This window comes from Haemorhous mexicanus, chromosome 19 (genome assembly GCF_027477595.1).
Source record: "Haemorhous mexicanus isolate bHaeMex1 chromosome 19, bHaeMex1.pri, whole genome shotgun sequence".
NCBI lineage: Eukaryota > Metazoa > Chordata > Aves > Passeriformes > Fringillidae > Haemorhous > Haemorhous mexicanus.
The window spans coordinates 5863906-5992464 of record NC_082359.1 but is presented as its reverse complement, the minus strand read 5'-3'; the positions used below and the strand labels follow the sequence as shown (position 1 = coordinate 5992464).

The window sequence follows — 128559 nt, the reverse complement described above, 5'->3', positions numbered from 1 at the left end:
CCGCCCTGAGGCCCGGCCCCCGCCCTGAGGTCTCGGTGGTGCCTTTTCAATCACCAGTCACTGATTTAAAAGTGTTGCTGTGCCTTTTTCTATCTACTGTTCATCCCCCAAATTCGGTACCATCTTCCTCGGTGGTGACTACAACCACCTGTAGTCCCAGGCTTTCCTAAAGAAGCCCACGTTCTTTTCAGAGCCCTTTATAAGCTTTATTCCTTAGTTTCTTCAGACACTCTGAAGGGACAGGGAAGGGCAATATTCCAAGAGCCATCTGACCACAGAACCACCCTCGGCTCTGCTGGTCTCAGATAAAACCCCCCTTGGCCTTACCTGTCCTTGAGCAGCCCAGTCCCGCCTCACCCCCTGCTCCCAGTGCCTTGCGGCGCTCTGTGACAGAAAGGTGCAGTGGGAGAGGAGAAATCCCCCGTCAGCAGCAGTCAATCCTGCCATTTGCCGTGTGCTTTTAGCCCTTGGTGGAGCTGCTCCCAGCTCCGATGGTCAGGATCCCGCAGCAGTGCAGGTGTCCTCAGGTATCCAAGACACAGGGCTGGCAGGTTTAAGTCACTACATGGACATGGGACATAAGTTACTACATCACATCTAAAATGCCATCAGACATCTGTGTTCAGGTACCTGTCTGGATCCCTAAACCTTCTCCATTGACCCAATGTATTCAGGAATTACTCCAGGACTGCTGGATGTGTGGCCTCAATTCCCCTTTCCCTCACCCTTGTGTTGGTTCATGTCCTCACTTGTTCTAACACTTGTTCTACAGAACAAGTCACCCACAAAGTTCTAAGCTCAAAAATAAACTTTACAGACTTATACAACCTGAAAAAGGAAATGTGCTTATTACAAGCTTTCAAAAACTTGTAACAAATCAACAGAAGTTTTTAATTATGAAGCACAGGATTATAATCTTAAAATTAGTCCTTGAATAAGCTATTTGCTAATCAATATTTACATGAATATAGTGCTTATTGCTACAAAACTCAATCAACATTTGTTAATTAAATAAGCTATACTGCACCTATAGGAAACACCTTAATCCTCACCTACTTCACATGCATATTATGAAATAGTTTGTAAATAATTATTAAATATGTTTGATGATCATGATAACTTTATTCTATTGGATATGTAAAGATTTTGGATTCATTTTACTTCAGGAAAATGGACTCAGAGGAAGCTGAAAAAGGCAGACCCTCGAAGGGAAGTAGTGGAGAGATGCAAAGAGAGCCTGTGCTGACTGGGTAAAGTTACACACGTGCCAGGCAGGCACAGGCTGTGAGAAACCAGAAGCTGCAGAGACTCTCTGAGGATTCTTGATGCACTGCTGAAGTGGGATGCTGGTGATGAAGATTTAAAAATGCTGACATCTGATAAAAGAGCTAGTTCAGATTCTATGCTTGTGAAAGGCATAAATACCTAAATCTGATACCATGGTAACTTGGAAGAAGAGTTCTTACAACTGATTATCCAGATGTCTACAAATATGAAAAACAAGCTGTTCCAGATACTATCCTGATTTCTTTATTTGCCAAAACTCTATTTATATCTTCAGCTCATCTTTATTTGACTGCATAGTTTTCCAAGACTACCATATGTCTTTGCATGTTCTCTAAAGATTTTTTCCCCCAAAATACAATTATTCTGTCCCTCTTCTATGCCCGCATTGAGACACAGAGCCACCAAACACCAGAGAGTATTTGAAGCACCACGGGGAATTCTGAAATTACTATCTATAGTTTTAATCCATGAATGTACAGCTTGTAAGAGAGTGTCAGAAGTAGCTGGGATAATTATAAGATAATCTGCATTTCCTTTAACAAGACAAAAATACCACCCACACTATAACCAACGACAGCCCAGCCAGCTCTTAAGAAATTGGTGTTGAGTGTAGCTGTCCTCAGAGATGGACACTTAATGTTGAAATCATTTATTACAGCAGTGTTTGAGAAGTTTACCCAGAATTGGGCACATCTCCCATGCCTGCTGCCAGTACCCTGGATCCTCCCAGTGCCTGGGCTAGGCTGGATCCTGGGCAGATCTGATGGTGCCAACACTCCTGTGCATCTTGTGCATGAGCAAGGAGTGCAGTTGTACTCCCAGTCCTGGATCTCACCTGAGAGCCACTTATTGAGTCAGGACACGCTGTTGTATAGTCCTGGAGAAGCAGCAGGAATTTCTTTTCAGACAGAAATTCATCAATTATACCTCATACTCTTCTGTCAGCAGCAAAATCCAGGCCATTTGTTACATAGTTTGGAAGATGGTTCTGCATTTTGAAACTTGCCTTTTGGTGTGGTTTCTAGGTTGTATCCATTATTTCACTTAAAAGTTTCCAGAATGCAGGTTTTAGTGTTTATCCTGCAATGTCTTCAAAAGATTGGACACTATACTTATGCCTGCCCTCTGCCAAAGATAACTTTCTATGACATTTCCACTTTCTAAAGCAACATAACTGTTCCATTTCTAAAAAAGAAACTGTGCAAACAGACTTTGTGAACAAGGGAGCCACAAGAGCTCAATGGTTGAAAACGTTAGAAAAAATTCTCCTGGAATGGCCATCTGAAAGAAAACAAACCTCATGAAAACTGAAGGGAAGAGGAAATAATAAGAACAATTCAGTTGTTGTATGAAACCTTGGTACCCCCACATTGTGCCTACGAGTGGGAGATGTCACTGCTCCACAAGAACAACACAACAGAACCAGGGAAGGTAGAGAGAAGGGCAGAGGTGGTGATGAAGAGTGTGCAACAGTGATGTACTGAGAGAGGTTATAGTGGCTGAGGCTCTTCCACCTGCAGGGGAGGAGGCTGAGAAAATATGTTAAAGGCTTATGAAATGATAAAAGCAGGGGCTGAGATGATATGAAGCTGCAATTTGTCAGACTGGAATGAAGGTACACACCTGAGACTGCTCAGGCATTACAAACTGCCCAAAGACAGGGCCTTTTTCCACAGCAGGTAATTCATCTTGGAACTCCCTACCACAGGCTGTAGTAAAGGCAGCAGTCAGCAGGTTCAAAAGGAAACTAGCCAAACTGGGTAACAGGTCTATACATGAATTAAAAAAGAGAATAGGCATGGAATAATCATCTAACATCTCCAATTAGTGCCTGGTCATAATTATGGGTACCTGGAAGTGTGAGGTGACAGACTGTTGGCTTGCATGGTGGTCCCTAAATGAACCATAAACCCCTGCCATGGACAGTGAGAGAGGGGTGGCACAGGTGGGCCTCTGGTCCAACCTGGAAACTTCAACCTGTTCTGGTCCAACTGGACACTTCAGACATTCAGGATTCCTTGGATATGATGATTTCCAGAATATAGACAGAATTCAGATTTCAAATGGGTTCCAATACCTTGAAAATACATCAAAGGGACCTGTAATCCACAAGGGCAAAATTAATCTCTAGGAGCAAGGAAAAAGGTAAAAGATAAGAGTAAAAAATTATTAATGCCTTAAATAATTATATGCCTCGCCATTGGAATTGTTAAATCTAAAATGGTTAAAAAAAAAAAAAAAGAAGACATAATTTATTATTCTGTTGACAATCCTCCATCCTTTATCCCTGGCTAACAATTTAAAGTTTTTATGTAGATTTTCTTGTCTTTTCAGTCTCTTAGATCTCTAATGGCAAGCATTTTAAAGCAATTAATTATGTATGATGATTGTCATCTGACATTTGGTCTGTCTAGTAAGTATCTATTGTAGAATTATAAACATATTGTCTTCCTCCTGCATTTTGTGTGTCATGAATATATTAAAGTGATTCTGTCCTATACAGATGCCTTTCCCCTTGAATGCAATATTTCTTAATAAAAACCTAAATGCATTAACTCTCCTTTGATGCTGGAAATTGCTCTAGAGATGGAGAGGGGAATGCACAAAGTATTACAACAATAACATCATGAACTTTATGCTCCTTTCTATTCATGCTTCTTTAGCTTCTATCACCCTGAATCAGAGACAGGGTCCCATGATGCTAGAAACTCTGAATATCACAGTGAAAAAGATCATTTGTCTCTGAAAAAAACCCTGAGCAGCTGTGCTAGTTGAGGACAATCACCTCCAGAGAGACCTAAAGGACCTGGAGGGACTATGGAGTGTTCTTCAAAATAAGAACTGCCTTGGAGGGTGGGAAGCTCTCAAAGTGTGGCAGGAGGCAAAGCAGCACAAGGACATTGAACAGCTTCTACTGTCCAGCAGCTGGAAGAAAGAGACAGGTAGTGACACGAGATCACTTTCAGGGCAATTAGGTCCTGACTCCTTTCATATGAAGCCCCTGAGACACAGGAATCAGTAACAGACAAGTGTTCCTTAACCCCAGAGTCTCTAAGGCAATAGGCTGCAAAATTTGGAGTATTTTTAGCTCAACATGGCTATGATGCAGCTAAGAAGCAGCCTGAAGTGGAGCTTCCTCTAACTACTGCAGAAGTTGCTTACAGCCTTTGAGGCTTGGATGAGGATGGTTGATTTGAGGGAGAGGTGACAGAGGGCAGAGGAGAACAGGTCCCCTCTAGTGTGATAGAAGTTTCAAAGGGTGACGTGGTGAGCATTGAGCCTCCATAGCCAAGGGAGCTCTTGCAGAATGCAGATCATGAAGTGAGATTTTGCAGCAGAAGCATGAGCAATGGAGGAAAAAGGGATGGTCTTGACAAAGAAATCTGTGTCATTGTGTTGGCTGATAGACCTGGAGAAACAGAGATTCCCCTTAATCATGTGTCAGTACCTTATCCAAGAAATCTCTCTTTAGTCAAACAATTTGGAAGAATTATTGTTGTTGGCTGGGAGCCTCCACTTGTGCTGGCTGTGTAGATATTAAATGTGGTTTCTGTAGCCAGTCAGCTCAGAGACTCAAGCAGTGATTGAAGACTTGGTTTTGAAAAGTCATACCTACCAAACTCTACTTCAAAGTGTAATATAAAAAGAAAATTACTGTTAGAGGCAACATACCATCCTAGTAGGGAGAGACTAGTAGGGAGAGACTTCCAAATAGGTCCAAAATGTTTAAGACTTAGGAACATCACCCTGTTTCAATAGAGGTCACTTGGATGCCAAGCAGCAATTATTTACACGCTGTGTACCCTGATGAAAGGTACATGCCATGAGGGAGAGATCCACTGATCTGTGTTCAAAGCTTGCAACTCAGCCCTCAGCAAAGAGCAAAAATGGAAGTGTGCCCTCAAGATGTGAAATGACTCATTAACCAAGAGCAGCAGGAGCAAACCTCAGCACCAATGGGATTTGTTACTCCAGCCACTCATCATAAGTGAACATTTGGTATATCAGCTGGTAACAATGCCCAAGGATCTTCCAAAGGAATGGTATAAAGGGTGGCTCACAGCTACATTTTATGTGGAGTATTTTAAAATAAGTGAACATTCAAATATTTAAATTAAATTAGCATTATTTAATATGTTTATTTGTTTAGACCAGTGGAAGTTTACTAGCTGTTGAAGCATTGTTGGTTTTTGTATCTATCTCAATATTTTGTTTGAGATACAAATGTGTTTTGTGTTTGATTTTTGCAAACATGAATGTTGGAGATGGCTTTCTTGTGATACAGGCTTTCTTAAAGCAACATGTTTCTTGTTGGTTTTCAGCATTTGCTTTTAAACCCACTATTTAGTGAAGGATAAACTTGTAAAACCTTATGAGAGTTATCTTGCCCATGCAGTGTGTTTAGTTTCACAGTTAACTCACAAATGAATCTCTTTGATGGGAAGGGGATTTTGCAGATGAAAGGTGACAAGGTCTAGCGAGGGTTCTGCTGATTTGTGTGAAGTCACTCTGTCCCTCCCAGAGGTGGGGACACTTGAGTGCCAGTGATATCCTGCACATTCACACTGCTCAGGAGCTGGTCTGGCTTCTGGCCTGCCTAAAGTACCTAAAGCTCTATCAGTAATTTAGAAGGTGCTTTTAGAATCTTTTCAGTTTGTGAACCTTAGGTGGTTTTACAGCGAGGTACAGAATGCAGGAAACTTCACCTTAGTGCTGGCATAAACCTGCCCTTTGTTCCTTACTGCCGGCTGTCTCAGACAGCCCGTGAGCCCCTGTTCATCAAACAGAAAGGGGAAAGGGAGCAGCTGCTCCCGGAGCCCCGGCAGGGAGCGGTTTCCGAGGCTGGCTCGGGGCAGTGGGGACACCATTAGGTGGCAGCAGAGCCCGGGGAACGAGCCCCCCGCGTCCCTCGAGTCCGGCCGTGCCCCACATTTCCCTTCTCTCCTCTATGTCACCAGGGTGGCCTTCAGGGGATTTTAAAAAGGAACTTTTAAAGCAAAACACTTGCTATTCATCAGTGTGATACACGGCAGCTCTTCTTACAGCATATAAACTCTAGAGAGTTTCCAGTCCTTAAAACACTCTGATACTTTCCCCTGCTAGCAGTAGGTCCAGCCCATTGGGAACGCAGGACTGCACAATGCCCAGGGCTGAGTGGCTCTGCCACACACACACGACAATCCACAGGGTGGTCCCGAGGTAATCCCAGGACTGGAGCCCCCACACTCGTGTTTGCCCCGCTGCAAGAAATGCTCTTGTACAGCAAGGCTGACACAGGCTGGATGCACTGATGGGTGCCCTTCTCTCCTCGACCCTAGGCTCAGTTTGATGGAGCAGACCCTGTGGAAAACCATAACACTAACCCACGTTTTATAGTTCCAGTATTTCGAACCCCCTAATGCTCTAACCAAGAGTGTCATCCCCTGAAGGGATACACTTTGCTATGACTTTTACCCCTGACCTTTCGTGCACAGCACATTTTGTTCCTGTGACCCAAGCACAACTGTTAAGCTGTCACATCCATGCAGAACAAGGACTTAGAGCTGGCATTGGCAACTTGCTGCTTCTTCACAGACTGTGACAAGAAGACAGATCCACAAAGCAGGATCCAGCCCTTCAGGCTGGCAAATTTGGAGCATGCTGGTTGGCAAAAGAATGAATTTGTGTTAGATATGTCTTGTGTTAGTCATGTCTTGTGTTACTTGTCTTCTTCATGGTGTTCAGTGGATATGCCTTTACTCCTTATTGCCTGTAGTAGAGATGTGATGAACATGGTTTGGCAGGGAAAGTTTAGATTGGATCTTCTTACAATAAATCACTAAAGAAAAGAAATCCTTATGTGACTTATTTCCCCCACATGAACAAAAGCATGCCCCCAGTCAAAATGGCATCCTCCATTCTGTAATGGCTTCAATTCTGGCTACATGCAAGGGGACAGATGCCTCCAGCCCCTGTCTCAATGGGTGCCTGTCCAGTCCCAGGGAGCCCATCCTTTCATGTTAAAATAAGGGAGTAACACATATGACAGACAAACCACAAGTAGACTTTAGTCGACATGATCGAGAAAGCATGGAATGAGTCAGAGGAATTGTTCTGCTACCTTGCATCTGGCTCCCAGTCCATGACTCTTCACACTTGCCTCACCTAAAGGACCTTTTCCACAGCAGGTGGAATAGCAGTGCTTCTCAGGGGTTGACAGTTCCTTCTGCATTCCCCAACTCCCCTTCAGAAAAACAGGAGTGGCAGAAGTATTGCCAGAGCAAGTGATGACTGCCAACTTCTGCTGTTTCTTCTCATAGTTCCCAGAGATTTATATATTAAAATTTTAAGAATACTTTATATTTAAAGTTACCTTAATTTCTAGTTCTTCATCACTAAATATTGTCACCATTTTCCTTCAGATCATACCAGTGACTTCAGAAAGGTCCAGCACAACAGTGTCTATAACTGATCTGTGAGACCCCAAGATCAAGAAGTTGTTTTTTTATTAATGCTATTCATTCTCAAAATAAGAGGACAGGAAGAAAGTTCTTAATGCTTGAAATAACCAAATCACAGAGTAGGAAACCATCTAAGTTTTAAATCAAACTCATCAGACATGATCTCTGAAAGGGCTCCACAGTGACAAGAAACATGGTAAAGACAAAAATAACTTTTCAGCAGCATTTACATTGTATTCTATATTGCAAAACAGGTCTCCAAATTCTAACAATTCTCCATTGCTTACCTTACCCTATTAAAGAAAGACAGAGAGCCTAGGGAGAACAGAGCTTCCATGGCTTATGGCTTTTAGAAATTACCTGCTAAGTGTGTAATTTTAAAGTGATTGTCTTCCATTAGGACTACAATAAACAGCATGGTGGAAAATTCTATCTGATTACCTTTTCTAATGAGCTGCAGGAGGTTGTGGAGACCAGAGCTGTAGAATCTTAAACATTTCATCACTGATTACAAACCTGCCTCTGAATTAATCAGATAATGAAGTGCATAGATGTAATGAACCTTATGCTGATCAACAAACTATTAGTGATCCTTGCAGATTTTTGGCAGGCTAAACACCTTTTTTATAACATTTTCTAAAGTAGAAAGTTTATAAAAAGTATGTGCTCTATATATAGATTTTAATCAGTAAAATGCAATAATAAGTAGATATAAACTTTATAATTTACACAATTATTTAATTTACTCACAGTGTGTTTGAATTCCTGTTGGGGCTCTGGGGGGCTGTTATTATCACAGATGCAGTTTAATTGAGACAGCAGCAATTAAAGATGAGCTAAATCTTGAGAACCTTTAACTACAATCTCACTGGAACAAGTGGAGCTCTGACTCTGGAAACGAGAGAACAGGTTTTAGGCATTGCCAGTATTGGTGCTGTGGGCAAGTCCAAGTTCCTAAACCCAAACCATCCCTTTTGGTAGAACTACTCCCCAAGCCAGCATCAAACTGCCCCTGCCCTGGTCTCCTGGTGTCCACCCTGCATTGTTCCCCCTCCAGCCATTTCTCTTCCCATGTTTCATTCCTGTTGCTGGAGTTTAATTATACACTTCCATTTTGCAGAACCAAACCATTGTACCTGGCTGGGCAGGAGAACCAATCCAGTGGGTGCCACTGGGGCACAGGTTTGCCCTGTGCTGTGCCCTGTGCTGGGGCCTGCTCCCTGGGAGACACAGCCAGAAATGGCCTCACCTGCTCTTTCTCCTGAGTTTGGGAGTGTTCTGCTCCCAAAATCAAAAGGGATCCCTTTTGATTTTCTGCTTAGTCACCAGCTTAATACTCACTGAAAGATCAAAGTTATTACTGTTAAAATCTAATATACTGCTCTTGGCTACTGATGGATCTGGGGTATGGATGAGCTAGACCTTTGCACTGATCCAGGATGGCATGTCTTATGTTCCTATTATCACTTAAAATTTACTTTCCCCAAGGGGATGTGCTTGTAGAAGTCCATCTGTCAAGTGATTCATGAGAAGTGGACATAAAAGAGAACTGAATATGACTAACTGAATACATTAAAAAAATTAAACAAGTATCCCTGGCAAATGAATACTTGAAAGATCTTAAATAAAAACCCTAAGAACTTGAATTTGTCACCTCTCTAGTCTCTGTTTTGCATTTTAAATGGTTGCACCTTTGATGAAACATTTTTTTAATGCTAAGTGCTGCCCTTTTCTTATAAAAACATATGTGGCTTTTCTTTTCTATCTCAGTTGTTTTGGATTAAAAGAAGAAGAGGCAATTACGGAAATATCAAAGCAAGAGACAGAAGCAATCGCATGGATCAAATTATTATCTCATTGAAATCCAGGGCCTGCTATCTGTAACTTCAGTCAGAGCAGGATTCATCCTCAGTGCCTGGAACAGTGGCAAATTGGTTTTAATCTCTGCACATTTCTCATCTGTGCCCAATATGATTTATCCTGCAATGCTAGGTTCTTAGTATTTGTCTGGATGGCTTTTAATAAAGATTGAATAAAAATGCCAAACTTCTTTTGTAAAGCAAATTTTGTAAGAAATTTAATATTATTTCAATTCTCAGCTTCAAATGTTCAGAATCACTGTGAAAGTAGAGCTGTTTGATAGACTTTTTGAAAGTACTTTTTACAGTGTTTGCTGCTGAGGAGTGGGAATAAGCTCCATTTTATGACATTAACCATTTTACACATTATTCCCAATATCAGTGTGTATCTTTCAAGTGGTGCCATGTGTGTTGTAAACCAGGTATCATTGTGATTCTGATAGGGCATGATCAGAATAGATCAGCCAATAGATATGTGAGAGGTGGAATGGCACAACACTGACACTCTCATAAAATAATTGGATAATCTGATTTTTCTGCCAAATACAGATAAAGAATTGCTTACTGTGGGTTTGAGGGCGACATGCCTCTAAAATGTCTTTTTTAAAGTATGATTTTGAACACAAATTATTTCATTGCTTTGGAGTTTTCATGAAAGGCTTAATTCATAATGTTAGAAACCAAGACCTTACTAGTTTCAGGTGATAAAGATATATATATGGAAACAGGAGATTGTATTTTTCCTCAGCAAATACTCACACACTCAGAAATGAAGCCTCACTATTTAACATAGTACCCTTTGCTATAAATTAGCCCACTATCTCTTATCCTGTGTTAGTGTACCTAAGGAGTGATGATTTTAAAATGCAAATATAAAATAGAAACACCATTTCCATGTTTGGAGTCTTGCAGCTTCCCTCATTGCTTTTCTAAATTTAATGAAGACAGTTCTCTCAGCCTTTCCTCGCAGGTCATGTTTCCTCAATGTCTTAGTGCTTTAGCTCTCCCTCTCTTTCTCTGCCTCCCCACTTTTGCTCTTTTCAGACTGCAGAGTCCAGACGAGATCCAGCAATCTGGCTCGAGTCTCACAAGTGCTAAATTGAGCAGAGCAGCCACCCCCTATTTCCATATGTGCCTTTTGCAGACACATTCAGTCTGGGATGGAAGACAGCTCTTCATGCCATGCAGCTACTAACCAAGGGCAAAAATCATTCTTGATTTTCAGCTACTTAAATGGTTGAGAGTTACCAAATTTCCAGGTGTGCCAGTGCTGAGCAGGCTTGGTGCCATCCCAGCTGTGGGCTATGGTAAGAAGGCAGTGCAGAGAGGGCTCAGTCCCGAGAGGGCTGTTTGCTAGAGCATCATGATGGGTCAAAGAAAGTTCTTGGCAGGCAACACAAGCTCTTGGTCAGATGTTATGCAGTTCTGGTTTATATCCTGTTTTTTATGTATGAAATTCTTGTGAAGTTCTTCAAAAACAAAACTCCTCTTGCTCTTCTGCATGTTGTTCCAGTGTCTGAAAATCTACAAACTGAAAATCTTGGTGCTTTTGTTTACAGAAGCTTGAATTCACATATTTGCCACTGAAAGTCATTGCCCATCCATTTAACAAATCTAGCATTTCCACGTGGCTCCCAAATTCCCACACCTCAAGGTCCTTCAGGACACACAGTTAAAATTAGATGGGAAGTCTGGAAATGGTGTAGACAGACACTCCATTTACCTGTAAATCTTTAAACAATGGAAGATATGCAGAACACTAATGGGTCAATGTATATTCATTATATGAAGTTGAGAATTCAGGCAATTCTGTAAAGTGGTTTTTCTTTGTAATTTTGTCTAATTTTCCTATGTCTTCTCAGAAAGAGTTTTGGGGCATTCAGTGGACATTATCACTATGCAAGTGGATTAGAATGTGGGTGGGGCTTTAAAGAGAACAGGATAGATGAATAAACAGGAGAAGAATAGAAAAGAAGAAAAATAGATCATTTTATAATTATAATACATGCATAGAGAGGGCTAAATTCACTGCTGCCATCAGTTGCTCTAACTCTCTTGATTTAAATGAATTTCTGTCCATTTACTCCAATCTGACCAGATGTGCTGGCCAAGTACATTTGAAAGCTTCCAGAGTATCTGGTCACAGAACTGAGGACTCTCTGGATTAACTGCCTGTACATATTTGAGTGACCCAACCACCACACATTCACCAATCACACAGGCCTGCTGGCACTCTGCACCTGTGGCTGCTTTCTGAGTTGTGCAGAACTGTAGAGGCTGCAAGTCAAATCCACCTTAGCTGAGCAAAGCACCTCGGATGCCAGTTTTTGAATGTATAGCTCTATAAATCTCAGTGTGGCCTTTTGAACTGTATATTACTCTAGAACTGTGGGAAATCCCTTTTGGGAGAGAAGTGGCACAGTTGATATTTATCACTACAAAGTCTATTGCAACACACTGTCTCTTTCCTTTGAAATAAAAGCTTTTGAATTACAGATGATCAACTATATTCACACCCCAAGCGAAACCCAGATATTTCTGGCATTTTGCCAGTATCGGTTTGGGTGTGAAATATTTGACATTTTGCATTAATTTTTTACAATAATAAAAGCACTTTCTCAGCTTAAATCCCCTTTGCCATCCAGGAAGTGCCACTGGGCTTGCAGCTGCTCCAGACTCCCACTCAGAAAATCCATGTCCCATGGGTGAAGGGAGCTGCAGTCCTGGGCATTGAGCTCCCTGAGCACATTCAGATGCCACCATGGTGCAATCATTGACCCCACCTAGAGTGGGACAGGTTAGCAAGAGGCACTACTTTGGGATATATTTTGATAAAGGTAATTGCATTAGTCTGTGCTCATGATCAGTGAAACAAGGCTGCTGTACAGTCTGTGTGCAATGTGGCTGAGTTAGCAACCACACAGGCATCTTACCTCAGCAGTTCCAAAATCTCTAGCTCTGCAACCTGAATGTAGCATTAACTTATCTTCCTCTCTCATGTATTGACATTTCTTTCCTTTGGGGAAGGAGGCATAAGATTTTAATGAACTCAGAAAGATGTTAACCTTGTAGGAGGGATCAGTCACAGAGTGATCTGAGTTAATTTCTATCACCCGTGGTCATTTGAGTATTGCTGCTAACAGGGTCAGTGTTCCTCTCTCCAGGGATGAGCAGTCACCCCACTAAACTCCACTTCTGGAAAGCTTTGGGAACAGAGGCTGGCCAGTCTGTGAGGACCCACGGAGCAAAGGCTGACAGATTTCAGACCACTGAGCTCCTGCTGATGTGCAGTGAGAGAACAGACCACACCATCTCTGCAGGACCTTCCTGAGAAAGCAGAGCTGTCAGTCCTACTTCCAATGTCTCAACCAAACTGTCTTAGTTGTAATTAAATAGAAGCAGAGAGGAGGAATAAATATTTCTCTCCCTACTACAACAGTCACTTCTAGCATTCAATTCATCTCCAAGCAGAGATCTGCCACTGGGAATTTCACAGGACAGAAAGAATGCTGCCACTTGTGGATATGAATTTTTACAAGGGAACACTTGTAGGTATGAGGTTTAGGCTCTCACTTGTGGCTCATTTAAAGTTAGCTACCCCGGGCTTGATTTACAAAGGCATGAAAGCTCCTCATGATGCAGACAGAAAGCCAAGACCCTTGACCCTCTAAAGCCATGATCTGAACAAAAGTTTTGAGCTTAAATTGCTCAGAAGAATATGTAATCACTTCAGGACTTCCATAATCTTCCTATAGGTGAATCAGGAATGGTTTGAAAGGAGTAAATAACTGGGTTTTGCCTCTTTAAACAGGAAAAGTTGCGTCATTAGACATAGTCCCATGAGATCTCCAAGTAATGTGAGCTTTCCTTCTGGTCAGTGGACACTGTCAACAGCAGAACTGCAGTCTGAAAGTCTTGCATTTGGATGCTCCCTAACTTCCACCTAACCCTATTCTACAATTATATTTCTACCAAAAAATAATTGAAAAAAAAGTAAACAGAAAAAAGTCCCTATACCTTAAAGGTATTTGGTTCTATGATAGTGGATCTCCATAGGCATCTGCTGGCCAGAAGACTTCCTTCATTTATGATGTTAAGGGTTGGGATACATCACCTAGAGGGCAGGAAATTAGGTACACACACAACTTACCCTCTTTCTGACTCACACAGAAACAGGATAAAGAAAAGCTGCTGGGGGGAAGAGGATGGAGCAAGAGGGAATGAGAGACAGAACAAACACAGTTGTTCCAGCTCCTCATCACATTGTTTTTATCCCTGACCAGCTCCAGTGATGGATGCTTTGCCAAGGATGCTTTGGGAGAGCCCTGGCTGTATGAACAACCATGGGCATGTGATGCTCAAATGAGAACAAAAGGCACTCTGAAACCCATGTACACTCCATGTGCCTGAAGTATTGAAAGCCACTTTTAGGAGACAATTTACAGAAAAATAAAAAAGTTTACAAACTGGTTTATGAGACAGTTAAATGGTTCTTGTGAGGGGGTCTTCATAATTGAATTATAAGAACAAAAGAAATCTGAGGAGCAGGCAGAGGCCTTAAGGCCCAACATGCTTGACCTCATTTGGTTTAATTGCACTGCTGGCTCCCTCACTATAACCTTCACTTGGACAACAGTCTCTGGAAATCATTTAAACTCCTTGCTTCAGTTGACTTTGCTAGAGACTTAGTCAATAATTTTATTGCCTCCTTGGAAAGTTAGCTCTGAGGGCCCCAGTCTTTAATTAAAAACCTCTTAGGTTTGAATCTTTTAGCAATATGAACATATTTATCAAAGATCGTTATCAGAACCTTCTGTAAATTTTATAACTTCCTCCTAATCATCTTGGGGATGCTGTTTTCCATTGTGGATGAACCCAGGTCCCCTTGCACTGTCCCTCTCTCTGGAGCAGGGCACAGAGCTGAGGGCAGGCTTAGCTCTGCACAGCTCCTGGAGGAACAGTGAGGTGTTTGTGGGAGGGTGGCCAGGGCAGCAGGGACACAATGGACAGCAGGGACAGCAGGGAAGGGTCTGCATGTGGGGCTGAATGGGGCCAGGGGAAGTGCCACAGCTCTGGGAATCCCTGTGCCCCCCCTGCCACCTTTGTAACTATAGCCAGGGGCTAACAGGGTACAGATTTTGTCTTCCTGTGTGCTGCTAGTGGCTATAGCAACATTGATGCCACAATCCCCAAGACTTTTCCCTTCCTTTGTACATAGCAAGTGTTAAATTTGAAGCAAGCCCTTCTTGAGAGTCTTAGCTTCAGACTGACTTTTTCATATCTGCCCTCCATTAATTTTTTTATTTTTAATATTTAGGTAATTTCTTTTTAAATCAGGTCCTGTTCTTCAGGAGGGTTTCTGTTCAACCTTTCTGAATCACAAATTCAGTGCCACATGATTTCAACGCTAAGTGATCAGAAGTGAATGCCCGCAAAGCTGGAAATAGATTCCTCTTCTGAACTCAGTTGTGATGTTCAGTTTTCTGGCAGCAGAGCAGGGGCTAACAATGCAATGGGCACCATTAAAACACTAAAACTCCTGGTAAAATGATTCTATCAGGGCTCAGTACTGCTGTGAGAGGGCTGGGGAGGATGCTTTCCTTGGGAGCGTGTTTTGGAAACACTTGGGTCTGATCCTGGCCTGTCTCACACTCTGAGTCCTCATACAAAGTGTGCCCACTGTGGTCCCTGGGCAGGGGGATGGCCTGGGGCCTGTGGGGATGGGGATGGGACAGACACAAGCAGTGCTCAGTGGCTCTGTCCCCATGGTCTCCAGTGAGGCCTGCCAAGGGAGCTCAGGCTTCCTTCCCACAATATACTCAGAAGTGGCACTTTTTTCACCTGCCCATCGTCTTCCAGCCTCCTCCCAGGGCAGGATCCACCCAGGCAGATCTGAGGAGGATTTCTTGAAGGATACAGCACTCAGCAGCAGGTTACTCTGGCTCCTCACTGCCTACAGGCAATGGGAATGCTCAGCAGTTCCCTGTGGAGGTTCTCCAGGGCTGGAGAAACCCTCCTTGCACCTCTGTTCTCACATCAGATTTGAGAACAACCTGCTTCCTACCATCAGAAGTTCAGCCAGCTCTCTCACAGGGAGGATCCTGAGCACTAGGGCTGGCGGTCACACTGTCCTCCAGCCCCAGGATAAGGCACAACCTTTCTGCCTCAGTTTCCCTTTCTGCAAAATTAGGGTAATTGTAGTGGACACCTCAAGAGGGAGGGGGTTCAGAGAGATTAATGAGCTCTTTGTAAAGTGCTTTGAATATGAATATTGCTATGGATAGTAAGTGCTAACTATCAATTATTAAGTGGGAGTCAGGTTCCAGGAGCTTTATATCAGGGAAAGGTTGAGGAAGTGTAATAGCAGAAGACATGTAATGAAGCTCAGCACTGCCCAACAACACTGGCTATGAGAAGCTAATATCCACTGTAAAATTCCAGCTCTGTAGCCTATGCAGAGTATTTTGCTCTGCTGCTATAATGATGACACTTAGAATTAGACCGACATAACCTAGAGAGCTCTGGGGACTCATCATCTCTGAGATTTCACTTAATTATTGGCAAACTCTGTCATTTAGTATCCCAAGCAGGCTGCACTATGTATAACCAACACATCTAATTTGATTTCATCTTGAATTGCTCCTATGAGTGGTCTTGAATGGGACCGCATCTGGTATCTTGGCAACGTCCCTTCTTCTCGTGGAGAGAGCTGTCCTTGAATCTATAAAATGGATCTCGTGCAGCAGGGGGGTGAGTGTGCACGTGGGGGGGGGGGACCCTCTGGGAGCACACAAAGGGAGGCTTGGCTTACATGCACATTTGACATGTTTAGGTTTTTAATACTTTTTTTTTTGGAGATAAATTGTATCCATGAATCTTGGTGAAATTTTTTTTTTTTTTTTTGAGCTAGGGCAGTGGATTAAAGAAGCACTTAGGATACTTGATCCTTAATTTAAGCTTTCAAGAAGGAATTGGTTGCTGGTTTGTGTGGACAAAACATTATTGCTTTCTTCTCTGTGATATACAATTAGAAGGTGGCGTGTACATTTCAAGGAGAAAAGCAAACTAATCATAAAAGAATAGTCAGAAGGTGATTTTTCTGTGTAACTGAATGAGGTTCAGAATTCTGGCATGTAGGACATAAGGATCACTCAGCTTCCCACTAACTCAAGATGTCCCTGTCCAGCCAGCCCTCCCTCCTGGCAGCTGGCTTGTGAAGAGGAAAAATCACCCCCAATTTTCATGTACACCATAGAAATGAGAGACAATTCACAACTCATTTCCTTCTTCAGGGTTTTGGATCTTACAGTTTACATAGGGGTAAGCCCAGGTGAAGGAATGAGTGGTTTCCATAGAGGATGTGTATTCTGCTGTGCTCATGGGGGAAATGTTCAGATAGAGAATATATATATGTGTGTGTGCCACAGTTTCAGTAACTTCTCTCAATTTCTATTACTCTGTGATAAAATGACATTTTCTGAATTACAGGAATTTTCTGTCACTTAAGATTTGCTGTTCCCTTTTGCTACAGCAAACTTTAACCACTGTATTTTCCCACTGGTCAGTAAGACCCAATTCTGTAAAGCTGAAAGCACAAGGAGTCTTGTCCTATATTTCCAGAGGAGGAATATCTTACAACATTTGTGATCTAAATTGCAATACTCTCCCTTTGTGTCACAAACTGAACATCCTTGGGAGTCATGTTTCAAAAGAAGTATGGTCCTTCCAGCTGTGAAAGACAGAGGCACATCAGGAAGAAGTTCAGGACTAAATTGAACTAACAGTTCAGGTTTTGTTTTATGCTCTGTAACTCAGAAAGGGACACTTTTTTCAGTCTTCTCTTGGCCACTCCCAGACTACCAAGTTAAAGTTTCAGTAGGATTAAAATACAGATTAGAACCTTGAACATTACCAACTACTTGGTAACTTGGTGAACTACTTGCTTACTTGATGAGCTCACAGAACTTTTTATTTTCCCAAAGGAAGATCCAGACTTATCCTATTCAAAAGAAAGCTCTTGCTTTCTTGAAAACAGACCTTTTACCAGCACCTAGGACTGCAGAAACTGCTTATTTACAGTGATAGTGTCTATTTACTCCTTTACTTGCTCAGTTCTCTCCAGCAGAGTGAAACCACAGTCCCACGTGCACTTGTGAATATACTGGTTTTGAGTGGTTAAAGTACATTCATCAGCTCTAATAAAGTGCTCAGTGCTTCCTGGATGTGCAGGATATGAATCACATAATGTGAAGAAGATGACCACATAGCATCCTCATTACTGAGCTGGGGTAGTGCTCTGCTGCCTGCAGAGCAGCTGTGCTGGTGTGTTACTCTGCACATGTCAACAGACTGAGCAAAGGGAGGGAGATGGATGCAATTCTCTCCTCAGGCATACAGGAGTTAATTATGAAAAGGTGTGATTTTTGATTGGTATTTTCTTGTGTAATTACATCCCTGACTTAACATGGCTTCATTCTGACTATTCCTCCCAGTAACAGCATTAATGCTTCAAGTACAGAGTGATAATTGCTATTAATATTTGTACTTCAGGTTTGGTCAGATGGAGGAACTTCTGTGACCTTCCAAATAAATGGATAAAAAAATTGATGCCAACATCTGGATATTCTGGGTGATTAATAAGGGGGGCAATGCTTGGAATCAGGATGGAGTTGGCAGTGTTGCTGGGAGATCTCTAAGTAACCCCACTGCAGCAGAGTTACTGCAGCCTGAGAGCTGCACTCAGTGGGACACTTCCAGTTTGTGCACTGGTTCCACTACACTTCAACAAAGCTGGACTAACTAGCAAAGAAAACATTTATAAGCATCTCTGAAAATAAGTGATGTCAGGACAAAACTAATCAGAACAAAGGGACTTGTGCCTATTTTAAAGTATAAGCAGATCTGGCTTTAATTGCTTTTTTGAAAACTTTTGCTCAACGTGGGCCTTTCTTCAATTTAGAGAATAAAATGCAATTTTTGGTTACTTTTAGATTCAAACCATTGCTGGCACTGTGCAAGAGAACAGTTTTTAAAAATATTCCAGGGCAGTCCTTTGATTAAAAAACTTGATGACTGCCAGACTAGACAATCTCTTGGGGTCTCTGCCAGCCTTATGGTTCCATGATTTGTCATCACTCTGGGAAAGACTCTGCTCTCATTCCTATCTGTGTAGCTGCACTGTCTTCATTTTACACAATGAAGAGATGTGGAGAGGCTGAAGTAGCTTGCCAAGAACCAAAAGGGGATCAGTGATCAAATCTGGGCACAACTCAGCCTTCTTTTTTCCTCTGTATTAGCAAAGAGCACAGCCTCTGACAGAACTGCTCAGTTCTTGGAGCCACCTTCTCTACAGACCTTGGGGCCTGATCCTTCCAGTCAAATGCCAGTTCCACAAGCAATAGTTTCATTAATTTCTTTAGCATTCCTTCATTCTCCCTCCTCCTTCCCATCTAGTTCCTAATTCCATCTCTTCACACACCCCTGACATCACCTGCATGTCTTCCCAGGCCTCCATTGCCACTCTGTTCTCCAGCTCAGTATTCCCATCACTTCCTTCCCAATGGCTTTTGGGGTCACAGAAAGAGTGAACACATGTGCAGAGGTGGGAAGAAGAACTGGAGACAGGTTTGATTTGTGGGAAAGGAAAAAAGGCTGAAGAAGACCCAGCCTGTGCTGGCCTTATGAAAACTCTCATGAAAGAATTTAACACAGAATTATCAGGAAATGCCAGGAACATTTCAGACTCCCTCTTCCCTTTCACCAACAGGTACAACATGCCAAAGCATATGACACACTCACAGGCACAAGACTGCAGAGTTCCTGTCCTTATTTAAATCAAACCTGCAACAACCCCTCAGTATTTGGCTTCCAAGAAAAATGACTGTACAGTCATTTTGTCTGCCTGTTCCTTGTCCCAGTAATGTTTCAATTGGATGGCCAATTTCTAGGAAAATGTTTCAAAGCTATTAAGTTTCCACATGTTTCATGAAAGTGAGTGTCTGGACAGAAGATGAAAGCCTTTGCCATAAAAAGTTCTTATGCCTCATAACAAAGATTTGGAAGAGAACGTGTGGTTGCCCATCCTGCTCTGAGCTAGGCTAAAACATCTACATTTCCCTCAGTGAATGATTTTTGAGTCTTTATCTCATCTGGAAAGCCTCTAGCAAGGGGATGCCTCATCACCCCCTGCCCAACCCAGAACTGCCACCTAAGCTTTTCCTTCACACACTGCTGTCACATCAGCTTGGTATGGAAGACAGTTTTAGGGAAATGTAAAAAAAGAAGGAAAATAGAAAAAGGAAAATACTTCTGGGTAACAGTGCCAATGTCAGCTCTGTATCCTGTCACAGATAATACAGCAGCTGTCTGTAGAGGCAGATCTTTTCAAAATTTAAAAGACTATTTGGAGAAATCAGTCCCAATAGTGCCATAAGCACAGAACAAAACACAGCAGCGCTGGATGTTGCCAATTCATTGCTGATGATGCTTTGTGTCACTACCCTCATTTAGGAGTGTGAGATGGAAAACACAGTCCTAATACCTACTTATCTCCAATAGCCTCTGCCCCTTGTTCGTTTCATTTTTGGTATAAATCTACTCTCCACACCACATCCTTTTGTGAGAGCGAGGGACCCGGGGCTACGTGTGTAAAGATATCACGTAGCCGCAGCGCTCAGCCTTGAGTGCAGGTGGGGCAGCGTTACTGGTTTGAAGTGCGGGAGGTGAGAGCACACAGCCAAACCCACTGAGGAGATGGAGCCCATCGTGAGGGGATGGAGCCCATCGTGAGGAGATGGAGCCCATCGTGAGGAGATGGAGCCCATCGTGAGGGGATGGAGCCCATCGTGAGGAGATGGAACCCATCGTGAGGAGATGGAGCCCATCGTGAGGGGGGATGGAGCCCATCGTGAGGAGATGGAACCCATCGTGAGGAGATGGAGCCCATCGTGAGGGGGGATGGAGCCCATCGTGAGGGGATGGAGTCCATCGTGAGGGGATGGAGCCCATGGTGAGGGGATGGAGCCCATCGGGAGGAGATGGAGCCCATCGTGAGGGGATGGAGCCCATCGTGAGGGGATGGAGCCCATCGTGGCCTTGCCCAGGACTTGCCCATCGTGAGGAGATGGAGCCCATCGTGAGGGGATAGAGCCCATCGTGAGGGGATGGAGCCCATCGTGAGGGGATGGAGCCCATCGTGAGGAGATGGAGCCCATCGTGAGGGGATGAAGCCCATCGTGAGGGGATGGAGCCCATCGTGAGGAGATGGAGCCCATCGTGAGGAGATGGAGCCCATCGTGAGGGGATGGAGCCCATCGGGAGGAGATGGAGCCCATCGTGAGGGGATGGAGCCCATCGTGAGGAGATGGAGCCCATCGTGAGGAGATGGAGCCCATCGTGAGGGGATGGAGCCCATCGTGGCCTTGCCCAGGGCTCGGCGGTGCTGAGCGGGCACCGGGCCGAGCTCGCCCCGTGGCCCCCGAGCGGCGCCCAGCAGAGGGCGCTGCTGAACAGCGCCCGGAGAGGCTCTCCCGGGGCAAAGCCGCTGCGGGATCTCGCTCCAGCGAGATCCTGTCACACACCCAGGGGCATCCAGAGCGGAAATCCTGACCGAAAATCCTGAACTTTCTGGGGAAAAGGCAGAGACATTCGCTGGCGCCTTGCTTCCCCGATGAGAGTTTGGCTTGCCAGGGGAAAAAGTGATAGTTTTCCATATCCTCCAGCTCATGGCCACGGCTCTGAGCGCGGTGTTTCCGCCAGGTTTTCTGGCAGTGCCTGAGAGCTAGGGGTTATATTTCAACATGTATTAGAACAAAAGAATATAGGGAGGGGCAAAAATTAATTGTTTTAATGGGAAGGGAGAAGGCAAATGCACAATCTGCAGTCTTTGCTTTTCTTTACATTTTGTGCAAACTGGTCGCTTACTGGTTAATCTTCCCCGTCGCTGCCATCCTGCCAGACCAGCTCATGTTGCCCTTCCGACCACACTGCAGTGAAAAGGAGGTCTAAAAATCCATCAGCACTCACAGAATGCATTGAGCAGTGCTGCTCAGTCCCCCCTGCCCTCAGCAGCAGCTCCTGTGCTTTGATTGCACACTCCGTGGGCCACAACTGTCCCAGGATAATTAGGAAATACTGAGGGTTTAGTTCTGGCTTTCCCATTCCAGAGCTGTCCTTTTCTGTGCTTTCAACTGCTTATTTTATTTAGTCTGTGTTGAATGCTCTGTCCCTTGACCTTTCACCTTTCCAGGAAAGTTACTTCAGGATTTTGCCAAACATGCCAGGGTAGGGCAGAGGCTGAGCAGGGAGGAAGTCAGGCATTGCCCCTTCCCAGCACCCAGGCTCTATGCTGTGCCAGCTCACAGTAAATCTTGCTGCCACTTTCCAATGGGCACTGCCTCCATGCATAGCCATCGCAGCAAAGGTGTAAGAAAGATTTTGTTAAACCTTTTGAGAAATAGGATACCATTTAGAGGTTAAATCCAAAGATTCAAGGAAAGTTGCAGCCAGTAGAGAGGTGTAGGAAAGTGGAGGAGAGGCACTTTTACTTCTGAATACAGCCTGATTCTATACATGCAAGAAGAGTTGAAAAACTTCCCTTCCCCTTGTCCAGGAGAGAAGTGACAAGTATTAAAAAAATACTCTGCTGACTTTGGGGAAATAAAGGCACTAAGAATCAACTCTACATATGCTCCTTTGGCTTCAGGTTTAAGTTAAAATCACCTCTTTCTATCAGTAGGTTTGGTTCTTGTTTAAGTGACAGCAATGTGTATTGTGGCTCAGCCTGGCTGCACAAAGGCTTGTCCATCTATTGCTGGGTGGTTAAATTCTCAGGTTTTGAATTCTTGCAGGTGACTCAAGGAAATAAGATTTAGTGGCTTTTAAAAAATTATTACTTGTAAGAGACAGACAGATTGCAAACAAAGGGCTGGTTCCTGCTCCTGTTGAAGGCATGGAGTTGAGGCACCAGAGTTCATTCCTGACTGCCTTAGGTGTTCAGGGAGAAAGAAAGACAGAAGTAAGAGAGAGCTGTAAGGCTAAAAGCAAGCACTGACATGCTGTAAGACCTTCATGATTACCTCTGAGGGGAGAAACACAGCTTGTAAAAAAAATTATAAGAGGATAACTGCACCTTCTTCATGAAAATGAGCAAATTCCAGAGTGTTTCTTCTGCCTGCTATGCGATTTGCTTCAGCTTCATTTCACTGCTGTCTCACACAATAGCCTCCGGGGATTCTCAGGGAAAAAAAAATTAGCTGCCTCACCTTCTATGCCCAATTCCTGCCTTTCTGCAAGGAAATTATTTGCTGCTTCCCTAACAAACCTGCTTCAGTTGTCACTGTAGGTAAGGTTATGTCAACACTGCTATTATAAACTCCTCTTGTCAGGAATTTACAAGTCGGCTGTAAAAATTCCCTTTGCACTTAATTCTGGCAGAGATGAAAAAGCCCCAGGAGCACATTAAAAAAAATAAAAATCAACATTTACATATTAGATTTTAACACTTTCCAAGAAATGAATACTTCAGTGTTAATGCAGACACTGTATGACCAGACAAAGACCTAAACAAATGGGTCCAGTCAGGGAGGGAATTCTCTACTGAAATAAGTCACCTTGGAGTGCCCTGCACACCAGTGCTGCAAATATGGAAATGTCACTCTGAGTGCCACCAGAGGAATAAGAACAAAAGTGCCCTGGAAAACCTCATCTACTTACAGTGCAATGATAAAATGCAAACCATCCTGTTTATTGAGGGATACATCCTGTCTGTCGTACCAAGAAGCTGAGTTTAATGTCTGAAGATTTCACTGGAGTTGAGGAAGGATTTTTTTCTAAATCTGTCTGAAGTATTTATCTCACCTTCATCCTCATCTGAGCCCCTCATAATCACCAGGACATTTAGCTCTCCTGGTGCATTACTGCCGTTTATTTTCATTTCAGAAACAGAACAGTGATACGGAGAGAGGTTAAATGATTTGCCCAAGGTCACAGAGGACAAGCCTGTGCTCTGGGAAAGGCACTGGCCTATGTCTGGGACCCACCCCAGCACACTGTCCATCCTCTCATGCCTTGCTAAGGGGTAAGGACAGTTTATTGTGCTTAATACAGCTCTGAGCCTGCAGTTTCTTTTCTCTTCCCTGGGCTACTACTTGGCAGGATTTAACAGTTACTGGCTTCATTCTCCCTCTCCACTCCCACCCTTGTTTTTTATAGGTTTAAGAGGAACCTGAAAAGGTCAGATTTTGGATCTGAGGAAGTGTAGAGAGCCTGAATTGTTTGCATATAAGAAACATTGCTGTGTGGAGGCTGAAACAGAGACAGGGCAGGATTTGCTGCCTACACAGAGGTGTATGCTTTTACATTCTGCCCAGTTCCATATTGAAAAGGAGGACTACATGGCACTAAGCTAAACTCTGGAAGTCTTGAGAGAAAAAAAGGGGAAGGCCAGGAAAAGGAAAAATAAGATAGAGAATAAGCAGTAAGTGGTTTTGATACAGTCTTTAGTTCATTTTCAAATGCTATAGGGAATCAACAACTGAAAGAAATTATAATAATCCAGTTAGAACTAGTGCAGCTTCAATAAGACCACATTTTTAAAAGTATGATTCCAGCTCTCTAAACTCTTCCACATATTTAATGCATGCAAATATTTACACCCATGTATATGACTCTGCAAAGTTATGTTTGCAGCCTTTCAAACCACATTTTAAACAAAGACTCAGATCTCCATCTTTTTCCTCCCCTTAACTGTTCAGGACACACACAAGGAGTGCTGCATCCTCCAGTGACACCAAGCAGGACATGCACTAAGCTGGGACACCCCAGGCCCAGTTCTGAGTGAACCACGGTGTCAGTCTGCCAAGGAAAGGACCAAATTCTCTGGAACAGAACAGGCCCAAGAAGCACAAAAGGAATTTACAAAGCAAGATTTTGGTAATATGGTCCATTGGCTTTTGATAATAAAAACCACATTGTAAATGGCCAAGAAATTAATCTTTAAAAGGCAGCTGTAGCCCATGTGTATTAACTATTTTTCAAAGACATTTCCTCTGGATTTTCGTTACCTTCTTTAATACATGTTTCCAGCCAGCAGAGATGTTATGCTCTGTGGGTGAAATATAATATGCATTTTTAAAACATTTATAAATATGTATACACCCTATGGATTCACATGGCACTGTAGGAGCTGTGTTCTGGTCTGCAGTCTTTAAAAATTAATTACAAATATACTAAGGTGTATATTCAACACAATGCATGGGGATTTAGCCACATAAATTTCATTAAGGTTGATGAGAGGTGTGCAGTTAAAACCTTGCATATCAAGACATCATGCATAAAGAAAAGCCTGTCTAATTATGTATTTACTTATTAAACCACAACAGCTCTGAAGGGCATGCATGTTTATCTAATTTTATTTATTCCTTTTCAAAACAAATGAAATGCACACATGAGTACACATGTGCACACACACACACCTGCATTCTGCAGAACATGGAATTTTAAAATATGATATGTTAATATGTTGAAAAATCAATTAAAATTATTCTTCAGCTATTGTTATTTTTTGTAACAAGCAAGATTAAAACATCCCTTGAGGTCACAAAGTAGGAACATGTAAATAACCTGACAATGTGAAATGGCATTTTCCTGGTATTAAAGGCATTGGTGGCACATTTTAGTAGAGTTGCAATTGTGACACACAGTACCCAAAGCTGGAAAATTCTCAGTTCCCCTACCTCGTTTCCTCAGGTCTCACTTTTGTCATCATAAAACTTCTTTCCTCTTCTTAACAGGGGGCGTGTAGATGGCACGCAGCCTGCATTAAGGTAAAGCCTTGGGTTTAGCACATGCATGTGGGTAGAAACTGGGTATTTTGCATGAATGTTGTTAATTTCTGGACATAAAGGAATGCATTTCATACAACTGTTTCATTTCTTCTCTAGATTACTGAATGGCTCCAACATGTGTTTGCTGCCAAGTTCAGGATCTGAAGATGTTGCTCCAATGTCTCTTCTGAGCACTTTGATGCCATCTACTAGATCATTGTGTTAGGGGCCAAGTTAAGGCCAGCAGGGTGAAGGCAATTTATAACCCACATAGTGACATCAGTCTAACCTAGCAACCTCCCTAGCAACACTGCCAAAGCATCACAATGTGGCCCCCATAGCTCAGATGATATGAAGATAGCAGCATTGTTAGGGTGGGAGGTTGCCACTTTGGCCTAGCAACAAATAACAGCCTGACCTTGGGATCTATTGAAAGCTGAGAAGCCAAGCAGAACAGAGGGAGAACAACCAAATGAAAGCCCAAGGGTTCCTGTCTATTTATTTTATGTAACCTAAACAAATTCTTCAGAGAAAAATATGGCAATGCTTCCAGACACACTGCATGCTTATATATTCAACACTGCTTTTCCACTTGGCTTGTTAAGAGATTTTACATTGTGATTTGGAAATCACAAAACCTGTGTGCAGAAAAAGGATGAATAAAGAAACCACCCCAGCCAATGCAGAGCAGTGACAAACAGGCTGCATGTTGCTGTAAAAGTGTGCTGATGTGAGGGCTCCCACCCCCAGGTATCACGTGGGGTGATCTGGGAGCCACACACACACTGGGCTTTGGGCTCACCCAAGAAATCCAGCTGTAACCAGCTTATTTGCAGCATTTTGTTGCTGAAAATAATGAAATGGATATAAATCACATCCTCCCCTTCCTTCTCTTTCTTCTTGCTGCCCATTCAAATAAGCCCCTTGTCCATGCCATTGTGCCAGCTCTGCACAGGCAGCTGCTCAAGCAGGATAACACTTCTCTCTCCCAGATACACTTCAGGAGTAGGGCATCCTCTAAAGACACTCTGAGGAGTTAGACCTGATCTGCTTGATGTTTCTAGTTTCTAGCAGTGATCCCACACTCCTGGTGTTTGTAAGTGAATATCACATGCAGCATCTTGACAGTCACAGTGATTCAAAGACAACTGAGAGAAACAAATGGCAAGCATGGAAAAAGCAAGTGATGCTTTTGTATCTGTGCTGGTGGCCCTGAGCCAGTGTGTGGTGCTGGATGTTGCCTGATGCTGAGCTTCCAGGCACCATTTGGCCTTAAAAAAATAGAGAACAATATTAGCCCAACAGTTCCTAGGAGAATCATAACCCTCAGAATTCCAAAGCTGTCCTGTACAGTGAGCACTTCTAAGCCCAGCCAGTGGGGATAATTCACCTCCCCCTTCTGGTTTGCTGGCTCTAAGCTACCAGCTGGCCAGTGCAGAGAAGCTCAAATTGCAGCTGCCTTCACCCTCTTTAGCTGTCAAGATAAACAGATGACTTTGGTTTGCAGCAATGGAACATTGAATATGTATTTTCAAAAATGTCATTTCTTCAGAAATTTCAATGAAACATGCTTTAACATGTGTGGCTTTGCATGTGGGTGAGTGAATACACACACATTTTTATATAATTACATTTTTAGCAGGTATTTTAAAAAATAATTTTAATTCCTTCAATTTTTGTGCATTGTGCCCCCCTTGTACAACACTTGGTATCACTTTCAGTTTATAACTTCTCTTGAGAGAGGAGCCACAAGCCACAAATAGCCAATTGTCTACTTGCAGCAGTGTTTTTCAAAGGGACTGATAGAGCTGAACTGGACATGGTCTGTCTGTCCTGCTGTCACTGCTGCAGTAACCATAATTGTCGTGTGGGTACCATGAAGTCAGGGGCAATTTATCTTATAAAACCTTAGTGCAACTTTCAGCACAGAGCACAGCATCTGCCCATTAGCTCAGTTTCTGTTTCCAGCCAAGACTGTGACACATTCAAAGGCATTGTATGAAGTGTGTGAAAGTTTACTCCTTTGGATCTTTCTTTAACTACAAGCTTTAAGTACATTGAAAAATAGGATTGGGAGAAACCTCTTCTGTTAGTGCCACTTCCTCCATTCCACACTTTTTCAAACTCAAACTGGCCGGCTGAAGCTTTTTTAACTCCTTGGCTTTCCCATAAGAGCCCTTGCTGGAATTGTGTCTATCCAAATGGTGAAGAGGAGGCTGCAGTGGTATCCAAACAAGTGTTCCTACCTCCCTACGATGCAGATGTGCTGGAAATCCCACAGACATGTGGGGAAAGGAAATTTCAGCTTCTCACAGTGCTTCCCAGGCACACTGCTCTGTCTCCTTCTGCTGCCATGTCTGCACGAGGGTGTCCCCAGAGGTTAACTTCCAAACTGTAAAAGAATGGGAATGGGGATGAATTCTTACAAACTGACCATATTACTTTCTCCATGTATTTCCTGCTAAGCATCTTGGAAAGTGCTGATGGAAAGTCCTAATGCTGGCCAGGTTTCCCCCCAGGGCTCCACATCAGCATGAGCCCTCTCTCCCTTTTTCATATAATTTCCTTCCCTCTTTGAACTGGGCTTCCTAGAGGAGGGAAGGGAGCAGGGTGGGGAAGCAACTCCTCCCCACAGGGCTGCCAGGGAACCAATGGTCAGTACTGGCTGTGTGTCTTTTCCTTGGCACCATATTTTGCCAATCTGTAGAATAAAATGTGTGAAATACACTTGCAAAAAATAGCTGAGAAGTTCATTTCCTCCTCCTTCCTCATCACTCAACAGCTCTATAACTCCAGCCTGAGCTTTCACCAGTCCCAGTCATGGTGCTCAAAAGCTCCAGCCCCAGCTCTGGCTGTCCTCTGCCCTCCCACTGCAAGTCAAGCCCAGAGTAAGAGCCTGGTGTAATGAGTAACCCAGAGGAGATTCATTGGGACCAACACCAGGAAAATTACTTGATTTCTCTGCTTACACAATTCAGAGTATTCATCATTTTGCCAGTTCTGAAACTGAGTAACTTTGGCAAATACCAGAGTCAGTCTCAGTTCCTTAGAGAAGACAAAAGACTTTACCATTAATATTTCCAGAGCCAGCTATATTTTTAGACAATGGAGGCTGCATTGTGTGGGTTTCTGTATGTGTATAAATTTAACATTCTGGATACCCATGCTTTTTAAAATATGTAATCGGTGTCTAAAAAAAATGCACCTTATAAAATACTTAAAATTCCTATCCTTCCCTCTAGAGACCATGCATGACTGGCATTGAAGCTGGGTCACTGCAACCAAAAGAAATGAACAATTCCAATCAGCAGACCCTGATTGCATCAGTGAGCTCGTGGAGCTGGGGAGATTGTACCAAAATTGGGATGTTCAGATCTGGGTTTTGTTCCACCAGTTAATGACAGATGTAGACTCTGGGATCCAGTTTAGGTAGACTTCATCTGTGTGAGATGCCAATTTAGGTGCCTCTTTGGTGTAAATCTGAGTAAACCTCATGCACAAGTGCTGGGGAAAACAGTCTCACCCAACTTCTTCATTTTAGCCCAGGAGGGAAAAGCAGTGGCCCTGTATTTGTGAGAGGAATGCAGGGAAATATAAGGCTCTCCAGTGGCTGCAGTTAATGCCAAGGTCAGCCCCAGCTCACACCCGTGCCTGGGGATGTGGGGGAAGGGATGGCTGTGCTCTACGGCCAAGCCACAAGATGTCAGGAGACTGCTGTGCTGGGCTGGGCTGTGCTGAGATGTGCTGGGCTGTGCTGGGCTGTGCTGAGCTGTGCTGAGCTGTGCTGGGCTGTGCTGGGCTGTGCTATAGCTGTGCTGGGCTGTGCTGGGCTGTGCTATAGCTGTGCTGGGCTGTGCTGGGTTGTGCTGTGCTATAGCTGTGCTGGGCTGTGCTGGGCTGTGCTGTGCTATAGCTGTGCTGGGCTGTGCTGGGTTGTGCTGTGCTATAGCTGTGCTGTGCTATAGCTGTGCTGTGCTGTGCTATAGCTGTGCTGAGCTGTGCTATAGCTGTGCTATAGCTGTGCTGGGCTGTGCTGGGCTGTGCTGTGCTATAGCTGTGCTGGGCTGTGCTGGGCTGTGCTGTGCTATAGCTGTGCTATAGCTGTGCTGTGCTGTGCTATAGCTGTGCTGGGCTGTGCTGGGCTGTGCTATAGCTGTGCTGAGCTCTGCTGGGCTGTGCTGTGCTACAGCTGTGCTATTGCTGTGCTGTGCTATAGCTGTGCTGAGCTGTGCTGGGCTGTGCTATAGCTGTGCTGAGCTGTGCTGGGCTGTGCTGGGCTGTGCTATAGCTGTGCTGAGCTGTGCTGGGCTGTGCTGAGCTGTGCTATAGCTGGGCTGAGCTGGGCTGTGCTGTGCTAACACTGAGCTGAACTGGGCTGTGCTTTGTTGTGCTGAGCTGCCCTGTTGCACTGTTGCACTGCCTGGCAAAGCATTCTGCACTGGGGCCTGGGAGCAGCCTGGAAGCTCCTGCGATTATTTTTCAGCCCTCTGTGTCATTCTGCATCCTTACCATGCCACTCTGCTTCTTGATGAAAAGACGTGAGCAAGAAAATGAGGAATTTCTCCTTTTTCATTACTTTTCCCAAGTCCCTATTTTACAGCTTGCCGACTCCCTTGCTGTATATCTACATGCAGGTTCCTCACTTTACGTGGTTAATTGTGTTTGTATTCTCCACAGGGCTCCTGGCATTTACAGCACACTGCGAGGTCACTGATTTGCCACTGTGTTTTCAGAAACCTGCCTCACCATCCCCAAGTAAAACTGAAAACGAGTGGAAAGTGAGAAAGCAGCAGTTTGCAGGAACGCTCAGGATGAAAGGGTAAACAAGATCTTAGGACCGTGCCTGGGCTTGCATCCAAACACAGTGTGCTACAGCTTTAATATAAAGGGATGGCTGTAAGATGCATTTCATTCTCACTGCATGCACTCTGCTAGTGAATACTCTGATCACCAGACACTAACTGTGTGTTGTGCACAAATCCTGCTGGTGGAATAAATCCTCTTCCCACAATTACAGTACAGCCCTGTACCAGTTTTTGCATGTCAAGCAGCCAGAGCACAGCCATGTGTGCTTCTAAAGCAGCAATGGCAAATCCATGAGGGCCAGTTCCAGCAGGTGGTATTTGGGGTGTACACAGTTGCTGGGAAATTTCATCCAATTTAATTTCTTTAAAATAGTCCTTCAGGTCCAGTCTGGTTCCTAATGAATATCTACCTCATGCTAGATACCAACTACACTCTCATATTTTACAAAGAATTGCAAGAAAGTGAAAATAATTCTGAGAGGAGTTGCTAGGTACAATTCTGGTGCATAACTAATGTAAATTTGTCTTATGTTATAAATGAAATATTTGGTTCTGTAAATTCTGGCCCCTGTTTCAAAAAGTCTACAACTGATATACTGGGAGACATTTTAGCATCTTCCAACAAAAACTGCCAGGAGTTTGGTAAATCCTGACAATTAAATACATTTTTGTATCTCAACTAAGACCTTCCTCCCATAAGCTGAGTCCTCAGCACACCTCAGGCACTGCAGTACCTTCCTGTCAGGGCTCTCTGGCGCTTGCAGAGCTCTTAAAAAATGGATTCCAGCTTGAAGCAAAATTTCTGTTGACTGGTAATTGGTCACTTGCACATGGTGGTGGTACCTTGTCTGAACAGCAAAATGAGGGCTGGCTGCTTGCAGGGCTGCAAGCAAGTAAAAAAATAACATTAATTTCTGTGATATTTATTTCTATGTCCAGGATAAGACAAGGGAAAGAGACAGCAGGTCTGAAAAAAACTTCCCTATAAATATTGGCAATTATTAAAAAAAAAAAATTCTTATCACCCAGTAAAACCTTGCTGTCATATATGACACCAAATGTTTGAACAAGTGAATTTTCACACTGCATAGAATGATTTAGCACTTTCTTACTTTCTGGGAAAGTTTTTTAGCAAAGCCAGCATGCTGGGGCTGAGTACTGGCATGATGGATCTTTTTAGAAATAACTGTTAAAAGAAACTGTGTTCTGCAAGTCCAACCCTTTTGGAGGGGAACAAGGACAGCAATGTGTGAGCACTGCTGCGTGCTGTAGTGTGGTTTTGTGCCTCGTGTTGGCGGAAAAAACAAGTCGATGGTGGCACAATTTGTAAAGCAATTACTGCTCCTGGAATTGATAGTCTGGCACTGCTGACTGGGTCTAAGGGACTCAGGTGTTTGACGGCAGCACTGCCCAAACTAGGACAGACAGCAAATTAAGTGCTGTCCTGAACAGCAAAGAAAACATGACTTTTTTTTTGCTCTAAATTAGCAACACTGTAGTTTTTATTTGGACTTCAAAGGCTTACATAGACACCAAAGCAGTGTGTTGCTCCGTGGTCAGTTTGAATTTTTAAAAAAGTAACAATGCTAGATTGAAAAGAAAACAAAAAGTCACTGAATTTGCTCTTGCACGGGAAAGACCACAAACTCTGGGAGCTCACTGTGCCATGTGATCGACCTTCCCCTGCACATGGATGGTGGATTATCATCAAAGCTATTTGGGTATATGCACATGACCTCACAAAAATATGCACTAGCAAAAATATACTTTTTCTAAAGCCAAAAAGGAAGCAAAATTTTTCATAAAAGAGACCTAAGACTTGCTCTTGTGCTAGTGATTGGATTAGGTAATGACTAATTAGATGAGGTCATCACTTTCTATGTCATATATATACAGTATTTATGGAGAATTTACTCATTCTAATTAACAGAGTAGAAATAGTTTCTTGACAAACTTCATTTTCCTGAAACTAAGAGCCTTGAATTTGTCCCACTTTTGATCTTTCTTTGGTGGCTATGTTTGCTTTACATTAAAATAACTTCTAACATTCCCATTAAGGATAATCCCTCCAGCAGCCACAGTATGACATTTCTATATTAATCTTTTAAGCATTTTAGAAAAGCAAGGTTTCATGTTTTAATAATCACAGTGTTTTTCTCTGAGGAGTTGTAAAAATTTATGGGGCTTTTCTATCCTATTTGACTTCTACATCTTTAGAGTTTGGTGCTAATGGCCCATTCAGCCTGCTTACTCTTTGACTCCTTCTTTATTTCTTTTTCATCTTCTTACAAAAGAAAAATTGCTTCCGTGCCTTACGCTGTTGCAGATGCTGTTCAAGTGGTAAGTAATTTCAATTCAACTGGCTGAAAAACCTCAGTTCACCCTCATCTCAGAATCACTTGGGGGTCTCCAATGCAAACATGTGCATACAAATCCTTTAATTCATAATTAAGAACAAAATGTAGCCAGTTGTTTAAAGCAGAAAGAGCAGCAACATCAACAGAAGTACACACATTTTTAACAGTTTATTAGTGTGTCTTTAAAAAGTATGTTTTCCTGCTCTAATATTTTATTTCATTCTTGCTTTTTTGGATGCATAATAAAAGATGAAATGAAATAATAGATGAACTATGTTTATTGCAATTATAAGATGACCATAAGCATCTTATAATTATGCTCCAGTGCCCCAGAAGCATTTTTGTTCCATACTACTCAGACTTTGTTCTATGCAGAGCCAGGCAAGACGTTGCAACTAATAAAAATCCAGCCTTGCAATCACTGTAATAAAACAAACAAATTCCTCATTGTGTCACCGAGATCTCTCTCGCTGCTCATCCCTTCACTTCCTGAAAGCCAAAAAATTTGGGCCCTTTTGGACAAAGTAATTTCTGAAGAAGAGAGATAACATGCCTGCCTTTAGTCAAGATTGCCTCTGGTGATTTCCATTGCTAAAATCCCTGCAGAAAAGGAGCTGTAGCATCTCAATTAGGCAAGTCTCAAAGCATTTGTGGTTACAGAGAATAAAACAATATTCTCAGTTCCAGTGCAAGTGGAGACACTTAGTGAGATCAATTTCTTGTGAGATGTTGCACTTGATTTGCTCAAGCAGCAAACTGTCAGAAACAGGGGCTCACTCTTTACTGAAGCCACCACCTTGGCCACCCCATAGAGAACCAAGGGGGTCAGAAAGGGCTGAGAGGATAAAGAACAGAGCAGTCAGCAGCACATCAGAATGTTTGATAATGGAGGAGACAGGAGTTTCAGGGGCTGGGAACACCCACCAAGGAGAGTGTAGTAACTACAGAGGAGTGGGAAAATGTAGTTTCTATTGCATATTCAAGACAGTAATTGAAGAGATAAGTGCCAAAAGATCTGCAGCATCCAGAAATTGTCAGAGTTGTCTTGCTACAGGTTCCTCAGTGATCTTATCCTGAGTGTTTCATAACAGACGGAAAGATAGCTGGAATGCATGTTTAAGAATAGACAAGGAAAAAGCAACTCTGTTTTGTACCAGAAGGCTCCAGCCCTGCTTAAAACCAGCAAGGGCATGGTGGCAGCTCAGTCACCACAGCAGCATCAGCCCTGCTCAGTGCCCTGGCAGCCAGCAGGCAGATGGGTCTCCCTCAGCACAGCTCTGTGATTTACTGCATGCACACAAAGCTGGAGTAACTTGAGTGCCTCTGGGTGATTTATAGAGGCGTGGGTTGCTCATCTAAGCAGAGGAGTGGGATGCAGAAATGCTTGTGCTCTAACCAGTTTCCGATGTGGAATCCTGCGGCCCAGGGCAGGCCAGGTTGTTTCTCAGCCTCTGTGCAAGTTCCCAAATCTCAAAGTAAAGCCCCAGCCTTTTCAGATGTGCTGTTGAAGGTTCCAGGAGAAGGGAAAGAGCTTGCAGAAGGGCCCAGCTGTTCCAGTCCCTTTTCTCCTGTGTATCCAGCTCCCCCCTAATTCAGCCCCTGATAGTGAGTGAGTTCCTGCTGTGCACGAAGGTGCAGTGATTTCCTTCAGCAGCCTCTGGGAGAGCTGGTGCAGTGTATCTGTTGTGCAGGATGCAAAGGGCACGGTTGCTGTTCATTGGTTTCATGACCACACAGTTCTGGTCCTTCATCATACCAGAATCTTCCTTCAGCCCTTGTTTGTCTGAGCACTTGGAACAAATATTTACTCCTTTGTTTCTTTATTTGTACAGTTATGAGTGCCACATTTCTTGCTCTGCATCCTTTTCCAGTGTTTGTAAAGCCACTGGAAAATGCTACATTTTTACTGACAAGGTAAAGATATTTTTCAGCAAATAGTGTTGATGATTTCTATTGTTTTACTCTCTGTGTCAAGGTTGATCTTCAGTGCACATTTTGGATAAGTAGACTGTTACTTAGCAAATGTTATACCAAGGAATGGGGTCAGCATTATGGTTTAGAACATCGAATTTGTCACCAGAATTGAAGCAAACGTTGAAAATATTTTGCTCTGATTCAGCCCAGAGTCCCGCTAGGGAAGCTCTTAGCCTGTGAACACCATATGGGTGGTACTAGGTGGCCACTCTGGTGTCTTTTGTGTTCCCAGTCCATGATATCTGCAGTTGCCTGTCCCTGCACCATCCTGTCACCCATCACTGCTTAGAGCAGGCTAAACGCTGCTGTAAATGATGCACTGCCCAAAGGCAAAAGAAGAGAACCAGGAATTCCACCTTTAACTGGGTTTCTAGTATGTTGCCTTTTTACTAAAACAAGAATACTGCTGGAGATTTGTGCCTCCAAGAGAAACAGAAAGAAAAAAACAATGCAAATACTAAAAAGAGGGAGCAGCAGTGAGCTGGCGAGCAGAGAGCTCCCCATTCCCATGCATAACCTCTGAACTAGTACTGGAGATCTGCAAGAAAGCACCCCTCAGCCCTTGGTGCTGATACAGACAACAATGCAACTAAAGTGCCCCAAACATTCATAACCAGCCCTCTGTCTGTCCCTGAAAGAACCCCAATCTCGTGTTCTTTGTCCCCTGAACTATAGTCACCTTGCATTACACGGTAGGAAATGACTGGCCAGCCTTTCCATTGCCGCTGGCACTGCTCACAGAAGATGAATATGAACTGACCAATGGTGTTTATAACCTTGTTGAACAATGTCAGGCAGTGGGCTGGAGTCTCTCTCCCTTTCACCCATATCATTCCAGTGGCTTCAGTGCAGTAATTTCAGACTTACCCTAGCACCAGTGAAATCAGACTCAAATGGAAAACTGCTTTTAAGACAGAAAAATCCAACCACACTTTTGAAGAGTAAAAAGAATGAGAATTATCAGAACCCTGAGTCAGAAGTATCACAGACAGTGAATTTCTTTGCTTTGCAGCTCAGGTGTACCCATGAAAACAGCACAGTGTATACTAGAGCGAGAGGGTCTGGCCTCTGAAGCACATCCCCTTGCCAGCATTAAGCAAAACGTGTTCCCCCTGTACATTTTTATGAACACTTGAAAAATCAGAGTAAATACAGTTCATATGGGTAACAAGCATGAAAATGTATCTCTGGTGGTAGAGAACCTTTTATCTTGGGTCACCAGTGCCCTGCTGGCACCGTAACATATTTATTTTTTAGCATTCAGTGACCTTTGATATCAGTAACTACTGAGGCTGCCAATCTGCCCATGGGCTCTTGCATGCCAGTCTTTATCTGCTCTGTATGCTGGGCAGTCTGGAATTGAACTCCAGACTGTTTGTGAAGAGGTGGGCAGGGGAGGGAGCAAACCCTCTGGGGACTCTGCCCTGTCAGTGTGTGCCTGCATGTTCTGTGTGTGCCTGAGTGTGTGGCACTGATTCTGAGGCCCCTGACACTCAGCTAATACACACCAATGTCTGTGTGCACCTGTTCAAGGGCTCTGTAGTTTCTTTCTCTTATACAATATGAAGAGTGGTGTTTGCATGGCTGTTGGATTTAAAGAGCAGCCCTCAGCTGGGCTACAACATACCCAGTATTCTGGTGTCCACTTTGGATGGCAAAGAGTCTTTTTGTAGCTCTTGTGATTATCTTCTCTGCCGTGCTAATTAAAAACACTGCTGTGACCTGTCCAAAACCAGAGTGCTCCCTGGGTTTGTACTTTACCCTGGGCAGTGCCAGCTTTTGGGGAGTTTGCACGGCCCAGTTGCTCTACTACAGTTCCATTTTTTTCAGCTAAACTCCCAGGTGGAAAGGCACGTGTCACCCTGATCCAGTTGTCCCAGCAGCAACAGGACATGGCTCACATTCATCTAGAACATGCTCTCACTGAGAAAATGCCAAGCTAGGAGAGAAGAAAAGGTGCTTTTTAGTTAGACCTCCACCACCTAAATCAAGCTAAAATTATGTCTGCCCTTTGCTTAAGTGCCACTGCTTGAGCAGCAATCTCATTACGTGTGGTAACACGTAAGCTTAAAAGCATTCAGCTAAAACCAATCCTTCTGCTGTCCCCTGGTCACCAACTGGCAGCACAGCTCCACACTGACACCACTCTGGCAACCTGTAGAGTTTGCCCTCTATTTCATTTTGCTTCTATAAGCACAGCTATTATTGGAACTGCTTACTTGACCATATTGCATGCTTTACCTCCATCTGACAATAATTCATTCTTCCAGCTTGCAACATTAATTACTTATGCATACTGTACACACTCCCTCTCTAAGTACATACACATGAAGTAAGCAAAAAGATTTCATGTACAGCTGAATTTGGTGGTGGCTTTCCTACTATTTTTACCTAATGTGAGGACAAGAAGAGATTTCTACAACCTGAAAGTCATCACCAGAAATACTCAGAAATGCAGCATATCAACAAATACTGGCTGGCTCTGTGGGTTATTACAGAAAACACAAAATATACCTCAGTGTTCCTATGCTTCCCAATAAAGAATAGAAGGAAAACTTCACTTAAATATGTATTTATGGATGGGTGTATGTACACACACATACACGTACTTATATGTAAACAAAAAGCCGAAACAAAATTTAAAAAATAACCCCACCAACCAACCAACCAAACAAACAAAACCTCCACAAAAACATGGCCATGAAAAAGCTGGTCAAAACCATACACATGTTCTTGATGGTTAACCCTTTCCTATCTGTAACATTAGCAAGATAAGATTGGAAGACATCCTGGCACCTCAGAAATTCCCAGCCACCAGCAGCAAGGTACAGTACATGCCTCACAGGGGTCAGTATCTGTAGAGCACAGTCTTAAGCCCTCTCCTCTTGTTGAAAGCTCAAGTCTCTTATGATTACATGGAGCATCCTGACAGACTGATACCTGTGTTAACACATGTGACAAGATCCTGCAGCAGTCATGATGGTCCTGCAGTACCCTGTGCAATGTCAGCAGTGCTGCAAGAATCTTGTCTAGGATCACATTGGTCATTTCTCTCACTGCCTCATGCACTGATGGTTCAGTCATCCACTGACAAACTAATACAGAGATTTGTTTTCTTTTTTTTTAAATACTGCAGTCAGTTTTCTTCCTGAAAGAGAATCTACTTTTCTTTATCCTTCTGCATAAAGTTCTGCATAGTTAACAGAGAGACTGACATATGCACACAACAGTCCCTCTTATCCTAAATCAAGAACCCAAAAGAGGCAGGATAGCCCCCCACTCTCAGGGAATCTTCCTCTTTTCAGTGCCTGCAGAAGAAGCCCTGGATTAGATAGCTTGAAGAAGATGCTTCATTTTCAATTGTTAGTTGTGAGGAGCATCCCAAATGTATGTTTGTTTTTGTATGGAACTGCATCCCATTTCCATCACTTTCACCATCTTCTTGCTCACCAGCCACAATACTCTGATGCTGTTAATGATGGTGCCTCTTGATTCCTTCATCAGGACACTTCTTTGCCATTCTGCATCTTAAATGACAATAGATCATTAGAGTGAATATTAAACAAGTTCAATCTCAAATTACCAGAAATCTCTATCCCAATAGCAATCTATTGGCATCTCTCCTTCAGTACAAATTCTTACACATTTTACTGCTCTTGTACTAATCCCCATCTTCTCCATCTTAATGAATAACTTCCCATGTGGCATCATATCAAATGCTTGACTAAAATCCATATAGATTTGACCTACTGCATTTCCCCTTGCTTAGACAATCAGGTATCTCTGCAAAGATGAAGAGATGAAGTGTCCAGGACACTTGGCAAAATTATCCTGTTTATCTTCTCTAGCCATCTTCTAAATATATATATATATATATATATATATATATATATATAAAAAACATGTTAAATATATTTTTCTTCAAAACTGTCCTGAAAGTCTGAGGTGGTCTCAAAGCCAATGAACTCAGTGGCTTCTTAGAAAGTTTTCTAATCCTTTTAAAAATAAAAGCATTATATCTACTATTTTCAAATCATTCAAGAACAACCTCCAACTCAAAGATTTGTTTCAAATGGTTGCTATCAATCTGGTACTAGTCCCTTTGGAGATCTGTGATGAAAATTACTGGACTCCTTCATTTGAAAATGTTAAGATATTTTAGATTTGCTTTCACTTTTATTGTGATAACTTCCATTGTCTTCCCCTCATTCCAACTAATCATGTTGGTTTTACTCCTTTCTTCAAATTCTCTGTTTCTCTTAAAAGCTATGGCAAAACTTCATTTAGATCTTGGGTACAAAAGTATTTTTAATATTTTCCTTGTCCACTCTTCAAAGTAGCACCAGTTCTTTTCTTGTTCCCTGTTTATACATGGCTGAAGAAATGTTTCATTTTTGTTTTAATCTCCTTTGACACCTATTTGAGACTTATTTTCAGCAAATCTCTCTTTACTCCGAACACTCCCAGGTGGTGGGTTTGTTCATCACTTGTTTCTCTTACACTTATTACTCTCCCACAGCCCAGTGGAGTGATGCTCTTGCACAGACTGTATTAACTAGCAGGGTAGACACAGTTTAATGCAGATGTTTTGGAGATAGGTACAGAGTGAACATATTTGCAATGAAATTCACAGGCTAACAGAAATCAAAGATCTTGTTATAATGGAAGGAGTGTTTTTATCTGATTAGAGTTGCAAAACCCCTTGCCTCAGCCCTGCCTATGCCAGAACATTTCACAAAAAGCTTCAGCTTCTAGCAACAAAAAGAGTGCAAGTTTCTTCTCTTCCAAGGAAATGGAAACTTCTGCAAGAATGAACAGAGGCAGAAGTGGACAAAATAGTACCTTGTACAAGCACTAAACCACTAGCCTAGATTTTCAAACTGCTACCTTCTGGTGGTTTTTGTTTGTTTGTTTGTTTTTGTTATTGGGTTCTAAGCTCATTATTTTGAGCAGAACTCTCACAAGGCAGAACAGTGCAGATCTGAGGGAACCTGTGACCAGCCACAGCATAAACAAGCTCTGAGTTGGGGACCTTTGTGGCAGTTTTTGATACCAAGGATTCAGGTTACATTTACTGTTTCTGATTTTCCTTCATTACAAATGTATTTTCAAAAATATTTTCTTTCCCTTTTCAGATGTGGAATAATAACTTCTCAAATTTGTATTCTATCAAGTTCTGCATTAGTAAAACCAGGAACAGATAGGATAAATTAAGATATAATTACACAAAGGTCATAATCTAATGCTCTGTGCATCATCCACCGACTGCAGAAGTAGCAGAGTGGGGAACCCAACTAATCCAGTGAATGATGAAGGAGCTTTTCTGAGGATGTACACTCAAGCCCCGCACACTTACAGGTAAGAGAGAAAAGATTTTCCAAATCCATCTTAGCATAAAATTGGAATCTCCTCCATGGGCACTTGTGAGTCTGCTACACAAGACCTTCCAGACACATATGTCTGACTGTAGAGGAATATTTCTATGGAGGGGGCAGTGAAATAACTTTTTCATTTCATGAGCTACCCCCAGCTGTCTGATACTATTCAAGCACAGTTTCCTGGGTCATTGCAATGCCTTACACGATGCCTCTCTCAGTTCCAGACCGACATTCTGGCCCTCAGCATTTTTCGTGGAGCTGTCAGGACTACTCCACTGCAGAGACAATGAGTGCAACCCTCTGCTAGGAAACTTTTTCTCAATTTATGTTTAGAGGTAAATCATTATCTATTCTTGAGGAGCAGGCTGGTTACCCCTTGCTTTATCCTTGCTTTCTGACATAAGCCCTAAACTGGCATTCTCTGCCATGTATATTTTGCTTCGTTCCTTGAATTGCAGTTTTTTGCTTTTCATGTGAGATTTTCTGCCCAGCCTTACCCATCGGTTCGCTACTGTAAACAACAGTTTGCCTGCTAGATGGCACTGGCCATCCACCAGCGCTGGGACTGAAGGCAGGTGGCACTGAAGAGCCATAAGGGCACATGGCCACCCTTTGGTCGTTATTCTGTTTACTTTCTGCAATGGCATTTTCTTTGCTCAGATGACTTCACTCCTCACTCACAGCACTCGCTTGCCACTACAATAATTCTATCCATGCTCTCTTCCTGTTCTAGGATGAGTATATACTTGCTGTTAGCACTGCTACAAAGGGCTGGAGCTGCTTCTGAACCCATCAGTTTGTTGAAAACTGAAATGAAACCAAAGCCCTGAAGTTCCTCTGGGTTTCAGTCACTGACTTGAGTGTAAGTATTTTGTAAACAATAACTTATTGGGGGGCGATACAATTTATTAAACGTGTCTGCTTGAAAACAGCATTACAGAGCTATTGTGAATAGATACTGAGGACAAAGATACAAGAATGGTGTGCAATCTGCTTGTTCCTTGCATTCTGTTCTAAGTTCTTTGTATATTGTTAGGGCAAAAATCTGTCTGTCATAACTACCTTGGATGTGCTGCATTCAATGTACTCATCAACACACCAAGGAGGAAGTTGAAGCTTTCAACTGTGTCTGCAGAGCACCCAGCACAATTCACTGCTGCCATCCTCTCCATGCTCTTTTCAGTAAAGTGCTAAAAACCTCAGAGTGAAACAAAACTAGAAAACAAAGTTAATGACAAGTGTCCAGCTGGAAATAGAAGAGCCTCTTTCTTCAAAATATCCACTAGCCCAAATCATCCTCCAGAACATGCCCATTGTGCCACAGTGTCTGCAAGCAGAGTGCCACCATCACCCTTCTAATCCAGCCTTTCATGTGAGCATGCAGCTCTCTGCACCTGAGCAACCCGTTTGCTTTTCACACACAGGGGCACGTTTTACCAGTGCCAGATGTGCCCACAGTGGGTGTGATTTCTCAGAACTCGAGGGTGTACCCTCTGTTTGGATGGCAAATTCCCTGGCTGTGGTTGCTTGGAGACATTACAGGTATCATGGTATCTGCCTTGCGTGCCTGTAGATGTTTTCCAGGTAGGTGTGGCCATACTTCAACTTGGCTCATCAGATTCTCCACAGATGTCCCTGGTTCTAGTGACAGTGCCAGGTCTAACTTTCTCATTAGTTCTTTTCCAACCTTATAATTATCACCTATTTATGAAGCTGAATGCAGTGCTGTATCATACCATATCATTTCCAGGTACCAGACACCTAATTTCTATCTTCTTTTTTTTTTTTTTTTTTTTTTTTTTGGTCTCCTTTCTACTGAAAATGTGTCCAACTCTCAATTTCCTGAGAGATGCTGCAAATGGATCATTCCCAAACCTAGAGAAGATTCAAACACAAGTAAAGCTTTTTGGACTAAACCTTGTGGTCACATTTTAGGATGTTTCTGTCCATCTTCCCAACCCTCTTTCTCCCTTTCACTCTCAAAAGTTAACACCTGCCTAGCAAAGTTGGCAGACAGGCTGAAATGCTTGTGCCTCGAGCCATTCCTGTGAAAAACCTGGCACCTTTGTTCAAATGTCTGATGAAAGCGGGTTTGAACAAAGATGTTGGTTTGTGAACTGGCAGGGGCACAGATTGTGCTGGGGTGGAAAACTTGAACGGAAGGAAGGAAGATGAGGGCAGATGGTGGCATTGTTGAGGTCTTGAAATGCCACACAAAGATTCACAAAAGTGGGTCTTTCTAAACCCAAATGTCTAAACTTATCTGAAAAAAAAATCTATGATGCATGTAGCCCCTGTTTAGATAGTGCAAGGACTTCTGTGTATTTGCCTAGCAATTCCTCTGGCACAGCATGAAACAAATGGCGTGAAACACCTCCCTGGCTATTTGCAAGGCCACTTAGCTTTAAAATACAGCTCAGAGCAGCACCACCGATCTTAAATTAACTTTCCTGGTGGGGGAAGAGTCTTGAATTGATCCTTATCTACTTCACTGGGTCTTGTGCTGACAGTCAGGTTTGCTGTTCTCACCACTGTTAGTGTTCTGCTCTTTATTGGGTGTACTGTGAACAAACCACCAGTCCAGACCCTTCTGATATGGCTGTTGTGATTTGCCTTATCTTTATTTGCTCCTCAAGCCACTTTGGTAAAGCTGAAGAAACCATGTCCTGCAAAAACTTTGAACTCTGGATGAGCAACTAGAAAATATCTTTATTATCAGGGATGGAGAGCTTAGGCTGCAGCTGGGATCCAGCTGAAGGGCATGCAGACTGCAGGGATCTGCACAGGAAGTGGCTGGGAGAGTCACTGGCATTGTGGCTATTAGAGAATTATTAGACATGTGTTAAACGTAGGCTTAGCTTCATTAACGAATTGCCTTGCTGAGCTTACAGAGAATTTTGGTTATGGGTGGCTGTGAGGGCACAGAAGGAAAGGAAATATCATCTCATACTTGGAGCTGATACAGTGATTCCTACATGGGATAGTGGAAGTACTCCTGTGCACGATTACAATAAAAATGTTTATGTGCATTTCTCCAGTTATTACAGATTAATGAGCTATGGAAGGAGAGAATGCTACAAAGGGCTAATTCAGATTTCTACACAGTTGTACTTTGTGGCAATGGTCAGTAAGATTAAGATGTAAAACGTTAAGTGAACTTAACATTTTACAAAGTAATAGGTTGAGTTTGCAGGCTGGGCACACTCAGTGTAAGCATCTGAGTAGCCCTTCTTACTCAGTGTGATCACTGATGTGCAGTAAGTTAAGCGTGCATGGAAATGTTGCAGGACCAGGTACACATAACACAAATAACTTTTCCCTCCAATATTCTTCCTTAGGTAAATAACTAAAAAAGAAATGCACAAACCAAAACTTCAGATTCTGTGGGTGCAAAGGCCATGTCTGTATCTGTGCCCTGAATGATGCAAAATGCAGTGACAGTCCTTAACACACAGATATGAGTGACAAAAAACTAATATGCAAATAGAGCTATGCATGATGTTTCCTAAATTTGTGTGTAAAACTCATTTTAGATTCCAACACATGTACAAGCTATAATCTATATAATTTCTCTTAACACACACTTAAGAGCTCATCAGTGATGGGAGAAATAATCTTAATAAATGCCTTTTTCATTGCTCAAAACCTGGGAGGGAGCAGCAGTATTCGGGCTGCCGGGAGGCAGTGGTCAGGCTCCGGGCTGGGTTTCGGGGTGTGGGTGGCAGGGAAGGGGGGGCGGCTCGGGGTGGGGGAAGCCCTGGTCCCTCGGTGGGAATTACTCAGATCCCCGTCCCTTTCCCAGCCCCGCCGCGGCAACATTTATTGCAAAAGCAGGAAATTGCTTATTACTAAACTAGCTGGCAAGGGAGCAGAGCCGATGCTGTTCCTCACTGGCACAGCACTTGCTTAGCTGCTGCTTTCCCTGCCTCTCCTTGTTCCGCTCTTTCTTCTTCTTCTTCTTTCCCCTCTTTCTCTCCTCTCTCCCTCGCTCTCTCTTCTTTTTTTCATTTTGGCTTCTATTCAAATGTGGGTCAGGGGTGAGCGGCTCCCAACGTCACAAGCTTGCAAGATGGCGCTGGGAGGAAGGCTGTGAGATGAGGAACAAGCTGGTATAAACCGAGAGGACAGGAGAGGGAGAGGAGGAGAGGGGAAAGGGAAGAAAAGCTGCTGCTCCAGATGCAATAAGAAGGTAACGCGGCGCGGGGCGCGGGCGGGGGCGCGGGTCCCGCGGGGCGGTCGGGCGCTGCCGGGCTCCGCGGTGCAGCCCAGCCCCGCTCCCCCGCTCTTTATTTGCAGCCCCGGTGATTTGCCCATCTGCACGGGTCCGCTCGGGAGAGTCGCCGGGGTGGCGGGGGTGTCCCCTTGTTCCCTGCCCTGCATCAACCGTGCCCAGCACCCGCGGTACTTCCATTGAAAAACCCCGAGATGGTTTCCCTGCTCTTGCCCCCCTCTCTCCGTGCCCCGGGCCCCCTCCCCTCGCTCTCCGGGCGCGCTGCCCCGTTGCTTCGGGGGCCGGGGCGTGCATCGGTGTGCCGGCCACCGTGCCTGTCTGGAGCTCGCAAATGTTGGTTATTTGGTTGAAGCGGCTGGAAACTTTCCCCTCCTCCCGTGCCATTTGTGTGTGTGCGCACGGGTGTGCGCTGCCCCTTCCCCGGCGGCAGTGGGGTCGGGGCGGGGGGCCGCAGCTGCTGCCCGCCGGGGCCGGCCGGCGTGGGGCTGACCGGCGGGGCGCGCAGGCAGCCCCGGAGCAGCCGCCTGCTCACCATCCCCACTCGTCCCTTCAAGTGAGCCGTATTGTATTTTATTTTATTTTATTTTTTACCCGAAAGGAGGGAGCGGAGCCCCGGGGTGCCGGGGGGCGTGTTTGTGCCGGGGATCTGGCCGCATTGTGGAGGAGAGGGCAGGAAAGGGGCTCCCGGGACTTGCATCGCCTCCTTCCCGCCCCCCGCGGTCCATCCGCTGGGCTGCGAGGCGACGAGCCAGGCCGGCATCCCCCAACCCCAGCGCCGGCCCCAGCCCCACCGAGCACCCCCTGCCCTACCGGGACCGCGGTGAACTTTTGCCCTGGCTCCCCCCTTCCCCGCCGCCCCCCTTGGCCGCTCGGGATCGCGGAGGGAAGGACCCGCCGGCCCCGCTCGCTCTGCCCGTCGCTGCGGGTCTCTGGCTTTTGTTACGGCCCCATCTCGGACGCAATGGACGGAGCAGGATCGCGCACCCTCCCACAGCCAGGGCTCCCCGGACCCTGCCCGCCGGCTTTGTGCCCCGCAGGAAATGCACGTTCCCCGGCCGCGCTAGACAGCGTAGAGCTGTCCTCCCGGTTAAAAAAAAAAAAAAAAAGAAAAAAAAAGAAAAAAAAAAAAAAAAAGGAAAGAAATTGTACATCCAGGCTGGCAATATTATTGCCGAGGCGCTCGACATCGCAATTGAGAGGGAACCGAGAGGGCTGGTTGCTGCCCGCGGCTGCCCGGTCCCGGGAGCACGGCGCCGCGGAGCCGGACCGGGCTCTGCATCCCCCGGCGCGCCGGTGCCGGTGCCAGCTCGGCGGCGGGGGCAGCCGGGCTTTTTGTGTTTTTCTGGTTGCATTTAAAAGCAAAGCGAAGCCGGCGGGGGGAGTGGGGGCGGGGGAGGCTGCGTGCCGGCCCCCTGCGCGGTGCGCGGCCCGGGGAGCCCCGCGGTGCCCGCAGCGCCCAGCCCGCGCCCGGCCCCTTTGGTACGGGGCGAGAGCCGGCGGGGAAGTCAATTATTGACTTCTGCTTGGCCGGGTCCCAGGTGGAAGTGGGCACGGCGGCGGCGGGCGGCTCTCGGCGCGCCCCCCGTTATCGGGGCCGCCAGCCGCGCTCCTCCCGGGGGCTCCGCGGCCGCCGGACACCGTGCCCGGCCCCGCCGCCACCCGGGGAACGCGTATTACACACGGAGTCTGGGCGCTCGAATCTTTCTGCTGCGAAATCCGCAACCTTTGAGAACTCGGGTGGCCTGGGCGCTTCCAGAGACGGGTAACTTGCCGTTAGAATGTGCGAGTGGGGCGGGGGTATACACACCTTTACACAGAATTAATGAATTAGATATGGAACCCAGTGTTTTAGCAGACGGTTACCGAAATCACTCCGGGTATTACTTAGTTAGAATAAATCTGAGAGAGTGGCCGGAAACCGGTTAAGTGCATCAGAATTACATTCTGCTAATGATCTGTCCTTTGACCAAAACTGGTTTAAATTTGTTGCAGAATGCTGTTTATATTTGAATAGCTCCCATGTTTTTCCAGAAATTAAGGGGAAAACAATATGCAATAGTCACTTTCATTGGAAAATGTCAGAACTATGAGCAGATGTTTGCTGTGCTTGATAAATACAGTGTATAAACAACTAATATTTCAAGATGACTTATTGCTATTTTTTATTACTCAGAATTATTGTATATACTACAGCAGCTCTGGAGAGAAAGCTGTAAATGACTCCTTAAGATTTCACAGCAAATCTACATGAGGAAAATGACATATGGAAAGAAAATTGACTTATTTCCACAACTGCAAATGGCCTCCTTTTTGCGCCTTTTCATTAGCAATCTAATCCTAAAAGCATTAGGAGCAATTATTTGCAGTGGTGCCTGACATTCTAGGTCTAATTATTTAAATCAGTTTAACTTTTGATGGTTGACCCATTAGGTCAAATCTGTGTACCCTTTGTTATATTTATTAAAAAAAAAAAAAAAAAAAAGAGGAGGGGAGGGGGGTCCTCAAACTTGACACCTGCTACTGACATATCATTTTAGCTCTGGAGGAGATCAGCATTAAGAATAAGCAACCTCTTACATTTGTTACTTTCCATTCTAACATGGGAAAGGACACCCTGTGTAAGTGCCTTGTTCTTTGACATCTAAAATCCATTGCTTAATCACGACAGACTTGTGTGGCCGCAGGAGCGCAAGCAGGAGGAATGGGAGAGTATGAGGATATGGCAGGTTTTCCTTATGTCATGCTTCCTAATCTACGTGAAATGCAGATGAGACACACACATAAAAGGGATGATTTTTCAGTATTTGAGGGGCCAAGCTTCTTCTAAGGATCTGGGAGAGCTCTAAATCTTTAATGCATAAGGAAATAGCTCACGTTAGTATTCACATTTCTGGGTGGAATGACTTAAGGATGTGTAGATAGTAATAAGTATTGCAAGATGCTTGAAGCACTTGGTATCACGTGATGCGCTGTAGTGTCAGTGCTGAATTGTTTGGCAGAAGCCGATGTGTGACAAGGGGTGGGGGGAGAGAGGAGAGAAAGAGAAGGTGAGAGGCCTTGTTCCAGAAGGGTACATGTTCAATTTATTTTGATTAGTTGTTTAAAATAACTAGAAAACAAGATAATGCTAAGCAGTTTGGCTGTGTAATGGATTTAAACTCTCTAAAACAGCCACCACAGCCCAAAACTGGTGATCGCAGCATGAAATTTGAAGTTGTGAACAGCAGATCTTGAAATGAGAGTTGTCGTTTTCTAGCATCTTTACAGCCCATAGTAATTAAGAGCTGCCAAACATAAAGTGTATGTTGTGCATTCCTCTGACCTTGCAGAAAATAGTATGTGGCTATTCTTTGAGCCCCTGCTGCCTTTTTTGATGATAGATGTAGGGAAATGGGATGATGTTTGAAAACCGAGGTGCATTTGCCTTCCTATCAGAACTGTTTGTGCTGACTGCAGCATTTAACCCTGTCATCCAGTCTGATGAACATATCACAGCTTGACAGCCAGAGCTATTGGTAGGAAGAGGTTGCCATGTTTTCTCTACAGAAAACCAGGTTTCCCATACCCTAACCAAATCTGACTGATAAAGTACACGAACAACACTGCAGCTTCTGCCAACAGCCAGGGAAGAACATTGCCACAAAGTGACATTTCAATGCTGCAGCAAATGTGGTGTTGGAGTGGAAGAGAGCAGAATCACATTTGTGCCATAGCCATTATATTGGCTGCATTGTGACAGGCGAAGCTCAATGGGAAGGGCCCATTTCAGCATCAGCAGACATGCCTTCCCTGCTGGGCTTGGAGAAAAATTAACAGGGCTCAGCTGTGGCATTGCAACAACAGAGTGTCAACCCAAGCATAAGCAGGAGAATATATTTAAAAAAAAATAAAGATGACTTCTTTGGTTTGGTGTGTATTGAACACCAGTGACTGAGCCATTAGGCCTTCTTACATTGGTTTTTGTCTTGCTGTACTATCAGGAGCAAGGACAATGCTTTGCAATAGGGATTTCACTCTGCTGTGCAGTAGCTCATTGGCAAAGAAACTGCATTGGTTTGTTCAGGTCTCTTGCAATCAGCAGTGACAGTGTGCTTACTTCTCTCAAAAGCAGCAGGACAATGTTAAAAAGATGTTCCTGAGAGTTGTATTTTCTTGTTCAGTTACCATCTCCAAGTTCCAGCTGGTTTTAAGCTGGGTTTCTTTCCTTGAAGCATACGTGTATTGTGCTAGCTGTCCAAACTTGTAAGTTACTCACGCTTGTTTGTAATTCCTGGAAAGAAAATTCACCCTCCAGTGCTGGCTCCCACAAAACAAGGAAGAAATGAAACAGTGAGGTCAATCTTGAATTTTAAGCTGATACAAAATGAGTTGTTACAATAGCTGTAAAGGATGAGGCTACAACACAGCAATAGCTGTACCTGCTGTAAGTGACAGGTGGGAGAAATTCTTTTCTTTTTCATCTGTGTTTGGATTATGGCCCAGTGCTGGCCACAAACTGCAATCCAGGATTAATCCTCACATAGTGTTTTCTTTCTCTGTATCAGATTTCTCATTTTGTTAATAAGCACAGCCTAGCATGCACTTCAAGTCAGCTGTTGTGGAGTGGAAGCAACAGGGTTTTGCTTTATTGAAATGATGGCTCTCATGCTTTCCTAGAGCCTGTATTGTTTGACCAGGGTAGGGCATACTGTGATCCTTGTAATCACAAATCCTGAACAGGGATTCTAGTTACTGATTTTACTTAATGGAAAGGGGTGGGGAATGGAGTTTATCCAGGATTACATATGTATTATATCACATTTTCGGATGTGCGCCCTGCGGATTTGAAGGGGCTAAAGAGTGATCTTTTCAACTAAAAACCTCAAGCGGGCATTTGGAAATGGACCAATTGTAGGAAGCTTCCTTCACTTGCTCTCTTTAATGTAGAAAAGACAAACTGAGCAGTCCTGCAGAAAGTGTCAGAAGACATGCACTGACAGCTAAGCTGGGAGAAGAAGGGTCTGAGTCTTCAACTGGCAGTAAGAAGAGTTTAAAGAAGTGCAGGGATTGGTTTCCTGCTCAAAACAGTCACCAGGGATCCCTCACAATAAAAGCATCCCTGAAAACACGGCAAACTTCTTGCTTTCGCTGCTAGGTGTGCTGAGAGATCTGTGCAGGAGTTAGGAACAGCCCCTCTTGTTCCAGCTTTAGATACTGGATGGAAAAATGTGTCAGTGTTGTCCTCACCCAGGTTCTGGATGGGAGGAAGGAAACGTTTCATGTCAGTGCGCTGGCCTGAGGCATTTGCTGTCCTTCAGTCCCCTGGGTAAAGGAAGAGGGGATGGCTTTCCATATAATATCAGTTTGCCCTATCCACTCCCTTCCCCCACTGAACCAAACACTGTGCAAGATAAAATTGTCTTCAAATCAGTCCTTTGCCATGAGTGTAAAAAGAGATACACGATGGAGTGGCTGGGGAGAGGTCTCATGGTAAGCAACCTGACTGCTCTTCATGCTGGGCTAGTCCCATTCATCCCTGGACCCGTTGAAGATGACAGGGGTGTACAGCAGATTCCTTCACCTAAATGTGTGCTCATTTCCTGTTGTATAAAGAGCCATTCAGTGAGGGGATTCAGTTTTCTTGGAGTCACATAAAGACACTGCCATGTAGTGGCAGTAGACACTGCCATGCACTTACTGCATTTCCATCTGCTGTCAAAATGCCACCAGCCAGTTTGACAGTTTGGAAATCTTTTCTCTTGTTTGATAAAGAACAGAATAGAGTAATTTGCATTGCCAGTTTTAACTGAGAATTGAAATCAGCCAACAAGAAACCTTATTTTAAAGCTTGTTTGTCTATGTGGTAGTTACTCTCCAGTAGAAAGACTGGCTCTTGCTGGTCTGTACCTATTAAAACATGTTGACGTGCAACTAAGATAACTTTAAAGTAAATTTTATGTTAAGCAGAAGGACAGGGTTAACACATTCAGGCTATGATTCAACATGCAAATCAGAAACAAAATTAATTTACTATGTTATTGTCTCTGAGAAGTGACTCAAGAAACTTCTTATATAGCATTAAATTCAATGAAATGTTAAACCTGAAGATTTTAAGTGTTAAATAAAAATATTTGTAAAATATTCTTTCTTATCAAAATACTTTCTGATGACCTCCTGAGGTTGCTTCCTGTATGACTTATTCTGTGATTTTTATTCAGCTCCAATTTAAATGCAAAGCAAAGGAAGTGTTCTTTGAGCAAAAGTGAATGGATTATTTTCTATTTTTGTTGCTCTTTTCTGAGTTTGGAACTAGCAGATAGTAGTTTCTAGCATCTAGTTTTCATTTGGAGGGAAGTCAGCTTTCCTGCCCTTCTGCCCCTCCTCAAATCTCAGTTGCTTTCTGCAGTCTGAAAGAAGTGGTTATTGAACTAAACTGGAAAAACAGCCTCTCTGTCCCTTTGCAAGAGGCTCCTGGTGCGAAGCGTTAGTGAACTGCCCAGAGTGGATGGAGCAGTGAAGTAGTGGCTTTTCCTGTGGAGGGACAAATTGTCCTCAAAACTTCACTAGGAAAGACACATAACTGAAGAATGCTTTTTTTAAACAAGACCTGTTTAAAAGAAGGTTTGAAATTATGACAGTGTATAATGAGACTTAAACTTGTGCTGTTTTTATTTAATGTTGTATCCCCTATCCCTGGAAGGGTGAGGTGCTTTGTTATTCCTAGTTTCTGTTTACCCTTATAAAGTTTCCAGAACCGTCCTCATGTGGAACTTTTTTGTAGCAAACTCCTCAAGTCCTTGAAAAAAGCTCTTTGTTCTTTTCTAGGCAGCTCAAATGTTCTTTGATAATGTGATATTAACGACATGATTATGCCCAGTCTTCAAAGAAAAACATGGATGTCCTTCTAGGCAGGAAAAATACCTACCAAAGTTGTAGATGGCAAGGAATCCACTAAAAATTTTAAATTTGTGTGCACAGCTATGAAGTGTACGTAGCCAGAACCATAGTACCAGAATGCTCAATAAAGGGAATTGTGGCATGAGAGTGAGAGTTGTCTTGAAATTCTTCAGATGTCAGGAGAGTGATGTTTGGCTGAGTGTTTTTCAAAAGTAATGTAAAGTATGACTTGAAAAGTTTCACCGAGAAAGCTTGGTCATAAGCATTTACTTTTATTAACTGATGCAGTGGTTGAATATTTGCCCACATTTAATTCTTCTCTGTGAGCTTGTGGTCCCAAGGAACTCTGCTTCCATCCCTGATTTAAACTTTCCAGGTTATGGTCATGAAGGAAGTTAAGCAAGTTCAGTTTTCTTCATCTTTAAAGTATGGAGAATATGATGTCCTTGGTTTGTTTTGTGTATTTATCTTATAAATGCTCATCATATTTAAAAGTTTGCATAATGGGACCCTGACCTTAGCAACACTCTGTAAATGCTGTCATCGTACACATAATTCTAATAAAGCTTCAGAATGGTAAATTGCCAAAGGACTAATGCTTTAGGATTATGCAAAACCTGTGATGGGGGAGGGAGGCTAGAGAAGAAATCTCTCTAGTCCTTCAGAAATGCTACATTTCTTAGTCTCCACTGTACCTTATCAAACAAGGCTTTCAAAATTGTAATGAAAATTGAAACACGCCAGCTATAAAAATAACTCCCTTTTTGCTACAGGACTGAAAGTATTAATGAGACTATATTCCCCAGCAGCGAGCACTGAAAGTTTTTAGAAGATCTGTTCTGCACTGTCAGTCTCTTCCTGAAAATAAGTAAAAGCCTCCAAATAATTCCCTTCAGGATGCACCAAGCAGCAGCTTGTATTTTCGTGTCTTCCCTCCGCGGGTTGCATGGTGCAATGCCAGCGCACGGCGTGACGCAACAGTCTTGGAAATTCTTGGAAAAGCACTTCCGTTTGCTCTAGGTAGAAATTGTGTTGGCAGCAAAACTGACTCTGCTGTTTACAAGCTGGCAGCATTCTTAAATGAACTCCAAGAAAAGCAGTTTAATGTATGCGGTTCTGCATATCCATCCAAATGCAGAGGTGTTTGAGACTGTTGGCCTGTTATTATGGGTGGTGCCTTGGAGAAGGAATGTCTTGAGTATTTGCCCAAGTGTGGACCTCTTTTTAGCAGCTGTAGTCAGCTGGTTTATTCCAGTCAGGCTGGGTCTCCCAGTTTCTGGCTGCTGCTTGTAAAGTGATGGGTTTAATTGTTGTATTGATATTCCTCAGTTCCTGAGTGAGGGGAAAAGTGACCTGAGTGCAGAGAGAGGACCATCAGCATCATTCTGACAATCTCTGTTTTGGTGGCTAAAACAGAACTGAGTATGAGAATTTGTCTGCCATGGATAGGTTGTTTCAATCTGGAAAAATAATTTCATGTGTCTGTACCTCTTCACCTCTGCCTGTGTTAAGCCATGGTATTTTGAAGCTGAATTTCCACTAGCACTTAATGAACAGAAAATAACAGTAACTGCTCTTTTCTAATATTTCACCCTGTGAGTTGTACAAAAGGATTTCAAGCTGAATGCCGTACTAATAATTCAGAATCTTGCAAGTGGAACCAAATGCAGAGAAAACTAGTACTTTTGACAGAGCTGTAGTACTTGAAATCATGCACGGAGGTGTAACTAACCATAGAGGACAGTCATGGAAGGAAAATATATTTTAAAGGTCCTGCTGAAACACCGATCATTGGAGTATGGAATTAAAATATTTGCCTATCCAGAAAAGACATCCTTTCAACTCAAAGATCTCACAATGCTTTCATAATTAGTAATCTGTGACTTACAGTTGTGTCTCTGGCATATTCATGTAACCTTTTTTGAGATGTTTATACGGCTTTCTGAAAGCTGCAGAAGAGTTCTTCCTTAACAGAACAGAATCCATGGCCATAGCCCAGCAAACCAGCTTCCACTCCCATTAGAGGCAAACAACTGATTAAGCACCTCAGTTTCTCTGTTTCACTTGTAATAAATAAAACCTCCTTCTCCTTTCCAAATTTTGAGAGCTCATATGAAGTGGGACCTCTGCTACATGACACCAACTGTTCCATTTCAAAAGACTTATCAGTTTTCTACCTAATGCCCAGAGCATCTAATACCATATGCCAGAGGCTTGGGATGTTCCCTATCCTTTAACTGGTTGGACAAGAAAGGGGGAAAGGAGTCCAAGTGAGTTCAAGCAAGTTTCCATGTGCATCTGCACTGCCATTATTCAGAACATTTGCCTATTTGTGCTCGCTTCCTCTGTGGTTACACATGGACTCCTGCTACCTTTGTGTTTATCTAAAACAGCTTGGGTTGTACCCTCACCAAAAACTGAAAAACACAAAGCACCCTCCCTAAAACTTCCTGGAGCAAAAGTAAAGCACATCCCCTTTCGAGGCAGAGGGGAAGTCACTGCATTTCAATGGCTTTGACCATCAAAAGTGGTGAGTGGGAGGGTATCTGACAGCATTAGTGCTGTGGATTGACTGGCTGGGGTCACATTTTTGTAAGTGAGAAGGTAGCAGCTGTCCTTTGAGGCATGCAGGATGCAGCATTTCAGGGGAACTTGCAGTTTTTTTTCCCATAAGAACTGCTCCATGCTGTGCCAGGCTGCTGTCCCCTGCCTGCCTCCTCTGTGTCGTGGCAGGGGAAAGGGACTGGGTGGCCATCAGGAATGCTTCTGATGGCACAGAGGAAACAAGTCTGCCTCTGCTAAACTTACACATTACTGGAGACTAACCAGTCAAGTTCGTTGCTTTAATTTTAACTTCAGGGAAGGAAGGATGGCAGCATCTCAGCTGAAGTCCATGTAATGCCAGAGTGTGGGATTTCTGTAATTCAGTGCCTGTTGTACTGTATTTTAAGAAAAAGCTTGAAATTACAGAAGTGGAAAGATAATATGAACATGATGGGTTTGTAATAAAATAAAAATATAAACAGTGCAAACTGGTTGTTGGTCTGATCACAGTCTTCAGGGGAAAATGTCTTTAATAGATGTCATTGTAAGGCTAACACTGCACTTGGCACCAAAAATTAGATTTAATGCTATAAATGGAGATAAAGCCCATTGCAGCTGACAATATACTTCCAGACCATGTCCCCAGCTAAAGAGCTTGCAGTGCAAGGCCCAAATAGGTGCTGTATAGATAACTGGCTGGGGGGGTCAGATTCTGCAAATGCTTACTCAGGCACTTTGCTTGAACTCGGTGTGACTGCTGGAGTAAGAGCTTGCACAATCCAGCCCTAGGAGTGGGGCTGGAGCCTTAAAGCTGTTGGGTAAAACAGAACTGCTTGGGGGGTTTGTTTATTTTCCAGGTGCCTGGTGAGGCAGGCTCTAAGTAGAAGCCCGCTTCCGACCCTGACTTGCATGCCTGTTTATTTGCTGTAATCACCTGTAACCTAAAATTGCAAAACTCCTGTGGATACACTAATGATGCCTTTGTAAAGTTCTCCTAGCAAAAATTCAACTGGATTTTAAAAGCACATGCTTCTTTCAAAACACTTAGCTGTAAAGTTCAGTCCCGCCAGCCTGGTGGGCTGAGAACATTTTGGAAAAGGTCAGAGGGCCACATTGAATGCTATGGGTCCAATTTCCCAGGATGATTTGTTGCCTGCACTCTTTGAAGGGAGTGCAGCACCTGCAAATCCCCTTCTGGGGATTCCCTTAAAATGTGGGGAAGCCTCCAACAGGTGTGTGGAGCTGGCATGGCCTTGGCCCAAGGTGGGAGAGGTGTGGCTGGGACACGTCTGAACCTGCACTTGGGTTGGAGCAGGGAATCAAAGAGGCTGTAAGTGGTGGCTGCTCTCAGCTCCTCTCATTCCCCTGAGCACAGGGAAGGATGCTAACCTTCACCAGCCAGAATTCAGAAGCTGTTCTCCATGGTTCTGCTGCCTGCTTGGAAGTAGCAGTGGGCAAGGGAGTTGCAGCTGCTCGTCCCCCCCTCTGAGAGGCAGCGGGTTGGCTGCCAGGGCAGATGCTGACTAATTGTATCAGGAAAGAAGTGGGAGGCGATATAGCTGATTCAGATCCCTGCTTTAAAAACCCAGAGCCTGGCTGAGTGAATGCCTGATTAATGTATTTTCTTCTCAGATTCATTTGCTTTGAGGTCACAGTTCAGAGGCTCAAGAGAAAACAGGCAAGACATTACGAGCCTCGCTGGATGTGTCACACACTCGCTGCCTAAGTGCTCTCCGTGTAAAAGGCTCTGACACAGGGAAGTCCCAGATACACTGCGGTGTCAGAGAAGGCTCTGGCTGGCAAGTCTGCTTGGGTAGGGGTTTGAATCTTTATTTTTCTTAGGAGGCAGTTGTCTGTATGGTATTAAGAAGTTATTCCTTCTGATGGGTCATTGGATCTTCTTCGTACGATCTTTCTGGCTTATTTTAAACTAAGGGTTAACAAGGCATTTCTTTTGCTTTCATCGAAAAGAGTGTAAGCACTCATCTGAGTAGGAAAGAAAAGCCTGGTTATTCATAGTAGGTCAATCTCTACAGTGAATAACTGAACAAAAAAAAAGTCCAACTGGAAGAGTACATTAATGCTACTGAGGACTTTTAAATTCTGTTCATCCCCAGAAGTCACAGAGAAAAATATGTTTTCTCTGTCCTGCTTCTTGTCAGCAGATTTATCAGAAAGAAATCTACCTCCTTCCCAATCTAGTTTGCAGAGTGTATTTGCTCTTCAAGAACAAGTCAGCACAGTAATCCTGTTTCACGTTAACTGTTATGAAATATGGTGTTAACATTTTAGCCCTATACTGGCAGGAAATGGGATTTAAGATTTTTTTTTTTTTTTTTTTAAGTAAAAAAGAGTTCAGGAGCAGGATTTAAAAATAAAAGATCTTACAATCCTCTCTCTGAGTCAATTTCAATAGCTTAATCTTTCAATTCATCTCATTTGACTATTATGCAATTTGGCTTATGATTTTAACTATGATAGTCTTTAAATATAAGTTGACACTTCAGATGCCTATGCTGGCTTCAACTCCTAGTCCATAGTGTCTGCTTATTGAAATTTGTGCTTTGGTTATCTAACCTGTGGGATTCCTTTCTTCTTCCCCAGTTGTGCACATACTTCATTTTTCCAACCATTCCTACATATTTGTTGTATCACTGTAATCTCCTTGTTCCCTGGCCTATGTTTATTCCTGTCTGTTTTCTCTGTCTCCTTCCACACAAATTTTACACCATGCTTTGGGCTGTCCTTCATAAATACAAGAGTAATTTCTTCACTACTGCAGAACTTCAGAGAGCCACCAAATAGTTGCAAGTTACATCCATGCAAGTGTTGGTGTGGCACACAGAGACTCTCTTTAGAACAGGATCTGTCTTTCAAATCTCTCTGCAAATGCTCTTCCTTATTAAAATACTTCAAGGTCACTTGCCACAAATTTTTTTTTCCTGACTTGTATGAAACAGAAATCCCAGTAAATGAAGTATCACTGCAGATGCATAGGAACAGGAAAAATGAGGAACTTCCACTGTTAATTGCAGGAAAATCTGGCTGTTCTCTTGACAATGGCCTTCAGCTTCCCATAGTATACTTTTTAATATTTGATTAATTCTTCTGGAGCAGAAGAGTCATATGACAGAGTTTTAAGGAATAATTCAAAAGAGACAGACTTCAATGTATTACTACTTTGTCTTGCCAAATTCCAGTGGTTAGATTGAAGCCCCTGATTGTACAATTCCCACTTACTCTTGACATCAAACCTCCAGCCTATGTCAAAGTCTTGCTTTCTAGAACTGCATGTCCTTACATCTAGGGGAAACTTGTGACTGATGGAAGGTTTGATATCAAATGCTCTCAAATCCCACTGAAATCAGTAAGTTGAGGGAGCTGATTGCTAAGATCAGGCCCAAGATCAAAAATGCAATTCAGAGATCATATCCCTCCTGCAGCTGGGTCAGAGAGCCTTGGAGTGATGCAGTAGTTTCCTTCCCTGCCAGGGACAGTCCTGGGCCCTCTCATTAAATTGTTCATTATTTGTTATACACATGTGTGCATTCTTTTTCTGTTTAAAATATACATGCATAATACCACACCTGAGTGTTCCTGTGTGCAGTAGCTGTCAAGGTACACTTGACATTCAGTTACAACAGGAAAAAATGGGTTTTGGTACTTAGTGCTGAATAGCAGAGGCCAACTCATCAAGTTTTTCTGTTGCAAAAATGCTAGGTCTGAATTTCTTGAACAGTGTGTCTCTAATGCCCCAGAGACATGACAGCACATGTGAAGCACATGAAGGGGAAGACACAGGACATGAATTTTTCTACAGGTTTTAACAAAGCCAGAATCTTCCATGCCCTCTCTGCTTTGCCACACAGAACAAAAGCCCCAGGGGTTTTGTTTCTAAAGTAATTTGAGAGCTGCCAGCACAAAATGAAAGCCCCAAGGGTTTCTCCAGTCATTGAAGGGGCACCCATCACCTATAAATGTGAAAATGCAACTGAGCTGCACTTTGAAAGTGAGAGGGCAGTGGCCTGGCACAGTCACTGCGGGAGTCACTGAACTAGCAAGAGTGACACAGTGTGGAACTCCTGAACTCCTGCTTAACCAAGTAATTTGTTTAAGCAGAATGTGACTTACTGCAGGCTGCTGGCTCGTGGGCCCCACATCCTTAATGTTCCCCTCCCACCTTCCCCATACCTGTGCCTAAGTCAGCTCCCCTTTGGGGATGCTTGATGTGGCCCAAAACCTGCTGGAAAATCCTGAAGTCAGGCTTTATTTCAGACCTTGGCATGTAAAATGCCTGACTCTAACAAGAAACCTGAGCTTCCCTCCACTGATTTTTTGGTGAGACTGCCACCACGGTGTCTGGAGGTGGGGGTTACATGGCTTTGTGAGCATGGGGCTGATCCCAGCATGGGCTCCAGGGGCAGATGTGCAGGCCTTGGCAGGGAGCAGCTGCTTTCCCAGAGACCTTGGCTGCAGCTGCCCCTGAGCCAGCAGGGCTAAGGCACCATGGCAGGAGTGGGAGGGCAGCCTGGGCAGTGCCAGGGCTCACAGAAGAGCAGCCTGGGCAGTGCTGGGGCACTCGGGAAGGCAGCATGGGCAATGCTGGAGTTCTTGCTTCAGCCCTTGGCTGCCTGGATTCACGGCAGGCAGAGCTGCTGCGTGGCCGCTGTCACGGACAGTTGCACCTGATGTGTGGGAGTTACTTGGCACATGGTGGATGTAGTTTCCCATTGATTTTTGGTGGAATTGATTTATAGAGCTATTTAATGGAATTGATTCTTTTTACAACTTTTTTCCCCTCTTAAAGACCAATTGTTTTTCTTGAGTGATGGCTGCAGGTTTGTGTTTATGTATTAATATGCTCGTGCACCCACAGTCCCAACTGTGTTCTCTCTACTCAAACTGCAAAAGAAAGTCTGAATCTCAAATGCCATCTAAAATTTTAATATTATGTTTGATGTATGACCTGGGATAAATTAAATGTGCTAGCACTTGCAAGATGAAATCCTAGTGGTGGGTATAACCACAAAGCAGTGTTCTATTAAGCCAAGGACTGTCGAGAATGTCTGTTGTGGTTGTGTCTGGGTTACGAGTGGCTCCCTTTGGTTTAGTGTAGGTGGATATTTTTATTCCGCCCGGCTTGTGAACAAGGGGATGAAACTTCAGAATTTACCTACAAGAGGAGTAAGGCTCTGCTGACTTTTCCTTTACAAGCCCATAGGTTGGAACCACATTTTTATCCTAAACCCAGTATTTTTATTGTATTTTAATGTATTTCATTGATTGTTACTCCAAAGTGGTTTGTATTAAGGAAACATTATATATTATACCTGAAGTGGTACTAGGGGAAAGTGTTAATATCATAATTCTCTGTTACTGTTTGTACTTTGCAGGTCAGTTTTGTCAGTAAGCTTAAGTGGCAAATTTGTGTTGTGGTTTTGGGATTCTTTCTTATTCCTTTCCTTTCTATCTTTCCTCTTCCAAGAACACTGAAATAAACACGGGCAGGATCCTTACTCTGGGTGGGACTCCTGAGCAGATATGCCACCCAGATTTCCAGATCAGAGAGATTTTAAATGTGTGTGCTGAGGGCTTAGGGTCCAGCTAACAACTGCCTGTCAGGATACAACAAAATAATCTCTGAACTAGCCAGCACCCAAGTCATAAAAGAAATTAGTAATCCAAAAGTACCTCCTTGAATGGCAAAGTGAAACAAACATCAACTGTCACTGTTTTTGTGTGTGATCCCTGTGTGAAATTTAGCTAAGCAATCTGGCAGCTGTATGTAGCACTAGCTGGATCTTCCAAGTGCTCTGATGTGAGCCCAGTACATTTGGGTAACCTAATTATCACCACAGAAGTGAAAGGGATAAGAGACAGCAGTAGTCAACATCCTATTTGAATAGAAAAGCTCTGAACTTCATCACTGCTTATGAAAACTTCCACCCATGGCCAGCTGTAATCTGGAGCCATCTAAAAACTGCTGAGAATCCAGCAGGGCTCACTCCTGTGCATCTACCTTACACTGTGAGTTTAACAGGATGGCCAAGAATAATATCATTAGGATGCTGAGTGTGCAGCTGCTGCAGGAGTGGGCTGTCCATGTGAACAAAGATTAGCAGGAAAACTGTAGATGGTAGATGCATGATGCAGAGCAGATAATAGCAGAGTATCCAGCTGTATCTGCAGCTCCAAATACCACGCACCATTAATTTTGGAAAAGGACTCCAAATGTAAGCAAATTGCTTTGACCCAGATTTTAAACTGGTAAAGGAACCTGAATTCACAGGCAAGGCAATATGGGCCCTTTTGCAAAACATGGTATTTAAATGTGGCTTGCTTAGAGAAACTTCCAACAACAATCAACCTTCACCCTGTGCCCTAGAGGACTGCCAAGACTTTATTCAATGTCAGAGTGATCCTAAATGCCAGTCTTTGAGAGAGAAAACTGTATCCTTGCTTTGTAAATGAAACTGCAGCAGTTGAATTATACTGTAGTTTTACAGAGGTGTTATATATACCACAACCACATTGTAAACTGGATTTTGTTCGCTTGGAATCATCCTGGTGATTTGTAGTCTGTCTCTGGCAGATGTGTCTCTCCCTAACCATCACATGCCCTAAGCAATTATGCAGAGTTAACAAAACCTAGAGAAGGCAACTGCTCTTATCTGTCTTGCCCCATGCCAAGTCTTTGCCTTCTACTCTGCTGGGAAATAGTACAAATTCCAGGCATTCTTTGGAAGGGAGAGGGTTAAATTTAAAGAGAAGGGTATCTTGTCTTTCACCACTACTAGGGTGGAAGGATTTTAACTCTGCCTGTTCCCCAGAGGTGCTTTGTGTGATGATATGTCCTTGTGGGACAGGTTGGACATTAAGGATCTGTACTGCCAAGTTTCTTCATTGTCATATGGACAGATTCAGGACATCAGAAGAAGCATTTACATGAGAATACATGATTTCATACTTGGTGTTATGTAAATTGGACTATCTTTGGCTTTGGAACTGCAGAACCCTAAGGCTGTCACTGGGCTGTACCAGCACAATCTCTTCCCTGAAGAATGTTCCAGTCTAAATAGTAGATGGCAGTAGATAGTAGATAATAGTAGATAGTAATAGTAGATAATAGTAGATAGTAGATAGTACAGCTAAAGGGGAGAGAGGAAGCAGAGACACAGATGCATTATTTGGCCAAGGTGGTGTGACAGATGTAGAAAACTAGGAGGAGAACCTAAACTCCAGTTGCAGTTTACTTTCCTGCTGGAACAGGCTACTGTTATTATAGCACTCTTTTTTTTCATCCTTACTCTTCCAACTAAATTAACTTTCCTTGCCTCAAGGACTGACACAGTCCCTGTACAGTCTTCTGGCTATCTTAGCTATTCCAGAGAACTGGAACAACAAGCATATAAACAAGTCACTGCACATTGACTGATCATTGCTTAGTCTCTGTTCTTGAGGCTTTAGCTCATGGCAGTGAGAGGTAACCAGTTACAACCTAGGACAAAGCCAGCCACACAAGTAGCAGTTGCTTCTGGATTTGCACAGCTACTCATCAGTCCTGCTTGTTCCAGGGATGCCTACCTTGCATTTTGGTCTGCAGGCTCCTGGTGCCAGCCCACATGGGGTGAGGCCAGGTAGCGCCAACACCACCTCAGGCTGCTCTGGCTCCACTTCAGATCTTCATGGGCACCTTGCTAGTGTTAAAAATTCCTTACCAAGCTTCTACCTTACAAAGGGACTGCATTTCTGTAATGCCTGGATTTGGAAAGCTATGAGATGGAAACAAATATTCTCCAGAAGATGATAAACAAGACCAAACAGTTACTTACTCTTTGTGTGTTGCCTTGGTAAATTTAAAAACTTCCATGTATTAAATGATGCAATTGCAAATTCCTTACAAAAAATAAAAGGTCTGTAATCAGATAATGGTTGTTCTGGTGCTAGTGGTAATATGGCATTGAATATCTCTTGGTTTGGCTTCCACGACTCAGGAGTGAGGGGAACTGGAATGGTGTTTACTGAGCCAATAAACTTCTCACTAAACATAATTCATGAGCTCTAGCTGGCTAATAACCAGGACCTCAATGCTCTAACAGTTGGCCCCATACATATTAAAACAAAGCTTTATTTGAAGTGAAAACTTTTAGAAAAATAAACTTCAGGATTTAGTGGCCTCTAATATTGTCCGCCTCCACAGGCCATGAGAGATCCCATAACTAGAGAGTAGGTTTTAAAATATTTCTATTGCAGTCTCTTTGACCAATGCTGAAAGACTGCTTGCTCCAGAGATTGCCTTGGCATAATTTTTTGTTTGCTGTTTCCAAACTTAGAGGAATCCATATGCTTCTTTTAAAATAGCACTGTGCAGGCATTATTCTTCCCTATTTATGTTAAAAAGAGTTTCTGCTGGCCATTTGAGTGCTCTAGGCAGTCAGCATTCTTCAGCTCCATGAAAAAGGTGAAGAGCTGAAAGAAGGTTTACTCTCTCTAAAATGGCATTTTAAAAATTACTTCCATAATCTTCCTTACAGTCCTTGTTTTTCTCTGGAGAGATCTTCATCTGAACAGGTTTATTTAAACACTTGCTAGAGTATGTATCAGGATTTCCCTTCCTCTCCTTATGAATGAAAACCTGTGCTTCTGCAGGTTCACTCAAGGAGTGCTCCTCCTTGGAGCACTACAGAACTTCAGATCTGGATTGGCTTCAGATCCCCATCATTTCCCTCTGTGTAGAAGAGTATTCCTCTGTTCTGTGTTTGTTTAGTTTCTCATGAATTAAATTTACATTCTTAAAGAATCCTGAGCAGTGCTCAGAGAGGTGTGGGTGAATGGTGGCTCTGCTCTCTGGGGCACGTGTAATTTGTACTGGGGCAGAGTAGTTCATTTTTAAGGACTGGGAATCACTCCATTTAGATTTCTGCTAATGGTTTTACCTTCTGGGGAAGCCTTGCCACTCTGTGCTGCAGCTTCTTTCTTGGATGGATGACGAAACAAGGCCTGCCTGCCTCCTGTCAGATGCTTTGAAGTCTGTAGATGAAAGATATCATATGAATGCAAAGTACTTGCCAGTTAATGTCAGCAAGTCATTTTGCTTGTACCTTGATGAAAAAAGCTTTATTGTCAGTTTACAATGAATTGATCTGCATATGCACCAGTAGTTCTTTCCCTTTTACTTAAATCTTTTGGAAAATTACATTGACTACCTCTCAGAAACATAGAGGGAGGTTAAATAACAAGCAATAAAGATTATCGAGGAAATTTCGCATCATGTGATACCTTGAAGATAATATTTTGAAAGGGAAAGAAAATAACAACTACGCACAAGGAGTTTCTACTAAATACTGTTTCATTCCCTGTCTTTCAGGGATTATTTTCTCATGCAGAGCTAAACCTAGTTCCATCAATGCATAGAGAAGTTCTATTATTATGCACTGATTTGATATGATAATATAATTAGTGTCTTGGTCCATTGATGCAGACCTCTACTGTCCAAAACCAACATTAGGTTATTAAATCAATTCTTGTATTTGTTACAGTAATGAGATAAAATAGCATTATTTAGATACCGCTTGTCTAAACTCAGATAAGTCATTCAACCGTATCTCTGTTTGCTTATCCACATTCTTCTTCTGCTTTTAAAAACCAGCACAAATTCATGAGGCAGTTGCAAGCTTTGGATTTCCTGGTCTTTATTGTCTGGAGTGGCAAGGTCTTCCCTGTCAGTTATTTGTGTCTTGTCTGTGTGGCTCTGCCTCCCCTGTAGCAGATGGGCACTGAGGAAATGAGGGCTCCCGTGGATAAACGCAGCAGCAGCAGCTGCTTTCAAGAAGGGTATCCATGAGCAGGCCACAAGTGAGATGGTGTCCAGGCAGCTAATCTGGACAGATATCCACTGGCAATTTCTGCTGACACACAGATCAGGAGACCTGGAATTGATGGCACAGAGCCAAAGTCAACAGAGAGAAGAATTTTAGGTAGAAAGGCAGGTCTGAGTTTCCCAAATTACAGTTGTCTTGGGGAGCTTGGGAGCCTTCTGGCTCCAGAGCAGGAAGAAAGAGGTTTTGCCAAATGCCCATTTCAAGTATAAATGCTCTCTCAAGCCCCTAATTCACAGACTGATATAGTTATTTAATATTCTGCTGGAAGTGGGTTGACTTACTCAAGTTTGTACAAACTGAGTTTGTACGTAACCTTTGATGAGTTTTGTTTCCTGGTTGTGATTTTTTTTTTTGGTCTAAAGACACAGATCCTATAGGACAATGACTGATCCAACCTGATGTTAAGGGACCATGGTGTCTGGTGAGATCTGTTGTTTTTAAATATTATATTTTGTATTAACTTGTGCTGCAGACCACAATTCTGCTCTGTCCCCTTGTTTTGTAACATATTTATTTGCATGGGAACATCCTGCTTCTTGCACATGGGAGGACTTCCAGGATGAGGCCTGAGCCCCGCTCAGCTTTGTTCCCAAATTCTGTGGTGGAACACAGGACTCTTTGAGAGTGCAAAGGGCCAAGTTGTGCTGCTGTGTGCTCCTGGTGTGCTGCTGGCATAACTGCGCAGGGCCAGACAGGGAGGGAAGGCTGTTTAATGGGGCCATGTGTTATTGGAACTTGCCATCTAACATTCCTCTCTTTCCCCAGTGTGTTCTCCCCCTTCCAAGCTGGAATGCAGTAATTGCCATACCAGAAAGAAGCCATGATCTGTCTGTCTAGCCTGGCATCCTTTCTCTAAGACAGGCAAACACCAGATGCTTGAGGGAAAGGTACAAGAACTCCTAAAACAAACAAATATGGTATAACTTGTGCATAGAGGAAGTTGGTGGTTGGTTTATACCCTGAGGTGAGGGAGTTTCTAGCCTTTACATGAGTGTGTAGCTGGGTATTCTCTTCATGTATGACAGACTTGCACTCAAGCCACTCCCTGCCTCTGGAGTTGGGTGCCAAGGAACAGCAGAGCTCAGCTGCATCACTGCACTGTGCTGTTGTGGTCCTCAGTCCCCAGCTTTTGCAGCAAGGGGTCTGAGCTCCCATAGTGTGTTGCTGATATCACTGTTTGCAGAGGATGCCAAGAGACTGTGTTCCAGGCAGTATTACCAAGGGACAGGATTTACTCTGTTCAGTAAAGTGTGATCTGAGCTCTGCCCTGGTCCTGTCTTCTGAACACAAGAGCAGGACAGCTGGCTCCATGGGTACTCAATCAAGGCCACCATGGGGGACCACTGAACCTCTATCTCGAGTCAGGATAAGTGCTGCTATCTGGCTTCCTCCCTCCTGGTTTTCTCCAGTGGCCAAATCTTTCATCACAAACTGCTCATGCAAACAGTGTGTCCTGCCACACAGGGATCTTTGCAGGAACTGCTGTGTAACAGCCTCCAGCAACTGAAAGCATGAGGGAGAGAAGCCTGGGGAGAAAGGAGAAAGACCTCAAGTGATGGCTTCATCATCTGGTGCTGATGCAGAAGTCAGTAATATGCAGGACCTGTGCTCACCTCAGGGATGAGGAAGGGGAGAGTGCTTTTTTAAATTATGCATTGCTAATTCTTTCCCAACCAGCCAGCCTGGGATTTCCTTGCATTCTGAGGCAATGCTTTCATCTGTCTCCTGTTTAACAATCTGAACTTGCTTGAGAAGTTGTTTTTCTTTCTTGTGGAAGACTGCATTGGAGCCAGAGTGTTGTTTACCTAAGATCTATAATAAAAATTCTTTATCCTTATTTTGCTTCCTCTCCAGCTCGAAAAGGGGTGGCAAGGAAAGTAGCACGTATTCTGTAGGGAAGAGCTTTCAGGTTCAGCCTATTTAGTAACCACAGTTACCAGACTGCTCTCACTTCAAGCAGTTGGTCAGTCTCCCTTGTGCTACCTGGACTCCTATAGTCTGTGGTTCTGATTTGCTGCAAGCTCTCTCAGCAGTCCCAGGTAAACTGAAGCAGGGAGGTTGAGTCTGTTCCCAAATGGCAGCTAGGGATTGACCATTTTCTGTCATGTCTCCTCTGTGAAGTGATTTTTGCTGAGCCTTTTGATGAAGAAATGCTCTGTCCATGCCACTATCTGGGTTGTGGTGTTTTAAGACCCATGATGAAACCGTAAGAGGTTCATGCTACTTAGTGAGCTGGAAATATACCTAGTTGCTAACAAACAACAATCTCAATTATAAAACTTGAGAATTATCCTCTGTTAGGTAGTGAAATCAGTAGCTCAGGGAATGGTCTAGATCCAGGTCCATTGGCAGACTGCAGCTGATGTGGCTTGGGTCTGATGTCTGGCTTTTTTAAAAAAATGGCATGAATATTTCTTATGTGCTGTGGTCTTTTCCATTTTTTAAAATTATATCAATGTTTTTTCTTCTGATACTTTAATTTTTAAACAATGCATATGGTCTGATAGACTGAAACAAAAGACCAATGCAGAGCCAGAGGCAAGTTTTTCTAAATGCAGCTTTAGATTTGTAGGCATGGGTAATTAGAAAAATAAAATTTCTAATTTTAGTTAGCTTATTTTTAAGTGGTGGGAAATGAGCATTTTTTAGCATGGAAGTGGGGAGACTTCCTATGCCACATTCAGCTCCAGCATAGCATGTAACTTCATCATTTGTGCAACCCACTAATCCCTGCATGGGCATTCTTAGAATTAACTCTTAATTTAGTAGAATGAGATAAGTGAAATTAAAGTTCCTTTTAACATGGAATGACGGTGTCTGTACAGAGATACAATGTGGTTTAGCTAATTCACTTTAAATTCACTACTTTAGTTAATCTGAATTAAGTTTCCCAAGTCCTGCGTGTGAAGACATCTTTATTTAGAAAAAGCTGCTGTTGTGGAAAGAGCACTGGGCTCAGCCCTGTCCCGAGGCATTGTGGCGTGCAGCTCGCTTGTTCGAGACAGAGAGTTTCTGGGCATTAGCAAATTGTCTACCACATCCTTTTCTTCTCCTCTCAGAACGCCTCTGTGCCACCTCCTAAAATTGTGGTTTCTGAGCCATTACTCTGAGTAACTTGCTCTGGTTGTATTTGCCGTGCAGCTGAGGAAACAATATTTCAGCAACTTGTGCCATTTTGGAGCAGGGAAAGTTAAACTTGTCCCAAAACCAGTCATGAGCACACCCTTTGATCTGAAGGGCCTGTGCAGTGGATGTTCCCTGCCCAGGCCAGGTACAGAGCAGGCAGCAGGATGGGGGATCTCTAGTGCATAGCAAAGGTTTGTGCAGTAAATCCAGACTTGTGCTGCATATAATTCAGAAGCCAAACCATGAGAACAACTGTCTTTTAGGGTCAGAACTTAGCCGAGAGGCTAAAATATTTGCTTTTCTGCTTTGAAATGATCTTGTGGTCATGTTAGATTTTTCTTAGGAAAAGAGGAACTGGTCAGATGGGTCAAATACAACCATTTAGGACAAACCCCTAAATGAAACTTACTGTTTGCCACATGCAAGGAGTGCTGGACCACGTAACTCTCACTGCAAGTTTCACCCAGTTCACTTTCTATAAAGTTTGTTTTCCAACCCTTGCCCTGATGGGAAGTTGTTCATAGTTGCATTGTCTCACGAGCTGCTGGTTTTGGTAAGAGATCAGCTGGAGGGGAATCACTTGGATTTCTCTGCATTTTTTTCAATTGGAATTTCTAGTATGTTGATCATAGATGTTATGAATAATGGGTAAGAGGTGACGGAGTAAAAATTATTTTATAGCACTCCATCTTTGAGTTGGGGTACATGAATAGACACAGTGAGGAGGTGGTGGTTTTCCATGGCCCAGCTGATGAATTCAAGTTCCTTCCACCTGGCAAAGTTCTGCCAAGATGCTGAAGTCTCCAGAAGTCCTGAAAGCATCATGCACTCTGCGTGTGTACTATAAATAAACTTTTAAAACATAATTTAAAAACACCTTTGGCAAAGCACATGTTTAACTGAAACCTGTCTGGTCAAGGTTGACTCAGTGGTGTAGGAAGAAGATGGGGAAAGAGCAAGTGGGAGCACCTAAATGAAACCTGCTGTCAGAGAAAAGCCACTTGTTTGTCATTTTCAGGCTGTCCAAACTCTTGGCATGTGAGCTGTGGGAGATCCCTAGTGATCTCCTTTCTGGATATTTGCCCTTGGCATGCGTGTTTGTGAGTGATCTGAGATTTCATTAACAAAGCTGCATGGACAAGTTAGTTAACCTGTTAGAAAAAGATCAGCTGGCTGGGAATCATAGTTGATTCTCCAGTTCTAAGAATCTAAACAGCTCTGGCTGAAGGTCTCCAATCAATTTGACAAAATAATTGCAAGAAGTCCTCTTAATGAATTTTTTTGTGGTCCACCCACAGTTTGGATAGTTGCATCCTTTTATTTCGAATAGACAGTTCTTTTTGATCTGCACAGAACCAGAGGAGGTTTGGGGAGATGAAACTCTCTGAGGGTAAATTGCCCTGATAGTATCTGTGGAGGTATATAATCTATATAATCTGCACTGCTGCTGTCTCAAAGCAGGTCTGACTTACCTGCTTGTTTTTTAAGTTGTATGAAAACATGATGCATTGTCAAGCAAAAGAAATCTACACTGAGGTTTCTTTAGATGGGGCATTAAGGGGTTAAAGGCACTGCCCAGTCCCAGGGAAGCCTGTTTCAAGGCAGGCATCCACTGGAATAAGGTTTTGCTGCAGACAGGGGCTGATGTGCTTGCAGCTAGGATTGCAGCCTTATCAGTAAAGATAAACACGCAAAGGCTTCCAAACCCCTGTGTCCCTGCCACTTGTTTGGGATCCTTTTCCAGTGACCAAGAGAAAATACAAGATCTTCACCAAGATAGATGCTACTTCCAAAGAGGGCAGCCAGCAGACTTTGTAGACAGAGACCATGTATTACTCTGTGGTTTGGAACAGGTACAGGAGATATTAGTTTACCTGATTCAAAATAGTACTTGAGACCTGGCAGTATCATGTGGGGTTGGCCCTTTCCCCTCACTCATCAGTCTTTGCTGAGTGTTCAAATGCTGGAAAACTCTGGGTTTTGTTGCCCTCACTGAGTTACTTGCCATAGCTGATTTCTGCTGCCAAGCAACCTCCAGGCTTTACTACCCATTTGTTTGCCATTTCCCAGAAATACTTTGAATGTTACTTTATTTTAATTCTGATGCTGAGAGGAGGGGAATGGAGATAGTGTTTCTTTTAAAAATGCACAGGATCAGCTACAGAATTTTTGGGCACAGAACAACTCAACAGAGTTGACTAAAAAAATAGTCATTATGGTAATATTAGGTGTAATTAAGGTGTAACCTTGAAAATAATACACTTTTCTTATTTCTCTCTCCTCCTCTTCTGTCACAAAACACAGCAATGCAGGAGATGCAGAAATCAAGCACCTGGCTTCTTGAGGTCGAATTCCAAAAGTCTGCATTGAAAAATGCAGAGATTATTCCAGATGGGTGAGAACTGGCACTCTTTTTCTGTCCAGGAAAGTTTGTGCCATTCTGCAGGCTCAGCCTGGGTCCCTGTGTTTTGCCACTGAGCCTGATTGACACTTACATGTGTGTGGCCTTTTTACACAGTGGTGGACTTAAGTTTGAAAATCCAGACATTTTTGGACTGTGACAACAGTTGGTATGGTGTTTCAATCTGTATTTTATTTTTTAAAAATTATATATACTATTTTAAAAGGGAATGTGGCAACTTCTTGCAAAAATCAGAGAGGAGAACAGTTTACAGAAACAATTTAAAAGTTGCTCCCAGCTGAGTGAGTCTTTGAGTGTGGAAAAAGAGACTTATTTCAAAAATTTCTCTTAAACTTGCAGTGTGATAGATAAAGCTAGTTCTGAGAACGTGAAAATGTGGGCTCCATGTGCTAAAGCTATTTGAAAAGAGGTGTGAGTGAAGGGGCTGAGGTTGGTGTGAACGTCAGACTTCCTGCCTTCTGCACTTTCTGTGTCGCAGCTGTAGCACGTTCATAGTGTGGCACTTCTTTTAAAAGGGACTCTGAACTAGCCCAGACTTTCAGGGAAAGACAAGCTGCAGCCAGAAATTCTGGCCCATTGCAGGATGACAAGAGGAAGAGCTTTGTTACTAGCTTGTGTTTGATCTTAGCTGCTTTTTTTCTGCTCTCAGTAGCATGCTAATGATACCTGTGGGAGGTGAAAAATGGGTGAATTCCTGCTAGGGTGCGGACAGGTTTGCAGTTTAGTTCTTGTCCTCTTCTTCCCCTCTGGTAAAAATTTTGGGGGCTGTCCCAGATACATAAAAAGGAACTTTTTCCTAGAATAATTTCTGTCTTATACCTGCTGAGGCGTCTGAATCAGAAAGGCAGTAAGCAGTTGACTCAGTTTGTTTTGTCTCCTCTCCCCCTTTCTTATGTTTGAAATTATGAGTATTTATGGGAAATGACTGGCTTGAAAGTCTAGGACAAGTCTGAGCTGCCCATAAGCCATTCCTTTTCTACAGTTCAGTTTTGCCTCGTTTATCTTAAACTTCAAAGCTGAAATGCCAAGTGCATCCTAAATCCCCTTTTGTTTCAAATGCCAGAGTTGCCAGTTTTACATTTCTTACTCATGATTCTCTACATGTTATGTCCCTCTTGGTATCAGAGGACCCAGCAGGGTGGGCAGGCTGCACCCTGGGTCAGAAGAACAGGGAGATGGTGAAACAGAACAGTGCCAAACCTGGAGGCAAATACAGGCCAGTTTCTGCTGCTGCCCAGGGAGAGGGTCTGGAAGCCTGCGATAAGGGACGGAAGGACAGCAAGAGGGATGGGTGGGCCCCCAAAGGAGGTGATCTGGGTGCCAACATATCTTGCTCCAGCTTTGCAAGGAGGAGCATGCAAGTGCTTCAGAGGGAGGGCTAGTTGTGGTCTGTGGTTTAGGGAGTTGACACAAATAGTCTCTGAACCCTTTTTTTTATGGGCCTGCAAAGGAGTGCTCTCTCTGGGGAACTGGAGCCTGTTGTCCTTGGTGTAATCCTTTCTTGCTTAGCAGGTTCGAGGCTGTGCTCAGAGCAAGCAGCCATGGCTGGCTTATGGAAGGGGGGGTTTAGCATCCTACACGGTTTGTGCTGTGTTAGATTAGAATGGGAATGTTGGTAATTAAACACTTGGGTCTGGGTTTCTGTTCCTAAACTACTGCTGTAAATCAGCAATTGAGTTCTCTGGCAGGCAACCTTTGACAAAATTTCTGTGCCCAAGAACCGTGTGGGCTAGGCTATTTTTAAACCTCTTTCAGTAAGTGCACTGTGTAACATTTTTGTGGACAGAAAATACAGAACATTGCGTTGACCTTCATTGCTGATCAAACTTCAGTTGTACCCAGATATAACTGATAGCAGGTCTTACCTGGATTTGCTTTCTGTCAATGCATGTAGGTGGTCACATGGAGGAGAAGTGAAATACTTCCATAATATATATATCACAAATACCTGGATGGAATAAGAAGAAATAAGAACAAAGTGTGTCATAGAGAAAAATTAATTGCAAATCTTTCAACTTCAATGAGAAAACATTCCCATAGTTCAGATATTTCATTCTACATGAAGGCTGATGCTGAACCTAATAAAAATCATCCAGATGGAGACAGATCACTGCCTAGTACTAAAATATCAGTATTCCTATTGGCATGCACTGTGCTCCTTGTATCTGGCAAAGCACTGGTTACACTGATCTCCCAGCCTGCTTCCCTTCCAACTGGGAGTTCTACAGGGATGACCAGAGGGAATCTTAGTGATACTACAGAGAAGCCTGTTTGCTTAAGAGAGCATATGTACATCTTTTAACAATCTGGTTGTGTACCTTCTTTGTGGGAGGATCCCTGACCTTATACAGAGAGGGACAAGTGCTAATTAACTTAATTCTGGGAACAGGAGGTGGTATGACCTTTTCCAAAGTGATTCTTTTGGGCTAGAGTTTACAGAGAGGTATTTGCTAGGACTGATGCCTGGGTTTGCTATGAAAACATTATTCATACAGAGGTGTAAAATTCCCTGGTGTGGCCAGGGAAGAAATTAACCTCCCAATCTTTCTGGTTAGGGTTCATGGTTCCTTGTCTAAAAATTGTTGGCATGGTGTCCAGATTTATATTACTTGGTATCAAAACACAGTTACATTTTCTATCATATCTTTTAGCACTGAGCACAGCAAGTAGATCCAAGTTATTATTAGACCATTGTTTTGGACACCACTCACTGGGTTGTGAACACCCCATCTTATAGTGGCAACACAGGAGGAAATTAATTTCTGGGGAGTTTTTTTTCTGAACTATCAAGCTGTTATTTATTCTGAGCATCTTCCAAATTTCAATCTCTTTTGCCAAAGAAGCGGTAAGGCCTCTTAATGCCATCTCTTTGCTGTGCTCCCTCTGAGCAGCTCGGGGACACAATTACAAGCACCGAGTGTGCCTACACCATCTCGTTTTTGTTCTTAATACCAGCACTAAGCAATCAGTCCCAGTTGTTTCAGTGTAGACAAAACCAGAGGCAGCTCCAGCACTGCCTTAGCAGCAGCTGCAGAGAGCAGAGCTTATGGAAATGTGCCTGAGGTGAGCAGGACAGAAGGCCACTGCTCTGACTCCGCTGAGGAAATGAAATGCAGCCCCAGACTGGAGGCAACTTCTGTAGACCCCTGGCTGGCCACGTGTCAGGCTCACAAAGCAACTAGGATGCCTGGCTGCAGAGAAGTAGGCAGAAAGCTGTCCATGGTGTCTTACAGCCGAGAAAGGTAGGAAGGCAGCTGATAAAACTGAATTTTCCTCAGGCAAAGAAATGTCTTTGCTCGCCGTTGCCTTCTAATGTATTTTTAAAAACCCCAACAAGGCAACTCTCCCTCACTCCCCACCACCACCCCCAATAACAATAAAGCACAGGCTTGCTGGACCCTAAGAGAAACAAACCTAAGCACCTCTTTGGAAAACACTGCCGAGGCCTGCGGCCATCCCGCATTCCTGAGGCGGCTGCGAGCCTCCTCCCCGTGCCGGCCCGGCCGCGCTCCGCAGGCCGCGCTGCTGCTGCTCCCTCGCTGCACCGACCTGCCCGCGCACAGCCCCCGGAGGGGCTCGCTCCTCTCCCCGCCGTGGCCGTAGCCACGTTTTGTGCTGCCCCTGCTCAGGGAACAGAAGCAGTACCTTCACCATGCGGCATTTTCTGCCACGTTCATTCAAAGGACAGCTCCGTGTCTGAAGTGCTGCCAGGCTGAGCTAAGAGCACCGCGAAGCAAACAACTGCCACATCCTCATCCTGCTTCTTGTCACCGCACTGCAGTGGAGCTGGAAGTTTTTCAGCAATGTAACTAGGTAAGGGGTATTTATTTTGATAAAAATGAAGGTAAAATTCCTATTTCCCAGTTGGTTCGACCCCTATTTACAAAGATCTAGTAATGAATGTATGTAGAAGAAATATCTACATGAGTGAAAATGTGCCCTGCTAATATTAAAAGGTGCACGGTGGAATTTTGCCTAAGGATAAAATGTCATTTTAATTGAAAGCTGCTGTAACTTGATAGGGCATATCCACAACAGTCTTGAGGATCTACTTTAAAATACAGTTAAAGACAGAGACTACTCCCACCACTCTGTCTCTTAGAGCTACATGTCCTCTTTGATCCATCCATGGTGCTTACGATTCCTAAGAGACACGCATACTGCCAGTAGTCTGAGCTCATTAATATTTATATGATACCTTTCATCTGAAGATGTATGCTTTGCAATTATTAATTAAAAACCATTTCACAAAACCCTAAAATTTAGCTCCATTTCATAGCTTGCAAAACTAAGACCGAGAAAGTTTGTGTGTCCTTTGCACGAGATTAGGAATGTGGAAGCTTGTCTGCATGGACTTCTACTGTGCTGTACTTCTTTATCTTTCTTTTGCCAGTAACTTTGGACAAGGCAGCACAGGTTTCCTTTGACAATAACATGCACCATGAGCCTGTACTACCTAGGCAATACTGAGAAGAGCAGTGAAGGGAGCCTTGTCTGTCATTCTGGTTCTTCACACAGTACTTGCTTTTTTAAAAGTTTCTTTAAAAATACAACCTGGAAATGCTTTGTCAGCCCTGCAGACCACACCCCGAGTGAATATTTACTTGAATATGTTAAACCTTTCCCTTGCACACTGTAGTTTAGTTCCCATGTTTGAGTAGCTAGAAGGGATGGTGGCTTATAATTCACAGCAGACGTGGGCCCTCTCCTCTCAGTCCTCCCTGGTGCTTCTGGAATGAAGGAGCTTGGCTCAGTGTGAGACTGATAACGGGAGGAAGGACTTGCCATGCAATTAGACCAGTTCACTGTAAACACCTAAGTTGCACAAGTGGCTCAAACTTTGATCTTTTTGTTGTGGAAAAGAAATCTGAGACTCTAATATCTGCCCTCAGTCACAAACAAGGAGGTGGACATTACTCAAGCCCAGCTGTGGAAATGTAAATATAGTTAAATGTGATCAAAATGGAAAAAGCCCTTCTTTCTTCTTTATCCCCTGCTCCCCAGTGCACTGCCTTCATTTACCAGGGGCTCCTACTCTGACTTGCCTAGCTGTGAATGCAGGCCCCAGTCTCACACCTGAAACACCCAAATCCAAACGCTCCCGAGTGCTGTCTGGGATAAGGTTTAAGCCACAGGTGTAATTAAGCTTTTAAGTGGTAAGCCTATTTGGTTAGGGGCACACCTAGAGCCTATAACAAGCTGGGAGAAAAGTGATCAGTTTTTCAGACTGGCAGGTGGTTCCTGAAATACTGCTGGAAGGGTTAAGAAGAAGCTACAGCATTTGTGATTCTCCTAGTATTTAGTGTAACAACTCTCAGGACAAGGTCTCTGTGGATGCATCTGGCTGTCCTAGTGAGGTGGGATTTGATTTTAATTACAAACCTGGTAATGGATTATCAAAATGATGGTTTTGCTGAAGCCTTGGGCACGCTCTTCATAGTCCTATCTTCTTTTTCTCTCACACCCTCCTTCCAAAATCTGCCTGTGCAGACATTGGAGTAAAAGGACAAGTTTCATAGGAGTGTAGGCTGTTAGCCTGTGTTCTCTTTTATTATTGGCATTTAGGCTTTTGATTAGATTTTTAGAGGAAAAATGTCATAGTAGGTTGTCTGGTAAAATGCTGGTGAATGTTTTAAGATGCAAATGTTCCTAGGCATTCGATGAGCATAAGAAAAATGGGGAGTGTGAGACTTCAGCAATTCCTCACCATTCTGATTTTTTTGCACTGTGTCATAGCTTTGGTTTTACAGTCATTAGAACAGCGTGAGACCTTTGCTTTGCATAGCCTTGAGTTCTTGGGCAAGGATTTAAACATGGAACATTAAGACATGTTAGTGAACATGTCCTAATTAGTCTCTTCCTTGGCTACCACATCCTCAAAGGCCACGAGCCTTATGTACACTATACCCCTCAAACACCTTCAACAATATAGCATTTTATCCTAGTCTAGACAAAGTCTTAAGTGTTATGTTGTCTAGTCAACTAATCACTCCTTTTAGTGGGAAAACTGCTTTTCCTTTAGGATTGTTTCTCTGTTTTTTCCTCCTTGCTGTGTCTTTTCTCCTCCTTCCCTCTGCATACCTTCCCTGCAGCAACTCCTGTTCCATCTGCTGTAATGGAAGCATTAACTATTTAATTGCTGATTAGGAAAATCTCATCACGTGGGCTTTGCAACAATACTGGAGTGGGAGGCAAGAGGAAGGAGATGTGCGAGTTCCCAGCTCTGTATCACAAGCTAACCTGGGAGGGCATTAGTCATTCTTGACGCCATGAGAGTGTTTAACATCCCTTCAGTCTAAGGGGTACAACAGTTGAATGGGATTTGGATGTACCTGAGCCCTTGTCATCTCTTGCTGCTGAACTTGCTATTTGACCTCGAGCAAACCAGGCTGGGTCTTTCATCCCTTAAGTGGATAGAGGGCAAGTATTGTAGCTAAGTGCTTTTTGATTCTTAAATGCAGAAAACATATTCATGAAAAGGACTAGTTGCTTTTCTTGTATAGTAAAAAGTACTGTGAGGTTTTGAAATCTTTTTTGTGTGCTTCTGCACCAAGTTGCAGAGGGTGTGATGAGAAGCTGGAGGAGATCTGCAGTTCTCCAAGCAGTAAAAGCCCTTTTAGCTCTGCATTCCCAAGCAGACATATGGGGCTTTTGCCCAACTGACTTATTTCCTTGTGTGATGCAAATTCAGCTGGTGGCCCCCTTCTCTCCCCCTGGCATCTGCTATTCTAAGCATTCGCGTGGGTTATCAGCGTTTCAGCTCCTCTTTGCACTTCCAGCACCCAGTTGCCACAGCGGGGTGTAGTCTGTAGTACGATACTTGTGAAAACTCGGCAGACTCGGAGGGGGCTGTGGGTGATGTGGTAAGAAAAGGTGTGCAGGTGGACTCTGCAGCCCACGTAGTCAGGCTCTGCCCTCAGGGCTTTCTGTGGCTCCTCGTAATTTCCAGTTTCTCTCTTGGTTTTGCAGGACTCTGAAAGCTGCGTTGGAGATGGGAATCAGACCTTTTTCATTCTGTTGTGAAAGAAAAAGGACTGAAATATTGGGATAATCGGAGAATAATGAAATTGCCATTGTAAAAGACAAGAAAATTGTATTCTTAGCAATTAGCAAGGGAAAGCATTTCAGTCAGACTGAAACTAATCTTCTCATTTGTTTGGGGAGTTTATTGTTAGCAGATGTTTAATTTCCATAGGCAATTAATATTTGGAAAGCTTCAAATTATTTTTATATATGTAAAAACCCCTTGTATTTTACTTCAGTGATGGAGTAAGCACTCACACAGTGTCTCCTCAAAGACCCCACAAAGGCCAGAACTGGCCTTCTTGATTCTTTCAAAGAAAACATGGGTGTATGTGTAGGAGAATGCAGAGGAGAGGGTAACTCTGTGTATGGGCACAGAATGGAAATAAAGGGACAAAATACCTTTGAGGAAAGGGACAAAACATGCCAAAATACTTCTCTTGTTGTCTACCTCTGTCACTGACAACCCCTACTTCCTCTCCCCCAACCCCATGTAAAAAAAAAAAAAAAATCCTTTTAGAAAACACCCTTGCAGATCACGTGGCAGCTGGCAAAGGCTGCTGCCCCTTGTGCCACAGGCAGTTTAGGCTCTTGAAACAAAGCAAACTAGGTTGAAATTCTAGGCATTAAAAAACTAAAGCAGCTGCCTCCCCTACATCCTGGGCTGGACTCTGATTTCAGTTTCGCTTCTACTAGATCTTGGGTAATGTCATTGCTACGGTGTAACTGAAATGAGAACTGGGGCTGCTAATCTTGACATTGGGTCACCCAGTGGTAATCCATTTGTTATCTCTGTTACATTTGTGAGAGCACACACACCCACTCCCTTTAGACTGCAGTAATTTATTTGGCCTATTTTGTGTCTGATGGTCACTTGAAACTGTACCTCTTGCCTGTCAGCAGCTGTAGTTGTTTTGCTAAGTGACGATCTAAAGTGAGACTTCCTTGTGCAAATGTGTATTTTAGACACTGTCACCAGAAATCCAGTGGCTCTCCTCTCTCCCTACCCCTCTCTCCCTGTCCCCTTCAGCTGTTTAGCTTTCAGGACACATGGCTTAAATGAACGTATGCTTGGAGTTTGCAAAATGGCTTGAATGACAGGAGAAATCGGATCACACAATGAGAGTTCAGAACCCAGCTACCAATTGGTACAGCAGGAGTCTGCGGCTCTCTTACGCTCATTATTGTCTCAGCATAACATCCAGCACTGTGTGTTTCTCACGTCCCCTCTGAGAAATGGGCCTGCAGTGGGAAGGAGTGGGCAGAGGAATGTCCCCCTCCCTGCCAGTGGGGCTGTCGGCCTCCGCTCTCTGTGGTACCCCCAGGCCTGTGGGGAGCGGGGTGGAGAAGGGCCTGCACACCTTATTGTGCCTTCTTTGCTTACACTGGAGAATCTCCAGCTTATCCTGCCAGTGCAGTGACTGCATGTGGAGGAGGGGGAGAGGTTGTGTTGCAAGCTCTGAGAAAATTAGTTGTCTCTATTTTATCTTTTGCAGCTGCAGCACTTTTTTTTTCTCCCCTCATCATTCCCCCCTCCCCATGCGAGTGGTATGTCTGAACCATATCCTTCAAAACCAGTTTTCTAAGCAGATTAGATGGGCAGCAGAAACAGCTATGCAATCAGGCAAAAATGTGCACTCAAGCCTTCATTTCACGCAGTGGCCAAAGCAGTGTCTACCACCTGCATTTTTTTACTTAATTCTCTCCCTTTGCTGTTGTTCTATAGTGCTGTTGTCTGTCACTGTTGTAGACTGAAACAAAATGCTTGTTCTGATCCTTAATTATATAAAAATTAGGGAGGGGAAGGAAGTTGGGTTCCACACAAATACTCATTAACATGAAACATACAGCATGCTCCTGAGCTGGCATGCTTCACCATGCAAAGTGACATTTGCTCCCCGTGAGTGTGGGGAAGGGTAATCTGGGGATTACCCTTAGGTCCTCTAAGACCAATCCTCCCCTGACCAGTCTGGAAAACCAGTGTCTCAGTTTACTGCTCCTTTGAATTCAGTATACTCCCCTGGACTGCCACTGCAAGTGAATTTGGTCTCTTGCTACCCCATATCTTTCAGTACTCCCCATCAGCCTTGTTGCATGCTAGGAATCTGACAATAATGGTCTTCACCTGCTTTGAGATGTCATGGGAACTCTTAAGCACTGGAATTGGTTTCGTGCCTGGTCTCTTATAGGACAATGAGCTGAATTTGGGACTAAGCTCTCCAGACAAGTTTGGAAACCTTATGTCTTGTTCAGTGTGGGTGGAAAATAGGGATAGGTTAGTGGGCTGAGTGGCAGACCTGAGGAAGGAGAATTGAGTAAGCCTTGGCTGTCTTCCAGGAGAGGAAACGGAGCAAAGTGTCCCAGGAGCCAATTGTTGCTCCTCTAGAGAAGAGGCAGGAACCCAGAGCAAGGTGATCAAGTAATGCTTCTTACTGTGGGTCTGGAGAAGGAACTTCATGCTTCTGAGGGAAGAGAAGTTGTATGATTAAACTAGAAAAGAGAAATTGGGGCTTGAGGGTGGGGGTGGGGGAAGAAAGAAGGAGAGAAAATAAACCTTTTTATTTTCTATAGAGGATACAAAGAAGGAAAGAAAGAGAAACTAAACTGAAAACTTTGATGTGCTTTGTAGGGTAAGAAAGAATCTACTATAAACCCAGACAAAGAAAATTTTATTTGAGGTACTGGTAGAAAAGTGCTTTAACATGTTGGCATGATGTACTTAAATTATCTTCTTCTGGTGCCTCAAAAATAAAAAATTACTTTGAGAAGAGTTAAAAATTGCAAACAAGAGAGATTCAATCTTGCTGGCAAAAAGGGGGTGAAAAAGTGGGTGGAAAGCTGATTGAATGTGTCAACCACAAAAGCGCTGAGATACGGTTGTAGAGAATTCAGGTTTTAAAACACAAGGAAATCATGCAGAGATATTTCTCACACATAAATAGCATCTTTGGGTGTGCAGCATTGCCAAATTTACCCTTGTTACAGGGGCAAGTAAGTTCCTACCTTAGCCATACACCATCTGTTTGAATTGCTTAGAGGAAAGGTTCGTCTCCTTATTCCCCTTCTATTAGATGTGACAGATTAATGTCTTTGAGGGCAGATCACTGTTAGGCTAAATCTTTCTCTGGTTATGATTCCTTATAACTATAAAACAGTCACAAGGTTATGGGGTTTAAAAAGAGAGGTTTATTGCAGTTTCCAGCCCTGAAACTACAGGCTATGTGTCTCTCCTTTTCTTTTTTTTGCAAGAGCAAATCAAATCCATCCATACAGACACACACTCTGCCTTCTCTCAGACCTGGGGGAAGAATACACACTCCAAGAGCTGCATTATAGAGTCTACAGGAAAGCTACTAAAATAGCTTTCTGTGAATGCATATTAATCTTCCCTCTGAGTCCTCTCCACTTGTTTTTAGAACTGTTTGCTGATCATGAGTTGGTGGCACCCCTAACGTTTGAGGCAGAACTCAGAGCCTTCAGCAGCTCACCAGCAGTTGTTTCTACCAACTGCTCGTAAAAGCTGTGCCTGTGCCTTGGCTTGAAGCAGCAAGGTATTGACTGGTCAGACATCTGTTGCAAACCCCCTGGTTCAATACTTGTCAGACTCTAAACTAGTTGTTAAACTCGGCTGATGAGCTAAATCCTACAGTTCTCAGGTCATGCCAGGAGCTGTGCAGGAGGCAGAAGGGTGCTGATATTGAAATAATTTAAGTTCCCTGCTGAGGAAGTTTCTGCAGGAGTGAGATTTCTCCATGGTATTATTTTTAAGCCAGTTTGTAAGAATGCTGCTGTGGTCAGTAGGAGACTGATCTGAATTTTCCTTGGAGTGGCTTTTTCAGGGAACAGTGTAGTTTCTTTAAAATGGAAACATTGTTTTTCTCCTAGAAAAGCACAATACTAGATTTCTGATCACCTGTAAAATTAATAAACTAGCTTTTACCAGAAATGTTACATTGACCTGTCTATGCTGCCTGAATGGGAATACCTCTTGGTTTTGCTTTTCTCTAACTGATCTAAAAGGCTTCACTTGGGAAATTGAATTTGCAATTTCAAAACATTGCATTGGATTCCAGGTCATCCTTGACTGCTGAGAGAGCTGTTCACTGAGGTACCTATTCTGCTGCCCTCCAAGGGTCCTGGCTGTGCCATCTGGCAGCACAGGTTGCCCAGGGGCCATGCTGTGCCACAGGAGACCTCAGTGTGTGCTTTGGGACCTCCCTTCTAGCAGGGGAGTCTTACCCAGAAGTGGGGCCGGGGCTACCAGGCTGCCAAGCTGCAGTGACTGGGGCAGTGCAACACTGTGGGAAGAAGAGCAGCTCAACATTGTACTGACTCAGAACAGAATTTCTCAGGTCAGGTCACCAAACCAAAATGAACTAACTTTGGTTTCAGTAATGTAAAATATTCCATTTCAAATGACACAAAATGCACTGGTGTCCACAAATAGGTTTCCTTTTTTTTTTGTTTTTTTTTTTTTTTTTTTTTCTTTTTAAACTTGTGAACTTCCATTCTACATAGCCTCTAATTTCAGTTTTTCTGCCCGAATTCGGATGAGAGTAAATGTTGAAATACTGGAATTTCTTCCTTTCTGGGGAGGAGGCAGCTGGTGAGTAAGAGCAACCAGTTTCAGGGTTGGGGCAGCTGACTCTGAAGCCCTGTACACTGGAGCAGAGCAAGCGATGGAGGGGCAGGCAGATAGGCCATGGAGGGGAGGGGAACACAAAGGCAGAAGGAGGGAAGTAGGAGACAGGAATGAGAAACAACAATGAGGGCTAGAACAAAAGATAAGGAGGAGAGAGCAGAAGTTTCTACTTGGCTCCCTGGGCTGTGGAACAGCTCTGTTCTGTGCTATGACACTGCTGGTCGTGCCTGGCTCAGCGCCCTGTGCTTGGCTGAGTGTCCAGCAGGTGTGTGGGAAGGTGCCACTCTGAGAGCTCCAGAGCACAGGAGGAACTCCTTGGAGAGGTCAGGGGCTGGGTGAGGTGGAGCTGGAGGGTCACAGCAGTGCAGAGCCAGGCAGTGCTGCAGGGTTTCAGTTCTGCTTGCAGAGCAGTTGAGTCCTTCTGTGCAAATGGAACAGGGGTGAATGCAGGATCAAAAGCTGAGCACTTCTGAGTTCTCATCCCAGCTCTAAGCAGGGCACTGCAGCCCTTGTGAGTTACAGACTCTCTGCCACTGAGTCTTTTTCTGCAAAGTAGAAAGCACAGGAATACCCTTCTCTGGTGGGACTCGGAAGGAGCACTAGTGACTGTTCCTAACACTGCAAAGTATTTATTATTTAGCAAGTTTCTTGACTTTTAAAAGTAAACCAAATTGATACACTCCATCCATCAGCAGTGCCCTCGAGGAATGAGTAGCTAATTAGAGAGCAGGACTTGTGAAAAGACAAACCTGGGTTATGCACAGAACAGGTTTCTCCAGTATTTATTGCCTACGTTACTGGCCAAGCTTCCTTGTAAGTAATAGTCAAATAATGGGCCTGGGTCCTTTTGTGAATGGCTTGAGTCTGTGTGGTCCCTCCTTTGTTAGAGCAACTCATGGCTTCTGAAAGCTTCTGCACCCCCTGTTCTGAACGGCAGAGCCTGGTGGCACCAGCTGCTTCTGCCTGGAACAAACATTTGCATGTGACATTAAAAAGAAAAAAGCTAGTTTCAAAATGTATTTTCTTTTCCTTACGCCTTGATTTTTTAGCCCTAGTTTAAACTCTGGAAATATTTTTAAAATTAATATATTTAGCTTTTGCTACAAGCATCTTTTAAACAAGTAAAGCTTAAAAAGGAAAGAAATCGTTCCTTCAGAAATAAACCAGCAGCCAATGTTTGGAAATATTTTAACAATAGACCATATGGGAGTCCCAAACTATTAAGCTTTATTATTCAGAAGGCGGAAAATGTGGTTTGATATTCAATTGATATACAGCATAAATGAGAGCCGCAGACTCGGCTCCCTTGAGCTGGGATTCAGATGTTCCCTTGAATATAATAACCAATGCTTTGGCCTAGTTCCACAGAATGCATCCAGCCTGCTGATCACAAGCCAAGAAACTGTAGGCTTTTTTTCCCCTTCCCCTCTCTTCTCCAAACTACTTTCCTCTCTTGCCAGCATGAGCTTTTGGCCTGAATATAAATCTCCTGATACTGGATGTGTATAGAAAGTGGGGAGGATGCTAATGGTGCACAGCAGTGGAGCTGTGTGTGTGCATGTGTGTGTTTGTTTTTCTTCTGCCTTGATGATAAGGTTTTCCCCTCAAAATGTGCTCTCGGGATTACATTGGTCATCCTAGGTGGGAGCTTCTTTGTTCATGTCTCACTGTTTGTTTCTTAGTGCTGTGGGAGCAGGTGAATATCTTTTGGGGTTACTGTGAAGTGGTGCCAGAGACCATGAGAGTGTGGAATTTATTGGAGGGAGAGACTGGAAGTGGTTTCAGTTTCTTTCAGCTTTTTTTTTTTTTTCCCCGGTTTAATTTGCAAATATTTATATTTGCCCTTACCCCTTTCTATCATGTCTCTCTTAACTTTTCTCTCCTATGGGGGAAAAGAACCCATAAAAGCTGCTTATAAAATACAATATACTGTGCTGGTTTGCACACCTGTACCACATATACATGGACTAAGATTGCCTGTATGCACAAGAAGGCTGAAATATTGATACTGTGATCAAGTTATGGCAGACTGGATCACCTGTTTTTTGACACAGGATCCCTTTGGTACTGACATCCCCAGCTGTGTTGGGTCCTATCTTTTCTACCCTCTCAGGATCTCCGTGGTTTGTAATTTCCCCTGAGTAGACAGGAGACACCAGCATGAAGGTATCTTGCATTTTTCTCTAGAAGTCTGGTGTGCTCAAGAAAAAAGACTCCCACTTTACATGTGAGTCCAGGAATGCCTCTCATGTAGAACACTGAAGAGAATATAAATTATGCATGCTGAATATGAAGTTTAGTTTTGGCTTCTGTCTTTTCTCCATTTCTTTTCAGTTGTTCATGATAGCTTGGATTTTCCGTATTTTTGTCTCAACCCATACTCAAATTCTTTCCTTTGGGGAAAACTGGAGCAAAATCAATTTTAGTGCAATTTTTCAAGACTCCTTGACTTGCACTTACATCTGTTTGGTGTGGGGGAGTGGAATTTTATCATAAAACGTTTGATTTATTTAATGTATTCAATAAGCATCGAAGATGTGCCAGGTACTTTCTCAGCCCTTTTGGATGAGAAATCTTGCAAGCTAAGAACTTAATAAACACAAAGAAGTTCCAGAACTCAAAATTTCCCTGCTGTTAAGGTCTCCCTATATCTAAGGAATAAACCAAGTTTGAACAAAGCAGATCCTAAGACTTGTAAAGTACAAAATGTCACAGGCAGTACTGATGAGATCTGTAATTGAAACAACTATTTTTTTAAACATATTTCCTGATCCTGTTATCTGCCCAACTTAAACTCAGCTGAGATGTGCCCATGCAGCAGTTCTACTTTCATTGCAACTGTGAGTCTTCTTCTGTTGGTGAAGCCAGTGTTAGGGGTGTGTGGTGCTACACCAAGGGCTCATCTAAACAGGGTCATTGATTGAGACCAAGGTAAGTTACAAATTGAATGGAGGAGCTGTTCTCAGTTAGCTTCATCATCCTAATGAAGAGGCCATTTGGAATAGTTAATGAGGAATAGCTGTTCTGGAATAATCCCTTTTTAAGACAAACCCTCACTGTTTCTGTAATTGCATTCCAGGAAGCTATTCTGTTCTGAATCAGCATGGGATAGAGTGCCTAGAAGACGTTCAGACCAAGCACAGCTAGCGGTGAGTGGGCAAGACACACCGGGTGCCCTATTGCAGCCATTCCAAGTGAGCAGCAGAATAGCCTGACTGCTTGTCTGTACATCTCTCTAAAAGGCAACTGAAAGTAAATATGAAAATCAAGGTACAAAGGCCTCTGTCTTAGCAGGGATGAAGTCTGAGCTGCCTGTTACTGTCTGAGCATTAGCCTGGTGTTATGGACAGAATGCATGTCTCAACCCGTCACTGATCACAATTTGATTAAATGTTGGGGTGTGGAAAGGACTTGTGTGCTTTTTCCCAATGTGTATATTTACATCATTATGTGGGAGCAATCAATTTATCAAATCCATCTGATTATTCAATAGTGGGGAAAGACTACTGGTTGGAAGAAAATGTGTATTGTTTTTAAGGTGGATAGAAAATTGGTTTAAAAGAAATTCACACAATCCCTTTCTTTTGAGGAAAACCTACACTAACAAATTAATCAAGGTAAGGGAAATCTACTGATTTATAATTGCTAATAATTTAAAATGCCATGAAAATTTTCATGCAGCATAAAATTTTGTGCTTGTCCTTGCCAAGGAGGATGGGCTGGAGCAGAGGTGGTGCTCTTGTGCTTCAGTACATTGTAGTTGTGATATAGCTGCTGTTAATTCATAGTTCTTTTGACTTCTGGAATTCCTCCATTCCCTTAAAAGGGAAGGTGGCATCCTGGAGTGGAGAAGCTCCAGTGCAGCCCTCTGGATGTTAATCCACCCTGACTTTCTTAAGCCTCCTACTTAAATCATTATCTTAATGAATCACCATTGCTGCTGTCTTCAGTGCTACACAGGAACATGCAAATTTTAAACAGCCTGGGGGAAAGCCCTTTTTGTCTGTAAAGTGCTCTGATACTTGCATTTAGATGTTACCATGATAGGTACCTTGCATACTACTTTCTGCCTAAGCCTGTGGATAGATCCTGGGGTGTAGCTCTCCCAGGGCCTGCTGGGCAGTTCTGGGCTCCCTGAGAAGGGATGGATGTGATGATTCTGCTACTGACTGGGAGCAGCAGCTTGAGCTCAGGTGGTTGAAGCCAGATCACTCCACCATTGTCCTTCAGCTGAGGGCCTCTTGTCTGTGCTTTCCTGTAGCTGTGCAGAATGGCAAGGAGATAGGGGAGTGAGGATGGGGGTCCCTCCTGAGCTCTGCAATTGCCAGTTTTACTTTGGGCAAGTTTCTTCATCTCTTCACTTGAATTTTTTTCACACCTAAAATAAGCCATGCAAATGTTCATGGATCAACTAAATTTTCTCCCAAGTACGTAGCAAGGAATTTGATACAATAGGAAAATTACCAGCTTGCTAAAAAAACATTTGTTTAAGGAAAAACTGAACATAGTGAAGCCACTGCAAACTGTCTCCAAGACTTTCAACATTGTGTTGTCCAAATTTTTCCTTGATGATTCAATTTGGCTGCACATTGAGCTCTGCCCACTTCAGCTCTCCCAGCTGATCACTTGAAAAATCTTTATTTGTAAATGGTGGATATGGAAAGAGAGCCATGTATAGCTTTTCAGATGGCAAATCTTTGTGGCTGTTTACAACATGTATTGAAAGATTTGATTTCTTTATTCATTAATCCAAGAGCTGGAGAAGCTGTTTCATGCAAATGTCCTAGATGATAAAAAGTACCCTTCTCAAATTGCAAAGTCAATTCAGCATTGTCCCTTTTCTGAGGCTTAGCAGTAGAGTCCATTCCCTTACTATGGGTGACTTTTCCTCACTAGTAGTAGTTCTGCTTCTGGAGCAATGGCAGGATAAATGTGGAAGATACCAGGTGAACAGAGATCCTTTAGTTTCAGCTAGGAGAGGACTGACCTTATTAACAGAACTGAGCTTAAATGCATTTTCTGTGATAACATTATCAGTTGTCAATTCCTGCTGGGCGAGTTATGCCCACAAGAGGCCAGAACATTTATCTCAAGGAGGGCATCCTCATTCCCTCATTCTTCTCAGTCAGATATTCTATGAAACAAGTTCAACTGGAGCTGGATACTTTCATGCTGAGAAGAATGCAGCTTCTCAGTTGGTTAACAAAGAAAGGAGATGTGAACAAACATGCATGTTGACTTCTTGCAGCTCAAAGCCTTGACAGGTGTCCAGGTGTAAGGCAGGAGATATGATCTGATTCCTCACCTGTTTGTGCACTCCTTTCTGGAGAACAGCAAAGAACTAGCTCTGTGACTTAAGTGACTCAAACTTTTTCCCTGCTTGGTGTAGCTCTGAACAGATTGCCACTTTCTTGTCATAGTGTTGAAGGCACTCTTTGCAAACTGCTTTCCAGTGATAACTTTTCTGCTTACTGTGAGCAGGCTGTTGTGTTCTCTGTGTTCAAGCTCCTGGCTGGTTCTGATCTCTCATGGGTGACAGCATTTTATAATACAGGGGGTTAAATAGCTGGGGAACCATCTCTCAGATTCAGCACCACGAGAATTGTCAGAGCTGGGATTTCAGAAGAAATATCAGAAGGGAGCTGGATATGTGTGTCTAAATGTGTGTGCATATTGTGCATATATTTCCAAGGAGAAAATAGAGATGACTGACATTTGAAGCTGAGTGTGAAACTTAAACACAACTTTTTTCATTCCTGTCTTGGAAAGTCATGGTGATGGGTGTGGGCAGGTCTCTGGCTGACTTTCTGAATTGCCTTTATGTCAGAACTCCAGCAAGGGATTTGGTGCACTTTCTCATCCTGTTGAGTAAAAGGATGCTCTATCCCACATAGTTTCCTTAGGAAACTGAAGGAAAGAGATTCTTCTTCACAGATCTTATCACACCCAGTGTATTTTTTCAGGCACTATGTGCAAAATATTCAGTAAATGAGATATCCAAAAGGAATGTTTCAGTATACTGAACTAGATTACTTTATTCCTCCAGCTTTTGCACACTGTCTTATGCTTGCGGGTGGTTGTAGATTTTTGTCAATGTACAAAGGTTGCTACTTCTATAGTTACCTCATTCAAATGCAGAGGTTTGTAACTGTGGAAGTAAAATGTCTGTGCTATTATTTTGTTCATCTGTTTTGAGCTACTTTTGTTAACTGTGTGTTCATAAGTCTGTTTGCTCAAATTACCTGCTCGGTTTTCTGGTCGGGTATGCTGAGATTCAGTATTTCACTTTATACCTTTGCTTTTTGTTATTTTTCTCCTGATGTGTTACAACTGCCTGCCAGAAATTCTGAAACTGTGGTCAAACAAACTGCTCTGATGTTTCCTCCCAGTGTTTGCTAATTCAGCAGCACTCGAGCTGTTTATAAGAAGCACAGAGAAACCGCAGCAGAGGACTGTGAATGGCAATGCTGTGTGAACAAGTGATGCACACAGCACTGCACAGGTAAAAGAGTTTAAATCTGCAAGCATATCTGTCATTAATTTTAAGGCCTTTAGGAACCATGGTAGCTCAGCTAAGAGAGGTGAGATAAGCCAAGCAATTATATGGAGCAGCTCTGTTTGGTGAAGCACATCTTTTGGGATTAGCAGGGGCTCATGAGGCAGGGTAGTGATTTGTGCATTGCACTGCCAAGTCTGATCCTTCAGGACAGTCACTGTTACGTGGGGCCTCCGGGGAAATTTCTTAAGACTGGGATATTGGCTGGGACAAGACTGAGAAAGTTTCCTTGGTTTGTCAGTATAGACTTTAATGCTCCCCCTGCTTGCTGGAGAGAACCACGTCCTTTCTGCTTCTCTGCTTTGTGGACCTTCTTGCTGGGTGTTCAGGTGAAGGAAGGTAGCCATGAGCTTTGAGTGTCTGCAAACTGCTGTGCTTTTGGGAAGACTTTGAAAAATGGCAGGGATTTGAAAGCTGAGATTTTGACTGACTTGAGTTGGGTAAAAAATTCGAGAGAACTTTGGCAGCAGTTGTTGGGGGAAGAAAAATGTCAGCAGATTACTTAAGAGCACTCTGAAGTGAGTCCCCAGAAAATGCTTGCAGAGAGACGAATGGGCAGCTGGGAGGAAATGCTGTACTCCCTGAAGAAATAACAAACTCTGGATGTTTATCCAAGCTGGTAAACCAAACAGAAACCATCAGTGTGCTGCTGGGTAAATCTGTGGTGTGCCAGTGTCTTAGGCACTGTGCAGTTCTTATCACTACCTTCAAAGGTAGTGGAGGGCTAGGGAAGGTCCAGAGAAAAAAGGCAGTTCCTGTGATTTCTCTTTGCCATAGAGAAGAGATGACTTATTACAGAAATTGCAGATGCATTGTATTGTCATGAATGGCAAGGGGAGTAGGGAGTGATCCTCCACAGTTCCTGTGTTTGCTAAATTGATTCAAAGCAGGCAAAGAGGAGGCACTCTGTCAAGCAGCAGTTACCACGTGAAACTCGTTGCCACAGGGTGTTATGGATAGCAGAAGTCTAAACAGATTGAAAAATCGATGAAGGACAGATAAGTTCTTATTAAAAGTGATGGCCTGGATGCAACCTCTGGATCAGGAGATCTTTAACAATTGCACAGGGTGTAAGAAGGAAAAAGACTGCCTGTATTCTGTGTCATTACTTTTCCTCCCTCTCTGCCATCCCTCACTTTTTTTTTTTCTTTTTGGCCCTATTCTAGTAACTGCTGAAGAACAGAGAGAGATAGACCTTTGCTCTTTTAACTTGGCTATTTTTATAGGTGAAAACTAGAAAGGAAACCAGCTACCCTGCAGTGCGGGGAACTAGTTTTGCCTTGCAGCCCACAGGTAATGTAAAGCACACTGAAATGAAGAGCATTAGGAGTCAAATGCCTAAAAATGTATATGTGTTATAAAATGCCTCTGTAGCTGCCATCTTTTTAAAAAATTTGAGTTAACAGGAAGCTGAGCTTGTTAATGAAGTGTAAGTAACTACAATGTTTCCAGTTCCTTTTCACACTTTCTCCTCTCGGTGCTACAGTCACTGAAAATGCACCTAATGACTAGGGCCTAGCAGTGACACCTTGGGTTGGAAGCTGAGGAAGGCTGCCCTCCACAGAAATGACTGGGAGGAAGCAGAAGGTTGGGAAGGAGGCTGAAGAGAAGGTACTAAAATCCCTTGTATGTGCACCAAAGCAGGAAAGTGTAACACAGAGGAGGGCTTGTAGCCGTGAGTGCAGCAGCAACAGTCGTTTGATATTTGGGAGGTGAAAGAATCAGTTTTACATTTTGCTAGATGACTGTACTGTAATACAGCAGTGCCTCCTGGCAGGGAAAGCAATGTAATGTAAAGCAATACCGCGTGGAAGAGCAGTTGGAGAGCTGTCAGAAGCTGAGTAGCTTGGAATGCTTCCACGAGAAGCTGGGAGCAGAGCTGAGCTCACTGCAGCGTGGCATTGCCCTGCCCCAGGAGGAGAGCGGCTGCAGCGCAGGCGTCACTCGCCACCTCCCAGCACGGCTCTGCTCTCTGGAGGAGGCTTTGCTAGGCAAAATAGCAAGAGTTCCTTTCTTCTCTTGGGAGATTTCTCTTCCAGCTCACAGAGCCCTTGTGAGTTCACATGCCAGGCAGTCCTGGGGCAAATGAGTTTGTACCTGTCAGCTGTCATTGCCTGCCACACAGGAGTACTCCAGGGCACTAGGCTACCAGAGGGGTAGCAAAGGGCAGGAGCTCTCCAGAGTGGACTTCTGCATCTCTGGATCTGATTTGATGAGGTGAACTAGGAAGAAATTAACTTTTTTTTTTTTTAAATGTTTCTAGAGGGCTTTGGTGCAGGGCTTTTATTCCAGTTTTTAGATTTTGGATATACTTAGTAATCTTACTTGTGGTTTTTACCTCCCTTCTCTCCTTGCCCCCAGCATTTTCCTTCCCTTCAAGTCCTCTGCCTCACTCTGTGTTTTGCTACTATAAATTTCTTGGTATGAAGGGTCCTGTTTCTTACTTGAAGCCTCTGGATGCTATTAAGTAATTGATGGAAAAGCTTGTTTAAACATCACAACCCTATGTTATTTTTTAAATAGCCCTTTGAGGTGGCTGAAATGCTACTGCAAGACTACTTTCCTTTAATACTGGACAAGGAACTTCATTAGGGGAGAGAAATAGTGTTCTTATTAGACCCTCTCCAAGTTACAAGTCATCTTTCTTTTAAAGAAGGGATGTGTAGTTTTATTCCCCCTCCACACCAGCAAAATCACTGTTTAGAGTAAGGAGCAAAGAAGGTTTTTTGGTTTTATTCCTTCAGTGCATCCAGACTTTCTTTTGTCAAAAATATGTAAGAACAGAATGATGCATTCTGTGCATCTGCTCTCTAGCCATAACTTGAAACCAGCAATACTGGTGAATTATGCAGGGAGATTGTCTCAATGTCCAAGCTGACATTGGTCTGGAAGGGTGTAGGACCAGGGCCCTGTGTCCAATACAGTGCTACCTTTCCTGCTTTATCACTTCAGCCAGGTTAGTGGATGATGAACTTGTGGCCATGGGTGAGCTTGAACAGCATCCTCCACCACAGAGCTGGCAAAAGGAAAGATTTCATTTCAGGTTTCCTTAGCTTGACAGGTCCATGCAAACAATTAAAGTGTGAATTTTATAAATGGAAGTGCTATTGTGGGAAGGAATAAACAAATAAGGAACTTAGTGCAGAAGTGGTTTGAGCAGTATAATGGACTACGAAGGCAAAAATGAATTTGAAAGTAGCATGGGAAGGTTCCATGACAGCCTGTTTCTTCTGGACTTTGCACATAACATTGTGCTTGATCAGGTGAAGGTCTGTCTTCTCTTTCTCTGCCATCTTCCTGATAGCAAATTCAGCTTTATCTTGTTTTTTTGGTATGTGTATTTAGATTTTTCTTGGAAATAAGGTTTTTCTCTAGTATAAATTACTAAACAAAATGTGGACAGAAGCAATCACAGCCTCTCAGTACACAAGCCAAGAAAAGTGAAGCAGAATGTGTATGGTAGGAAATGGATGCAGCACTTCTTGCTTTTGTTGGTTTTAGTGGTCTTTGATGGCAGTTTGTGGGGTATTGCACAAAAGTCAAATGCACTGTAGATGTAACAACTAAGAGCTACTGAATTGAACAATCTTTTTAATAACTAGGAAGAGAAACTTGAAATTACAATGGCTGCCTTAAGCAATTTTCACAGATCCTAATGAGCTTAGATCTGTCTTTATTTAGTCACTGCTTGTGTTCTGCCAAAGGTTTAAGGAAAGACAGAATGCTCAGTTGCAGAAAGTCTGTCCCTGTACATCAGAGCAAGAGTTTATTCTGGCTGATGAAGCTGCCTTTGCAAGGCAACCTTTAGGCTGTTTTTGCAGATTTTAAAAAAAATTTAATCAGTAAAATATTTCTGTTGAGAAAACAGGGAAAGCTTAAGAAATTCAGGATGCTTGTTCTCCTCTTCTAAGCTGGTGAATAAGAACTAGATCTAATGGGAGGCCAACATCTGGTAGCTCTAGATTCTGAAGGACAAGGCAGTGTGAATTCAGTTTTAAATCATCAGCTACAGCTTACTTTTCTTTTTGAAAGAGTTTGTTTTAAATGTTCAACATGTTTGGACTTAAGTGCTTAGTATGGTACATACAAAAATGAAGTAAAAAATTCTCAATGGATCATGACTTTTTGAATTTTCAGGCATTATCATTCAAATGAGAAAATGTCTAATGAAAGTCATTGGCTGTTTATTAAAATTATAAAAAGAAGAAAAATGTCAGCTGCATAAATATCTGTGAAATAGAATAAATGTTTCAGCTGGAGACAGTGCAGCTCTGGTTAGCAGAAAATAAGGCCAAATTGAGAGCAGATTATATTTGGTTTTAAATCAATATGGCTTAGTAGTTACCAGCCATGGATCATCCTTCATAACCTAGAGTGTAAATGTAAAACAAGACCAAAATTGGTAGCTTTCAATTACTAGTATTTAAATCCAGTCTTCTCTACCACTGAATGCTCTCTGAATAAATAAATAAATGAAAGCACATTTAGTTGCTGGCATTGCCCTGGCTTTTCCTGTATTTGCAATGGTTTGATACACAGATAAAGGAAACTCCCTCTGTGTGTTCATATATGAAGTCTCTAAAGGAACAGCTGATCTCTTTTTTCCCCTCCCCTTCCTCTCTCTCATCTCCATTACCCTCCCCCCAAATGGAGGCAAGGGAATTTTGAATTTCTTATGTTTTAAATACCTCTCAAAGTATGTAAGGCTGAAGATATCTTTGAACATAAGTGCACCTGGCCTCCTATTTTCCTGTATTCTGTATTGTTGATACAAACTGCAAGAGAGCCCTAAAGAGGTTTTTCCTATTTTATTACTGGTCACGTGTCTTTTCACTACAAATCTGAACATTAAAATTAATTATGGCCTTAGAGACAGAGAGTCCAACGGTGAAATAGCTTGTAATTTATTTGAACTCTGAAATTCTACCAGTTAAAGTTGTATAAAACTTTCCAGTAGTTTATTTATATATTATTTTAAGAAAAAACACCTTAATTATGAGTCTGGTTGTTCAATAAAACAGAATAGCTATCTGGCTAATCACTACTTTGCTCTAGATCATTAATTTTCTTCTTAATAACAGCACGATTTTTTTTTCTCCTTTAAAACTTTTTCAATTATGTAACAAATGTGCTTGATTTATGGGGACACTCTCTAGGATTTTATGCCCCAAGACAGGCACGTCATGAAATAGCTGGAGGTTGGTGAAGAACCTCAGCTGGATTAAAGGCTTGCAAGTACTGACAGGAGTGGGAGTTGATAATTTGGATGGAGGCCTGTACAGAGGCACGTGGACAGCTCTGTTCTCAGCTACTCCCACTTAAGGAGTTGTTTTGTTTTGGTCTCACCTAGAAATTCAGACTTTCCCTATGGGAACACACAGCCCTGGGTGTGCAGAGGGTTGCTCATAAGGAGGCCTCTTTTTCCCCAAGTCTGAAAAAGTTTTACTTGTGGAAAAATGAAATGAATGATTGCACTCTTGTACTAAAAGTGGGGATTTTTAAATATGGGTTCTTAAGTAATTGTTTCTGCATTAATAAGTTCTGTCACTAAGTCTCAAGGTTCCTGGAAGTGCACACTTTCTATGTGGCACAGTTATGAAATACAGCTGGGCCTCCATTTGTCTGTTTGGGGACCCAGACCTGCTTTGCCAACTTGGTTTCAAGCTGCTTGAGAAGTACAGGACAGTCTGTATTCTAAGATTTCCTGACAAATGTGTGAAGTTCAGAGATCTTACCAGGCTGGCTGCTAACTGACCAGGAAGTCCCTGACACTGTGGCTGGCAAAGAATAAAGAAAACATAAAGATGCTCCATTTTGGTTATGGGAGGCTGTTCAGAATTTAAGGTCCTGGTGTCTGAGAACATGGGGTAGCATTTGCAGCTGATGTTTGCCTGGTAGTGAAGGACCCAGCATAATAAATAGTTGGCTAAGCAGTAAGAGTTCACCTGGTAGTTAATGCTGAATTTTATGGCTACAGACTTGAGACCTCTTGAAACTGAGTAATGGCAGTAATAAGAAGGTGTTTGTAGGGTAGATGGATTTGGGGGGCCTTGAGGTCCTGCTCACATGTTTGAGAATGAAGTATAATGGAGTGCCCTTATTCTAGATTTATTTGAACAGAAATGGCCAGTGAGATGAAGAGATGAATGGGATGTAAAGTATGTCAGAATTTCTCTTTGCTTCCAGCTTGCCATGGACTGATGAGCTGGGTTCATTGAACCCTCTGTTTCACCCAGTCCTTGAGGGGTTATAAAGCAGAGGTGGACTGAAAAAGCACTTGAGGAGAACATTTAGCCTGGCAATGCCTTCATCCCCTACAGCTGACTGTGATGCCTGGAGCCAGTTACTGTAGGCATGAGCAGATAAACCTGATGTGTACTGGAACCTGGAAATTGGAATTAATTAAAGTGTGTAATATTTAATGGATGTGATAAGATTCCTTGTAAGTTAGGCTTTTCACCAAGATTGGTCCATTCATTTTTACTCTCTCTTCTAAAAGCTGTTGCAAGAATTGTTCTCTGGAAAATCAAAGCACTTATGCTGCTAAGGAGGACTTAGAAGGGCCCTACAGGGCTCCACCTCTTAGCCCATGTGTGCTGCTCAGCAGCTTCTCACATCTGTTGGTGCTCTGGCTCCCTGAGCAGTTCTACAAGATCCTTTCATTATGGATGGCATTGGGGCAGATCTTCATGCTGAAGAATTCCTTTGAATTGTTATGCAGAGCTATAGCTAAAACCAAGTAGCTCTTCCTGTTGTATTATCAGTGCCACTCACGACACAAAAAACGTCACCAATGTGTTTGCTGCCATAAAAATTTTCTTACTGTCTCTTTCAGTTGCTTAGGCCAGCAGCTAGCGTGCACCAAGGTTAGTGATGAATTAGGTTGAAATTGCCAAGGGGTGTCTTTCTGCGCTGACTTGAAGATGTATGAGGCTCGCTCTCCTTTGTTCTTCCTTCGTCCTGCTTTAGCCATACCTGCATTGTGCCCTGTCAGCGTTTTCTGCTTGGGAATGGCTGAGTGGACTTTGCTCTGTTAGCCGTGCATCTTTTTTATTTAAAGGACGTCTTCACCGTGTCTGTTTGGCATGAATTGGTTGAGAATTTGCTGGTAAAAAGCTCAGGGGAGGGAAAGAAAAGGATACTTGGAGCCTGCTCTCACTGTCTCCCGGCAGTGCCCCCTTCCTGCTCTGGAGGAGGTCTCTTGTCCCTGCGCTGGGTCGGCCCCTGGAGCACAAGCGCTCGGAAGCAGCAGTGGCAGGGTCGCTGTCTGTCTGTCTGTCTGTCTGTCTGTCTGTCTGTCTGTCTGTCTGTCTCCGGGATCATGTGGCAGAGGGGCCGTGCCTGCGGCGAGAGCGGCTCCCCCCGTGCGAGGAGTCACAGGACACCGGCGGGGGTAGCTCCAGCTGGTATGCACTGGTACTAATATAATCCCCAGGACTGTGTCCATGAGACACAAGTGTGACATGTGAGGTATTTAAGGAGACACACCTGTTCTAGGCACAGGCTGGCTGTTGCATGCCTTGGAAATGGAAGGTTTTGGTGGAGCAGGGAAGACTCATTTTATCCTCAGGAAGGCTTTGCTTGCTTCTTTCTCCCCAGTTGCACATTATTTTATAATTCTCTAATATTAGGCAGCCCTGTAGCCTTTTAGCACTGGGCTGTTTCAGAGGCCAGGCTGGTGTTTGCAGGAGAGAACAGCTTCTGGTCTGAGTGATGGTTTGGGTGTAACAGCTCCCAAGAAAGGGCAGAGAATTCTGAGAATGTCATCTATGTGTGGGGTTGGGTTTTTCAGTCCTTTAGATAATTTAGTTTTTGTGTTGTGTTTACCAGTATTTTTATTATAAGGCCTCTGTCTTGCAATTTAGAGCAGTAAATCACATGAAATTCATACCATGTTACAAATTTTGTACAAAAATATTTTGTCACTTTGAAATCTGAGTGTATTTCTCTCTCTTCTTTCCATCTGCCCCCATCCCAAAAATTACTGTGAAACAGTTATTCTCCATAAGAAGCAGCAAGTAAATACAAACTAAATCTCATTATTGCATAGCATAAAGAATTAAAATGCTTAGATTTTTATCTCTCTTTTTGAAGTTTATCTGACACTTGTTTGGCAGAGGATAATTTTTTTACTGTTGAAAAGGGGATGTATTAAGATGAAGGAAAAAGAAATTTGCAGGGCCTGTCATATGACTTGATTCCATCTGTCTGTCATGTCTTTCAAGTAGAATGGAATTCTTCTCTCAAATTTGATGTGCCTTTTTTTTTTTTTTAATGTTAATGTGAAATCTCCTAGTTTGCCTTAGTCTTGTTCCACATGGCCCTTCTTTCCATGGCTTCCTGCTCTTGGTGAGGTGTTAAGTCTTTGTTGGTTTGGGACAGCTCCCAGAACTGGGGCCAAGGCTTCTCCTACATTTCATAGATTGTTGTGTGGAAACAGTAGCCACTGGACAGGCTTTCCCTCCCATCTTTATTTTAAATAAGATTTTCAGGTAAACATCCAGTATGTGAATTGTTTGCAGAACTGAAGTAAAGGCTGGTGGAAATAAGGAGGGTTGTGCTCCAGGCCCTGGTTAGTTTGGGCAGTCAGGTATTTTTGGGGGAAGGTGGTAATTCTCTCCTGTAACAGCTTTGCACTCTGAGTGTGGTGGTCTGGAATAACCAGCCCCTGAGTGGATGACAGACTCTCCTTCTCAGAAACAGGAGGGGATCCTGGGAATGGAGACCTCTCAACTCCAGCCTCGGGGTCATTGACCCTTATGACAAGGGGGTATAAATAAATATCTTTTTAATCCTAACCTGAAAGAGGACTGCAGCTTTATGCTGGTCTTCAGACCAAATCCAAACCCTCAAATAGTTTTCCTTCCTTGTGGGCAGACACATTTTTGTACATAGGAATGTAAAAATACCTTTGATTGTGTTACTGAGAAGCAGAATATCTTGTTGTAAGGAAAGAATCATCCCCCTTTAGTTGTGGTGCCTCCCAGGCTGGCTTTGGGCTCTGCAAATCACATTTTGCTGCATAGCCTAAGGTAGACACAGCCTCACTATCCCTGCTAGCCTCACTAAGCCTCACTATCCCTGCTAGCTGGTAAAAGTGGGCTCTCCCTCACCTCTATTCCTACTGGAGTCTCCCAATGTTAGTATCTGTGCAATCAAAAACTGAAGATATTTATTCTGGATTGCTTTGGGGATTTTTTTTTTGGGGGGGGGGGGGGGGGTGGTGGTGGTTTGGTTTAGTGGTGTTTTTGTTCCTTAACTGCACCCTGCAAAATGTCCTGGCTGAGTTGTTTCCAAATACTGGCATCTCCAAGGAAGGGGTTATAAATTGCTAATTTAAAGCCTGAAACAGGATAATTAACTAACCAGTTTGATGTAAATGGCTTAATGGGGCTTTACTAGCCCCTTTGAACTTAAAGTAGCACTAAAAAGTAAACTGTAAATACCTTCAAGGAACGTAGTGGCATGTTTGAATGTGGGGCTGCTTGGCTGTAAGGAGCAAGCCTGCTCGACTTGCCAGGAATCCACTGGCCTGTGTGACAGCAAACATGTCAAGGGGGTGAGGGGACCAACCAGGCACCCCCTGGGGAAGGCTCTGCAACTGCCTTGGTTCTCAGGAAGCACACATACTCTGATATATCAGGCTTTCAAACCTGTCTTGCCTGCTTTGGAAAATTTAAATCACAACCTCAGTTTAAATGCAACTGTAATGAATTTCATCAGGATTGAAGGGAAAAAAAAAAAAAAACACCAAAAAAAAAAAAAAAAAAAAAAAAAACCCCGACAGAAAACCCAAAACCCTGAGGGGGAGGCAGCCACTAGAGTCCACCCTAATTTTCTTGCAGATCTATTTGCATTAAGGGCTTTTGGCAAGTCCAGGCAGAAACTGTGATTGCACTTGGTTTCAGAAGACCTCGTTACCAGCTGAATCTGCTGAGACAACGTACTGCAGCCCTGCAGCAGATTCCAGTTTCTGATGCATTTGAGGGACTTTGGGGAGAATGTCCAGACTTTCATTCTTGCTGGGCTGCTACAAAGTTCCAAAGGAGGAAGTCAGCAACAATTAATCACCTAGAAACTAAGGTCATTACAAAGTGGAAGCATCTTGTGTAGTTAGGCATTGATCTCACTTCTGACTATGGAGGCTGGGGTGTTGGAGAGGAGAATTTCAGGCCCAGAGGTCCACAGGAATATTCCCTTGAAGCTCTTCCTGGTCCCAGTGCTGCTCTGCTCTGCCTTCTCACTGTGCATGTACCACACAGTGTCAACAATAATTCCAAGAACCTTTTCTTCATTGTTCCTCTGTCTCACAACCATCTTTCACCTATTTCCAGCAGCCTTCCTGGGTACTAGAGGATGTTTTGGGGGTTGAAGCACAGTCCTCAGTTACTGCTATGACCTCTGACATGTAGGATTTGGCTTTACAGCCAGCTTTGTTCAAGAGTGTTCCTGATCCTTGGCTCTGCTTTGCTGTCTGCTCTCTTGTGCTGCCCTGAAGACCATGGGGGGGTTTGTAAGGCTGAGCCAGACCAGGGCTGATGCAGAAAGAGGGCAAGACCTGACCTTTTAGGTGGTGGCTCTGACTCGGATGCCCTAAAACAGGTCATGATGCCTCATACTCTGTAATGATGGCTCTATTTTTGTGTGGCTTGGTTTGGAATTTTTTTTCCACCTGGTAAGTAATGTATCATTGGCAATGTTAATGCTGGCCTTTAAAAAAGCAGCATAAAAGCACTGAGATCTATTGTAGAGGGCCATGATGTAGAAGTGCTACATCTTATTTTAAAAGCCATGTCTGCTAGAGGATTCAGCCCTGCACTCTAATTATTCAGGTGTCTGTTGTATGCAGGGATCAAAATGCTCTGCTGTGGCCTTCAGAAGAGTTAATAACATGGCACTTTGCTCCTACGTGCTGACTGAAGCAGTTGGCACCATGGTACTACCTGCTTGCTGTGTGTGGGTTGGGAGCAGAGCACAGGATTAATTTGGGGTTGTGTTGGCAAGGGTCTGTCAGCAGAGCTTGCCCAGCTGCCTGTGCTATGCTGGAGCTGTTAATGCTTTACTTTTATAAGCACTAATCTAGAGCACATTTCAAAAAATTCAAAATACTCACTGTTACAGAGATAGAGAGAGAGGGAGACACTTGCAAGCAGAAGAGCTCACACAGTGTTCATGGCTGGAGACTCCCTTCAAGGAATGCCCCAACACCTCAGCCTGCCAGCTTTGCTATCTTGGCATCTGACTGGGAAATGCAAATACTCAATCTTAATCCTTCATTCCCACATGCTGACATATATCCAAGGGGAACTTCTGTGAATGTTGTTGTTATTTCCATATACCTTCAGCTGCTGCTTTGCTTCCCAGAACCTCCCCACCATGTGTCTCAGTGCAGTGTTTTCCAGGTCTTTTGGATTTGTTTCCCTAATGGAAGGCAGGCCAGTGTGCATGGCCTTATCAGAAATCTGGGCAGGGGAGTTGAGGGCACTTCCAGTAAGCTCACAGGTGACACTAGGCTGGGTGGTAGTGTTGATCTGCTGGAGGAAGGCTCTGCAGAGGGATCTGGACAGGCTGGATCCATGGGCTGAGGCCACTTGGGTGAGGTTCAACAAGGTTGAAAGGATGTTGCAGCCAGATGGGGGTTGGTCTCTTCTCCCAGGTAACAAGCAATAGGGCAAGAGCAAATGGCCTCAAGTTGCACCAGGGGAGATTTAGGTTGGATATGAGGGAAAGATTCAGAGAAAGGGTCATCAAGCATTGGAACAGGCTGGTCAAGGAAATGGTTGAATTGCCATCCTTGGAGATTATCCAAAGGATGTGTAGATGGGGCACCTGGGGACACAGTTTAGAGGTGGACTTGGCAGTGATAGGTTAATGGCTGGACTTGATTTTAGAGGGCTTCTCCAGCCCAAGTGATTGTATGATTTTATGTGGAGAAGAGGAACAAACCCTGTGATTGGGCTGTTTTTATAAGGCGCTTCTCTTTCTAATCCCCCTCCAACAAACCCTTCCACAGATTTTTAGATTCCTCACTAAATCCTTTAAATAATATGATAATAAAAAATCCCCCTTCTAATACACATTTTGTTTTGAAACCCACTAAACTGACAACTAACTCTATTTGATTTGTTGGCTTAAGAATCACAGGGAAAATATAAGTAGAAACCCTGGGCCAGGACTTTGGACTCTGACTATTACTAGAGAAAGAACAATTATGTGTAATGGTGTTTTCCTGACCTCTCCTCTGTTTTTAGTAAGATGAAAAATTTCATCTGGCTTTTGCTAATGTTAGAAAGTTGTGTAAAAATTAGAACATAATGAAGACAAATTCTAAAGTGGTGTCTGCTGCCGTTCTTGGGTGTGTTGTCTCAATTGCCTCTTACTTAGAGAGCAGCTGAAAAATCCAAGTCCTTTTCCAACATGTCAAAACCAACTTTTTCAAAGGATTCAGTAGCTGTGCCAAAGCACCTTGTCTATTTGTAAGCAAATGCATGGGGTTGGGATTGTCTCTGCCAGGGCCAGCATTCACACAGGCAGCTGGCTCTTTTAAATCAATTTGATTAATTACTATATACCTCCTAATTTTTCAGTAGGCAAGTCCCTGCTATTTCTTGCCTGCACAAGATTAAACTTTCACATTACATACCCTGTTATAAGACTGATTGTCTGGAGTAGGTCTGGGTGTGCAGTGACTGCTCCTGGAGGGGTCTGGGGGTTTGGCATTACTGTCAGGCTTCTTACATGAGGTTCCAGAGAAAGCAGGTGTGTGAAAGCCATGTTAGCATCTGTAATGGTGGATACCTTGTGATAAGAAGGATGTAACTTATTCAGGTTCTTCAGCTGTTGACTTGTTTGGTTTGGGATTTTGAGGTGGTTTTCCTGCTGTTAAAACATGTTCTTTGAGTGAAGTGCCTGCCAAGAAAATGCCTAGAGAAGGGAATAGATTACGCCAAGGTGGACTGACTTGGTGGGTCAGGGAAAGCTGGATGGCATCAGAACATCCCTGTGGCTGGGGAGCCTCAGGATGTGTGTGTTTCCTGCAGAGCACCTGCACTGTGGTGGAACAATGCCACAATTTATTCAGCCCTTCTCTGTGACAGAGCTGCATGTGGCTGAATAATGTGCAGCCAGGGGCTGAAAGCAGCTGGATCCTAGGTACAGGTGTTTGAGAATGCACAGTGCCAAGAGAGAGCTTTAGTCCAAATGTATCCTCACTAAGAGAACTTTCTGCATCCTCTGGGTGTCTCTGGATGCTGTTACATCACTGGGCTCTGCTGGAAGTGGTAAGGATGGAAGAATTTTACTTTTTCCTTCTACTCTAAGGTGTGGTATCAGTGTTTGTTGTGGTGGTGAGCAGAAGTTTGTACATGTTTTATTCCTTGGGCCAGATTCTGATCCTATTTATGTAGGTATAAAACTGCTGTGCTGTTCCATCTGTGTTAGGGAAGTTCCAGCCTCTCTGGTTGTTTTTAGGCTTTGGTTCTGCTTGGCTTTTTGGTTTGTTTTCTCCTTCCTTTAACCACTTTCCTTGCTGAGAGGGGAGAACTCCATGGGAAGTGATCCAGCAAAGTTTTAAAATAACCTTTTAGTGTGGGTTTGGTTTTGGTTTTGTTTTTTTTTAAACTCTTGCTCAAACTTTTAAATATGTGAATTGTCTCTGTGAATTCTGAGTGCCTCTGAAACCTGCCAGCCAAGCCTAAATCTTGCAGGAGGTGTGGCCACATTTGTGTTCTCAGAGCTCTCTGGCACAGACACCTGGTACACCTGTGTCTCCTGCTAGTTTCAGTACTGTCATAACTTCACCCCTCGTGCCTGTTTCTCTGGTACCTCCTGTTTTTCCCAAGGTTGTCTTCTAAAAATAGAATCTGTTACAGATTTTCACTCCCCCACACCCACCTTGAGGACAATAATTACCAATGAGATGGTTTTAATTATGCTGAAAGAGGAGGGTGATGCATTCTGCTCTGCTCTTTGAGGCATTTTTTTTTTTCTGGCAGGGAAAAAATTGCACAAATTGCTTAGTAATTTCTTTAGGTGACAAATATAAAGTGAGTAGCTTTTGAAATACTTAAACTTGAGTATTTAAACATTTGATAAATTATGGATTATCTGAAGAATAAAATTATGATGTTTTGGCACCAGCAGGATTCAATGCAAAGGTCTCAATCTGAATAGAAAAATCTCTTAATTTCCTTAGTTGTTGTTAAACTGGTAGAGATAGCTGTGGTATCTGTGGCATTCACTTGTCCAGAAACCAAAGTCATTCTCAATCCAAGTGAGCAGGGATGCCTTGGATGATGCAGTTATCTGTCAGCAGACAGAAATAAAAACATTCATAAGACAGAAAAACACTTCTCTAAAATAAAAAAAAACCAAAACTGAATGAAAGCATGTAAGTGTTAGAGTGGGTGATGCTGACTTTACTGTCCTCTAAACTATGCCTGCAGCAGCCCAGAGCTTATTGTCATATAAAGCAAGAGAAATAAAAGGGAAGCTGTCTCTATAGGCTGCATGATGAAACTGGTGAGCAATTGCTCTGATAGTAGGGTGCTCTGTGTGTGATAATTGCCTACAGATAGAAATGCTGTGTAGAGGAATCACTGCTGGCACACTGACCCAGGCTGGCAAACGAAACAGTTTGGGAGAAGGATAAGAATCTACTACAGCTCTTTAAAATCACCCTCATGATCACCTCATGATCAAACATTACTTCCTCCACTGTGAGTAAAAGCATAGGACATTTCACAAATCATCCCTTAAAATAAAACCAGATTGGTGCATAAGAAACAAAGTCAGCACGAGCATGCACTGTGCTATACAAGTAGCACTGAACATTCTTAGGAAAGAATGTGCTACTACACAGAGCTCAGAATGAAATGGGAACAGTGATGGTGCTTCAGGTTTTACAGCCACCTCTGTGCTTAACTTTAACAATTATTTATTACCACTAATAGTGTGCTTTGTAAACTTATACAGTGCTTTATGAAGTACGACATGTTTCCTATTTTAAAGATCTTATAATCTTGTGGGCTGATAAGGGGTGCAGATTATCCCTTGGATGTTCATAAATAGCATTAGCACTAAGAGTTTTATTAGCACTGGGTCCTTTCAAGCCTGTGGCTCTTTCTTTTTCCTAACACTTCCCTAGTCAGGTGCCGAAATAAGGATTTCTACAGCATGATGTTCCAGGCTGGAATAATGTGGGCATTCTTTGGTTTTGCTTGTAGTGAAAGAGCAAAACCCAAGCAGAGTCCCAGCACAGTGGCTGTAGCTCTGCATGGGTTTAATCCACAGCCTTTGCTTGTCTCTCTGAGACTACAAATCTGGAGTTTGGGGGATGGCAGCAGAGAGCAGGCTCGGGAGGTTTGTGTGTGTGTGTGCTTGCGCGTGTTTTAAATAAACAAACAATGCAACAGCAACTTCAACAAATTGTGAGCAGTGCTAATTTGTTATAGTCCTGTCTTGCCTCCTGGCAGTGTTGATTTAGGAGAGGCTGAGCAGACTGGAACAGATGCAGAGAGCTGCCGGTTCTCTTGCTCTGTAGATGGTTCAGCATAAAATACTTTTAAGGGTCCTGTCCTGAGGAGCTTTCAGATTACAAGGTAAAGCACATACATAGGCAGTCAATCCTCTTCTCAAAACCAAACCTTAGGCAAAAGTAACTTTTCCCTTGCTTTGCTCCACCCCTTCTACTTTTTTAAAATGACGAGAAGTTTTAAGTCTTAATTCATGACAAAAGCCTATAATTTGTGTACTTTGAGGACTGCCAGGAAATCCTTGGCCTTGACAAGAATAGTGTGCAGGGAAGGAAAGGAGGAAGATCCTGTGCTTTGGACTGTAGCAAAGTTTTCAACACCCCATGACCTTGCTGGGCTGCCTTTAATAACATGCCTGAGGCTGTAATCCCCCAGGCTGAGAAGCTGTCTGTCAGGGAGGGCTGGCCAAATGTGCCCGAGGTATCTGCAGCCCTGGACCACTGCTGTGCAGGGCTGCAGGACAAAGCCAGCAGGATAGGAGCCTTGCTGGGAAGAGGTGGATTTTGGAAACATACATACTGATCTCCCTGCAGTCTGTGAGCTGAGTTTAAATAATGCTTGAAGTCTCAAATGAAGAAAGAGGAATAAAACAGTCAAAATAAGAAGCAGGGGTTGAGGAAAAGCAGCCAGAGAAATTAAGAATTTTGAAAGTGAGTAAACTCTGCTTTTCCATTAGGTCATCTTCAGCTTGGAGAGACTTGGATACAATACAGGCAGTTTGTAGAACTTCGAGTCTGTTAGGCCTTCTATTTTTACAAGCAATAATGCCTTTCTGGCCTCCTCTCATTTGCCAGGCTCAGATGTGCTGAGACTTCTTGGTGGCTGCAGAGAATCAAATACAAAGGATTCAGGGTGATGGGTTAAGCATCTGACTTGGAGGGATGTTTGGTAGGCAGTACAGTCTTAATACTGCTGGGACCAATTCTTATAGTGGTTTGTTTGAAAGACTTCACGAAAGTGAAACTTAAAAAGATTTCTTTGCGGAGTACAGGCCTGTGTATAGTCAGTTTGGGGGAAAAGCAAAGAAAAAAGAATGTGGCTAAGTGCTAAAAGTGCTGTTTTTAAGGTATCATTCATATTAAGAACTGTTGCTGGATCTATAGATATGGGTAAAGGGAATGAGATTTTTTCTTATTGGAAAAAGAAACAATACAGCAATGCTTGTTTTGTGCACACTGTGCTTACCACTGCTCTGCCTTACGGTGAGAGAGATGACATTTGGTCCAAGACAGTTACTACACCCCTCAGCATGGAAACTTGGTGTTAACTACTGCAAGCTCATGATATTAGCAGTATTGTGTGTGCAGATGCTCCTGTGCAGTCTGCTTCTCTCTGCAGAAACGTTTGCTGAGTCCACACAAGAAATGAAAATCAACAGGCCAATTGGGAGGATCTTTATCAAACCTGTTCCCATTTTTCCTAGTACTCTGAGGCTTTGTTTGCTCTAACAAATCCTGTAACTAAGGAGTCTGAGTCACAGTCACTAGCTCCAGCTGCCTGCCTCATCCCTCATCCCTGTCCTGGAGATCCCTCCCCAGTTGCAGGGACAGTTGAAAGGGTCATGCATTTGCTCCAGTATTACTGCATTTCACAACCTGCTATCAGCTTGTACCTGTGGTGACTCAGAGCCCTAAAGCAGTGCTGCAGCTGGGAGTGTCCTGTAGGACAGTCTTGGTTGGAAGAGGGTCATGACATTCCTCCTTCTCCACAGTGCTGGGTGTGCTCCTGCCCTCAGAGTGATGCTCAGCATGAGGCTGCCACCCCATGCAGCCCCTGCCAAGGGACCTACCTTACTGAAGGACAGGGCCCAAGACTGACACTCTCTAGGTTTAACTGGGAGGTAGCAACGTTCCTTTAGTCATGTCCTAAATTCTTGCACTGTAAAGGGAGAATTCCGTACAGGCTCAGAGCTGGCTGGGAAACAGACATTTTGCATACCAAAGCTACTTCATTCAATATGTTGTTGTTATTTTCATGCAATAGGGAGTAGATAAATGAATTAAATGAGATTAGCATTGGATATTGGAGTTGCCTTTACTACTTGCAATGCAGGTACAACTAAAACTGAGTTTGCTCAGTTGTCGGATGAGAAGAAGAGCCCAGAGTCTCTTGCTGGTTACTAAGTGGTCACAAGCTTCTGAAGCTTTGTTTTGTGCCACTGCTCTGCTCCTGAGATCAACTGTGCTCTGCAGATATGCAGGAATTTTTAATGCTGGACTCTTGCTGACAAGATCTGCAATGTCTGTGCCTCTCCCCTTCTCCTCCTGGTAGAGGTTTGGGTAGTCCTAGTCTCCTATGTGTCAGCAGTGACAAAAATGTATAATATACAAGCACTCTGTTTAGGAGTTGGCAGGAAGCTTCATTTCTGACTGCAGTGAGATGTTCTAACAGTAGGAAACACCTTTGGTTGAAGCTGTTCTCTGCTAAACTCTGCCCTAGAGGGGAATACAACTATGGAGAAGAGCTCTTTCTTCAGAGTGGCAAGAAGCAAATTGATGTAATCTGGGTGGGAAAAACCTTGGGTTTGAGCTGCTGTTGAAGAAATACCTTTATGCAGCATTCAGCCTCTGTTAAACTGAGAATTGCTGGTATTGCTGAGGGTTTTGCAGAGTTGTGATGGGAGATTCAGCCAGAGTTCACCTTGCTCTAATGCTCTGCAGAGTGTAATCTTCTAGAGAGGGGGAAGCTCCAAATTCCTGGGGCTCTGGCTCAGGGTGCTTCAAGTGTGGTAGTTAACTGTGGTTTGGCCTGTTCATGCTGGCAGTGGTCTGTTCAGACTAGTTCAGCAAATGCTCTTGGCTAAGCACAGCCCAGGTCAGTAGGCAAACAGTTGCTTACATTTCACTTCTTCGTTGTATTGACAAGATTTAAAAATCTTCAGCCTACAGCAGTCAAAACAGGGTGATCTGAATACAAAAGATCTATTATTTCAGTGTGGAAGGGGTTTGGTTACAGAGTTGTGGGGATAAGTATGCAGGTGGGAATGATGGGAACACTGTCCTGGGCCTAAGCCCAGCAGATGTTCAGGAAGAATGAACTATCTTATACTCTGCCCTCTTCATGACAACCCATTCCATTTCTCAGGCCTGTGTCCTCCTTTATGCTCTCTCACATTCAACATTAAGTATTATAGGTCTTTTTCATTTGATCTTTTATCTTTTAAGGCTGATAATCAATATTATTCTCACTTTTTAAATATAAGATTTCTGTCTCCAGAAGCACAGCTGGAGACATGCAGCCATCAATGTGATAAAAGCTATGCACATGTTTCACTTCACCATGAGGGTCTAAAAACCCATGTTAAATCCCTGCCAGGCTGCAGGCTTATTTCTCTACTGGTTTTTGGTGGGTTTGGGCTTTGTTTGTTTTCACTGGGGCAGCATCACCACTTGTAGAAAGGAACCTGTTCTTAGCATCTACCCTGAGACTGCTCCATAATAATCCCACTGGAGCTGATTAGAGGAACTCCATGGGAAGGATATGCACTGCAGAGGATACAACCAGCTTGTCAAACCTAGGGTTGCTGTGCTATGTGCCTTTCCCTGACATGGAAGAGATGATGTTGCTTTTTCCTTTGGGCAGGGGAAGGTGGAATTACAGATCTTAAGTTTTGTGATGCTCATACAAGCTGCAGTTCACCATGAATTAACTTGATCTCCAGTCTCCAAGAATGGAGATTAAATTATCAGTGAAGCATTGTTATAAATAGGAGAGGGTATACAGTGTTGTCTTCTCCCACCTTGCACCAAAGTATCCAGCCTGGTCCAATGCCATAACATCTCTAGAAGATATTTTCAAAGGCTTGGGAAGTGGACAGGGAAACGGGGACAACACAGTGGGTCAGGTTTGAAGTGTTCCTTCTGCTGCCTGTATTGTGTCGGGAATGAGACCATAAAGCTCTGACACCAGGCTGTTCTTGTCAGAGAGGCATTTCTGCACGGTGATGATATTTCATTGCCTGAATTTCTGGGCAGAAGGAAGCTGGTGCAGACATCCTGGGATCTGCTGGTTTTGGATACATGTGAACTGGTCCCCCTGAAGCTCAGTGCTATTGGGAGTCATGAACGTAAGTGGCCAGGGAGCATCAGTAAGAAACTTGTAGAGAGTCCTGTTCTGCTTCCGTCACAGTTCAACAGCTGTGGGGAGATGGGTGGAGGGGAGGTTGTTCTAGCAGTTACATATTTAAGGCAGGTGGCTGTTTTAAAATGTACGTTTCAATTTTGATTGCAGTATTTTAATTGCATTTAACAGCGTCCCTGCTGGTTCTCCATTCTGCATCCGTGCAGCCACGTTCTATTGATGGCCTGTTGTGATTTCAATGGAACATCATGGGATGTACCTGGCACGTCGGGCAGCACTGGATGGAGGTGCCTTTAGCCCAATGTACCTGGCATGGTAAGCGGCAACCAAGTGGTTAAATCTGCATTCTACTGCTCACAGTTTCAGCTTGTATAGCAAGGTGTTCCTGCTTTGCTGCAGCCTTGCACTGACTGGAAATCACTTTGCTCTCCTGATTTAGTGCTTTCATGCACACAGAGCCCCTTTCCTTTTCAGCCACGGAGATTCCCCTTCCCTGGGAAGTTTGCCATGCAGTTGAGAAGGGCATAGCCACGTCAGGCTCTCCTTGTTGTTCTAGAACAACATGGAGAGAAGGGACTGGGATATCATCTCACTTTTTTTCTCTCCTTTTTGGGCCAGGAGCTGGTAGCAGTTGAGCAGGTATTGCCCACGTCCCAGATATCCAAATGTTGCCGCACAGAGGTACCAGACAGGTGCTCATGTCCTTAAGCAAAGCTGTGCCATTTCTGCAGGAGTCCTGCAAGAGCTGCCTCGGGGAGCTAGGACGGCAGTTCTGCCTGGCACTAATTGGAATGTAACAAATTAACAAGGGCCACTTTCAGTTTGCTGATGTGGTATCCTCTGCAAAATGATCCTCCATCCTCCATTTTCCTTCTCTTTTCCATGCCCACACCTGCAAAATCAGCTGTACATCCTGATCTGTCCTGCATCTTTTCTCTCCCTCCCCCAGCTCTGCAGACCTCTGCCTGAGTAATTTCACATGTTGGTCTTAGCTATTTTAAAGTGCTAAATATTTGTGTGAGAAAAACAAGGGTGCTGCATCCTGTTTTCTGCTTGAGCCTTCTTCACAGAGCTTTTGCTGTTCCACTGCCAGTGATGAAAATGCATGTTTGTGCCTCAGCTTCTGAATTCTGCTATCTGAGTGCTCTAAGGGGCTGGGGATAGGGAACTATTTGGACTAACACAGTTCCAGCACTTTTCCCCATGCTTCTGCTCTGCTAGAATGTGAATATCTTTAAAAGTCATGGGCTAATGACCTGCCAAGTGCAACTCCTGGGGGCAGGTTAGTGGTTGTGAACCACTCACTACACTGACACCTCTGAGGGTCCTGGTTCTGTTGGGATGTGGGGAAAGGAAGATCAGATAAGCCAGTGGGGAACAGGAAAGCTCTCTTCCCAGTGGGGTCATCAAGTGCTCAAAAAAAAAAGCTGGTTCATCTGAAACTGAAGGATGCAGAAGTCATCTGTTTCAGTTTCACTCAGTTCCAGTAGCAGCTGGACGCAGCATTTTTAATGTCATAAATTGGTGGGAGAGAGCTATGTAGTAAACAGTGGATTTCATTTTGTCTTGTTCTTCTCCATGCTCACTGCTGCAGTGTCTGCTCAGTGCAGCTCAACTACTTGGGAAGGTGGAGAAATAAGTAAGCAGGCCACTGTCTTTTCCTGGGTCTGTTATAACACGCACAGCAGGCTGATGTTTTAACAGCATCTAATTTGATACATCACATCTAATCTGTTTGTTGGTTTTTATCTGCAGTACTGTTAACTCACTGTTCAGGTGCTTGGTGTCTAGCCTTCTCATCCAGCCACAAATCCTCTACGTGAAATGAGTGATTCCTTAGATCTGTTTATGATTGATTCTTTGCTTCACTGGTGTTGCTTCTTAAAAGGTAAACAATATTCATGTGCTGCGATCTATAACTCAAAGATGAAATCAAATAGCATCTCCTGCCAGAGGTTGCTAAGATAACACATTTAGCATTCATTCAGCAATTACTTTTAGGTAGAGATTTAGTGATATTAAAGAGAATCAAACCTGTAGCAAATATGTAGATTTTATACTGTTGAAAGAAGTGAAGGGATTTCTCTTCTCCTCTGTTTAGCAATTTCATTTTCTGTGGTGTCCAGAGTCTTTGTGCAAATTGAGAGCAAATGAAGTTTTTCCTGCTGTGTAGTGAGAGCAGCACAGCTCCAGGAGCAGCCTGTGTGTTGTGCAGAGCCTTGCTGCCCACGGGGTCACAGTGTGCCCCAGGCTGGGCACAGCAGCTTGCACTTGCCCAGCTCCTGGGGCAATATTGTGTATAAAGGTGCTGTCGGCTCTTAGCTTGCAAAGCTTTGTTTGATGTGTGGCATCTGCTTGCAGCATTACTGTATTCTGTGATTTGTGCCCTGTACTTCTCATGTCTTTGCATGTGCTGTGTCTCAGTGTCATGGATATGGTGGAGGTAGTGATGAGTCTTAGCCTTGTTTCATTCCCTTCTAGCGTGGGAGCATTTGAGCAGGTTCACTGCTCTGAAAAAAGTGTCTTGAATGTGAGAAGATCAAGGTGAATCTGGGAAAAGACCATCACTGCTACTATTTGTCCAGAGCCTTCTGTAATCCCCTTTTAAATGCAAAAGGATGAAATTTTGCACACCACATTCAGTGTTTAAAGACTGTGGCCTCAGTGAGACATTTATGTATTCTTGAGGTCTGGGGAGTTGGGTTTTTTACTAGAAATGCACCTGAGCCTTTTCTGAAGCAGGGCTCCTCTGAACTGGGAAGTTTTTTTTTTCTGGGTGGGTTTTTGTTGTTTGTTTGTTTTTTGTGTTTTTTTTCTTTCCAGAAAACAGAACAGAAAGGGTTATTAAAAATGATACTGAAATACAAGAAGTATAAACCCACTGTGATTTTTTTTAGGGCTTTCGAGGATTGTGGTGATGTTATTCAAATGTTACGGTTTGTTAAGAGACACTCCCTGCAAACTGATGGATAGCAAGGCCTTTCTGAGGCTGCACATGCCATTTGTTTGGGCAAATAACTTTTAAACAGGATTTAAACTCACAGTTGTCCTTGGTCCCATGCTTTCAGCTAGAAGTAAGATTCTAGGAATGCCATAAGTTAAGGAAAAATGCCTGCTTCTCTTCTGCTAACAACTTTTCCAACACACCTTTCCTCCTCCACCTCTGAAATGCATCATGGTCAAAGAAGGGTTTGTAACTAGGCACCTCTATGAAATGTCTGGACTGGATTTATTTTTGTTGAGGACTGCACAAGATACACAAGGCAGGTTGCTATAAGGGTTTTGTCAACAAAGGCCCATCAGCCAAAGGAGTATTCTCTGAGCCTCCTGTCCTGGTCAAAGTCCTTGGTGGGCAATTCTGACAACGTTTTAAACACAATGCTCTAAGCTTGGTTGAAGGTTTTGCTGCCTTGATTCATTATATTAATTTTTTTGGGGTTGTTAAATCCACATTAGACTTCAGCTAACAAATTCAAATTTGATAGGCAGGGTTATACTGCTTACACCAGACTACTGCTTTTGAAATCTACTGAAGGTAATACCTTCAGTAATACTGAAGCCTACCTTATACATATGTCCTACTGAACATGAAGAGTCCTGTAAAATTTGGCATGTGAGATAAATAGAGGTAATTTAAACAACTTGTACTATGCTAGTTTTTATGCAACAGAACATACTCAGTAATAATAACATTATCTTTCTCATGAAGGTCAGCAGCAGAATTAGAATTCTAACTCTGTTTCCAGGGCTTTCTCGGCTGGCTCATTACTTGGTTTCAATATCATTTAAGGCAGAAAGAAAAAAAAAAAAGTAAAACAATAAAAAAATTACTGATGATGTTTTTAAGAGAGAACTTAAGCTCTTAATTTCTCTGTATTTATGGCTTGCTTCTCCTTCAATAAGAGAAATGTTTCAATAATATGATGAACTGGGAAAGGAAGAAAGGAAGTAGAAGGCTAAATAGTGGTTGTTGTTAATTTGGTAGTTAATTCCTCCTTTTGAACCTCAGAAACTATTTTAAATCAACTTTAATGGATAAATGCAAGTAATAGTTGGCACTTTCAAACAAGCAAACACACGCAAAAAAGCCCCCCAAAAAAAACAAGGAAAAAAAATTAAAATTGATCTTGGATTCCAAAATGCAGTCCCAGATTGAATTCCAGGTTTAATTGATTGTAATATCTACCAAACATGCAACTGCATTTAGTTCTGACATATCTCAGCCTGGGTGTTTCCTACAGTCCATGCTACTGGGAAGGCCAATATAAACATCTAAACTAAAATACATCATGACTGCTGTTTGTGAAATGCATTAACTATATGCAGGTAACCACAATTTTCCTCTCTTTACAGTATTTCAGGATAGAGAAACTGTGACTTGAGATATGTTACTTGACTCTATTATTTTAAACAAAATTCTTCCAAAATTAAAGACAGAACAAAATTAACTTGAGAAAAATGTTTCATATTTGTGAAGACATTTGGTGACATTTAGCTAGCTCAGCATCCTGAATTTCAGCCATTTGAGGGTTGATTCTAATGCTATGTGTTAATGGATTGGGATATGGACATAGCCAGGGGAGTGGTTTTTAAAGCAGCTTTTCATACTCTTAAGGAGGCTTCCCATTCACACCTCAGTGTGGGTAATTCCATCCTCAATGGATTTAGTTGCTACATGTCATTTTCTCAACCCCAGAGCAGCCGGGTGTTATAAGATTTCAACAGGTAACAGCCAAGAAACAAACTACACATTAAAGCAGGGAAGCTGCTGTTTATGCTAATTATTTTACATGCTCAGATATGCAAATGACAATGAAGTAGATGCTTCTCTTTTCTTCCTCCTTTTCTCACTTTTCATCCTCCCTTCAAGTCTGTGTCAGGAGAGAAGAGCTTTCCCCTGTACCTAACTATTGTTTTCATGCTGGTATCTTTTGAATAGTGATTCCAGCCAACGATGATAGCTTTTGTAAAAAGATAATTACAAATCTGATTTTTGAAAGAATTGAATCAAGTCTTAGCATGAGAAATATTTCTGTCTGTATTCTCAGCAGGATCACAGCTTGCAGGGCTCAATGTACTCAGATCTCCCTAGTCAGTGTCAAGCCTAACATAGCCTGCAATGTGTTAAACCAGTCTATTAAATGTAACCTTTTCTAGTGGAGATAGCAAGCTCACACCTCTCATCTTCCTGTTTTTCAGGTGGTAAGGTGAAGGTGAGAGGACGAGAAGGTGGAGATGGAACTGCCAAATCATGCCAAACAACTGCTACTGCAGCTGAACCAGCAACGAGCCAAAGGTTTCCTCTGTGATGTGATCATTGTGGTAGAAAATGCCCTGTTTCGTGCCCATAAGAACATCCTGGCAGCCAGCAGCATGTATTTCAAATCCCTTGTCCTGCATGACAACCTGATAAACTTAGACACGGACATGGTGAACCCCACCGTGTTCCGGCAGATCTTGGACTTTATTTATACTGGCAAACTCTTAACGACTGACCAGCCTGGTGAACAGAACTTTAATGCTCTCCTCACCGCAGCAAGCTACCTCCAACTGCACGACCTGGCAGCTCTCTGCAGAAAGAAGCTGAAGCGGAACGGCAAGTCCTTCGCTGGCAAGGCCGGTGGCCTTGGTGTTGGGAGATCTGCCAGGAGTCAGAGACTTTCCACTGCTTCAGTCATCCAAGCTCGCTATTCAGGGTCAAATGAGGGGTTGAAGGGCTCGCACTCAAAGGAGCTGTCAAAGGGAAAGCTCTCTGATGATGAGGTCTTCATCAGCAGCTCCAACCAAGAGAACTGTCACTCCTTAAGCAGGGGAACCAGCAAGAACGGTGGTGGGAGCAGCAGTGCGAACGGGAGCACCGGTGACCAGGAGCTAGGCCTTGACCTGTCCAAGAAAAGCCCCTCGCTCCCCGTCGCAGCCTCCCACGATGACACGCAGCACAGCGAAAGCCAGCACGGCTCTCCCCAATCTGCCTCAGCCCCTGCAGCCAACAGTGCCTCATCGTTCGACGAGTCTGGCGTCGGAGCCCCCCACAGCATGGCGGACAGCAGCGACCCCATGGAGATGGATCTGAGCGAGGAGTGCCACCACTCACTGACAGAGAGCAGCCAGCGCAAGGGCCTCCGGCACTCGTCCCGCAAGAAGGAGTGGATCAAGAAAGACAATGCCTTTGACCGAAAGGAAGGGGGCAAAGACAGGGATGAGGGTGAAGGGCTGCCCAATGGTATCCTGCTGGGGCCCTTGTCCAAGTCTGTGGAGAGGAGTCTGGCTGGGGCCTACGGGGCAGACCTGCCCTACCCATGTAAGGAGGAGGTAGAAAACGGTAAGGAGAACAGTGATGACAGTGGCCAGAGTGAGAGTGAGAGTGGCGGCCATACCAGTGCCAACTATGTCTACCGGCAGGAGGGGTTTGAGCCAGTGGCCTACGGTGACAACCTGTATGTCTGTATCCCCTGTGGCAAAGGCTTCCCGAGCTCTGAGCAGCTCAATGCCCATGTGGAAACGCACACCGAGGAAGACCTTTACATCAAGGAGGAAGGCACATACGGCAGCAAGGACGAAGCTGAGGATTTGTCCAACCCCAATCAGTCCTACGCTGCGGAGTCCCGGCCCTTTAAGTGTTCAGTGTGTGAGAAGAGCTACAAGGATCCAGCCACGCTGCGGCAGCACGAGAAGACTCACTGGCTGACGCGGCCCTTCCCTTGCAACATCTGCGGTAAGATGTTCACACAGCGTGGCACCATGACACGGCACATGCGCAGCCACTTGGGGCTCAAGCCCTTTGCTTGCGAGGAATGTGGGATGCGCTTTACCCGGCAGTACCGACTAACAGAGCATATGCGTGTCCACTCAGGAGAAAAACCTTACGAATGTCAACTGTGTGGTGGGAAATTCACCCAGCAGCGCAATCTGATCAGCCACCTGCGAATGCATACCTCTCCCACATAAGCCAAAGACTCCAGAATGAGCTTCAAGCCCATCCGCAGTGATTTACCTTTCTGTAGACTTGCTGCTTAAAAAAAAAAAAAAAAAAATTAAAAAAAAAAAAGGGGGCAACTCCCCATACTCTGTTCAGTCATGAGAGGCCTAAACAAATGTAGCTTTAACATTTAAAAAAAAAGTTCATTTTTTTTCCTTTTTTTAAAAAAAGAAAGGTCCACAGCCAAGCTGATGCATTTAGTCCCAGTCTCCCTTCAAATTTTGATGACCTGGCAAGAAATGCCTCTTCTTTTTGCACACATCGACTTTATTGCCATATTGTTTATACGGAGCAGGTAGGGGGACCTTGGGGAGCTTTCAGCCTCTGCTGGCTCCCCCTCCTTGCCTCTTTCTGTGTTCCTGTCACCATACTCACCTCCCCTTAAAACTAAACTCAGTAGAGGTATTTCTTGCTATTAAAAAAAGCCCAACAAAATACACCTTTTCAGTGGCCTAAGTAGCTGTGAAATAACAGCATTCTCAAGTGCAGAAGCTGTGTCTGTGGACCACCTCACAGGGTTGGCAGTCCCTCCAGAGACTGTGGGAAAGCCACAGCAGTGGTGGAGCCCACCCCTGTCCCTCTGGGCTGGCGATGGTGTGAGAAGCAGCTCTCAGGGCTGCACCAGTCCCAGTACTTCATTAAAACAAATGGCAAAGCCTCCCTTACCATCCCTCCCCATTTTGGTTTTGATCTTTGTCCTTGGCACACATAACCATGTGCCACCTTCTCCCATAAAACATTCAAACCTCTTTTGCCTTACCCATGACTGAACAGGGACTGGATGCCCTGGGAATTTCTTTCAGTGAGCAGGGGGTCGTCTTTACTTTTCTAGTAGTTTCGTATGAATATTCTTTGCTTAGAGGTACTTGTTTTATTAAAGGAAAAACCATTGTAACGTTTATGTGAATGTTTGAACTGGAAGGTCTGAGGTTAATTCTAGGGTGGGTGGGTGGGGAGGGGGTTTGATGTAGGCTGGACTTGCTACAAGTTCCATAGGTACTTTTTTATTATTTTTTTATTTTATTTTTTGTGTGTGTGTATGTTTTTAGCTTTCCTCCCTCACTAAAGAGCAAGTCTGTGTGGACAGACTTGTTACCTTTGCTACCTCTTGAATTCATGAGAACAATAAGATGGTTAGTGAAAGATTAGGCATTTTTTTTTTAATTGTAAGTAATTAAATGTATAAAAGTAGAAGCTAAATTAAAGTTAAGGGATTTTTACCACCCCGTCCTTCCATCAAAAGTCAACTAGAGAAATGTTAAAGCAAAGCTTGGCCAAAGACAAAGCAAAAAATACACTGAGCTAGAGGCTGTGCTGGCTGCTTGGACTGGCTCAATTTGCAGTCTCTTGGCTGTCTGTAGTCACTTTTAGATAAAAGCAGAAAACTTCTCTGAGCTTTTTGGGCCCTTTCCAGCTTTGTTTATTGAGTCTGGATACTATGGGGAGGGAAATATGTCCCCCTCATCTTCCACTCCCCCAGCACATCTGGGTCAGTCTGTAAACACCTGGCAGGACAGAGGGTGAGGGCATAGCAGCCTATAATTTACTAGAATCCAGAGTGCAATAAGGTGGGGGAGAGGAGGAGAAAGCAAACCAAAGTGTTTCATATCCTCCCTTTTAGACAATTTAACACACGCACACAAAAAAAAAAAAAAAAAAAGAAAAAATGAAAAGAAAAAGAAACAAAATGTTCTTGCAACATCTGCCTAAGACATCACAGCCAACAGCTGCTATTGGTTTAGGAGAGAAGACAGAGAACTTTGCCCACCGATTCTTGGCCCCCTTGACTTTGTTGGCGTGACCTTGTGGAAAGCTATGGCTTATTTCAAGCCTCCCGTGACTGTGGTGGTAAAAATTCACAGCCAGTAGAATCATCCCTTCTGAAATGACTAAGGTTTACACTTGCATTTTTTCATTTGTTGGTTTTTGGTGTTTTGTTTTTTGTTTCTATTTTTCACTCAAACCAGTATAGTCTCTATGCGTAAGTTTTACCAAACCTCACGTTTTGTCTTTTTTTTTTTTAAAAAAAAAAAAAAACAAAACGATCAATTTTTTAAAGTTTTGACCAAAAAAGAAAAAAAAAAAGAAAAAAGTGAGCATGTTTGACTAAAACAAAGAAATATAAGCTTCATTTTCTATTGGGGTTTTTTTTTGCTTGGTTTTTTTTGTTTGTTTGTTTGTTTGTTTTATTTCGTTTTTTGTTATTTGGGTTTTTTTAAAGGTAGACTAGTCCATGAGAAGTTTTTGGGTCAATTGACTGAACTGAGGAAACTGGAATCCAGGCTCCAAGCAATAGACAACCCAAAGGCGCTGAGCCTTGGCCTGGTGTCACGTTACAGGGAACACTCGCCCCTCTCCAGCCGCTCCCGTGCGCTTCTCCCGGTGCCATTGTCCCCTTGCTCCCGGAGCGCGGGAGGGGTGCATGGACTTTTGCTTTTGTCGAATTGTGCTGAGACGCGCTGTTTTCTTTTCGGGGGTTAAGTGTGCTTTTAGCGTCTTTAGCACTTCCACATTTTTGAATATATATTGAATTATTTTTTCCTTGAGAATGTCCCCAAAATAGTCTTTGGGAAGGACAGGGAAGGCCGTGCCATCTACCTTGTTCTCAGAGGGGATCTGAGCAGAGCCCAGCTGTGCAGGATGAGCTCTCGGCACTGTCACCCCGCCTTTACCTCCCCTCCGGCCACCCTCGGCGGGGCTGACCCCGCTCCGGCTCCCCTGGGAGCCAAGGGCCCGGCTCCAGAGCAGGTTCAGCTCCCTCAGCGCGGGCTGCGGCCGGGAGGGGCCCTGTCCCTGCAGTGGCGCTGGGGACGGCGGGCTGGAGCTGCCCCAAGTCACCCTGGGGGAGCCGAGCCCGGGAGCTCCTCAGCAGGCCAGCCCCTGCTCCCTCTCTTAATTCCATTTCTACATGTGTGTGGGTGATGTAGCTTCTCCCCCTGCCTCATTTGTTTCTTAAGCCTTGAGAATTATGTTGAACTTTCAGGACCCAATGCTATTTTTTTAAAACTATTTTTTGGAACATCTTTTTTTTTTTTTTTTTTTTTTTTTTAAATCCCCTCCCCAGCACTTAAACAGTATGACATAAAGTCTGTGTACAGCAAGAGTATTGTACAAAAGGAAATTATGTTCTTTTTTCAAATAGCTGTGTAAAGTTGTGTTCCATAGACTGAGTATAAACAAGGTTTTCCAAATTGTGACAGTAATAATTAATAACTAATAATACTCAAAACTTCAGGGACTGTTTCAGGCCTGCTTGGGGCCTAAACACTCAATTGCATTTGTACGACATAGTATTGTATCAACATTTTTCTGTATTTTAATGAGAAAGCAAAACACTAGTTTCATATTTAAGATTTTAAGAATTTTAGGGTGGGGGGGAGGGAGCTGCGTTTTTGTTTTTTTTTAATTTTATTTTGAAATTTTTTTTTTAAATACACAAAGAGCCTCAAGAGGAAAAAACCAATTTAAAAGGAAACAAAAAAAAAAAAAAGAAAAAAAAAAAAAAAAGAGGCCAGGCAGCTTAAGTATATGCTTTAGTCACTTAGTTCCAGAATGTTTTCGGAATAACAGGAAAAAAAAGATAAAATAGCAAAAGTTGTATAAAAGAATAAGAAGCTCATACCCAAATTCACAAAACTATTTTTTAAACCAAAGCACATTTGAATGAGTATGGAACCTCACTTGGCTCAGAAAAGTACTAATATATTTATCTCATTGTTTACATAAACTTTTACAGTTTCAGACCTCAACAGATCTAGGGGCCAGTCAAAATTAATCTTTGCTTTTTCCATTGGTTTGTCTCTGAAGGCTGCGCAGTGTTCCCCAGCTTGGGAGGGGGAATCTGTGTCCCAGCCTGCATTCCAGCACTGCTCCGGGAGGGTGGGGAGAGGGTGGGCAATTAGAAATATGGCATGTAGAATTTTTTTTTCTTAATCCATGAGAGATGTTGCTGGGAGTGAGACCCAAGCACTATTGTAGAGGCATTTCGGCCTCCCTCTTCCTCAGAGGAGTCTGAGGGAGCCAAGAGGGCAAAGTGAGACGCAGGAAGCTCTAGAGATAAGAAAGGATGTTAGAAGATGTTGGGAGCTGCTGTACCCAGCACATCTCCTTAACTTTAGCCACAGGGAGCTGGGCTGTTTTCCAGTCCCTTACTGCAAAACTTCCAAAAACAAATTCCAGGCAAAAAGTCCCCAAAGGCCCAGCTCTGCGCACTTGGGGCTGTTAGCAGGAGCCACAAAGCTCACAGAAGACACCAAAGAGCTATCGACACGCAGCTTCTGTGAGGCTTTGCGGCCGCTGCCGCGGCAGAGCAGCCAGCCCTGCCCTGGGGCACCGAGCGGCCCCGGCCTGGGCTGGGACCTGAGCTTGGGGCTCCTCTGGGCCCCTTCATGGAACCTGGATGGATTCACTCCAGACCCTACAGTCCTGCTCAAAGAGCCCAACCAAAACTCCTAAGGCTGCCTAGGTGGAAACCTAAGCCGATCTGCATGGTAGAACAGTTTAAGGATGACCAATGAGGATGGTTTGCTAAAATCACGCTGAAGCCAAAAATGAAAATGTTTAAGAAAGCTCCCCATCGTTAGTCTTGACCCTTTGTAGCTTTTACCTTCTACACCAAAGCCACCTCAAACATTTGAGGGGGGGCTGATGGAAAATGAAATATTAATTTTGCCTGGTCTTAATATCTAAAAAAGATGGTGCAAACACTATTTGACAGTGTTGTTTTTGTATCAATATGTATGTGCAGTAATGAATGTATTTATTTCTCAGATTCTGTATGCACAGTTTTGCAATGTAATTCAGAAAGTTGCAAACACAAAGATGTGTCCGCAGGGTCTTCTCTACAGGATTTCAAAAAAATGAAAAAAATATATTAAAAAAAAAAGAAAAAAAAAGAAAAAAGGAATCTCAGAGACTCAGCATAGCCATAAACCATAACCTGTGAAGACAATACAAAGACTGGACTTTTGTAGCTTTGCATAGAAGAGGAATTTATGTTTTGCTGTATTTAAATGTTTCAATTTACAGTGTCAATCTTTTAAGATTCCTGTTTTGGTTTTTGTTTTTGTTTTCCTCTCTCTCTTGTATGTGGAAAGCATTGTTTTCAAGCAGTGCAGGTTCAAAGTCTGGGTTAGCAGTATTTTACCATGTTGCTTCAGTTCTGAAAAGCAGGAATATGGGTCTTGACCAGAGAAACATCCAGTACACTTCATGAAACAAAATGAAATCTGAGGTGACTGCTGGCAAAATCCAGAGAAGGTAAAAGTCACTTGAGGAATAGCTGTGTGCTTCTGATTGCAGCTTGTGACTGAGACAAGTCTGTTGTCCTGCCTGAAGGACAAAATGTAGCTCCTTTTTAAAGTGTCCCTCATCCCTCACTGTTTACTGTGGTAGCAATAAGGATCTCAGAAGTGGGGAGTCGAGGCTGGGATGGGCAGAGGGAGCTCCGTGCCAAACCCCACAGCCTCTGTCCATCTCCTGGTGGGCCTTGCAGGCGATACTGAAGCATCAGGTTCACCACAGCACAGGGGGCTGGAGCCCCTGGGAGAAGCTGTGCTTTCCAAAGCCTCCTGTTCCAGTATTGGTGGAGTCAGCACCTACTACAGCCTTACAAATTAGCATGAAGAAAGGATGTTTGCCAAATTCCGAAACCTTTCCAATCAACAGTACTGGAGTTAAGGGAAAAGCAAAGAAAAACCAAAGAAACAAAACCTCCCTCCATTTTAATTGGGTGTAAGAGGCCCTAGGTAGCAAACACTGAGCTGTCCCCAGACAGCAGAGAAGCTCATCATTGAGATGGCACATTTGGATAAACATTTGTTTAAGCAAGAATTTTAAATCTAAATGAACCCAGAGCTGTAATTCTGGAATAATTAAAGAGACTTAGGGCATTTTTTTCTTAGTTTTTGTTTAAGTAATTACTTGCTCAACATCAGTAAAGTCTCCATTTACTGTAAAATCCTTTCTTTTTATAAGCTTATTCTTGCACTCCAGAACTGGCCATATTCTTGAAAAAGAAAATTTAGGGGTTGCTTTCAGTAGCTGAAAGTAGCCTTTTGCAGTGTTTTAAGTCCCATGGTACTTTATGATCCTGATTTTAGTGCAGGAGACAAGCAGGCAAAAGGAAAAGCTGTTTCTCAGCCCCTTTCCACTCCTCGTATTTTGCATTTTTTCAGAATAGGGTAAGAAATTTCACCTTTGATTATTTCCTGTTAGACTCACTAAATTTGCTGCTTTCCTTGCAAAAGGAAAATATTTGGGAACCCTTATGAGGCAGTTCCAGTTCTACTGTAAGGTTCCTAGCTAGTCTTCCAAGTCAGGAAGACTCCTTTGTTTCAGCCCTGGTTCATCTTTCTGCCACATCAAAACTGTTTTTATTCTGCTTTCCTTGTTTTAACTAACAGCTCAAAGATCCTGAAACATACATTCAGAGAGAGAAATACATTTTTGTTCCATTGTCTCCTATTGCCACAATCTTCTTTCCTTCCTTCCCTGATTTTCCTGAGCATTTTGAAGGCCAGTGTTGAAGCCAGGGATCAGGGGATCAGTGGTTTTGGAACAGAGCAGCCCCTGTGGCATGTGGTGGGGCAGGTCTGAACCTCCACACTTGATGTGGCATTTGTTGGCAGTTAGGGACCCACTTCATAGCGCTGCTTCCCCTGAGGAGTGGGACTGGTTTACACTTCCTCTGTCACAAGTTCCCAATCGAAGCACTCTCAGTACAGCTGTTCCTCTCACCTTCCACAGGAGTTTTGACTGGCTGGGGATAATTTTTCTTTGAGGAGAGGATCTTGTTCTGGCTGGCTGGATATTTTTCCCCATTTTATTTTAATATTTTCGATACAACTGAAAAAGGGATGTTGCATCACCCCTTTTCATTTTTGTTTTTTGTTTGTTTGGGTTTTTTTCATTTTAAGCCTTAACTATCAGTCAGTCTGGAAGCCCTGGATGTTTCCTGGGGAGGGGGAAAGGAGGGAAGGTCAAGGGAAAGGCCGACATTCCTGCTGCAATGTTCTGTTCATTTCCTTCAAGAGCTTGAATTCAGGTCAGAGCCACAATAGTTGTGGCTTCAACTCAAGTGTCATATAAAAAGATACAGAAATTATAATATGATCTCAGCATTCAGAAATTTGCAGTCTTAATGTACAGTGATGAGAAACTGTTATTTTATGATCTTTTCATTAAAAGCTTGATTGAAAAATTACATCTCTTGCTCTAGAGTTCACCTTGTTCCTATAGCTGACTCTCTCCATGTTTTCTCTTCATTTATTCTTGCCCAGGGATCTGAACCAGCTACTTCACAAAGAGACCCCTGACCCCCCCACCCCTCTCCATACACAGCCTAAAAAGGCACTCAGCCTCACATCTTATGCCCCTCTGCACTTGGGTCATAAATAAAATCTGGCACTTGTTAGAATATAAGAAAGGATGAATTGTGTGGGCCAGGTGGACACACAGAAACAGTGCAGGCAATGGATAATGACCAATCATAATTTCCCTTTTTTTTTTTGTTGTGACCCTGAGGAAGATGAGGCTGATTTTGAAAAGTTACCCCTGTTTTGTCCTAACCACAGTCTGAAAGCAGTGTTTGCCAGAGACAGTAGATGGTAGGTGGACCTTCCAATCCATAAATCCCTCCAGACTATTTGGGCTCTAACTGTAATTATGAGGACCAAGGAGGAAGCTGAGGCAGAAAAGTTTCCTAAGAGAAATGATAGTTCTCCACCCACCTATGGTGCAGGTAAAAGGAGTAAATGCTTCCAGGGAACATTAATGTAATTGGTGACAGAACCACCCACTGCAGATTACAACTCCTCCAATGTTACAATTCAGTCATTTTTCCTTGGCAAGGTTAAATGTGACCCTAGCAAAATTAATTCATATTTCCAGAGCCTGGGTTCTAAATGATATTTTTTTGGGTTCCCAAGCCAAGTTTTTTGATCTAAGAATTCTTTAATAAAATATCTGTTTAATTGAAACAAATAAAACATCTTCACTACACTTCAAGAGCCAAGCCTAATATTTTGCAGCACTTCCTTTGTAACACTACTCATCAGCTCAGCTGTCCCGTTTCTCCCAGAGCACGGGAGAATGCTGTAATAATACAGCAGAGTAGCCCTGGTGTTGAATTCATACAGTTCATTTTTTTCTTTAAACACAATGCTGACTATATTTTAAAATGACTGACTGAAGGAGCTTCAAGTTTAGTCAGTTTTCTGACAGGTTGCAAAGTCAGCAGCACTGGCAAGAAAATAATTTTTATTTGTCCTTGGAGATGTGTTTTACCCAGCAAGGTTAAAGAGAAGGACAAAAATGAACAGAAAAACAGATGAAGAGCTACAGAAAACCAGAGGCTGTTTTTCAACATCTCGGATGTGGTAATGAGCCTGCAGTCTTTTCCCAGCTACCAGTGATTTTTTCTGGTTTTTCCCTTTTATTTCTAATTTCTTCTGGAAGTTTTTGCTTCCTGGCACCCATTTCTCTGTGGCATAAGTGGTTTCTAGCATAGTTAAAAGATTGCATGTTCTATTTTACTTTCTTTGCCGTGGTCAGCTCCTTTTCATCTCATAAGATCCTGTAACAACTATATAAAACTCTTCATATAGTAACTCCCAACTGAAATGGCAGCTGCCTCTGCAGTGGAACACTGAAATATGTACAACTGAAGTGCAGGATGTAAAGGATATCAGATATGTCTGGAATGCCTGGGAATTTGTACTTTCTTCCCTCTGCTTTCATTACCCCCATTTATTGGTAGGATTTCTTTTCTCCCAAACCCACACCCGCTTGCTTCCTCTCCACTACCCTTCTCCCTCTTGAAGAGCAGACATTGGGTCAAACCTTTGAATGATAGATTTGGTTTTTGCTTTCTTGCAGGAAATATTTCATCAAAATTGGAACTTTTCCATGGGAACAGTTTTTTTTTTACTGAGATTTTGTTTCAGCCACTGTTGAGGTCCCATTTGGACTCTGCTGAGTAGATACAGATGGAGAATATTTGTTTGTTTCATAAGAATCATCATGACTGGTACCACATTAAGAAGTTAAGAAGGAAGGACAATTTTTTAGTAAAGAATGATTTCAGTTCAGTGAAGGCCGAAAGACTAGCATCTCACTTTGCAAATTATTTCTAAAATATGCCTTCATCCTGTTTCGTATAGAAGATAAACTGAAGCACTAGAGATTTCATCTGCAGGTAATGCTACATTTTCAAAAGGCCTCAGACTGCTGAAGCAGTTACTAACTATAAATTTTGTGTCTCTGAGTTTTGTTTGTCTGGATGTCTTACTAAGTCATCCAGGTTTCAGCAAATTGATTTTGTGTGCACTTGTGCAAAGCCTGCTGTGTACCAAGTTTAGTGTGACCTGGCTTAAACCAGTAATAGCTAAAGCAGGTGCACTGCCATAGCAAAATGCATTGTTCTTTGTCTTGTTATTTTACTGTGCTCAGAACCATAAATACTCCAAAGTTTGCTATTTGGACCAATATTGCTTCCCCCTGCATCTCCTCTGGGCACTGCTTTTGTCTAAATTCTGCAGTTTCCTCCCTTCTACAGGTCACCATATCACATCTTCCTTCCTTCCCTTCATGGCTCTGTAGCAGTGATCTGTTCTGGGTTTGCTTTTTTGCCCTGCAGTTGTGCTGTCTTAGTGATGAACACTGTTGGAAGCTGCTGCAGAGCAAGGTTTGGGTCCATATGTTTCAGCTCAGTAGCTGAGCCAGTTGTAAGGAAGCACAGTCTCCCTGCAGTTACAGTGCATCCAGAGCTCCAGCACTGCAGAGTAAAGAACATCCATCATACTGTCTTCTGCTGTTCCAGGTGCTAAGAAGAGAGACCAATGTAGCTGGCATGTATCAGCCCAGGAGGTGATTCATGGCCCTGCCTACTTCCTTTGCTTCTGCCTTCTCATCATTTTGTCCCTTTCCTTTTAGTAAGGAGAGATGTTGTTGCAGGGCTCTCTCAGCAGAAAAGCGTAATTTTTGGGATAATTTGGCTCTGAAGCAAAGGCCTAATGCTCCCTCTCTGTTCTTGTCCATTCTCTCCTTCCTGTACACAATAATTAGATTTTTAAAAAACAGACAGAATCCTGCACCCCTTGCTCTACATCCAGCTGGTTCCTTTACTTTTCTTTAGAGATTTTGAATTTTATAAAAATCAAGAACTCTTCCAGATGCCATGCTTGAAGCAAGCAACATTTTAGGCTAGTAAAATTAAGACAGAGCTTTCCCTTGATTTCAGAGAACAGCAGTGGCACAGCAGATTCTAGCTCTAAGATCTTTTGGTCAGACTCCCTTCACAGTCCCCAGCCAGGCACTGGGGATTCAGACACAGGAACCTGGCCAGACGATATAACCACATCCCCTGGCTCTGGCTGCACAGGGAGCACTTTATGAGCATTAGGCAGAACTGAGCTTCACACCTGGGTAGATGCTGCTGTTCTGTAGCCCTACAGAGCTCTGTGCCTTTGCAGTTACAGGCCTGGCCATTCAAACACCATCTGGGACTGGCCAGACAGATCTGACTGCAGGACAGTGGCAAGAGCAGCATCACCAGATGTCAGTTCTCAGCCTCCCAAGGATCTGTAAAACGTGCAGAACTAAGCTCTGGGTCTCTAGCCTTGTCATCAGAGGCCCTTGCTACCCCCATCACCAGGCAGCAGCCTCCTGCCAAGTCCAGCTGGTCCCCTTGCCACAATAGCAGCCAAAGGCCAGCCAGAGAAGATTGCACAACCAGGCCTTGATCTGTATTTTCCACTGCTCAGCCAGAAAACCCCTCCTTTTTCCAGCACAGCTGTTTTCCATCTCTGCTCAGGAAACATGCCCTGTTTTTGATTCCTGGTCTTGCTTTATGAAGCAATCATGGGCAGGCTGTCTGGGTGGAATGGGTCACGAAGTGGTGGATAACTCTGGATTCTGAACGCCAACACAGAACAAAGGGGAGCTTTGCCAAGGCTCAGGTGAGCCTGGGGTCAGCACACAGACAGGCTACTGACGTAAGCACAAACGCAAGGTTTTCTTCCTCTGGGCTGTAGTGTTTGAAATCCCCCCTCCCTTTTCCTCTCCTGCCTGCTTGCCACAGCCTTTTCCTGGTTAGACCCATGTTTCAGTAACAACATGTATGGGTGATGGTGTCATTATTTTGCTACATCTTACTCACATTAAACTCCTAGACCACGGTGGCTGTTGTTCATAAGCTGCCAGCCTTGCACAGCTCAGTTAATAAGCTGCCAGTTTGTTCCCTCCTAGGCATTTTGGGTGACAGTATCAGAACACACAGCTGCAGCTGGGTAATGGCAGCCCTGCTGTTAAAGACACTTAGCCCGTGGTGCACAGAGGGTGGTGGGGTAGCAGACAGTGGCTGGAAACCCAGGATGAAGTGCAGACCCGGATGTGGTCCACTCAGGAACACCAGCAGTCAGAAACACCCTGGCATTGCACTTCTTGGCTCCCTCCCCAAAACACTGGAAATTAGCCAGCTCCCTGGCCATATCGACCTGGAAATTAGCTAGCTTCCTCAAGGGTTAAGGCATTAATGTTAACACCATCTATATTAACTAAAAATAATATGTGTGCAAAAACATCTGAGTTACAGCTGTTACAAGAGTCCTACCTTGCCTTTTCTGAGTCCTTCACATGTGAAGTGAGGTCCTGTAGAGCAAAGGCCTATAAAGTGTCTTTTATGCTGGAGGGGGTAGAAGGAGAAGTTACAATGGAGCTCACACAGAGGTGCTTCAGAACAGGCTTTGTGATCACGAAGTGCAGAACAAATGATGGAGGAGGCTGACCACTTTTTCTTTTTTTAATTTATTTTTTCCATGTAGGGTTGAGCTAACAACCAGCTGGGTCTGTGCCTCTAGGTAGAGGGAACACAGAAAAAGAGAAGGGAAGCAGAGTTCCACCTCCGTTTCTTTTATAAATTTTCATTGATCAGTTCCTGGCCACTCTAACTGGTTTAAGAGTGTCCACACAAAGGACTTAGTGCCATAAGAGGAAGGATTCAAAAATCATGGAATTGAATCCTTGCTGCCATCACATGAGCCACAGCCTGCAGGAGCAGGAGCAGGAGCAGCAGCAGCTGGTGTGGGCAACAACTTGGGAATCATTCACTATAGCTACTTCTTTACTTTTCAGTGGGAGTCTGTGTCTCAGGACTGGGGGTGCAGTGGGAACTGGAGGAGGGGAAGGAAAGCAAGCAGGCTTAAAGCTCTCTAGCAGTGCATTGCAGACCTACCAGCTGGCTCTTGCAGTCTCAGGACTCACAGCAGACCATAGGATGCAGTATAAGATGTGTACAGACACTGACAGGAGGGAGAGATGCCAGCCCTTGGTGTGGGCTCTGCCCTAGCCTGGCTGCACAGCTTTGCTCACAATGGGGAGGTGTGTATCTGCCAGGGCTTGTCACAAACTCCCCCTCCTGACAAGGGGTGTGAGGTTCCTCCTGTCCTTTGCTGTGTATGTGTACACACAATACAGTCTGTGAGCATCTTGTCCTGCTTCCTCCCTTTGAAAGCAAAGGTCAGAGGGATCTCCATGATTTTAAAAAGAATTTAGCTTATGCTTCTGAGCTCCTTACGAGCTGGGTACCTTTCAAACCTCCTGACCACTGTGAATGCTTTCTACAGAGGCATACAGACTTCCCTTTACTCAGCTGGAGTGCCCACCTGCTCTCATTGCACTTTTGCCCTGCACAGGACTGTTCCACCAGCTGGCATACTACAGAAGACCTCTGCCTACAAAGCCCAGACTGGTTCCTAGTCCATAGCAAAACGGTCATACAAGTAAAACAACAATTTCCAGATAAAAAGGTAGCCCAAGAGGAGCTCATGCAGAGTGTGGGTCACATCATCCCAGCAGCATGGCCCTTTCACACCCCTAGGAACCAGTGAAGCAACATTCTTGAGCAACAAAGGGAAGCATGACACAGTGGCACATAAAATGAACTTGTTAAACTTCTTCCACTGCCATATTCTTTCTGCTGGGCTCTGATTTAACCTTATCTCCAATGCCAGTACCTTGTCTTTACCTTCATCCCCATTCATTTTTACAGTGTCATTTTCTTTTGCATGAAGCACAATTAAGGAAGCTTAGGGAAAATAAAGATTTGCTTTGTTTTGATGCCAAAGCTAAATGTTGTTCTTTTTTTCCCTTTTCAGTCTTCTAGTCTAAACAAGAGATGACATACCTTCTGAAAAGCAGCTTTCCTGAGGTGGCTTGTGCCCAGAAAATGTACACAACTGGAAGTTCCAGTGCTCCAGAGCAGCTGTAGGTGTTTCTACTGCCCTTGGGTAGTTAGAAGGGCTGGATTCCATGCTCTATGGCTTCAGTCTTCCCTAGAAATGGCAATACATGAAAGCATCAGCATCTTGAACAGCCCTCCTCGACATCTCAGTGAGTTTACTCTACTGAGATATTCAGAAAGGTGATGCTTTGGAAACCTGATCTCAAATCACACAGTATAGCAGTAAAGGTAAGAGATCTCTTAGTACTTCAAAAAGTACAAAGCAAAGCACAAAGTTTCTCCAGGCCTTCTGAACAAACAGACCTCTTTCTAAAAGTTTCTGTAGTGGCTGGTTCTCCAGCCTCATTAAGCCTTGAGAAAGGACAGCATTAAAGTGCATTTTTTTTATATGAAGCAAAACAAGGCACTGTCAGCTGCTGGAAAGTTCTTCAGACAGCCATGAGATGCTTGAAGGAAGGATCTGTGAACACATACAAAAATATTTGCGAGCAAACTATGAAGCCTGTTACAAAACCAGAGAGGTTTAAGTTGTGCTGCCCTTTAAAGAAAGCTCCTTCTGAGCAAAATTAAGTAGCATCCCACCTAAACCATTACCACCTGTGTCACTTTAAGCTGACAGAATTAAACACGGGAGTGAAAGCATGCAGTGGGAGGTCGTTCATTTAGCCTGTTGTTCTTTGGTAGCTGTTACAGCCAAAGCACTCCATCAGGCAGCCAAGGGGATGGCTGTTTTAGAAGTGTGCATAGCACTAAGGAGAGGTAGCAAAGCTATGTCAGGTAGCTCTAGTCCTTATGCAGTTGAGCTCTGAAAATCTGCAAAGATGGAGCTTTCATACACTTGCTGGCCTACCTGTTCCAGTGTTTAACCCGCTCCACTGTGAAGTCCTTTTCTGTAGGTTGAGGAGTTTGTCTAGAATGCCACCATTACATTTTTCTCCCTAACATGATGTGTGGAGGCTCCAGACCATCAGGAAAATCTCCCAGTCACAGCACTACAAAGGGAGTCTGCAATGCAATTATGCATGGGCATACAGGCTGCAGGGGCCCAGGGGTCTGGAGATGACAAAAGGCAGAGGAACTGGCTGGGCCTTGGCTTTGTCTCTCAAGGCCTGTGCCCAGTGTGCTGCCAACCACGTTTGCTGTGCATGTTTTTATCAGCTTCTTTCCCCTCCTTTCAGACATTAGATAATGGTCTGAAAAAGCCTTCCCTCTAGAGTATCCTGGCCTCTGCTGCTATGCAGCTAGCCACCTCTTCCTCTTCCCTAGCTTTGTCAGCCTGGGACTGTGAACAAGCCCCATGTAAGAGCTGCAAGGAGCAATCATCCTCTTGTTCAGGTCTCCAGCTTGTTATGGAGTGGCTTTGTGCAATGCTGAAGGCAAAAGCAGGGCATGGATGCTGAGCAGCAGGCATGGTATGGCACAGAGTGAGAGAGGGCCTAAGGGGAGTCATAATGCTGAAGGCAAGGGTTGCCCCTCTTTGCCTTTTGGACAAAATGAGTCTT

At 43.5% G+C, this 128559-nt stretch overlaps 1 protein-coding gene across 3 annotated transcripts; it reads left to right on the top strand.

Moving 5' to 3' along the window:
- The first annotated feature begins 43691 nt into the window (after nt 1-43691).
- Nucleotides 43692-114716, top strand: HIC2 (HIC ZBTB transcriptional repressor 2). Of its 3 annotated transcripts, XM_059863346.1 has the most exons (5): nt 43692-44113; nt 83749-83818; nt 107010-107153; nt 108594-108726; nt 112038-114716. In XM_059863346.1, the coding sequence occupies exon 5, from the start codon at nt 112074-112076 to the stop codon at nt 113784-113786; it is 1713 nt and encodes a 570-aa protein (XP_059719329.1). In that variant the 5' UTR covers nt 43692-44113; nt 83749-83818; nt 107010-107153; nt 108594-108726; nt 112038-112073; the 3' UTR covers nt 113787-114716. The 3 variants fall into 3 exon arrangements, with proteins under 3 accessions (XP_059719329.1, XP_059719326.1, XP_059719328.1); XM_059863343.1 differs by lacking the exon at nt 108594-108726; XM_059863345.1 differs by lacking the exons at nt 83749-83818; nt 108594-108726.
- The last annotated feature ends 13843 nt before the right edge of the window (nt 114717-128559 follow it).

Coding starts and splice junctions, on each gene's coding strand:
- HIC2 (XM_059863345.1), top strand. CDS start 112,074: ATGGAACTGCCAAATCATGCCAAACAACTGCTACTGCAGCTGAACCAG.